General features: G+C 43.0%; 3 protein-coding genes across 5 annotated transcripts; 1 reads left to right on the plus strand and 2 right to left on the minus strand.

Annotated features, from left to right (window-relative positions):
• Positions 1-22,932: 22,932 nt before the first annotated feature.
• GARRE1 (granule associated Rac and RHOG effector 1) lies at positions 22,933-92,141 on the plus strand. The gene is made up of 14 exons (XM_075282027.1): positions 22,933-23,157; positions 56,793-58,068; positions 70,192-70,377; positions 78,278-78,418; positions 78,514-78,609; positions 79,649-79,810; positions 79,895-80,053; positions 81,748-81,845; positions 82,379-82,504; positions 83,530-84,587; positions 87,307-87,472; positions 88,628-88,765; positions 90,667-90,745; positions 91,789-92,141. The coding sequence occupies exons 2-14, from the start codon at positions 57,583-57,585 to the stop codon at positions 92,089-92,091; spliced, it is 3,198 nt and encodes a 1,065-aa protein (XP_075138128.1). The 5' UTR covers positions 22,933-23,157; positions 56,793-57,582; the 3' UTR covers positions 92,092-92,141.
• Positions 92,142-96,596: 4,455 nt separating this feature from the next.
• Positions 96,597-99,883, minus strand: SS18L2 (SS18 like 2). The gene is made up of 3 exons (XM_075280620.1): positions 99,773-99,883; positions 99,048-99,124; positions 96,597-98,322 (listed from the first exon to the last, which is right to left on the minus strand). Exons 1-3 carry the CDS (start codon positions 99,839-99,841, stop codon positions 98,238-98,240), a joined length of 231 nt encoding a protein of 76 aa, XP_075136721.1. The 5' UTR covers positions 99,842-99,883; the 3' UTR covers positions 96,597-98,237.
• A 2,147-nt stretch (positions 99,884-102,030) lies between these two features.
• LSM14A (LSM14A mRNA processing body assembly factor) lies at positions 102,031-120,128 on the minus strand. Of its 3 annotated transcripts, none has more exons than XM_075282042.1 (10): positions 119,884-120,128; positions 113,169-113,332; positions 112,761-112,893; positions 111,990-112,109; positions 110,392-110,559; positions 110,227-110,304; positions 109,924-110,106; positions 109,588-109,747; positions 108,600-108,855; positions 102,031-107,119 (listed from the first exon to the last, which is right to left on the minus strand). In XM_075282042.1, exons 1-10 carry the CDS (start codon positions 120,002-120,004, stop codon positions 107,096-107,098), a joined length of 1,407 nt encoding a protein of 468 aa, XP_075138143.1. In that variant the 5' UTR covers positions 120,005-120,128; the 3' UTR covers positions 102,031-107,095. The 3 variants fall into 3 exon arrangements, with proteins under 3 accessions (XP_075138143.1, XP_075138144.1, XP_075138142.1); XM_075282043.1 differs by having other exon boundaries at positions 110,227-110,301; positions 111,990-112,112; XM_075282041.1 differs by having other exon boundaries at positions 111,990-112,112.
• Between the last annotated feature and the right edge of the window lie 24,051 nt (positions 120,129-144,179).

The raw sequence follows: 144,179 nt of genomic DNA on the forward strand, positions 1-144,179 counted from the left end.
CAGACGTCTGATTGAGACCTTGCCATGCACTAACATCAAGGGGGAGTGCGCCTAGTGTGTGTTGCTGTGACAACGTGTGATGAAGTTATCGATGCTGGTTGCTATGTGCTGACATGATACACTGCTCTCATTTCCTACTATGTGTATTTTTTCCTTTTAATTTTGTAGGTTATATATGCATTTGCATTGTACAATGCATTGTTTTACATTCAAATGCATTAAGATCTAATTGTGGTTTATAATATATTAGTGTATTAGAGAAAGTACCTGGAATTGCCTCGGTATAAACCGCAAGTGTAAAGGATTCCATCGAATTGAGGAAGGCTGATTTTTTCCACTGGTGTAATACAGGACTTGCTTGTTGTTATCCTATGATAATGGCGTATATCAGCAAAGATAAGAATATACAATTCTCTGATAATGTCAGTGAACGCTATACTTCATGAAGACTTCTTCTTGGTTCCACCCATTTCATGTGGACTTCATGCACTGCCTCAGCTTCACCCACCAGCCCATCGCAGCTAACACACCCTACACTTCAGCATCTGTTGGCACATGATTCGAGTGAGAAGAACTAACTATGCCACTAATAAATGAAGCCCTAACCCACCGGGTTGAACATGGACAATGAGGCCAACTAGTGACAGTCACAGCAGGGGTGTGAACACAGAGGTTGGTGCGCAATTATTTAGCCACATCCGTGCTGCAATCCTCTGACAATAGTGTATGTCATTAAGGCTATGATGAATCAAGGACTTGCAAACTTCAATTGGCTAATACAGGTCATATCATATCCTTGCTGTGGAAGCCAGTGGTGATATATTTGCTTTTGTGAATATGTGGAGAATGGTAGGTCATAGAAAGCTGAAAAGAAGTATACAATCTTCTGAAGTAGCTGATTTATCTAGGTGCCAAACTTGGTGCAAATTGGACTAGGCATTTGGCCATGCATAAAGAACAGACGGCAGAAATTCATTTTTATGTATATGTTACCAGCAATGTATGAAAAGCAGACATTGTATACAACACCTAAGCATTGTATAGAATGCCCGGCGTTTTTAGGCAATGTATGAAATGTGAGAATAGTTACATACTTTCCCTAGACATTCTATAGAATAGACTTCAAGGTCAAGCAAGATGCTGTATTGGAGGACATAAGACATGCTGAGAAATGTGCTCTGTCCAATCTAAATTAGTAAATTCTAATTTGGACACTAGGTGGCAGCCAATTATTCTTTTCAATAATGTTGCCAAAATTCACTTGCTGCAGTCATTCTAAAAATTCCTAAATAATCTCCTATCCAAACTGTTCTCATCCCTTGTGTGTTTACAATGAAAACAAAAAGTATAGAAATGGTCTTATTATACAGTCCCTGTAGCCTCCATAGAGGTAAGCACATCATGGAACGCACTTGGATAACACTCAGCCACACTTGTTCATGTACAAGGGGCCTTAATGCTCCTGATCACAGTACTGCACCTGTATCTGCACAGCTCTCTCCCTCCTTGCCCTACACTGATCTGTCAGATTGGTGCAGAACAGGTGGAGAGGATAGTTCAGTTGGTACACTACAGCCCAAACAGGGGATGCTCAGTCCCCTGGCTCCACAATCACAGTGGCTGGGGGAAACTACTCATCTCCAAGCACTGCCCTCTCTTATTAATATATTACTGCAGCAGCAGGAATCGGTAATCCTCCCTGCTGCCTGTACATTTTGTGCGCAGGAAGCAGGGATGATCATCGATCTCTGCTGCCTCTTTAGACATTTATTAATACTGAAGAACAGCGGTAAGTGTGTGTGTGTTGTAAAATAATCGTTGATTATGTAGATAATCAGTTTTCCCTTAGTCCAAACAGAAACACCACGCATGGGGTATTCCTGCCCCTGTGTGCTGTTTTAGGACAGGTGGAACTTTTAATAAAATTGAATCATGCATTAACCCTACCGTAAGTGTCCCCTGTACAGTATAATGCTTCTTAATGCCCTCCACACAGTATAAAGATTCTTAGTGCCCCCTACAGAGTATAATGCCCCATTAGTGACCTTCACACAGTATAATGCCCTGTTACTTCGCGTGGAAACACCAATAGAACATTATACCATGTGATTTCACCCTTATCTTCCCTAGCATACAAGTTAGTAACATTGATCCCTCTACTACATTTAACCACCAGAGAAGTGTAAACTAATATGAAAGAAGAGATTCTCTTTTTTCATATGACACTAAGGTTATAGTTCTACTATTTCCAGAGATATCACTGGTTGAAAATATAGTCATGATCAGGGTATGTAAATAATAATAATAATAAATAATAATAATAGCTGCAGATACATAGAAATATTCTGACTGTGTTTTCAAACAGTGATATCTTTGGAAATATTATAGATAGCAATGCAACCGTCATATAAGAAAAAAAATCTCTTTCGCATGACACCAAAAGCAAGTTTATATGTGTATAACGCCTGAGATATAACTTTTTGAAGTGACCCCTCACCACCCTCATTTTCTTTTCATTTTACACAAGCCGCTACTCAATGAGAAACAGGAACAGCAAGGAAAAAAAATTAAGAGATGCAGGATTTAACACAAAAGAGCCAAAATTTGTTAATAAAGAGTATTATAAAATGTATTCATGACACAAATACTACACAAAAGAAAATCAAAAGTTGTTTGAAAGTTTAGTTATGTTTTAACAAAAGACTCTTAAGTTCCACAAGGGGGCAGCATATTACTACAAGATGTTATGTCTTGGCATGTGTATATAACATTACTGATGGAAGTAGAGAACCTACATGAACCGGCGTCAAAAAATGCATAAAAAACTATCACAGGCAGTTTACCTGAGCACACATTGCTTCAAGCAAAGTCTGTGATTGGACCCTTCCTTCCATGTCCAATTTGTAACACTAGTATCTTCCTATGTGCAGGGGGCCCTTTCAGTCTGCTAACATATCAGAACCCAAGTATGAATGCTACATCAGCTGTCCATATTGCTACATCATCGGCTGGTGGCTTTACTGAAGATTTCTTACTGCTTGGGTTATCATTTTAAGGGGTATACCCATCTCTTAGATCCTATCTATTCTGCTGGTTTATGTAAATTCAAGAGTTGCTGCTGGAGCTGACTTCTTAAGCCTCCTTGACGAGGAGACTCTCTGCAGCTGAGTCGCTGCCGGAACATCCTCAAAGTATGGACTGGAGGGGGGTAGAATGACAGGTCCCACTGCCAATCCTACCTGTCATTCCTAAAAATCCAGCCCAGTACTGAGCATTTACCAAAATGCTCAGCAGACGAAAGTTGTCTGCTGACAACAAACATTTCTGGAGTTTTCTCATCTCACCCACCTTAGTAGTCTGGGTGAGATGTACACCCCCTCCATTACCTGACCAGCCATCAGCTTACTATATATATATATATATATATATATATATATATATATATATATATATATATATATATATAATTTAATAATTTAAAAAAATGCTTAAGTCTTATTTCAATATTTTTTCCATTAGGTATGCTTTTCTCTGCATCTGCTTAAAATATGTTTTTAAGTATACAATGTATTGGCATATAATAACATCTCTATATACCAATGCATTATATAGGCACAGTATAATACTATTGCAGCTTGGTATAAGATAAAAACCTCTATTGAAACTGCGGCTCAGTCAGGGTAACAGCCTTGCATACTCTGCTTTGTGAGTTCAAATCCTGGCTCATGGGGCAACATGGTGGCTCAGTAGTTAGCTCTGCAGCGCTGGAGTCCTGGGTTCAAATCCCGCCAGGAACAACATCTGTAAGGAGTTTGTATGTTCTCACTGTGTTTGTGTGGACTTCCTCCCACTCTACAAAAACATTCTGATAGGAAAAAAAAAAAGTACATTGTGATCCCAATATGGGGCTCACAATCTACAAAAAAAAAAAAAAAAAAAATCCTGGTTTATAACTAATGAAAAACTTTAAATTCAAACTTTAAATTGACAGAGGACCTTCTAGCAATCTCCTTATTAATATTCACTGCACTGAAGTCAGCCCAGTGAAAGTTACTATTCATTAGGTTACAGGGTGAGAGGACCTGAAAACAGGAAAATCCTGGGAATCCCAGTTGCATTAACAAGGATTCATGTAAAATTACTGTTTATCATCTGCAGCCAGAGCAGAACACTGAACCCTAGTATTCATATAAGGAAGGCTCCTACCCCCTCCCACTGCTGACTGACAGCTTTCTCCCTGTACAGGCGGATGAGCTCTCCAGTGTTGTACTTGGCTGCACCTACTAATTATATTTTATGGAGTCTAATACAAACAAACTCATAAGCCACACTACACTGGAGTAGTAGTTTTTACACTAAGTACATATAGTGGCTAACACAGCAGAGCCATGCTGCCCATACAAACACATGGGGGGTGCATTTTACGGAAAGATGATTCTGTGCGGCATAACTTGTCCTGTATCGCTCTAATAACATTGAGAAGCAAAATTAGATTTCTAGATAATGATCTGTATATAAACTTTACTGATTCAGAACCTCTGTAAAGTATCCTCTAATAAAATAATTACATAAAGCTCTAATGATTTGCCTCAATGCAAAATAAATGTACACCTACAGGGGATAACATACTCAATGTGCAATCTACGCAGCTGCACAGGGGTTGCCCCTCGCAGTTGTTGTTCCTACTGCTATGATATTATCCATCCTACCTAAGCAGCAAGAGCAGTGCTCCTAAAGTTATAGAGCTGCCCCCAATGCACCAACTGCCTCATTTGCATAAGACTTAAAGTTGTTCTTCTCCAGATCTACAAAGTGACATATATGACAAAGGTATGTTGTTTATCAGTGTAATGTGCTATGTAATGCAGTGGTGGCAGTAGAATATGCTTGGGGTTAGTTATAGACTCCCTATAAAACCACAGACAAACCCACAGCAATATTTGATATGCTGCAAGTTCAAAACACTTTGTGCTGTTTTTAGGCAACATTATTGTATATTGCAGCCCTTAGCTGCCAGCAATTCTGACTCGGCTAACCCACTTCGACTTACCCTTTGCGTCCCTGGCCTTAATGTTACTTTGAAGATCATTGTTTTAGTCAAATTTATGAATAATTTGGATGGTCTTCTGGAAAATGACAAAGTCCTACAATTTAAGTTCCTTGGTAGTCTCGGCCATTTTTGCACCACAACATTAGCTGATCATATGATTTTTCTCTTTTAGTTTGACTTCTAGTTTCAAGAGAAGTGACTGTGATGCTTCACCAATAAAAATGCCATTGTTTATACAGGCAAAACCACCTTCATTTTTTGCCTTTGCGAGTATGGTCACAAACTGCATTTTTGTGGTTTTGCTCTCTGATTCCTGGGGAATTGTTCACTGCAGAGAAAACACAGAAAAGGCTTTCAAAAATGTGAGTCACATGAGATCAAATAAATAGCAAGACTTGTGCTCAGAAGAGGAGGAAATAAGAAAAGAGAACAGGCCACCATTCACACCATGGAGGGCAGGCTCATCAGTTCCATTGCTGGAGTGCTTAGGATGTTGGGGTAGTTTGAGTTATGTGTGGTTCAGTTTCTAAGACATGATCTTCAGGTACCCAAGGTGGGGTTGTTATACACTATTAACTCTCATACTCACAACAGCATGGTCCATCATATATCAGCCATGAAACATACTTCCGTTTTCCTACAGATGCTGTATTATGGAAGTGTTCAACCCCAAAAGAACTTGTTACAAAGGTGAATACATGCTATGGCAGACATTGCACCTTTTGCTCTGTAAGTCCCAAGACCCCACGTTGTGAAAACAGTGTATGGAAACACTGCAGCAAAAGCCGTAGTGTTTTATATTATCTGCAACGTGGATGAGTTTCTGACTAATCCCATCCACACATTGCAGAAAAGTTGCAGTTTCAAAAATGCTTTTGTCTTTTAAAATTGCAGCATGTCAATTATACCTATGGAAACGCTGACATTTTCTCTATAGGTGTAATAGAGGCAGAAAGTCCACAGAAGAAAACTCTGCCAACTTTCTGAGAAAAATAGAATGCTTTTCTCTAATACAGACCCAGGCCCTTGGCTTGGATTGATAATGTAAGTAATTTTAAGAGTGTCTTCACCCTGGAGATTTTGTTGCAGAAATTTCACTTAAACAGAGCTTGCAGAAATCTACATACATCAAAACTCCATTTTGATGAATGGAAATGATTTTCAATCACATACACAAATATCTGCAAAAAAATCAGCTACTTGGTCTCCATGTGCGTTGACAGTGTGCTAGTGCACCAATCCATTATGTTCTTATGGCCCCATACACACGACCATGTATTTGCACAGGTTCGTATACGAAGCCATGAGGGACAAAACTCAGGACAGGTCCTATTTCTGTCCGTTTTGCAGCCTGGATTCATTTTCCTACTAATATTATAAATAAGTTTGTATGTTTGTTACTCAATCACGCAAGAACTGCTGAATGGATTTGGATGAAATTTGGCACATAGATAATTTGTAGCCTGGATTAACACATAACACATCCTGGTAAATGACATGGCTTCACTACTGTTATGAATTTATGTTAATATATTATGTTAAACTGCAGGACAATTCAGCTAATTGCACTTTGCTGGTAAAGCCTGGTCTGTTATCTCTCTATGTAAACACACAGATAACACTAAGTCCATTCTGTACAGACATTTACATATTATCTGATCTGCATAAGTGTTCTGTGTCCTGGTCAGCCAGAGGGAGGAGAGGGGAAAGAAATACAGGAAATGAGAAGCAGACACTCTAGGCAGCATGCGGAGACACTGAGATGGGAAATCCTCTTGAATCCAAATTGGCAGTTTCCCAATTTTAAACATGGCGGGAAAAAGAAAATCTAATTTGTCACAAAAAAAACCCCCAAAAAAACGAGAGCTATGAAGGTAGCCAGAAGTCAACAGAGTTCTCAAGCGGAGCTGAGAAGGATTGAGCAAGCTATGCAACAAGCGGCTCTTAGAGCAGCCATAACGCTGTTACAATTATACCTATGGGGAAACCGCCGGCGTTTCCATAGGTATGATTGACATGCTGCGATTTCCAAAACCCCTCACCGCAGTTTTTACTGCAAAGTGGGCATGGGATTCGCTAGAATCCCAACCACTTTGCCCTTACAGTAAAACACCACGATTTTTCCCGGCCTAAATGTGTTGGGCCTTCAAGACTCCTCCCTTCACCAGCCATCCCTACCCACCAGTTTAGAAAGTGACATGGCTGGTGGAAAGAAAAGGAAAAGGCAAAATTATGGTACAAAACTGCCAGGTACCAAAATGTGCACCTTTTCCCTTGTTGATTTAGCTGACTTACACCAAAGTGTATTAATAAGTTCCAATAAGGTTTATTATATACTGTACTGATTTAGTATTATTTTTTATAAGCCTAGAAAAACCAATGCGCACTTTAAGCTGCAGTGAGCTGTTCTATATTCTTCCCACAATGTTTAGACCTCAGTGGGTTAATTCAGATTAAAGTATCATAGTCCAGAGTCTGAGCTGTTATATGAGTCATTGTGGCAGTGTGAGTCTACTTGGCTTCAAGAAAGTGGACTCAATAAACTCTGATACCAAAATGATTTAAAGACACAGAACATTTCAGGCCAGATGTCTTCTCCGGGGTGGTATTCAGTAAACAGTTTATCTCTGGAGTCCATGATGAGAAGTGCAAGAAACAAAGGCAAGCAGTATAAACTGACAGAACGATGCTTCCCATGCAGCCATCTTGGATGTTTTTGGCTGACCTAAGTAATGTGTTTCTTATTAACGTGTTCAACTTAAATAGACAGTACAGACAAGGGGAAAAAAGGGGGGAAGGGAAGAATGTCTTAACATAAGGGTAGTGCACCCTTGAGTGGGATAGTGTGAGAAGGTGTCAGATACTGGACAAAGACTTGTTGAGAATCATCTTGCAGGAAAGGTATCCCATCTTATCAGACAGCATCATCTGAAAGAATTGAACACATTTCATATACAAGGAAGTGACAAGGGATTCCCAATACACTCAGACTACCAGTCTAGACTCTCCCAAGAGATGTTGGCGGTTAATTTTAAAGGAGTTCCTATAACTGAAATAAATTTAGATTAAAAAGGGTCTTTCACATTTTTCTATAGGCCATCGTTATTGGTAAGGACCAACATTCAGTCAACACACAGATCAAGATTTCAAGGGGAGCTGAGCTGCAGTAATGTCTCGTGGCTCCACTGTCACACAGTATGTGGAGCACCCCTGCTTCTGCCTCCATACACTGCAAAGGCTGTCTGGCAGTAGTCCCAAATAGCAGGTCTGAACCCCCTCAATGTGATATTAATGTGTTTTTTTATTTTGAGCCAACGCCAGAAGTGGATTGAGTAAAAGGTAGAAGTATAAGAGCTTCATACATACAGTATCTCCCATTCCTTGTAGCCATTCTTGGCTTTGATTCAAAAAAGGCAGCAAAATCTACAGCAAAAAAAGCTGCATCTCCGCAGTGTTGGGGCCTGCAGTCCAGGTTTCTCTTTGATAGCAAAGGCAACAATGACCTGGGTATAAAACAGCGGTGTGTAATGAAGGTGCCCCCTGAGTCTGGATGGTGGACAGGTATATTACAGGGGCTGCTTGCTCTTATCGACTGGTCAGATGATGTTCTTAACTGCTTCTCTAAGTCTATAGAAACAGCCCCTGTTTCTTGGGGCTTTGAATACGTTATAACATATAAATTATAGGGAAAAGATGCCAAGAGGATGTTGTTTGACCACCTGTCTGTCATGGCAACCCCTTGAACCCTGCAATCTCATCACACGCTCAACCCGTGCACGCTCATAGATGGTGAGATCAGTCTAGCCTTCACAATGCAAATACAGACCCGGCATCCGCTGCAATAGAGAGGCGGATGCCGGGGAGGGATAGACGCTGGCAAAGCGATGTTGCAGGCACCTGTGCCGGCGTCTAACCCTCCCCAGCATCCGCCTCTCTATTACAGCGGATGCCGGGTCTGTATTGGCAGCCCCTTCCCCCCAAAGGGTAAACTACACCCCCCCTCCTCCAGGCGCGCTCCCGTGCACTTAGCCCCTCCCCCCTCAGAGCAGCAGATACATCACTTGCCTTATGACCAGATAAGTCAAGGGATGTGTAAAAAAAAAAAAATGAATAAAGTGATATAGTGGACAAACAAAGCAGTTTTATTGAAGCAATGTATTTAGGAAAAGTCTTACATTCACATTATCAAGCAGTATAGATAGGATCCTTGTGATGGAACAACCGCTTTAAGTCAGTTCTCAGCCGAGAAGGTGTTTGTTTTTTGTTATTTGTGCCTTTGCAAAGGCAATGTATGCACTACAAGTGAATAAAGCCTGAACTTGTGTGCAACCCAGTGTCTGTGTCCCTGTTTCCTGCACTGCTACAAGCATCTACCTGAGCAAATCCCCACACCCCCTAATCACCCAGATGCCATGATTGCTACTGATAACGGCATCTGGGGGGTTAAGCCGCTGGAGTCTGAGTATTTTCTAGGTCTGCCAGCTAGTTCCAAGTCCTGATTTGGAAACGACAACCCTCAAGGAATTTATCAAGAGGTTGTATAAGCATTGGGATGTGTAAATGAAAAATTACTAAAATGTCACTTTATCCCAAAAGTTTTCATTTTTCACAAGGGGTTACAGGAGAAAAAGCACCCTCAGTTTGTTACACAATTATATTGCTGAATGGGTACATGGTGGGGCTCAGAATGGAAAGAGTGCTATTTGGCTTTTGGAGGGCAGATTTTTGCTGGAAACATTTTTGGGTGACATGTCACATTTGCAGAGCTCCTAGAGTACCAATGCAATGGAAACCCCCCAAAAGTCACCCCATTTTGGAAAATACACCTCATATAGAAGTTATCAAGGGTTATAATGAGCATTGGGACGTGAAAGTTAAAAATAGCTTTTTTTCCCCCAAGAAAACTGCCCATTTAGCCCCAACTTTTTCATATATACAACGGGTTAACAGAGAAAAAATGTCACCGTTCATTACACAATTTCTCCTGAACACGGCAATACCCCATATGTGATCATAAAATGTTGCATGGGTATATGGCGTAACTCAAAATAAAAAAGTACACTATTTGGATTTTGGAGATTTTGCTGGAATAGTGTTTGGGTGACATGTCACTTTTGCAGAGGCCCTAAAGTATCAGTACAATAGAAACCCCCCAAAAATGACATTGATTTCTGAACGTCATGTTCTTTTTGCAGAGCATCAGAGATGCCAGTATTACCCAAGAAATTATCCCATTTTGTAGTGGCAATTTTAGGGTCTCTGCAAACACGATATAGCGTTTAAAAAGCAACAATCTAAATTTGCACTCCAAAAGCCACCTAGCACTTCTTCACATCTGAGCCCTACTGTGTGCCCAAACTGCAGTTTATGGCACATGTATGATACTGTTGTAAATGTTTGCAGAGCCCATAAAATGCCAGTAAGTGGAATCCCTTAGGGAGAGACCCCATTATGAAAACCGCACCCCTCAAAGAATGTATCAAGGGGTGTAGTGGGCATTAATTTTCCCCAAAATACGTGAATCCAAAGCGAATGGTGAAAAGTCAATATGTAAGTTGTGCATAGTATATTTGGCACACCAAATTATTTTCCCAGTAACTTCTGTGGGGTCACTGATGCCTTTTGCCTTGTCTCTCTATATTATAAAAATGAATTCTTGTCTGTCTGTCTGTTCTTTATGCCTGACCAAACGACTGGACCGATCTTCACCAAATTTGGCACACAGATACTTCAGGTGTCCGGGAAGGTTTAAGATGAAAACCCAACTCACTCAGACGTACCGTTACGGAGATACAGCTTTCCCTAGACCCAGACCCCCCCCCCCCACTTGCCAAAACAAACCTGCAAGTCTTTCACTCACATTCCAACTGCAATACACACAGTCACTGCACAAGTATAATCCAACACTGATATCCAAGCTGAGATACACGCATCAGAGGATTAGATACACAGGTCAGCACACAGTATCACATGTCAGAGGATTAGATACACGCGTCTGCACAGTTTCACAAGCCGAAAGATTATATACGCACGTCTGCACAAATTACCACACCCTGGAGAATTAGATACACAGGTCAGCACATAGTATCACATGGAAGAGGATCAGATATGCGCGTCTGCACAAAGTACCACACGCTGAAAGATTAGATATGAGCGTCTGCACACAGTTCCACATGCCAGAGGATTAGATACATGCGTCTGCACAAAGTACCACACACTGGAGGATTAAATACACAGGTCAGCACACAGTATCACACGTCAGAGGACAAAATACACAGATCAGCATACAGTATCACACACCAGAGGATTAGATACGCGCGTCTGCACACAGTTCCACAAGCCAAAAGATTAGATTACGTGCATCTGCACACAGTTCCACAAGCCGAAGGATTAGATACGCGCGTCTGCACACAGTTTCACACGCCAGAGGATTAGATACACGTGTCTGCACAAAGTACCATACACTAAAAGATTAGATACGCATGTCTGCACACAGTTCCACATGCCAGAGTATTAGATACATGCGTCTACACAAAATACCACATGCTGGAGGATTAGATATACAGGTCAGCACACAGTATCACACACCAGAGGATTAGATATGCGCATCTGCACACAGTTCCACAAGCCAAAAGATTAGATTACGCGCATCTGCACACAGTTCCACAAGCCGAAGGATTAGATACGCACGTCTGCACACAGTTCCACACACCAAAAGATTAGATAGGCACATATGCACACAGTTCCACATGCCAGAGGATTAGATACATGCATCTACACAAAATACCACACGCTGGAGGATTAGATATACAGGTCAGCACACAGTATCACATGCCAGAGGATTAGATACACACGTCTGCCCACAGTTCCACATGCCAAAGGATTAGATACACAAGTCAGCAAATAGTATCACACACCAGAGGATTAGATACGCACATCTTCACACAGTACCACACGATGGCCGGAGGATTAGATATGCGCATCTGCACACAATACCACACGCCAGAGGATTAGATACACGCCACTGCACACAATACCACATGCCAGAGGATTGGATACGCACCACTGCACACAATACCACATGCTGGAGAATTAGATACGCACCTCTGCACGCAGTTCCACACACCGCAGGATTAGATACGTGCCACTGCACACAATGCCACACGCCGGAGGATTGGATATGCACCAACGCACATAGTTAAAAAACGCCGCGGGATTAGATACAGTCCTATGAAAAAGTTTGGGCACCCCTATTAATCTTAATCATTTTTAGTTCTAAATATTTTGGTGTTTGCAACAGCCATTTCAGTTTGATATATCTAATAACTGATGGACACAGTAATATTTCAGGATTGAAATGAGGTTTATTGTACTAACAGAAAATGCGCAATATGCATTAAACCAAAATTTGACCGGTGCAAAAATATGGGCACCTCAACAGAAAAGTGACATTAATATTTAGTACATCCTCCTTTTGCAAAGATAACAGCCTCTAGTCGTTTCCTGTAGCTTTTAATCAGTTCCTGGATCCTGGATGAAGGTATTTTGGACCATTTCTTTCTACAAAACAATTCAAGTTCAGTTAAGTTTGATGGTCGCCGAACATGGACAGCCCGCTCTCAAATGATCTGAAAACAAAGATTGTTCAACATAGTTGTTCAGGGGAAGGATACAAAACGTTGTCTCAGAGATTTAACCTGTCAGTTTCCACTGTGAGGAACATAGTAAGGAAATGGAAGACCACAGGGACAGTTCTTGTTAAGCCCAGAAGTGGCAGGCCAAGAAAAATATCAGAAAGGCAGAGAAGAAGAATGGTGAGAACAGTCAAGGACAATCCACAGACCACCTCCAAAGAGCTGCAGCATCATCTTGCTGCAGATGGTGTCACTGTGCATCAGTCAACTATACAGCGCACTTTGCACAAATAGAAGCTGTATGGGAGAGTGATGAGAAAGAATCCGTTTCTGCACGTACGCCACAAATAGAGTTGCCTGAGGTATGAAAAAGCACATTTGGACAAGGCAGCTTCATTTTGGAAACAAAAATTGAGTTGTTTGGTTATAAAAAAAGGCGTTATGCATGGCGTCCAAAAAGAAACAGCATTCCAAGAAAAACACATGCTACCCACTGTAAAATTTGGTGGAGGTTCCATCATGCTTTGGGGCTGTGTGGCCAATGCCGGCATCGGGAATCTTGTTAAAGTTGAGAGTCGCATGGATTCCACTCAGTATCAGCAGATTCTTGAGAATAATGTTCAAGAATCAGTGACGAAGTTGAAGTTATGCCGGGGATGGATATTTCAGCAAGACAATGATCCAAAACACCGCTCCAGATCCTCAGGCATTCATGCAGAGGAACAATTACAATGTTCTGGAATGGCCATCCCAGTCCCCAGACCTGAATATCATTGAACATCTGTGGGATGATTTGAAGCGGGCTGTCCATGCTCGGCGACCATCTAACTTAACTGAACTTGAATTGTTTGTCCAAAATACCTTTATCCAGGATCCAGGAACTGATTAAAAGCTACAGGAAGCGACTAGAGGCTGTTATCTTTGCAAAAGGAGGATCTACTAAATATTAATGTCACTTTTCTGTTGAGGTGCCCATACTTTTGCACCGGTCAAATTTTGGTTTAATGCATATTGCACATTTTCGGTTAGTACAATAAACCTCATTTCAATCCTGAAATATTACTGTGTCCATCAGTTATTAGATATATCAAACTGAAATGGCTGTTGCAAATACCAAAATATTTAGAACTAAAAATGATTAAGATTAATAGGGGTGCCCAAACTTTTTCATAGGACTGTACATGCATCTACACACAATTACACAAGCCGGATGATTAGATACGTGCATCTGCACACAGTTCCACATGCCAGAGGATTAGATACGTGTGTCTATACACAGTTACACACGCCGTAGGATTAGATATGCACATCTGCACACAGTTCCACATGCTGCAAGATTAGATACTCCCGTCTGCACACATTAGAGGATTAGATATGTGCCACTGCACACAATACCACACGGCGGAGGATTAGATATGCGCATCTGCACACAATACCACTCGTGGGGGGATTAGATAAGTGAGTCTGTACACAGTTCCACATGCCAGAGAATTAGATACACGCATCTACACACAGTACCACATGCTGGAGGATTAGATAAACAAGTCAGCACACAATACCACATGCCAGAGGATTAGATACACGCGTCTACACAGTTCCACATGCTGGAGGATTAAATACACACGTCTGCACACAGTACCACATGCCGACATGAGGATTAGATATCGATTACAATCAATGGGAAAAGAAAAGGGGGGAATACTCAGCCACCAGTAGCAGTGTTAGATGTTCAATGATATCCTTTCACCACCTTCACTTTCCTTCATAAACAGCTGTCGCACAGAACTGTCTCCCTCGGCCCGGAGCTGTGTAACATGCAAATCATTCGAAATAGTACCAGCGCAGCCTCATGGAAAGTTAAAACTCCTCTTTATTGTATCCACAACTGTAAATCTTCACACGCAGGTTACAAAGATGGAAACTGCGCCAGACTGACGCGTTTCGGATAAAATAGCTTCCTTTCTCAAAGTCTGGTTAGATGATTAGATATCTATGTCTGCATACAGTACCACACGCTGGAGGATTACTGTAAATGTAAAAGAAGAAGAAAAAAAAAGTTTTTTAAAATATAAAAAAAAAAAAATAAAAGTTCAAATCACCCCCCTTTCCCTAGATCAGATATAAAAGTAAATAAAGAACATTAAACATAAACATATTAGGTATCCCCGTGCTCCAAAATGCCCAAACATTTATCCCATACTATGAACGGCGTAGCGGCAAAACATAAAAATAGCCAAATAGTGTTTTTTTCAACACTTTGCCTCCTATGAAAAATTTAATAAAAAATGATCAAACCCCAGATGGTATCAATAAAAATGTCATCTTGTCCCGCATAAAAAGGGTGCATGCACACTGAGTAACGCCGGGCGTGTATCACAGCCGTACACGCCGGCATTACAGCAGACTGCCGAACACTTCCCATTCACTTCAATGGGAGCGCTCGTAACAGCGGCGTTTACGAGCGCTCCCATTGAAGTGAATGGGAAGTGTTCGGCAGCCCTGCTGTAACGCCGGCGTGTACGGCTCTCATACACGCCCGGCGTTACGTAGTGTGCATGCACCCAAAGACACCGCACCCAGCTCCATACATGTAAATATGAAAAAGTTACAGGTGTGACACTTTTACATGATGACACTTTTTTTTTCTATTTTGTAAAGTTTTTCATTTTTTAAAAAGTATCAAAACATTAAAAATCCTATTAATATTATAAATGTGAAAGTTTGTGGGTTTGTGAGTTTTGGATGTTCGGATGTTTGTTCCTCAATCACGCAAAACCCGCTCCACCGATTTGGCTGAAATTTTCCACAAACATAGCTAATACACCCGATTGCGCAATAGGCTACTTTTCGTCACAATAGCGCACATACGTTTGTGCCAGGACCCCCACAAAACCCAAACTCCCACCACCATCTCTGCAATCTCACACACTTTGGACCATAGCAAGCCACAAAATTCCTATTACCCTCTACAGCTTAGCCCCTAACCCCACACAATCACATATACATATACTTTACCACTTTGCCCCTCACCTTAACGATACTTCAGGAGGCTCTCTTTAACGCTCCGGAGCAGCCATGTTTGCCGACCCCCACCGCTCTGACAATCCGCGACACCGCCCACCCATGTCAATACCCCTAGGAGGTCTAATACATGCAAAAAAAAAAAGTTTAAAAAAAGTAAAAAAAATATAAAAAAAAATTAAAAAGGATTAAAAATTCAGATCACCCCCCTTTCCCTAGAACACATATAAAAGTAGTTAAAAACTGTGAAACACATACATGTTAGGTATCCCCACGTCCGGAATCGCCCGCTCTACAAAGCTATACAAATATTTTTCCTGTTCGGTAAACGCCGTAGCGGGAAAAATGGTCAAAAGTGCCAAACTGCCATTTTTTCACTGTTTTGATTCTGATAAAAATTTGAATAAAAAGTGATCAAAGCAATAACATTTCCCGAAAATGGTAGAACTACAAAGTACACCCAGTCCCGCAAAAAAAGACACCCTATACATCCCCATACACGCACATATAAAAAAGTTACGGCTGTCGGACTATGGCGACTTTTCAAAAAAAAAAATTTTTTAACACAGTTTTGGATTTTTTTTAAGGGGTCAAAATGTAAATGAAACCATATAAATTTGGTATCCCTGGAATCGTAACGAAACACAGAATACAGGGGACATGTTATTTTGGTTGCACAGTGAACGCCGTAAAACCAAAGCCCGTAAGAAAATCGCTGAAATGCATTTTTTCTTCAAATCCACCCCATTCTGAATTTTTACCCTGCTTCCCAGTACATGATATAGAATAAATAATGGTGGCATCAGGAAGAAAAATTTGTCCCAGGAAAAATTAAGACCTCATATGGCTCTGGGAGCGGAGAAATAAAAAAGTTATGGGGTTTGGAAGGAGGGGAGTCAAATCAAAAAATGCCATCGGCGGGAAAGGGTTAACTTAAAATACTTCTGTCCCAAAGTCACTATGTAAAGTTTCTCACGACACCGTATATATAGCAGCTCTAATACAAAGTAACTTCAACACAAAAGTCTCACGTATTCTCTGAATTACAGCAAAAACAAGATACAAACTTACATTTCATATCCCATCCCTTATACACACTACGAAAACCTTACCCACTTATGTATATACCCACTGCTACAATCACCGCAGACGAAGTCGCGGGTACCAGCTAGTACTATATAAATTTGGTATCACCATGTTCGTACTGGCACGTAGAACACAGGTAACATGTCATTTGTACCAAACAGTAAACGCTGTAAAAAATTAAACCCATATGAAAATGGTGCAAATGCATTTTTTCTCCAATTGCAGCTCATTCTGAATTTTTTTCCAGCTTCCCAGTACATTGCACAGCATATTGAATGGTGCCATTACAAAGTACAATTTGTCCCGCAAACAATAAGCCATCATGTGACTCTGTGAACTGAAAAATGAAAAAGTTATGGCTCTTGAAATGTGAGGAGGGAAAAACAAAAATGCGAAACCAAAAAATGGCCTGGTGCTTAAGGGGTTAATACTATTTTTGGATATTGGGGACTTTTACGCATGTAGGGATACCTAACATGTTTATTTATTTTTGATTACATTATATATTTTTAAATGTTAAGGTGTTTGTTTTTTTTACTTTTTGTTTGTTTATTTATTATTGTGTATTTTAAATTGTTGTTTGTTTCCTTTTTACATGTACCACAAGGGAGACTGAAGCTGGGATCTCAGATTCCCTGTGAAATGTACTGCAATGCATAGTATTGCAGAACATTGCACAGTAGTTTTTATGGGAACTATGCATAGACAGTCAGGGTGGCCCGGCCTCCTTGCTGCCATGGCAACCCCTTGGAACCCGCAATCTTATTGCAGGGGATCTGAGGGGCAATCTTGCCCCAGGACCCCCTTGATGCTGTGATTTCTATTGCTCATGGCATCCAGGGGGTTAATCCGCTGGAGTCGGAATATCTTTCGACTCCAGCAGCTGGTCTTGGCCCTGTAACACAGCTGAGAACCGAAAGTAATGCTACAGGCACAGCTCCTGTGCCCATGGCATTACAGTGCTGTACTATTACGACACTGAGCGTTAACGATAAGCTCAGTGCAGCATGGTGCAGAGCATTACGAGGTGTGACAATTGGGGGTAATTTAGCATCAAAGGTAGCGGTTTTCCTGCATTTACAGAGGTGATGGTGGTGCTGGGTGCCAGATAAACAACAGATCAGGTAATGCAGTACAAAATAAGGGCTCGTTCACATCTGCGCCCGGTCTCCGTTCATACAGGTTTCCGTTTCCTGCACAAAACAGAGCAGGAGACGGAAAGCTGCAGGACTCTTTCAAAGCCATTAATTTAAATGGGTTTAAAAGATGTCCGGCCGTGAGCGCTGGTGAGCGTTTTATGCTCTCCGCCGCGAAACTGTTTTTTTTTTAAACCGGACACAGAGTTGGATATGCAGTACTCGGTATCCGATTTTAAAAAAACGGTTTCACGGCGGAGAGCATAAAACGCTCACCGGCGCTCACGGCCGGACCCGGTCTGACAGCTTTCTGTCTTCTGCAAGCTCAGAACAGAGTGCGGGCGCTAGTGTGAACCCACCGTAAGTGGCTTTATTCAGCTTATAACAGAAACAGAAAATAACAAACAGCCTAGCCCACACACAGGGCAATACCTCACTTCAGGAACCCTGACTAACCTACTGATAGCAAGATACTTTACTGAGATTTCTTCTCACCAGTCTGGCTCACACTGAGCTTACTCAAACCCCTTCTATATTCCAGTTCTCTTGGGACATACCTCCTGTCTGTCTCTAACAGGTCCACGATCCACATGCTTCTGCAGGTCACCAGCAGCACTCTCTCTCTGGAATTGGGCTCTTTCTGGAATCCAGCCTTCTTGGGAGAGACCTCCTGTCTGTCTCTAACTGATCCCCGATCCACCTGCTTCTGCAGGTCACAAGCAGCACTCCCCTGCTGTGTGCACTCCCTCTGGAGTTGAGCCCCTTTCTCAGGTATGGCTGTGGTCAGGGTCCTTTTCAACCCTGCTTTTGGTTGCTCTACAGCGCCCTCTAGGTTCACACTATCACAGTGGTAAAAATGGTTGTCCAGGGGGCAGGGCCGCCGATAGGCCAGTACTACTGGTACTGGCGTCAGGGGCCCGGCCAAATTGAAAAATGGGGGGGGCCCGGTTTTGGCCGGCCACCGTGTGCCGGCCCCCTGGCGCCCGTAGCAGTCATTGTGTATGTCCTATTTCAACTCAGATCTGCATCCAGAGGACGCAGATCTGAGTTGAAGACATACGCGGCTGAAGCAAGGAGCTGACACAGGTCAGCTTCTCGCTTCGCCGCTGCGCGCCTCTCTCCCTGACACATATGCAGCTGAAGCGAGGAGCTGACATGTGTCAGCTCCTCGCTTCGCCGCTGCTACTGGCTTGTAGACGCGATGTGATCACATCGCGTCTAAAAGCCAGTAGCCGGCGGCAGCGGCGAAGCAAGGAGCTGACACAGGTCAGCTCCTCGCTTCAGCCATCGAGTCTACAAGCCAGTAGCCGGCGGCGAAGCGAGGAGCTGACACAGGTCAGCTCCTTGCTTCGCCGCTGCGCGCCTCTCTCGCTGTCACATATGCGGCTGAAGCAAGTAGCTGACCTGTGTCAGCTCCTCGCTTCGCCGCCTCCGCTACTGGCTTGTAGACGCGATGTGATGACGTCACATCGCGTCTATAACTGTGCGCCAGTGAGAGAGAGGCGCGCAGAGAGCTGCGAGGAAACGAAGGAGAAGGTAAGTCAGTCAGTGTAATGTGGAACGTGAAACTGGGGCAGAGAGAGGACGGCATGACAATGGGGGCAGAGATGGAGAGGACGGCATGACAATGGGGGCAGAGATGGAGGGGACATGAATATGGGGCAGAGATGGAGAGGACGGCATGACAATGGGGGCAGAGATGGAGGGGACATGAATATGGGGGCAGAGATGGAGAGGACGGCATGACAATGGGGGCAGAGATGGAGGGACATGAATATGGGGGCAGACATGGAGGGGACATGAATCTGGGGGCAGAGATGGAGGGGACATGAATATGGGGGCAGAGATGGAGGGGACATGAATATGGGGGCAGAGATGGAGGGGACATGAATCTGGGGGCAGAGATGGAGGGGACATGAATATGGGGGCAGAGATGGAGGGGACATGAATATGGGGGCAGAGATGGAGGGGACATGAATCTGGGGGCAGAGAAATGGAGAGGGGAACATGAAACTGGGGGCAGAAATGGATGGGCGGACATGAATCTGGGGGCAGAGATTGGGTGGGAGACATGAAACTGGGTGCAGATGAAGGGTGTATATGAAGCTGGGGGAGAGATAGAGGGGGGACATATAATGTATGGGTGACTGTAGGAGGATTATACTGTGTGCGGGCACATGAAAAATTAATGAGAATGGGTGGAGTCAACATAACGGTGGGTGGGGCTAAATTGCGCGCCGCACATTTTGTCCCTCTTTTGGTTTTTCAAAAGTTGGGAGGTATGGGTACAGGGTGCAGTGGAAAGATGTTAGAAGGTGGACGGGGGGGGGGGATTGTTGGGGCATCGGGTGTGCGGCACTGTGGAGAGGGAACTGGGGCCTGATTAAGCCTTGTAAAGCTGCTAAATAAAGGTAAATGTAATACAGAGTTGGTATGTCGCAAAATAAAGTAGTTTTAAAATGGCGGCAGCGGGGGGGGGGGGGGGGCAGACACTTAGGCTGTATGGGGCCCCAAAATTCCTGATGGCGGCCCTGCCAGGGGGACAAAAAAAAAAAAATCATACTTAAGTTTCCCCAGTGCTGCTCTGTCTCAGTGCAGTCTGGTCCTCCCGATCCACTAATCAGCGGTCTCAGTGAGGGGCACTTGACGTCACTACCTGGGGTCTCTTCCTGAGGCCGCTGACTAGCCTCAGCAGTCACATGACCGGTGAAGCCAATCAGTGACTTCATTGGAAGGAATCCGGGACGTCACAGCCGTCGAGCAATTTCACTCTGAGAAAACATCACGGCAGCAGGACTGGACCACGATGGGATTTTTTCTATTTTAAATTTTTTTTTTGGCCTTTTTTTTGCTCTTTAAATGACAGATGCAGATGGAGGTCTCTCCATCTGATGTCTGTCTGTATTCACCCTAATGTAGAAAAAGAATGACGGAATCTTGTTTACTTAATCTTCATATATCCCACAGTAGAGCAGACTGAAAGGACAGAAAGGAATACATTTTTTAACACTGAAGTCGATGTAAATCAGCATTCATTAGCATTAGTTTTTTAATGCATCTGTTAAACATATTCACTATGTGGATGAGAAAAATGTCATGTGAACATACCCTTGCAAGAATGTTCTGTTTCACTGACTGAAATCAGATCCACAGAACGATGAAGAAACACAATGCTCAGAACTAAGCAATAAAAAAATAGCTAAGGCCCACTGTAGGCATCCATGAAAACCAGAATGGATGGCACAGTATTTGTAGAAGTTGCTGTTTTGATTAAAAGTAACTGTGCTGTGTCCAGCTATATATTTCTCAGAACCCCCCCCCCCCCCCCCTTTAAGCTCCACTCAATACATTTAGGGATAAGCCCAATAGTTCCAGCTTTGTCTGATCACTGTTCTTTGGTTTCACATTACACAGCTTGTGTCCAGGGTGGGAGTATTTCGGGAGAGATGGGGTTATGGTGAGGTTAGTCTGAGACCATGCTGTAATGTGTGTTTTTTGGATACGTTCCCTAGTTATACAGTTTCAGGGGCCCACAGAGGGGAATATATCAGGAGAAAAGTTGTTTCTCCCATTGTGTACACAGATGATTTGATTTACGTACCCTACTGAATGCTGTCTATATATATAAATGCAGAAATAGCTCCCTAAAGAGATGTCCTCCATAAAGATCTGCAAATAAAGCGGCTCACTGTGTAGACACATTACATTACTTGTCTTGTACTGATCCTGAGTTAAATCCAGTGTTATACTTCAAAGCTGCACTCACTACTCTACTGGTGGAGTAACTGTGCACTTACATTACTTATTCTGTACTGATCCTGAGTTACATCCTGTGTTATACTTCAGAGCTGCACTCACTATTCTGTTGGTACAGTCACTGTGTACATACATTACATTACTTATCAGGTACTGATCCTGAGTTACATCCTATGTTATACTTCAGAGCTGCACTCACTATTCTGCTGGTACAGTCACTGTGTACATACATTACATTACTTATTCTGTACTGATCCTGAGTTACATCCTGTGTTATACTTCAGAGCTGCACTCACTATTCTGCTGGTACAATCACTGTGTACATACATTACATTACTTATTCTGTACTGATCCTGAGTTACATCCTGTGTTATACTTCAGAGCTGCACTCACTATTCTGCTGGTACAGTCACTGTGTACATACATTACATTACTTATCAGGTACTGATCCTGAGTTACATCCTATGTTATACTTCAGAGCTGCACTCACTATTCTGCTGGTACAATCACTGTGTACATACATTACATTACTTATTCTGTACTGATCCTGAGTTACATCCTGTGTTATACTTCAGAGCTGCACTCACTATTCTGCTGGTACAGTCACTGTGTACATACATTACTTATCAGGTACTGATCCTGAGTTACATCCTGTATTATACTTCAGAGCTGCACTCTCTTTTCTTGGAACGGTCTATGAAAGCAGTCACTCAGTTCTGCTATATAGAAGTCAATACTTCTGATCATGTGGTTTTAAAAAGTTGTCCTGCAGAACTGCAGTATAAAGCATGAGGGACGGCTAGAAGCAGGTGGATTTCTAACTACCTTGTGTTCCCTGCAGTATGTCCTGCTGTACATGAGCTTGTGCTCAGCACAGGGCAGATCCACCACTTTTCCCTTCCCTAATAGATTACTATCAGATTAATCTGGACAAATGCAGGTATATAGTAGAAAGATGTATGAGATGTGATGCAAGAGAAAAGTCAAGTAGTTGCCCATAGCAACCAATGAGGTTGTCGCTTCCATTTTCCATGAGATCTCTAGAAAGGAACCTGACATGTCATTGCTTGGTATAGCAATCTGCTCCACTTCCCCTCGGATTCGTTCAGATAAATCTTCCAGGGTGTTCAGACGCCGATTTTTAGGAGACTCGCGTCCTGTAAGTTTAACCCGGTGCAGCGAGTGCATGGACGCGCATGCGCAGAACACTCTTATCGCGGCAGCGCGCACGTCTCCCTATCTATCGCTGTTTAGTAGCGGGGGCGTGCACGTCAGAGACCGAGCTTCATGTAACACCGGGACTGTCCCTGCAAATCAGGCTCCAAAGGAAACTATGAGATTTGCCCTGCTCTGTGGAGCGGACGGAGGGGCACATTCCGTGAGGGGAGACGCGAGTCGTGACGTCACTTCCGGCGGGCGGGGTGTCAGGGACTAGATGGTGAGAGCGGCCCCGGTGGACAGTGACTGGAGCACGGTGAGTTCGGGGCCGTGTTCTCCCCTCCTACCTCTCCCTCCCTTCTAAGCTGTCGGATTGATACGATCGTTCTGGGAAACCGGTGGGTGAGGCCCTAGCTGCGGGGAGATATGGGGGACACTGAGGGGATGTCGGGGTGCAGTGTGTACGATCTGTCATTACTGGAGGATGGAAGGCGGGGAGGGGGCAGAAAAACATGAGGGCACCGTGTCAGGAGAGAAGGGAGTGGAGGAATGTGGGGGCACCGAGTGAGGAGGGAAGGGGCTGAGGAATGTGGGGGGGCTCCGTGTAAGGAGGTGACATATAGTGAAGGGGGGGGGGGGGGGTATGATACTAGGAGAACTGCTGTCAGTGGGTAATAAAATGGGGGGTGTACGAGAATAAGATGGCAGGAGGGGGGCAACAGTATGACAGGATGGTGTGACAGCATGGGGAATATATCAGGGGACCTGTGATACTGTGATGGGTGCAACAATATTAGGGGGGGGGTCCCTTAGTATGAGAGGTGTATCAACATCAGGGCAATATGAGGGGTATATGAATATAATGTGTGCAACATTATTAGGGAAATCTATGTAAATGAGGGGTGTAACAGGGTGACCTGTCAGTAGGAGAGTCATAACAGAATTAGGGGATCCATCTGTATACTGTATCAGTAAGAAGCCACTGTCACACCATCAGTATTGGGGAGGCAAAACCACGACTTGTACTTCTACAGTGTTTTGGCTTACAAGTACTGGTGCAGATACCATGTGAAAGTAGCCTAAGAGATAATATTATTATTATTATTATTATTATTATTATTATTATTATTATTATTATGTTATCAGTGTTAGTATTAGCAGTGCATCAGTATGATGTGTATATTATTTATTTTTTATTAGGGGGTACATGTAAGTTATTAGGGCTGTGTGTTTGTATTTACAGTGTATCAGTATGAGGAGATTATTATTATTTACTTATAGTATTAGTGATGGTATGAGAAGGATATTACTATTTATAATATTATTAACCATAATCAGTGTTGTTAGAGGAGTTTATCGTATGAAGAGTATATTATTTTTAAGTAGTATATGTTACTAAGAGGAATATATAATAATGATAAATAATATATTATCAGTGATGGACTGATGAGGATTAGTATTATTTTTTTTTCCAATCTTAGTATAAGCAGTGTATCAATATTAATTATTATTATTATTATTATTATTATTATTATGTGGTATATGTTAGCATGAGCAGTATATCACTATAAGGGGGATGTCTCAGTAGTCGGTTACATGCACAGGACATACACATGTATATGTGTCCGGCCCATAGCAAAACATTATAGACAGCACATGAATGACATGTCTCCACAGACCCATTGACTTCATCTAATGTTCCCAGACCAGACCTCTCCTGGGTTTTTGTGAAAAACATGAGTAACACACTGATGAAGCTCATGGTCCGTTGGAGAGACTGTCATAGAAATCACTTAAAATCAGTATAAAAACGGCAGAAACCCGACCCTCATAATAGTGTATGGGGACTGCAGGTAGCCACTGTTGTAGCGGTCCAGAGCTGAAACTGAATAAGTAAAATAGGGGAAGGGGGCCTACCAGTAATGTAACTATTAGACACAAACTGTCCCTCCAGTGTCCCTGTCATCACAAAGTGACTTTTTATTTTCTACTGTATATGACCTCCAGATCAACCTATAGTCCTAAACTGCACATTCTAGCAAATGCTTATGGCCTGTCCATGTCAAGCCTGCTGAGTATTGAAGTTTTGCTAGAGGTTAGAGACTGCTCATCTCTCATTGCTACTTTTGGACCCTGAAAGTGTCATTCCTTCTGCTTTTGGTAGTTGAGCACAGTCTACATTATATAGTATATGTTCTCACGAGAGGGATTGGACTCTTCAATGCATCTTAACGCCTTCACTGTATATTATGTGGTATATAGGTGTTTACATCTGTCAGTGACTTGCATTGCAACACAATTTATATTGCAGTGTATGGAGGTAAATTGGCTTCCCATAAAACAATTAAAGGGATTTAATCATTAAAACTGTATTTCTTTTCTCCCTAACACTTAGGAATAGCCTTAAGAAAGGCTATTCTTCTCCTACCTTTAGTTGTCTTCTCCGCGCTGCCGTTCCATAGATATCCCGGTTTTCATTGATATGCAAATAAGTTGTCTTGCAGCACTGGGGGCGGTCCCCAGCACTCAAACAGCACTGGGCAGTCCCCAGTGCTGCAAAAAAAACCCCTCTCCAGAGACGGCCTCTTCTTCCTCTGGAACGCCCTCTCCACGACGTGTTCTTCCGTCTTTAAATGGGACGCATGCGCAGTCGGCTCTACCATCTTCTTGTGGCTGCTTACACAGTACGCTCGTGTAAGCAGCCATAAGAAAATGGCTGCAATCGTGCGCAGTCGCATGCGTCCCATTTAAAGCCAGTAGAACCCACCGGAAGAATACGTCATGGAGAGGGCGTTCCAGAGGAAGAAGAGGCCGTCTCTGGAGAGTTTTTCCACAGCACTGGGGACGCCCGCCAGTGCTGCTAGAAAACCAATTTGCATACTGATGAAAACGGGGATATCTACGAAACGGTGGCACGGAGAAGACTTCTAAAGGTAGTAGAATAGCCTTTCTTAAGTTTATTCCTACGTTTTGGGGAGAAAAATGCAATTTTAATGGATGAATCCCTTTAACCCTTGTGGGTGTTAGTTGAGCGCCTGTACAGCATCCACTAAATCCCCGACTCTACAACGCTGGTGACACTTTGAATTCTTAGTCTGAGAAAAGCGCATTACAAATGTTTATCATTTGTGTAGGTTTTTTTTCCTGTGGTAAGAACAATAGCAGACCCCATTTTGTATGGCAAGAAAAGAATCCAGGCATTTTAGGGTATGTTCACACAGTTTTTTTCACGAGGATTTAATCATCTCTTCACCAAAATTTACTTGGAATTCTCTTGTGAGAAATGTCCCATTCACTTTAGTCACAAACCATGCAGTCTGTTCAGTAATGGTGTTTTTGATCCTTATGAGGTTTTTCTAAGTCACAGCTTGGGGGGGGAGGGGAGTGACTTGTCAATTATTGGTGCGGGATTGGCCTGGAATCCACATTGCTGTAGGAATAAAATTGTGATATTAGTCTTATTTATTCTGCACCTTGTCCATGTCAGTCCCGGCTCTTCCATTTCACAAGAAGAGTTATGGGGTGTCTGTGTGACATCATATCACGTGATCACAGGTCCTAACCAACACAATGCAACATAATGTGAACGTGACCAAAATCTCAACAGCTCAGGTCCTAGGTGGTGGCAGTGATCACTGGTACTAACATGGAAGCAATTGGCATTAACATTCAGTTTGTAAACAAGTAGGCCAAAGGCCTTGTTCACATCTGCGTTCAGTAGTCCGCTTGGGGACCCCCCAAATGAAATACCGAACGCATTAAAAAGTGGTTAGCTAAGAAACCACACGGACCCCATAGATTATAATGGGGTCCATGTGTTTTCTGCGTGGTGTCTGCATGAATCTTGCAGAGAGAAAAGTGGTGCTTGCAGTACTTTTCTCTCCTCATGGTTCATGCAGAAAACACACGGACCCCATTATAGTCTATGGGTCTGTGTGGTTTTTTAGCAAATCACTTTTTAATGCAATCGGTAAACTATTTGGACTACCCAAACGCAGATTTGAACCAGGCCTAAGGCTGGCGGCACAGGGACAGGTGCAGAATGGGTAAGGTGTAGGTGTTGATGTGTTTTATAGCATATTTCAGAAAGTAAGACATATGTAACAAACCTTTACAAATACGGTTGCACACAAGGCACACGATGGATTCCCAACTGAAGTTGAGTGATGCAGCTGAATCCTGTCTGTAGCGTTCTGCCTTTATCATGGAGGCATTGTCTGTCTATTACTACTATTTAGTCTGTAAATGTTATGTCACCTATGTGCTATGTTTGATGCTATGTGAGGTTGATATGCTGTATCTTCATTACGGAGTGGGGACTGTACACATTTACAGGAAGGAGCTTGCTGGAGTTTATTTAGGTGATCTGCGCTGTGGCATTACTGAGGAAGAGGAGAGTGGGTGGGGGCTCTCATGCTTATGTAGGAAGACATGGGTTATTTAAGGAATGGGTGGTATTTAAGTATGACATCGTCTCTTGCATTTTTGAGGGGGAGGGGTAATTAAAGGGTCTCCATACACATTGGGAAGGGAGCCTTCAGTGATTTACATTTCACAGATCTCCAACTACTAGCATCATTTATTAAAATGATGCTAATCTACAGTTTTAGAAATAATAAAGTATATATTTAGTTTTTATACAAGTCACAAGTGGCTTTATAGTCACAAATCACCAGTTTGGAACTTTATTTTGCGCCATAAGCTAGTTTAAAAGATTAATGATTTTTTTTTAATTTATTTTTTCTTCTAAAAATGGAAACCAGACCAGGGTTACCTTTCATTTTTAACATTGAAGTGAATATGGATGGATAGAAATGGATTTCTTCCATTTGTATCAGTTAATAAAGAAGCCCTTTAATGTCCGTTCCGTTAGTAGTGTGAACTTAGTCTTAGGGTGCGGTGTGTTCCGGCAGGACTGAAATGCTGTGGAATCTCTACTTGGAATTTCTGTAAAGAAAATTGGCAGCATTTTCCAGTAGCAGCAAAGTGGAAACTGAGCTGTGGTGCTGGTGTCATATCTGCAGCATATCGATTGTGTGCAAAGGGTCACGTCCATGGCAAATCCTCGCTCATTTTGCAGCGAAATGCACAACATAGGATGCAGTATTTAGACCTGGTTTATTCTGCACATTTCCAGCAAAAAAATGAAAAATCTGCACCATATCGGTCCCATGGGAACGGACCATAGAGACATACCGACATTCCATAAAACTAGTGAAATTGATAGATCTTTTGCAGCCGTCACATGACAGTTGTGGCAGATTACAAGCTGCATTTACTTTGGTTAGGTGGGATGACGTAGTGGGGGAATTTATCAACCCAACTTCAGGTTTCGGGCTTAGATGGGTGTTAATGTGTAGCATCTTTGGCACATGACCCTGTCTTGCGCCAGTGACGTAGCACATCTAATGTTGGGGACTCCTCAGCATGACATGTTTTATTACTTTTGCCAGAAAATTGGCATGAGTTATGTAGGAAATCCACGCCAGTTCCTTAGATTTGTATCCGGGTACACAAGACTCCTATAAATTCCCCCAGTAATCTTTGTCTGAAGTTACCGTTCCATAGTAGCCTATAGCATCTGAACATGCTGGGGCTGCACTGTGGTTTGCTCGTAGTATGTAATAGCCACTATTTCTATAGTCTGAGTGCTGCCTTTAACATTTGGCTATATCTCTTCTATTGACTGACCATGTATGAGTGGACTTCATAGCATTAGGCATTACAGTGCTCTTTAAGATACATTCACAATGATATATTGCATCAGTTTATAAATTATATATATAATTATATCCCTATATTTGTTGCAGGGGGTTTGTGTGTATTTGGCGAATATGACGTCCTGCACTAGTGCATCTAGCAGCGAGAATCCTCACCCTGTAGGCAGTATTGGTGGTCTCTCATGGAAAAGCTAGATGGTGATCTATGCAAGTGGAAGTTTCAGTGAAACCTTTCCATCAGCTCCTGTTCGCTGCAGGCAGGCCTAGGACATGATATTTGCACAGTATGTCCCACTTGTTTGCACTATCAAACCAATCGTTCCCACAGGGTTTGTCACCCACCTTTCCCAGTCTCCTCTTGGTGCAGTTCATGTTTTAGTATAGCAGGGTCACAAAGGCAATCGTCCTTCCTTCCGCTGGGATCCATTTCTGTGTTTAGTAACAGAATACAGTTGGCAATACAACATTCAGGATAAACTAGTGCCGCAGTTATGCAATGATACATGCCCTACTAATCCCTACATTACCAGGCAGATTTGCCAGACAGGATAGGATAAAAGCTGTGTGCGTTTTAATGCTAGTTTTCTACCAAACTTTTCAAGTGAGAAATTTCTGTGCAGTTAAGACCACTCTGAGGCTATGACTTCCGCACACCCTGCGGTTCACATCACGTTCTGTGCAGTGAACAGGTATTGAACCATTTCATTATGTCTCCAGCTGCAGTTTTGTGACAGCCATTATAGTGTAGACAGGGAGAAAAAGACATATTACATTGGGTGATAAACTGTACTGTTGCTTTTCTGCACTGTTTTGCTGAGAGCCATGCGTCCATCACATGGTTTGTGCCATAGGGATTGCTGCTAATGTAGAATTACTGAAGTAGAGGCAGTATCCAGAGCTCTGCTTCCTGTCTGCCTCTCTGTAAGGAACACTGTAGTATTCATATAGCATGCCAAATTACAAGGAGTATAGACCTTATAGCCCGCAAGGTTACAAGAAATGGTTCATATAGCATACAGGATTATAAAGTATTGGCCATATAGCATATAAAGTTACAACATGTAGGATTTATAGCTCAATGGTTCCATGTGGCGTGCTGGAACGTCAGATTGCAAAGAATAGTACCATACAACATGCCGGATTACTTGGTGTAGTCCATAATACCATGTTGAATTCTAAAGAATACCACCGTATAGCTAAGGGCTCGTTCACATCTGCACCCGGGACTCCGTTCTGCAGGTTTCCGTTTCCTGCACAAAACAGGGGCAGGAGACGGAAACCTGCCGGCATATTTCAATCCCATTCATCTGAATGGGCTTGAAAAGTCTTCGGCCGTGAGCGCCGGTGAGAGTTTTATGCGCTTCACGGCAAAACCGTTTTTTTTTTTTTTGTTTTGTTTTTCTTTTAAACTGGACACAGTCGGACATGCAGTACTCTGGTTTTAAAAAAAAAAACAACAAAAAAAAACAAAAAAAAAAACGGTTTCACTGCGGAGCGCATAAAACGCTCACGGCCGAACTTGGCATGACAGGTTTATCCTGAAAACGGATTTCAGGCGCTGGTGTGAACCCAGCGATACTGGATTTTAAGAACAGTACCATATAATGTGTACAATCTATAGATCTCCACAGCGATGTGTAATGTCTTCTGAGGCTGGTGAGACAGATGTCTTGTAGTTCTAGTTTTATGATATTAATTTAGAGACCTAAAATACAGTAAGGGTGCGTTCACAAGGAGGAATTTGCCACGGATTTGGGGGAGGATTTCGCCCCCGAATCTGGAGCAGGTTCCTCCCGAAATCCACCTCTCATTGTTTTCAATGGGAGGCAGAGATCGCTTCAGGACATGGAAAAAAGAAGTGTCCTACTCAATTTTACCGTGGATTCTGTCCGGGTTGTTCGTGGCTCGAGACTCCCTCCTAGTTAGGCCCATTTATTCGGCATCCTTGTCGCGGCAGAAAATGAAGAGAATTCCTTTTCATGTTCCACTGTGTTAACACATATTTTTGGATTTTGGATAAAAATGTATAAATCGATAATCCACCTTTGTCCAGATGCAGACAGTTTTGGGATGACACTATGAAGTCTTTTGTAATTGGAATTTTTCTATAATATGACTGTCATACATGCAGAGGGTGCTGCCTCTACAGTTTGGTGTTCAGGTCACAAGTCTTCTAAGACCACAGATGAAACCAAATAGTCAGAACTCCCCATTGGGAACACCTTGTTACAAATGTATGTTTTGCTTGACTTCATTTGATTTTGGGTTACTGGATTATTTTTGTTCTATTTATAAGATTGGATGTAATAATCTCTGATGGGGGTGACATGCACACAGGTGATATGTTTCCTTAGCTTCTATCAACAGGATGGATATGGTGTATGATTGCTGAGATCTCCCACCGAGCACTAGAAAGGGGGTCCTGAGTCTTGTCTTTCTCATCCATGCACCCCATTCTAGTCATTGCTAGAGTTACTATCATTGGTACACCAAGCAATTATATATGGAAAGATGATAAACATACTTCATAGTCTTTAGTTATATAAAAGCACAGTAAAAAGGTTCCAGATCTTAAAAAGACATTAAGAGAGTTTACTAATGATATCATAGGATGTTTCTTATGTAGAAGCAGCTATGGGGATGCACAAGCCCCCAGTAAAATTGTTGCATATTCCCCTTATTTGTGCACCAGTACATCAGAGCTGTAAGATAATGTACATTTTTTTTCTAATAAGTTATAGTAAACTTATAGGGATGTGTGAGACCCTGCCCTCTCCTTCTTTATTCCACTGTTCATCAAGGGTAGTAAATTTTGGGGCAAATGATGCTTGCACCAATATTTGTGACCTTTATATGCCAGAAAAGTGGTGAACAGGCCTTGATCAATTTGCGCCATTGTAATATCTTTTTGTATAAATCAGCCCAACGTTTTGTACCTAGCAGAGTATTTTCCTATATACAGTGGTTATTCCCATCTTGTGTATTTATGGCAGGATATGCTATGAATATCTGATAGAGGTAACTATGAATCCCAAGTTACAGAAACCGCATACTTTTCTGTTGTACACGCCAAACCATTTGATGATTTAAAAAAAAAAAAAAGTTTGGTACAAATACTTTTTTTTTTTTCTTTCCCCCCCTTCTTCATTCTGGGCATGTGCAGAGGGGAAAAACGGATTGCAAAAAGAATACAATCTGGTTACTATCTGTCTGTAGTCAGTTTCTAATCTGCTTTCCATGTTTTAAAAAAAAAAAAAAAAAAAAAAAAAAAAAAAAAAAAGCGTCTCAGCATTAGCTGCTCTCGATTTGTGTGACTAGGACAAGCATCCTGCTGTCCAATTCATATGCACTTGAAAAAGGAAGAGTATTCCTGTGTGCGCAGGCTACCCTCCTCTTCCTGGGTCTCCACCCTGATTTTCTCCATTTCCTATTAACAGATTTTGTCTCCTTTCTGTGAAATCCTGCATCTCTTATCTTTCCCTTACTTCTATATTGAGAGCTGTCACTGTGTATGGAGTATGGGGCTGTGTAACATGTAAGGGAGGGTCAGTTATATCTCAGGTCTTGGAGATTTGTTTTCTTTCATATGGCACTAAGGTTGCAGTGTTATCTAAATTATTTCTAGAGATATCACTGATTGAATACTCAGTCTGCATTGGATTTCACAGAAAGGAGCCAGAATCTGTTAAAGTATTTATTACAACATTTATTAATGACACAAATATTGGCAGGAACTCAAAAGTTGTCCAAAAATGTAGTTGCGCTTTAAAACTAGAGACACTCAGACAGTACTTGCAGTGAGTTAGCTGCCATGAACTCCCCACTGGCTAACCTGCTGCATTGTACAGTAACAGCACAGGGAATACAATGGCTATAACTCTCATCTTGCTGAAACCTGCACATGGCAGTTATTGCTGAAATAGATCTGCAGCAAACAAACTCTGCATGTTCGGTGATTTTTGCCTCAAGAGCTTTCAGGGAAATATTTTACTAAATTTCTTTGGTGGAACCTGAGCAGCATTTCCTCCCTGTGTGGCTCATTGAAGACCTCCCTCCTTTTTACAGTACAATGAAGGAGTGATTCCTTATCGCCCAGCCCCTTTGACAGTGCAGTGATGTGACTGTCATATTGTAGAGGACATGAAACGTCCTTTTTTAAAGGATTGTGATGCTGTCTTGCGTGTGAGCTGATACTCCATGTTTACTAACTAGAGTTTCTTGGAGCCAGGCAGCAGAAGCAAAAGCTGTCACTTGTTTGCCTTGTCAGTATGCTAGCTATGATTTAATGGCTAGCACACTGATTCATTATATTCTTTATGGCCCCATACACTAGTCCGTGTAGGGGACTGGAGCAAAACAGAGGACAGGTCATATTGCAGTCTGTTTTGTGGCCCATGATCACTGCAAGAAACGAATGGATTAGTGGAGGCCTGGGAGGCATACTGATATCATCCATATGCTGTCCATATTTGTGTGCATTTAGCCTTCCATAGACTCTAACATACTGGCCACCGGGACAGTCAGGGCAACAAGCTGTGCATAGCGCTGACTAAAGTATAAAATGGTGTTTTCTACCTACAAAATCGTCTCTTGGTTAAGACATTGGGGTCCCCCATTAGCAAATTCAACTTAAAATAGAAGCAGCATTGGTCTTAAGGTGAGAAATGCAGATGGCCACCGTTTGGAGGATTTTGTGAGCAGAGGTGCGTGCTGTCTGCTCCATACTGACCTATAGGGTAAGGGATACTGCAGTGTATCCACACATTACAGCTCTATGCTGGGTGTTTGGTGGTCAGTCACATCTATAATCCACATGTTTTCTGGGTGGTTGACTTGCTTAAGAATATGCAGAAAGAGCCTCAATTTCCTTTGCTATCTGCACTTTCAGTAAATTTTACTGGTTCTTTCTCCATGTGTGAACATGTCAGATTTTTTTTTTTTTTTCTCTGCTGCTCCATTTAGGAACCACATATAGTAGTTGGAGAGAAGCTGTACATTGATATAAAGGTTTCAGAATTCACTCAGCTTTTTACTCAGAAATCCTGTTCCAATGCATACTTGCTCTCCTGTTCTTGGAACTCCCATGGAAGTGAGTGGAGCATGTTGGGAGTTGTAGTTTCACAGCAGCTGGAGGGCCGAAGGTTGCTGCCCCCTGTCCTATACCATGGTGGTATCGCAGGCTATATAATGGTTCTCTACAGGAGAGAGGTGGCTATATATCCATGTCATGTGCTTAATGCATAGTTTTTCCAGGATAGATCAATATTTTGTCATTTCTTTATTTTTTTTAGTCTAAGCTCTGGCAAGTTTTTGTGTCTTTTCAGTAAGTCTAATAGGAGTACTTCTCTAAATAATCCACAGATCACCAGATACAAGCACTTCTTGCTTTCTTAGCAGGCTTTCTGTCATGATGTTTTCTCAGGGAGACAGATTTTATCTATATTGTTACTTTGTATTTGTTTGTCAATCCTGCGCGGTGATACGGTATTCCTAATGACTGCGACTTTTCCAATCTGCATTTCTGTTTCAGGATTTTGAATGATGGCAGAAAATTTCAACAGGGGTTGTTATTGAAAACCCAAATCTTATCATAACTACCAAGAAAATGGTGGGCACTGATGTAGTATATAGGGGTGCGACTTTGGGTCAGTCAAGAGTAAATAGCGCCAATTGACTATGGCACTAAGCACACTGCGTGCTTTGTCAGTGTGCCAACCGCGTTTTTCACAGCTAGCACACTGAGCCACTCCTCTCTATAGCCCCATACACACACCCGTGTATTACCCGAGGCTTGTCTATGCAGTAATGAGCTCAGGGATAAATTCTATACCTCTCCATTTTACGGTCAGAGCTCACTAGATGAAATAAATGGGTCCACGGAGGCACGGACAGCACACGGATGTCACTCGTGTGCTGTTCTGCTGTGTGCATGTAGTTCAAGTAGACACAAAGAATTGCACACCCAAATATTACAAAAACTTTTTTTTTTTTTTTTTCATTGTACACACTTAAAAAAACGGGCAAAAGTTTTGAAAAAGAACAAAAAAAAAACAAAACCCTAAATTTGAACCAATAAGGTCCAACCTATAGAATGGGTATTTAGTGCACCATCTGTTGAGACTAGGGACGGGTAATAATGATCTAAATCAAAATCACGACTGTTTTACCTCAACTATGATTAATGAACAATTTTAGGACACTCCTCTTTTTACAAGCCACGACCCCTATTTATACGTCACGCCGTGCCAATGAATTCTGATGTTAACTATTCACGTATCAGCAATTCCTGGTGGATGGAGTATGGTTAGTGACATGTACTTTAGCCAATGACCCTGTGAGACAAGATGGCATGGATGGGAAATAAATGAAATGATCCATGTGAGCAGGTTTATGTTGCTAGAGCTGACTTTTTGGTTCCTATAGATATAGTATTTTTTGTGTGGGTAAAAGGAATGAGGACTAGATTTGGACGCAAAATCACTACCTTGTCTTTTATGCTGCTGGGGTTTAGGGACCCAATACTGGCAATCTCATTCCGTTCCATCATTGTTTTTTTTGTTTTTTTTACGTTAATAGCTTTTAATTTGCTGGAATTGAGTTCTGAACTTGCGGACATCCTGTATCCCCCACTTCTTAGCTCTGCATGGGGTGAATATGATCATAGTTATGGCATCTAATCTAGCTTTTTACTTTGAAGTTTATTTTTCTTTTTAAGAAAAATCCTCAAGCTTCATGCACATGATGGAGTACAGCCATGGGCTCTTTGAAGATTAGGGGGAGAGGTGGTGGTTTCAAACAGAATGGAACCTACCATGGAAATCAATGGAGGATGCAAGGCACTCAGATGACCCCTGTCCCCTACCCACCATTCCCCACCCAGACTGCACACCCTGTCATTTGCTTGAGTTATATTCACAGCCTGTACTCTAAAGACTGCACCTCTGGTGGGCATCTCTCCTGGTGGGGGCATGGTTCACCTGGCCTTAAATTGTATCATTTATGTGATAAATTGATGAGTCTAGTCCGCCAGAGCAGGATCTCTGTCCACATCACGTTTATGACCTACATTAAGTGTGTATTCTGGGATTCAAATCTTAAATAGTGTTAATTTTTTTTTTTTTTTTTAACTGCTTACTATTGTGTGTGGTAGGGTCACATTTATGTATACAGGGCAAAATGAGTCCAGCAGATGTTTTTAGAGACCAGTATTTTGGCCTACTTGAGATTAATAGACATGTTTCACGCGTACATTGGTTGCCTTCCCAGACTTCAAACTAAATGTATGAAGACACCAGTAAAGCTAAAGTTTTCGAGACCCCTGAATAAATGTTAGTTGGGAACATCATCGTGCGTGTGGCATGTATCTAGGGTTATGTGTGTGTGTGTGCATATATCACGTGCACCCCTTTCCATTCCGTTTATTCAGGTATCTTTACCTTCGAACCAAAAGCTAATATAGCAACTCTTCACTTCATCTGTGATGTCCTTGTGCTTGGTAAGGTTTCTTATCTTAGACAAGCCCATAAAGTTCATCATGCAAATACAGTTGACACAGACATTAACATTTCCTCCAAATCTCTATCAGGAAGATAAACGACAGACTTATTCCTTTAGTCCTTTCCACTTACAAGCCCCCATATATGCATGAAGGAATGCAGACAACTACTACCCAGACCATAGAGAAAAACTCTCGGTCAAACCTGTTGTTCCTTTACAATGACTGTTGTCAGGTGACAGGTTTCACTCAGATCATAAGGAATGCGAATGGTATGTGGTGACCTCACAATGTAGAATTTCCCATGTTAAACAGTAGTGGCATGTAGCATCCTGACACAGGCCTGAGTGGGCATCACATAATTCAATGGTGTTCAGATCTGCCCTGCAAACAAAGCCACAGAATATCAGATCATGTTCTAATGCTTACATACCAGTGTAATGATAGAGGGAAATACTCAGTGATTGTCTGCGACCAGCTGGCTTACTCCAGAAATGAAAGGGTTACTCAGGGCATCTTGTATACTGGTCCTGTAAAGAATTGCAGAGCTGGGTTAGAAATATCTGCTACCTTGGGCAGATTTTTATTTTTTTTTAAATTGGTGAACAACCTGTTTTTTGTCTTCGTTGGATAAGAGACCTTGGACAATCTGAACCAGAGCTTAGGATCCTGTGCTATGTAAAGGATGAAGTTTGTAGGAATACCTGCAGAACATTTTGCCACAGATGTCAGACTATTTCTGCTTTGGAGAATATGCACAACCTTAGAATAAAAATGTCACTTTTGCCTCCAAAGGTAACAATAATGTGCAGGTAGATCAATAATGTGCATCAAAGATACCTGTAAAAGCAATTTTACACATTGAAAATAAGTTTCATGCGTATTATGTGAGACTTTTCTCTGAATTTCAACACCGAAGCTCTGGTGTCTTTGCTTGCAGGCAATTAGTACATCTGAGGCCCTTATACCCCTCTAGATTGAGCCCTTGTTTCCATCTTGCCTGTACAGATCATACGTAACCAGATTGCAGGAGACATTCAGTATCTATGACAAGCAGAGTCCTTCTGAACTGCTTGACTGTAGTAACCTAGGTTAAGGGGATATTGTCACTCCTTAGGGAGAGACCACCATGTAGGTGTGTGGAGTCTTAAGCCATTTACACTTCACTGTGAGGAATCATGGGAAGAATATGCAAATCTGTCTTCAGGGATGTAAATAGGGGAGACAGTGCCTCAGTCATGCTGCCCACTAGGTGGTGCTCCCTTTAACATCATGCCCGACCTTCCCAGAGGCCTTTGCTGCAATGATGTGGGATTTTACCAAGTTAATCTCTCAGCCGAGGACAGCTGTTTCGATCTGATTGGATCTCTTCAGCCTGGCGCAGAGAAGACTGACTTGGCAGAGGTGAGAGGCTTCTAGACCAGGTTAAGGGGATATTGTGACTCCTTAGGGAGAGACCACCATGTAGGGGTGTGGAGTCTTATTAAGCCTGTGAGGGATCATGGGAGGAATATGCAAATCTGTCTCCCGAGATGTAAATAGGGGAGACAGTGCCTCAGTCATGCTGCCCACTAGGCGGAGCTCCCTTTAACATCATGCCTTGCCTCTGGGAAGGTTTTCTAGACCACAAATCAAGACCAACAATTTAGGCAACCCTGCATCCAGAAATACCCAAGCTATAAAAGTATCCCATGTGGCGGAAAAAAAAAGAGTCGAATCGCTGTTTGCAACCCCCCGAAAAAGTGTTACCACTGAAGATTACAGCTCTTCCTGCAGAAACGAACAGATTGTTAGAAAGGGAAAAAATAATGCTGTCATGTACCCCCAAAATGGTGCAATTAAAAATACACCTTGTCCGTCCACATTGAAATATGTTTTAGTTTTTCTACTTAGTTTTTCTTTTTGTCAGGGCTTTTTTCTGCATGTTGTCTTGATGCGGGTCCTGAATAGCTGCGAGTAATAATGGCAGAGTAGCCGCGACTTGTGAGTGACTGGTTGGTTGCTGATTTCCGCCCTGCCCATCAGTACAAGCCACTAATGAGGATTGTGTCTTGTTTCTTCACTTATTGTACATTCTTGTGGGAACCAGTTTGGATGGAGGAATGGTAAACATCTGCGGGGGCTTTTGGGTAATCCTCTGACTGTTTGCAGGAAATATGCGGTAATTTGTTCATTCTGTGGTTGGTGCATGTCAGGTTTACCAGCACACACAGATCTGACCCCAACCACTAAATGAAAAAGCTCAATGAGATATAGGAAAATCCTCTCTTTTAGTTTATCGCTCAGAGTACGTGTCTCGATCAGGTGGTTTCAAAAATTGATGGATTGCTTTTTTAAAAAAATCTATGGACAATAGTATTTTTTCCACCCACTATATCTATTCAGTACAGAAGGGAATGTTTTTTTTATTTTATTGCTACACTCTATAGGTGAATATTTTTACACTATTATGATTATATATATATATATAGATAGATATTTTTTTTTTTTTTTTTTTTTTGCAGGATATATGTACAGATGTATTAGAGTTGTCCTGAAATTCTACAATTGGATAAATTGCTGCGGTGCCTTGTATCACAGAAGAGCGCAAAAATCAATGGAAAGTCATTGAAAAATATTATTCCAGTAACTTTTCATTGGTTTTTGCTCTCTTCTGCGATATGGTTTCACACTGCAGCAGTTTAACCAATTGCAGAGGTTTGAGTCAACTTTGCTATATCTGTGTATACTCATGGGAATGTACTTAGATAAACTAGTAAGGTTGACAATCTAAATAATCCCTCAAATATAGTGACTGTGTTAGCAAATATATGTGCGATATCCCCTTAGTCATATAGTGGTAAGGTCTAAGAACAAATGTCACCGTGTTACTTGAAAACTTGTATTTGGCACCTGCTTATGGGTGAAAATTGTGGTTATAGAATAATCTTTGTGGATTGAGGTAACTTTCTGTGTTGTGCAGGTGGATTATGGTACCCAGAAGACAATGAGTAGTATAGTCTACTAGAATTTAGATATTATTATTATTATTATTATTATTATTATTATTATTATTTATTTATATAGCACCATTAATTCCATGGTGCTTTACATTTGGGGGTTACATACAATATATAGATAATATATCTTTATGCTTTTTATACACACAACATGTGAACAGTGCCCAAGAATATTAACATTACAAACAGTCAAATGTATGTATAAAATGTATACCAAATGTAAATGCATGTATCTAACATGCATCTGATGCAGAAGCACCTCTCCTATAACCCATTCATATTTGGTATTTTCAATAGACAGGGCTTGTGGCTGAATACTTGACTAGTGGTGTATATCAGTGACTGCTGCTACTATAGACCCATCCAGCTGCATCTGACTTCCATTATATAAAACATATATGTTAACACGCCATTTGTTATAGAAAATGTTCATCTGCACATCTACCATATTGCGATATGAACTTAGCACTACTTTGTCTTATACAGAATATATGTGTTCTCCAAGTACTGCATACACGTGTATCAAGAGGGAAGTAATAGACACGCGGCCTTGACTGCTAAACATAGGAATGTATGCATCTCAGGCTTATCTGTACATGCCATGATTTAGGTATGTGTCCTATATAGGAGGCTACAGACGTGTCACTTTCTGTTAGCAAGAACAGTGGAAGACATTAGATTATAGGTTAAAGGAACTTTTCTGCATAATCTTCATTTTGTTAATATGTATGCCATATTAACAAGGAGAACTGCATAAATGTACTGATAAATCCATTTGTTACTATTGTGAAGGCATTTATAATACCAGTGTATAGTTCTAGAAGAGGGGTCAGCAATCTTCCACACTCCAGCTGCTGTGTAACTACAACTCCCATCATGCTCCATTGAATTCCTTGGGAGTTCCAAGAACAGCAGAGCAATTATGCATGCTGGGAGTTGTAGTCTTACAACAGCTGGAGTGCCGAAGGTTGTATATCCCTGCTGTAGAAAGTCAATTTACTTGTGTATAGAGCACCAGCTTATTGTGTAGTGATGTACAAGGATTGTCTTTACTGACACTGGTCCATCCCCATTAGTAGGGGGTGGGAATCACACTCTGAATTCCAGTTTAAAGGGCATGCTCTGTAATTAGGCATAGATACTTATAGCTGTGTGACTGTGTTGCTAAGTTATTCATTTCTATCTGAAAATTCAGGGTCACCTTCTCCTAATTTGGGTCATGTGATGTTAGGGTGACCCCCCAAGACCACAGACCTTTCTGTAAGATTCAAACCGCATGGATTGTAACAGAGAGGCTGGCCATGGGAAAGGGTCCGAAATCTGCTCATGCCACACACCTATAATGGGGAAGACCACCGTGAAGCCTCCCCGGCTGTATGTTTTTGGTCTCTTCGATTATTTGGGAGAATATGTAAACATAAGTATAATTTCACTATTCCCAGATAGGATGGGATTTAGCTGCCCATGTGATGGGGGAAGGGGGGGTATACCTACAGTACTTCTTTAAAGGGGTTGTCCAGGATATAAAGAAATATTTACCCTAAACTAACCCCCCCCCTACTTTGTAATTCACTTTTATTAACAAAAGGGAATATTTACTCTGATCGCTGGGACAGGCAGATCTTTATAGTGACCTGTGACTCTCTATGTGGGTTTTGAGGCGATTATGGCCTGAAAACCCTGATCAAAAAACTCTGTGTGACCTTACCCTTTCTGTCCCCTCACTACACTACACCTGGCGCACTTACCATTCCCTCCTGCCACCCGCTGAATGTGGCAGTACCGGTATATCCTACATGAGTTGAGAAGTCATTGGGCTAAAAGTCCATTGCCACTGGCTACCAATCTAGTCTCCACTTTCCTTTAAAGTGAGTTGAATGCGGTTGCTATGAGCAGCTTCTCCGCTTTACCTTCTCACCAGTTTTGATAAATCTCCCCGAATGTGAATCCTCAGCTGGAGATGTCTATGATGATGGCGCAGGGCGACCTGATGGCTCTGGCATTTCCCGCACCCTGCAGGATTCTACAAGATGTTTTGCTCATTGTTTCTTGGACTGGCAGAGGCTCAGGTTTGTGAAGTATGCAGACATTTCCTGTTGGCTTTTAATATGTCAGAAAGCAATGAAACTTATCTGATGGAAGCCAAACAGACTTGTTCTCAAACTTTTCACCAACTTTTTTGCTGCTAAATTCCAAGTCACAGAAAGGGGAAAATAAAACTCTCTTGTCCATCCAGTTATTTTTGTAGTCTGAATGCATTTGCTTGTTAACAGATGTCACGATATCTGACCACTGCTGGGCTGCTAAAAATATTATAAGCCCTGATGGTGGAAATATGTGACCCCCGACATACTACCTTCACAGGCCTTGGGACAGTTGTGAAATGTAGTTTCCTGCACAAAGACTTGTCTCTACAGTACAGCCCTTGTGTTTTCTTAGTAAGCTTTCTGATTACTTTCTGGAGAATCTGCGGCTTCGGCTTTTATACAACGATGGCGCTGAGCTTGCCACAGGCTGTGGATATGGAGCTGTATTTGTCTTTTATTACGCCGATGCAAGTAATTGTTTGTTGTGACTCTGTAGTCTGGGTGCAAAGATGTCTTTACAGATTAGGCTCTGTTCACTACTGCGCATGGGTTTCCGTTTGGGGAGTCCGCATGGTGACCAGACCTACTGGTTTCAGAGAAGCCGGTTGATCATATAATGTGTATTGGGGTGTCCTCAAATAGGTCAAGAATGTGTGACCGCCTGTGTAACCTGTAGTGCTTGTGATTGTGTTTGTATTGTTGTGTGTTCTAGCTTTTCAGTTAGATACAAGGTCTGGTTTCAGTCAGACGTGACACAGACTACAACAAGCAGTCTGATGGCATCTACATAGGCCTCCACAGATGGCACACTATCCAGGCCCAGTTGTTACCATGTTATCACCTGTTAAAAACAGCTGAGTCCTTCCTGTATATGTTTCTTCAATTGTGTCTACATAAATCTACATGTGACTGTAGTGAACAAGTGACATCCCTCACATGTGTGCATTTATGTCTGTGACCCTTGTTGGTGCTTGAGCAGCGTATGGAGGATTCTTTGGATGCTTTCATTCCTAAGGGTAGTTAAAGGGATTTTCCAGTCTTGTGTTATTAAAGTTTAAAGCGATTGTTGTGTTATAAAATATTGTTGCTAAAGGATTAAGAAGTGATACTCTCCTCCCTGATATCAACTGGTTTCTAGTTCCTTGTCCCATCTTGATACATAGGGAATGTCTTCTCACACAGTCCCTGGCTACAGAGATGATCTACCTCAGCCAATGTTTGGTTGAATGGAATAAAATAGTCTGGGTAGATCCATTACTACACTGCCTCCCCTTCCTCCCACCTTTACTGATGACACTAGGGATTTGACACCCTTATCTCAGGAAGTAAAAGGACTTGTTGGCTTCCAGCTTGTTGAATTAGTATCATAAAGGTGTCCATAGACATTAGATGAATTTCAACTGTAGCAATGGAGGGTATCCAGCACTCGGGGATAAAATCCAATAGCTTTATTTAGGACTCGTATAGAAGAGTTAAAATCCAAGTAGCTGAATATCCACACGAATGGCTGACCCTCTAGTGTGTGCTGGGGTGCCCCAACTTTCACCCAACAGCAGATGTTCATGTGGTAGGAGGGAAATGAATGTCAATATGCCAGATCCTTTTGTTTTCAAAGGTGATAAGGCCTTGCCCCACTACTTATTGAAAACTCTTCCAGGGCTGAACCAAGTGTATATAGCGCCCCTCAGCACCTCTCGTCTCTAAACCTTTGGCTTTCGGGGCATGCTAGAAGTTATCACCTTTTTTTCTTTTTTTTTTTTTTTTCTTCTGCCGAGTCGTACAGGTGTTCTGATTCGGGAAAGGGGAGGAGGTCTTGTAATAGCGGTGCCTTACTGCTGCTTTCTTATCCTGGCTGACTGTTATTTATGAAGGAGCCTGAGTTGTTGCTTTGGCCTCCCAACTCCCCAGCCATGCTTATCCCCCCTGATGTATGCCATCAGTAGAGAGTCATTAGATGGTTGGCTGGAGTCATTGGTGGTTTGGCCGACATCTAATGTATATGTCCAGTTTGGTGGGAGCTATATTGTTGATGGATCCCATTGACCTCAGTCTATGGGGAATGTTCTTGTATTGCTCTGGTGTGGTGTTCTGCATTTGCTTGGTTTACTATGTTTTCTCCTCTTACCTGTACCTAATATTCTCTTGATAACTTTATTACATAAAGGTTGCCATAAGCAAAGGCTTCATGCAAGAAGGGATCTAATTTTAATTTTCAGGAGCTATATTTAACTGAGCTGGCTGTAACAAAGGAAATGCCAGCAAGATTGTGTGACTGCTGTTTATTCTGCGGGGTATAAATCTCGTTGGACTGTTACACAATGCTAAGTTTGGCTTCTGGTGTTTACAGAGAAACTAAACATGAGCAGGACCTGTCGGAGAGGAGGCGTCTGATCTTCCAGGAGTCTGTCCTCTGTTATATACATAAAGCTGCACTTGTGTAATCCTTAGAATGCGTATCAATCTTTCTATGTAGGGCAACACCCCAATAGTAGCATATTATTTGCTATTGGGAGGGGGTTGAATTATTTTTTGACCCCATGTCTATTTGTCTGTGGTGTAGGAATCAAAATTTTGCACTAATGGACCTCTGTGCAGATGTCCTAAACCTGTGTTTCTCAGTTCTGTATAGAAGGTTTATACCATTGCATGCATTGTTACTTTGCTGCTTTTCTGTAGTTTTTAGAAATCTGTTGCTGCACCTATACATTATCCCATGGCACATGGCGCGACCATCAGCTGGGTGCACTTTAGAGGGCTTTTCCTTTCACGCTAAGGCACCAAGTAGCAAGCCTCAGCAGAAAAGCGCTGTGGAAAAGATGTTTTTTTTGTTTTTGTTTTTTTTCTCCTAGTCTTGTCCCCCCCCCCCAACGGCGCTTTTCACAGAAAGTTTGCAGTTTTTTTTTTTTTTTTTCTCGGCAGACTTTTTGTCCCTCTTTATGTCTGTATGGAAAATGCCAGCGTTTCCTTATGTATAATGGACATGCTGTGCGACTTAGAAAAATGCAACGGCTTTTGGAATTGCAGCACTACTGCTGCGGATATTTTTCTGCCATGTGTGGAATGGGTCAGCCAGAATCCCAGTCACTTTGCAGGTACTGTAAAACACAGCGATTTTTGTTAAATTGTGGCGTCTATGCTATATGGGCCCCCAACCTAGTTCACACGGGGCACGGGATCGCGTATTTTGGTCCTGATTTTGATGCGGGAAGCCGTGTCAAAATAGGACCAAAATGCGCCTGCCGCAACTGTCACGGCCTCTGACAGTCACAGCTTCCCGTTCATTTAGGCCTACTCCGGAGGGTTCTGTTGCAAGGCGGACGCCGGGGCTGAATTGGCCATGGAATCCGCCTGAAGAAAGGACAGCTCGCTTCTTTTTTCCATGAGTGGGAACATACTGCTCACGGAAAAAAGGAAGCTAGTGGTCTACATAGACCTCTATTGTGAGGGGGTGGATTCGGCGTCAAAATTCACTCCCGCGTCAACGGGCCCTTACTCTTGGGTGGTGGTACTACATATTACAGAAATGCAGCTGGTGTCAGGAGTCTTGCCTGGGGAAAAAGGAATGAAAATCTCCAAAATGAAGGAAATAGTCTCTATAGTGCCACCTATAAGGTAACTGATTTGTAAGCCTGACCCATTAAAGAGCACATGACATTGACTTACAGGTTAGTTATTTGTATGTGGCACTAGAGAGACAGTTATTTATTATTGATGGCATACCACCGTGCTGGGACTCCTTTTTAGGTGTAGGTTTTGTTTTTGTTGTGGTTCCCCCCCCACACCACCCCCATAGATTAGCTCATCAGGCAGCCTAATTCCCCCCCCCCCCCTCCCAATAGTCTTGCTTTCTAGTATACCCAGCGGACAGCCCCATACGTTGTCTTACCACGTCTCCTTTTGACAACTTGTCTGAGTATAATCGCCCACACGGCCAATTGCATGAGTGGACCTGAAACTAATCCTTCGACATAAGCCATAATCTTAATCTTCTGACTAGCTTCATTTGTCCATGACAGTGTTAAAGGGACATTCTTCCTATAATATTGCAAGAGTTTTGACACTTTAAAAAAAAAACCAAAAAAACAAACAAACAACCCTCTCCTTCCCCCAGCCTTTACATCTCCTCTGAGTGTAGATTCTTGTATTCTGGACTCTTTGGATGGATCCACGTTCTGCTTTAGGGCAATTGCCTTTTAAAGGCAATTGTGTAAGAAAATGTGTTGTGAGGCAGCGCTGATACTGCCTCTTAATGTGACTACCTCAAATGTTTGTTCATGTTGTCATTCCCAAAATATGTCTATTCTGTGCCAGGAATCTCTTTAATACGATTAGCCTCAGTCCTTTTACATTGTTCCAGGCTTTAGTGCGCTCAGAAACAGAACCCATCATAATAATAGCGCCAATTGTGTCACTGCATGTCTCCGCATGGAAACCATATTGTTTTCTATTTTAAAGGTTTAAAGGGGCTCTGTCAGTAAAATTATGCTGATAGAGCTTCCACATATGCGTGAAGGCTATTCAGACACCAGTAAAGGTATATTAAACTACACCCCCCACCCCCGTTTTAAAATAAAACCCTAAAACAGACTATGTTCAACTTACCGAACGTGCACGGGGGACGGGCATTCAGGGTCCGACGTCCTTTTCAGCCGTCCTTTTTTAGCATGCTGCTTCTACTATGGATACTGCACATGCGCCCGCACCATTTTTTTTATCAATGTCAGATCACAAGTTAGACAGGACCCGAGGACATTGCTGGAAGAGGAGGCGTGGCTGAAGATGACATCGGACCCTGGATGCCCCCCCCCCCCATGCACGTTCGGTAAGTTGGACATGTTCTGATCTAGAGTTTTATTTTTAAAAAAAGGGGGGGGGGGGGTGTTTGTAGTTTAATATAACTTTAGCGGTGGGGCTCTATCGGCATGATTTTGCTGATAGAGCCCCTTTAAAGAGTCACAAAAGATAAAGGCACCATTTGTGTTTTACACATTACATGTGTGATGACTTCCAGAGCCACAGAGGTCGGCAGCAATTGGTAGGTGTTCATAAGAGAAGATGGCTGCAGTCTGGTTCATAGGTTGTGTCTGGTGAAATAGGCTGAGCTGCAATACCAAATATATCCTGTAGAGATGAGCGAGTAGTATTCGATCAAATACCATTATAGCCTATGGGAAAAAATGGGAATGTTGTTCCAGTTTCCATGGAAACCAAAGTTCAACACATTGGATCCTCCAAGTTCAGGAAGCAGCAGCACGAGGAGGTTTTTGAATTGAATTCAATGGAATTTTCCTGTGTGGTATTCGAGCGATAGAATAGAATAGTAGTATTTGATTGACTACTATTCGCTCATCTCTAATATCCTGTAAACGGGTATGGCACTATTGTAGGGAAAATTAGATCTGTTTTTCTAATACTAGATAGTATTAACCACTTCCGGATCGCCCATAGACTATAAACGTCCGGGAAGTGGTTGCCTAGTTCTGACAGGACATACCAGTAGGTCCAATCAGAACACGGCAGCTGCACAGAGATCGTACAGCTGCTGAAGCTGGGAGCCGGCTGTAACTTCAGCCGGAGCTCCCAGAGAGATGGCAGGGAAGGTTTATTCCCTTCCCTGCCTTCTCGATCGCTGTGTATACTGCGCTCAATGAGCACTGTATACACGGCTATGGGAGTCACCATGATGCGGCCACCCTCTGACCCGGCGGTCACGTGATCCGCCGGGCTCAGTGTCTTACAAGAGCTGCTGGGTCCTACAGGACCCTGATCAGCTCTGTAAGTGTAATGGACAGTGTGCAGGAGACTGGATTCCTCCCGCAACTGAGGCTAAATGTACCAGCCTCGGTTATAGGGGAAATTAGCCTCCCTAACAAAAAATAGTGATCAGATGTCCCCAAAGGTCTCTTATGACCTTATGAGGACACAATCTGAAAAAAAAAAAAAAAAAGTTAAAAAAAAGATGAAAATAAAATAATAAAAAAAAAAGTACACTAATAAAACGCTATTAAAGGTTATAGCCCCACCCCTGACAACACCATACAAAAGAAAAATTACCGTAACAAAGTTTATAAAGTTTTTCAGTAGCACTTTGTGTTATTAAATAAAAATAATAAAGTGAAAACCAGAAACAATTTCCCTCCTATTATGTTTATATTTTCCCGGATATAAATATTAAAAAGCATTTGAAAATAAAATCAACATAAAAATAAAGCCCTATGTGTCCCCGAAAAAAGACACAAAAATTAGTTGAATGAGACATACGAGAAAAATGTTACAGCCCTCAAAACCGCACATACAAAAAACCCCGAAAATGTGTCTGGTCCTGGACCTCAAACTGGCCCGGTACTGAAGTGTTTAACCATCTCCACGTGTGTGTGTATATAATATAATATATATATATATATATATATATATATATATATATATATATATATATATATAATTTTTTTTTCTCCATATCCTAATTGATTCTGCGCCGTGCAGCTAGAACATTCTCCCCTTCAATGGGAAATCTGACTTATATACTACTCTGCCATAACAGCTTTTGGGCTGTCACTTTATCAGCCCAATCCTGAAGTGAATATCTCTTGGCCATGAAAGCGAGGTCAAATATTAGAAGATGCACACATATAAAAGTGAAGACCTTTGTTCTCAGGTATTACAGTGATTATATAGGTTAAAGGAATTATATCTTTAGAATACCTTTTTTTTTCCGGTACTTCCTGTTGGAATAACCTTAAAAAAGGCTATTCTTCCCCCTGCCTTTTGAATTCTTCTTCGCATCTCCATTCCGGTGATATTCCTGGTTTTATCAGTTTGCAAATGACCTCCAGACAGAATAGTGGGTGTCCCCTGTGCTGCCTGAAGACTCTCCAGTGACGCCCTTCTTCTTCTACAGCCACATCCTCCTGTCGTCTTCTTCCGGTGAGACTGCATTCGCTCATGTAGCGGCCACAGAAAAATGGCCAACAAGGTATGCACAGAGCCGCATGTCTCATTTGCAGAAAAACGGGAATATCGCTGTAACCTCGACATGGAGAAGAATTATAAAGGTAGCGAAAGAATAATCTTTTTTTTAAGGCTATTCCGATGGGGTAATACTGAAAAAAGGGATGCTTACGATAGAATCCCTTTTAACCCCTTAGCGACCTTTGACGTACTATTACGTCATGGACGCGAGGTACTTCGCGCACCATGAAGTAATATTACGTCATGGTGATTCCGCCCGCTCACTAGCTGAGCGGGCGGAATCGGAACTGGGTGATGGCTGTTACTGACAGCTATCACCCTTTTCCATAACCTCCGGTCGGTACTTTTACCGATCGGAGGTTTTAACCCTTTGATTGCGATGGTCAAACATGACCACCGCAAACAAAGGGTGCCGCGATCTCTCCCCCCCCCCCGCCGGCACCCCCCGGACCGAGATCGGGGGGTGCCGGTATCTGTAATACGTAGTCTGGGGTCTGGTTAGTGACCCCAGACAGCCCTGAGCACTCACTTACCTGGTGATGCTCCCGGCGTCTTCTGGAAGTGAGCTGTCCCGTCCGCACAGCTCACTTCCTGTTTCTCGAGTGAGACACGTGCAGGCTGTCACTGCAGCCTGTGTCTCATTCTATAGTAGAGAATCAGTGATGCAATCTTCACTGATCCATGTGTCCCATAGGGACACAAGAACAAGTAAAAAAAAAAGTGTAAAAAAAAAAATAAAGTATTTGAAAACAATAAAGTTATAAAGTCCCAAAAATCCCTTTTTTCTATAAAAAATGAATTATGTAAAAAAAACACAAAAAATTAATAAAAACAATACATATTTGGTATTGTCGCGTCCGTAACAACCTGTACAACAAAACTGAAACAATATTTAATGTACACAGTGAACGGCGGTAAAAAATAACGGAAAAAACCCGCCGGAAGTAGTGATTTTTCGCCATCTCACCTTACAAAATGTGCTATAAAAAGTGATCAAAAAGTCATATGCACCCCAAAATAGTACCAATAAAATGCACAGGTTGTCCCGCAAAAAATAAGCCCTCAACCAACACTGTCAAGCGAAAAATAAAAATGTTACGCCTCTCAGAAGATGGCGATGCAAAAATCACTGATTTATGTCCCCAAATGTGTTTTTGTTCTGCAGACTTAGTATCGCATAAAAAAATAACATAAATGAGGTATCGCCGTAACCGTACCGACCCGCAGAATAAAGGTCACATGTTACTTATACTGTACGCTGCATGGCGAAAAATGTAAAAGGTAAAACTCAATACCAGAATTGATTTTTTTCTCTTTTAAATCCAGCAAAAAAAGAGTTAATAAAATGTAATCAGTAAGTTTTAGGCACCCCAAGATGGTGTCATTACAAAATACATCGCATCCCGCAAACAACAAGCCCTTATATGGCCACGTCAGCAGAAAAATAAAGAAAATATAGCCTCTACCAATGTGAAGACAAAATCACGCAAAATCGCCAAATCATTAGAACACAACTGGGTGCGGCAGGCAGGGAATGTATAAGCTGTGCAAGCGAATATCAGGGGACACCCTATATTTACAGCTTATGAGGGAAAATATACCAGAAGTGACCCCCAAAGTGACCCCAGTGTGACTCCCCCAATCATAGGAGCTACTGGGGGTACAGTAGGGAATTTAGTGTCTGCAATGTCCTCCGCACCGCTTATATATTCCCTCTTCGCCATCCGCTGTGCAGTCACGTCCGGGATACTAATACTCACTACACCCCCTGATAAATTCTTTTAGGGGTGCAGTTTTCAAACTGCGCTCACTCCTTTGGGGAATCCACTTTTCTGGTACCTTACAGGCTCTACAAACATGACATGGCGTCTAGATACCAAACATCTGAATCTGTACTCCAAAAGCCGCATCGCGCTCCTTCCCTTCTGCCCCCTGCTGTGTGCCCAAACTGCAGTTTATGCCACATGTATGACACTGGTGTAACCGGGGTAATGTCATATGTGAGTATAAACTGATATTAGGGCACATATATGACACTGGTGTACCCCGGATAACGTACGTAATGTCATATGTGGGTATAAACTGATATTAGGGCCCAGCCAGACACAGAAGGGAAGAAGGTTATTTGGTTTTTGGAGCACAGACTTAGACGGTTTGGTTTTTGGATGCCATGGCACTTTTGCAGAGACTCTAAAATTTCCCCTACAAAATGGGGTCACTTCTTGGGGAATTCCAGTTTACTGGCACCTCCAGGGCTCTGCAAAAACAACATGGCGCCCAGGAAGTCCCTCTAAATCTGTACCCCAAAAGCTAAAAAGCGCAGTGCTCCTTCGCTTCTGAGCCCTGCTGTGCGCCCAAGCAGCAGTTTATACCCACATATATAATTTTTTTGCCCCTCGGGATCGCCCACTTAATAGTTTTAGGAGTGCAGGTCTCTAACAACACAAAGTGGGTGCAATGCATTGGATACCAAAATGGCATATTTCTTTAAAAATTTCAATTTTTGGGAAGCATTTTTAGTCTCAAAATCATAATACCACTTGATACATTCCTTGACGGGTGTAGTTTCTAAAATGGGGTCACTTTTGAGGGGTTTCTATTGTATTGATACTTTAGGGGCTCAGCAAATGCGACATGGCACCTCAAAACTATTCCAGCAATATATGCCCTCCAAAATCCAAATAGCGCTCTTTCCATTCTGAGCCCCAACATGTACCCATACAGCAGATTATGATCCCATATGGGGTATTGCCGTGTTCAGGGGAAATTGTGTAACAAACTGTGGGGGGCTCTTAATTCTCTAACTACTTGCAAAAATTAAAAATATGGCGCTAAATGGACGATTTATTGGAAAAAAAGTAATTTTTCATTTTCACATCTCAATGGTAAAAAAAATCTGTGAAACACCTGTAGGGTCCAAGTGCTCACTAAACCCCTTGATAAATTCCTTGAGGGGTCTAGTTTTCAAAATGGGGTCGTTTTTTTTTTTTTTGGGGGGAGGGGGGGGGGGTTTTCCACTGTTCTAGCACTTCAGGGGCTCTCCAAATGCAACATGGTGCCTGAAACAGATTTCAGCTAAATTTGCCCTCCAAAATCCCAATAGCGATCCTTCAGCTCTGGACTTTACAGTGTGCCCATACATCACTTTACATCCACATGTGGGGCATTTCTGTAGTTGGGGCAAAGTGCTTGACAATTTGTGGGGTGCATTTTCTTTTTTAACCCCTTGTGGAAATGCATAATTTGGGGTTAAAGCTACATTTTATAGCAAAAAATGTCACTTTTCCTTTTGTTGGGCCAATTCTGTTACACTCCTGTAGGGTCAAAGGGCTCACTAAACCCCTTGGTAAATTCCTTGAGGGGTATAGTTTCCAAAATGGGGTGACATTTTGGGGGTTTCCAACTGTTTTGGCACATTGGGGGCTCTGCAAAAGGGACATGGTGCCTGAAAAGTATTCTAGTAAAATCTGGCCTACAAAATCCAATTAGCGCTCCATCCGTTCTGAGAGCGACCGTGTGCCCGTACATTAGGGTACCAGCACATACGGGGTATTGTTGTGTTCAGGAGAAATTGTGTAACAAAATGTGGGGTGCAGTTTCTCCTTTAACCCTTTGTGAAGATGAAAAATTTGGGGCTACAGTGACATTTTATTATAAAAAAAGTAATTTTTCATTTTCACATCTCAATGGTAAAAAATCTGTGAAACACCTGTAGGGTCCAAGTGCTCACTATACCCCTTGATAAATTCCTTGAGGGGTCTAGTTTCCAAAATGGGGTGACATTTTGGGGTTTTCCACTGTTTTGGCACCTTGGGGGCTTTGCAATTGGGGCATGGCGCCTGAAAAATATTCTAGCAAAATCTGGCCTACAAAATCCAATTAGTGCTCCATCCGCTCTGAGAGCGACCGTGTGCCCGTACATTAGGGTACCAGCACATATGGGGTATTGTCGTGTTCGGGAGAAATTGTGTAACAAAATGTGGGGTGCAGTTTCTCCTTTAAACCTTAGTAAATGTGTAAATTCTAGGGCTAAATGAATATATTAGTGACAGAAATTGAAAAATGTAAATTTGACCTCCATTTTGTTTTAATTGTTGTGAAATGCTGAAACGGTTAAGAAACTTTCTAACTGCTGTTTTAGATTCTTTCAGGAGTGCAGTTTTTAGAATGGGGTAACTTTTGGGGGGTTTTTTATTAGAGAGGCCTTTCAAGTTCCCTTCAGAACTGAACTGGTCCCTTGAAAAATGTGTTTTGGAAATTTTCTTGAAAATTTGGAAAATTACTGCTTGACTTGTAAGCCTTATAATATCTGAAAAAAATGAAAGGGTGCTTAAAATTTGATTGCTACATAAATCAGAGACATGGTTAATTATATTTATGAAAAAATTCGGGTAGTATGACTTTCTATTTGAAAGGCTTGCAATTTAAAAGTTTGAAAACTGCATTTTTTTTCAAAATTTTCACCAAATTTCCTATTTTTTCATAATTAAAGACAAAACATATCAACGAAAATTTACTACTGACATGAAGTACAATGTGTTACGAAAAAACAGTCTCAGAATCACTTGTGTAAGTTAAAGCGTCTCAAAGTTATCGCCATTTAAAGTGACACATGTCAGATTTGAAAAAAGAGGCCTGGTCCTTAAGTCACTTTTGGGCTGTGTCTCTAAGGGGTTAAAGTAAACCTATTTGGCACTGTTATGTACAGGACAGTAAGAGGGTTATGTTTGTGGAAATCATATATATATATATATATATATATATATATATATATATATATATATATATATATATATTTTTTTTTTTTTTTTTAATTTATTATTCTATTGTTTTATATAGTGTTCTCCCAAATAATTCAAGAGACCACAAATATACAATCAGGGAGTGTGCACCGTGATCTTTTCCATTATAGATGTCTTCTATCAGCAGGAGCTACCCTGTTTCTCCAAAAATAAGCCTTAGCTTGATTTTGCAGGGTTTTTGGAATAGGCTTGAAATATAAGCCCTACTCCAAAAATAAGCCCAAGTTACAGTCAGCACCTCCAACGCTGGTTACGTCATAGAGACTGAGAATAGGCATACCATAAAACTGTCCAGCACAAGTGCTATGCTACCTCCCTCTACGGCATGGCAGAATCCACTTGCCCGCTTCTGAGTCCAGCCTCCTACCTCCTGAGCCCGTGTCCTGGCCTCTACTATACTATTGGCTTTGCTACATACATGACCAGATGTCAGGTGCCACCCCTGCTTGCTCCCACAGATGGGTTACCCAACTTAACCATTTTACAAGAGTCGTCTGGAGCGAATCAGAAAAGTTTCTGATTTGCTCCAGTGCCTGAAAAATAAGACCTACCCTGAAAATAAGCCATAGCCCTTTTTCTCAGATTAAAAAAAAAAAAAAAAAAAAAGTCTCATTTTCAGAGAAACACAGAAGTGATAGCAGATTTTTGTCACCCTGTGGACAGTCTGTGTGGTACAATCCACGTGGTTTGAATTATGCAGAAGGGCTTAATTACATTGTATAGGGTGGGGGGGGGGGACATTACCTAAATGGAGAAAAGACCATTTATGTTACAATAGAAAGGAATAACTAAGGTAATACTAGATGCGTTACATATAATGGGGGAATAGGTACATAATGAATAAATTCCCGAGTCTTAAATGGAGTAGTTGTCAGGCTAGTGCAATTTTCGATTAATCTCAAAGGAAGTGACCGAGATGGCACAAGTACGGCACTCTCTCTCTGGCTCTCACATTAAAATGAATGTAGTGGTCCGTGCATTTCCACCAACTCTCCTTTCAGAACAGGGGACTAAGCGTCTCCTTTCTCATGACTGATGGGGTCTAAGCTGTCGGACTTCCACTGACCTATACATTATCCCCTTTCCTACAGATAGAGTAACTTGCTTAGATGGGAATAACCCTTTCAAATTTATGGTTTGAAAGTCTCAACTATTCTAAAAAATATTTCTTTAAATTTTTTTTCTAAACCATAAATTCTTTGTCATGGACATTTTGGTATGAAGGGGTTAATGTGGCTTTAAAGTGCCTCTAAACTTTCGGACAACTTTTGATTTCTGGCAGTATTTGTGTCATTAATACATTTTGTAATCTACTTCATTAACAATTTTTGGATCCTTAATGTGAAATCCTGCATTGTTTCACTCTTACACTGAATGTTACTGTGTATTGAGTACAGGCTTGGAGAATCTTCTCTGTCATGAGTCCTAAAGAAAGTTTATACGTTTTATAATGTCTGAGATATAATCCTCATTTTTCTGTACATGTTACACAGGCAGAAACCGCTCTCAATACAGAAACAAGGGAAATAAAGAAATGCAGGATTTCACACACAAAAAAGAGACAAATGTGTTAATAAAGTATATTACAAAATGTATTAATGACACAAATACTGCCAGAAAATCAAAAGTTGTTTGAAAGTTTAGTTACGCTTTAATACCACACTTCCACGTTCAAGTCAATGGGGGATGGGGTACTGACTGATTTGCAGCAAACCAATACAAATACGACATGGTAGTAGACATGGCACTAGAAGCTGTTGAGCATCATCAGAGGAGTTTGGTATTTCTCCAAATATTTGTCTCATTCGGATTGTGGCAGAGAACGGAAAGTCATATGTACATTTTTCCCATTATATAATGCTATACCCAAGTTTAGGCAATGTTCACACACTGAGGTTTAGGTCAGGATTTAGGTGGGATTTCTTGTGGAATTCCCAGATATTTTACCAGCAATGTGTATCAATAGGGTATTTAATTGTATTGCACATTAAAATCATTATTAGCTCCATTGACTTCCAATGTAGCAGATCCACTGGCCACTGTGGCAGGAACCCAAGTTTCGGCTATGAATTTGTGCAGCAAGTATTGCCAATACCTACTGTGTGAACATATACTGACAGCTGAATGTTCTCCCATACTTGGCTCTCACTGCGGTACTACTGTCTGCACGAGAATCCAACCTCTAGTGAAAGCTGCTGTAAACTTTTTATTTACATATATGTGGATACGTTATATCCTGTGCAAATATGACATTCTTAGTAAATGGTTGTGTTGTAATAGGTACTGTTTGTTTTTCTTCTACCTGACGGACTATATGGCTTCACGATAAGGAAGTGTTTCATTTATACGAATAACAAAAGGGGTTGTCCCACCAATAGATCTCCTACGGTATTCATTCTACATGTCAGAAAAGATGGACCATGTCTGCCCTTAGCATGCTGTTAGAAAAAAAAAAAAGGATCAAGTGAAGTGATGACATTTACCATTTGGTTCTATAGCAAAGTGCACGTCCTCCTACTAAGCTGAGTGGTGATGGACACACATGCTCAGTCACGCTCTCCCTGAAGTTGACTCTCTGCATAGTGATCCTCTTTACTGTAGAGTCCACAATAGAAATGGCTTCTTGGGCTACCTGTCAGGGAAGGAGCAAAACCTTTGCAGCAGCATAGTGGTGGTTAGAGATGAGCGAACGGCGTTCGATCGAATTGGTATTAATATCTATTGGGCTTCCCTGTGTCCCATCCATATTGTCTTGAAGCAGCAGAATTTATCCTGCCCAATCCTTTGATCCCCTATTAATAATTGTGCCACTGCCCCTGGTCTTCCCAATTTTCCCGTGGCAATAATCTTACACGCTAGACAGATCCTAACATCCCTGTTTATTTGGTGGTCAGGGAAGATATATATCTGATATGTTGTGTGTGATAAAGGAAGTGTTGTCACCTACTACAGTCTTTGGCTGAGCCTGTATATGGGCTGGGAACATATCATGGTCCCTGACAGGCTCCGTAGTAGAAGGATCTTTAAGGAGTAAGTAAACCTCTCCTAATCTTTCAGGTTAGATTGGATTAGCTGCAAAGTTTGCCGGTAATACCTGTGTAATACACTCTTCACTTCAGTACACTAGTGTGGCACACTGTGACATTGGCGAAGGTGCAGACTTCATTGTAAATTACCGCTGCAAGATGGTTCAGTGAATTCTTATCACTGTTATTTACAGTTAGTGAGTCTGCGGACAAACTACATTTTCCATGATTCTCCTGCCTGCTCTCATTCCTTGTATACTCCTCTCTTCTCTGCTGAGATCACAGGTAATAAATCACTCCCACATCTGAGGTCACAAGATGCTGTCACATTTCCTAGTGTCTCAACTAAACAGGACAGCAGCACGTGACCTCAGATGTGAGTGTGGTTTATTAAGTTCTAAAGCTTTCTAGATTAGTGTGCGCTCCAATTTCTCAGGTTTAGTGTCTCTGGAGTCGGACAACATTCATATGGTAAAATATATATATATATATATATATATATATAAATATTTTTATTTATTGCATGTTATACATGTTAGTTTTGCGTTTTATATATGTAGTGCCTTCCATTAGAGTACATGTTAGGAATCCCCCAGGCACAAGCCTCTGAAGGATATTACAAGATGTCTGAATGAATCTTTAAGTAACAAAATAGTCCGTCAGTGTCTTCTTTCTGCATGTGATATGTTGGGAGGTATGGTGAAAGTGAAAATAACCTGACCCCTGGTAGACTACGGGACAATGTCCACTTTCACTTTGCTCCGTGCTCTTCCTAGTGAGACTGCAGCATTCTTGAAATAAAAACTAAAACCCTTTCTCCCTTTTTTTTTTTCTCTTCTTTTTCCTTTCCCAGGAAATGACCTAGAGGCCTTACAAATACATTGTGTGCATTCTTTCTCCAGAGCGAACTCAATCTGGGAGCTGCACTTGTTTCCGCTGTAACTAAACTACCTCAACAAACCCAGAGAGGAAGACGAGGGGAGGGGAACTTCCAGCAGCAAATCTGTCAAGAATACAGTGTTAGAGGCACTTCAGTGCAGACTGGATCTGCCGGACTGTAGCATCTACACCAAGCCCACCTGTTGTGCCCCCTTCATGTACCAGAGCCTGCATCGCTTCATACCTACCAGCTGTTGATCAGTGTTTTCGTTATTTTTTTTTTTTTTTTTGCTTTGTCTTTGTGGGGAGGGGTGGACGTTGGAATTTCGTGTTTAAATTTTGCATTCTTTTCCTGTTACACTCCTGGTTGGGATAAGAGTTTTTTCGGGTTTTTTTTGTGTGTTCGTTTTTTTTGTTTGTCTGCAGTGAAAACAATTACTTGGTGACGAGAAGGGTTAACAGGAGCAGAGCCCTTGATGAGAGAGGCGAAGACCTCTCATTGTGGAATCCTTCAGCTGGCTTCCAAGCTACAAGTTGTGAACTGCAGCTGGGCTGCACTGAATACTAAAAATCCCTAAGTCAGCGGATCTGCTGCCTTTCTGTCTCTGCTCAAACACATTACACAGCTTGCCTTTTGGAAATGCCTTGTACAAAACCTATGTTTGCCACCCTGCTGTACTATTTGACATAGCCAACCAACTGGAGGTGGACTTTGTATGCACGGCTGATTTAGGTTAGAGGCACCTGTGGCTCATAGATCCCCTATGTATTGCTGTAGTGCACAGGAAAGTAAAATGGACTACAAGAGGCGGTTTTTGCTTGGCGGGTCCAAGCAGAAGGTGCAGCAACACCAGCAGTACCAGATGCCTGAGCTCAGCCGGACTCTGAGCGCACCCTTGGCCTCAACTACCCCTTTAGTATCCACGGCTAACACAGGCAGCTGCCCTCACTCTGCTGTCCACACTACACCCATAGCGGATATCCAGCAGGGTATCTCCAAGTATTTGGATGCGCTCAATGTGTTCTGCCGCGCCAGCACTTTCCTCACTGACCTTTTCAGCAGCGTTTTCCGTAACTCGCACTACTCAAAGGCAGCTATGCAACTCAAAGACGTGCAGGAACATGTCATGGAGGCTGCCAGTCGTCTCACTGCAGCAATAAAACCAGAGATAGCAAAAATGCTGATGGAGCTGAGTGCAGGGGCTGCCAACTTTAAAGACCAGAATGAGTTCAGCCTGCAGGATATAGAGGTCAGTTGCTTTTATTATGATTGTAATACAGCTGTGTAGAGTATTGTGTTGGGAATCTGTACATCTGTTTTATGTTATATCCTTTTTACCTGTAAATCAACAGTTCAGGAAATACTATAGTCTTAGAGGTGGGACCAGTCTCAAAGCAGAGACCGGTCCCACTGTTTGTATTTTGTATACGTTTATCCACTGTTTGCCGGTTTCTAGTCACTGCTGATAGTGCCATACAGTGTCGACCCACTCTAGTAATGGCATGGTAAAACCCAGTTACGTTCCCAAGAACAATAGTGGAGGAACACGCAATGCAAAGTTCAGGACACGATGCTTCAGAATTATTTCATGGGGAACAAAAGATATTTACTAAAACAGACATTTCAGGAGAGCTGACAGGTCCTCTTTAAAGGCATCCTATCATTAAAACACAATTTTTTTTTTTTCTGGTTGACACGTAGGAATAGCCTTAAGAAAGGCTATTCTTCTACCTTTAGAGGTCTCCACGCCGCCATTCCGTAGAAATCCTGGTTTTCATTGGTATGCAAATGAGTTCTCTCGCAACACTGGGGGTGGGCCCCAGCGTTCAAACAGTAAGTAAGTGGCCATTCTCTTGTGGCCCTTGGGCATGCGTAGTTGGCTCTGCCCGAGACCTAGCAGTTTGAAGCCTGTGCTGGAAGAAGACGCACGAAGAGGATGTTCCAGACAAAGATGGAGAGCTGCTGCGAGAGAACTCATTTGCATACCGATGAAAAACAGGATTTCTATGGAGCGGTGGCGCGGAGAAGACCTCTAAAGGCTATTTCTACGTGTCAACCAGAAAAAATTGTGTTTTAATGATGGGATCCCTTTAAGGGGTTGACTCAAAACTAACCCTTATGACGTGCCAGTCAAACTTCTTAAAGAGAGTCTATCTTTGGTATTTTACATGTGTAAATAAGCCCATCATTATATAGCCTTTAGAAAGCCTATTCTAGGCATTCCTGTGCTCAAGAGATCCACTCATCCGTTTTCTCCCAAAATGATTCTCCTATGCAAATTAATCTTCGAGCACAGGGGTCGTTATTCCTGTGCTCCGAGCACCCCCGCATTATCATCCAGCAATGTAGTTCACCGCCCCTTCTTAAAATTTGGGCATCTCCTTCTCCTACTCTTCACTGTTTTCATCAGCAGCCTTTCTTGTTGGTGTGAATTATATCTCACGCATGCGTACTGTTCGTTTGTGTAAGAATAAATCAACGATGGTCCACAGAGTGTGCGCTCTACACTGAGCCTGAAGCCAAAGTGGCTCAATGTACAGCCCGTGCGCAAGATTTCACTTGCGCTGACGAGAGAGGCTGCTGAGCAGTGAAAAAGAGGAGAAGGAGGTGTCCTGATTGAACAATGCTCCTGGATGATGACGCAGGGGTGCTCGGAGCACAGAGATAAAACCCCCGGTGCTCCAAGAAGATTCATTTGCATATCAGAAAAATTGTTTTTGAGTGAAAACAGATAAATGGATCTCTTCAGGACAGCTATGCCTAGAATAGCTGTTCTAAAGGCTACTGTATATAATGATGGGCTTATTTACAAATGTAAAATGCCAATGATAGTCTCCCGTTAACGACAGCTCTTCACTGTCAGAAGGGTGTTGCTGACAGTTATCGCTGGGTGGTAAGGAAGCCCCCTGACAATATAGAGCTACACACAGTACTGTCAGGAGGGTTATTCCCACTTAGACTGTCAGGAACGCCCTTCTGACATTTGAAGAGCTATCGTTAACAGCACTGATAGCTCTTCACCCCGGGCACGTAATGGGTAAGCCAACACTGCACTGAATTTGGCTTTCTAGAGGTATATAAAACTGCATGTGCCCGTGGACATGAAAAGTCCTCTTTAAGTCCTAATATCACTCTGTAAACAGTAATATTAAAAAGTTATGGGGTTTGGAAGGTGGAGAGTCAAAAAGGAAAATTGAAAAATACATGCGAATGCAGGGGGTTTAATGAAGTACATTACATTTTGGATCATAATTACATGCTCTTAAATTGTCTGAAAAATGAGTGACCATTTAATAATAATAATAATACATTTTAAGGCTATATTCATGTTATTGTATGGCTGAAACCTAGAAAAGCAGAGTATTTCAATTGGTTTAATTTACTAAAATGTTCTTTGTTACAGGAATGTTCCCATCTTCTAAAGTAGTTTCATATCAATAGTATATACCTTCATTTTATGTGCAGAGAGGGTACATCCTTAGGGACCGCCACAGTGTTTAGACTAAAGAGGCCAGTGGTTTAGCACTGCATTTCCTGTACAGCAAATACCAAAACAATATTTAGAAACTTTATTTGGGCCATGCTGCCGTTGTCTGGTTACTGTTCAGCAGAAAAATGGGCCACGTTCTCAAGATTGACAGTAGTCGTCACATAGTCTAGTGAACTGCTATCCCATTATATGTTGGGAGTAGAGTTTTAAAATGTCATCGTTTAAAGGAATGTATCACCAGAATATTTTTTTAGACTATCGTTTTATGTTAAGCATATTTGTAGACTTTATGCTAAAAATTTTCCCTGCCACGATCTTTTTTTCATGTACATAGAGAGTACTTCATTCTGTTATAAAGTAGATAGTGTGCTGAATATAGTGCACTGCCGGCTTTCCTGGTATGTGCCCCCGGTGCTGGAGATATCAGTGCTGTTACTTTCAGCACCTATATCTTTCCACTGTCTGAAAGGTGGGCCTTACCTAGTATCATTGCTGGGCTGTGAGGAACACTCCCCAACAATAAACAGGTATGGAAGAATACTCTCGAAGGATATCCCTCACAGCCCTGCGATGACGCTGACCTGTAAGCCTTCTGATAGTGGAAGGGTATTGGTGCCGAAACTAACAACTCCAATATCACCAGCACCCGGGCGAATAACTGGAAACTGCTATGTAATACCGCACATCTCTGAGGACATGAAAGGTTCACTTTAACTGATTAACTGCCATGATCCCCAATTGGGGATCGGGTCCTTTTAACCCGCCTACAAATACCATCTGTCATTGGGGAATAGAAACAGGACATTCATGTGCTCCAGCAGGATGTCACCCGTGATAGGAAACCTAAGCTGATCATGTGCATGCATTGCATTGCGCACACGAGGTCATTTGGTGCAGTTGCGGTAAACGGTGCAGTTCTCAGTTAATGGGTTAAAATAAAAATATTACATTCTGCTAGTCCAACTACTAAGCATAATGATAAACTTATCAATTTTGTAGAGATTTGGAGTAGCCACTTAATTTACATGACAGACAAGACTGTTCTTTCTTTATTGCTATGCCATTACACCTCTATAGGCAACTGCATATAATAACCCTTCATTACAACTACAACAGAAAATAGATGGTCACTGCTTCCCTCCCTGCACAGCGCATCCCATAGACTGAATATGTCTGCTCCAGACTATGTGGGAAAAGCGCATTACTAGTGCGCAGGCAAGATGGCGGCCCCATTAATCATCAGGGCTGTGGAGTCCGTAGACCAAACCACTGATTTCAACTTCTCTATTTTTCCACATCCTGTCTCCTTAACTTTGACTCTGACTCCTTCATTCAACTTCGTTTTCCCCCCAAAAAGTGGCACTGTGTAATATGTAAAGAAAACTAGAAAACAATTAGTTGGAAATTTCATATAACTATTTTATTCACGATAGATCATAGAACACATATTAGAAGTAGAAAGGTGGTTTTTTTTGTTTTGTTTTTTTTTTGAAAAACCTAACTCTCTTACAAATTGATAGCACCAACACTTCTCAAAAAGTTGAGACGGTGCCTTGTCTACCATTATGTAGTACCCCCCTTCTTTGTTACAACAGTCTGTAAGTGCCTGGTATGTGAGAAGAGCAATTGCTGGAGTTTTGGGAGAGGAATGTTGTCCTATTCTCTAGCTGCTCAACTGTCCTAGGATGTCTTTGCCAATTTTTTTTTCTTCATTTCTTAATGTGCCATATGTTTTCTATTGAAATGTCTGGACTGCAAACAGGCCAGTTCAGCACCCAGACTCTGCTTCGGTGAAGCCATGCTGTTGTGATAGATGTTGTATGTTATGCATTGTCTTGCTGAAATATGCAAGGCCTTCACTAAAAGTGAGGTTGTCTGGATGGGAGTATATGTTTACTCTGTATACTGTTCATCATTGATAATGTCTTTCCAGATGTGTAGGCTGCCCCATAGGCACTAATACAGCCCCATACCATCACCTCTCCTCTTGCGTCTGCAGGACACTGTCCATGGTTTCTATAAAACATTTTACATTTTGATTCTTCTGACCACAGAACAGTTTTCCATTTTGCCTCTTGTAAATGAACTTCCCAGAAAAGACTATGTTTCTAACTAGGTTGATGTATGGCGTTTCGTCTTTGCATGATACAGCTTTAATTTTCATTTGTGGATTGCATGACTGACTGTTTAAAAAACCAAAAAAACAAACTTAATTTCTGGAAGTCTTCTCTGACCATGCAGTGATTTAAATTAGCGATTCATGCCTGTTTTTAATATGGTGTTATGAGCATCCAATATTGACTGTTGGCCTTGTCCCATGTGCAGATGGAGTTCTACCAGTTTTGATGATATTATGTGCTGTAGATTTTGTGGAATATTCAAGTCTTTGCAATTTTGCATCGAGGAATGTTTTTCTGAAACTGTTCCAAAATTTTTGATGCAGTTTTTCATAGATTGTTGAACCTCTGACCATCTTTGCCTCTGAGAGTCTCTGCTTCTCTAACATGCTGACCCTCCTCTAATTCATTAAAAATCTAGTGATTTAATTTGTATTAAAGTAAACGTGCAACAACTTGTGTATCTAATTAATTTTACAATACCAATAATTGTATGATAACTTAAAAAATAATCATCAGTCTTCATCAAATTTTTTTTCCCCAACACCACAACATCCCTGGTGTGTTAAAAATAGAATGAAAAAAAAAAATCTACAATCAGAAAATAGAAACTTATTAGAAAAAGTAATAGTTTTTGCTCTCTGCTTTAAAGGGAGTCTTCCATCTTCCTTAACTCCTTCCACCATAGCGCTATGATCTGTTTGCACATCATACTTTCATTATGTGTCACAGTCCAGTGGATGCCATCAAAGAGATGTTTTATTATGCAAATTAGGTGCTCAGAGCACAGTGGGTGATCAGAGATCTCTGAGCACAGCTCTCTCTGTGAAACACTCCCCTATATGCTTTGTTCCACCTCCTGGTCAGTGGGAATAATAGTCTTGTGTGATGTCATCACCTGCTCGGTTCCCAGTGGCCAGGAACTTGAACAAAGCATACAGGGGAGGGAACTGTACTTGGAGATCTCAGGGAACACCCACTGTGCTCAGAGTACCTAATTTGCATAATAAAGAAGACTTTATTTTTGTCGTTGGATTCCATTTAAAAAAGATCTTTTATCACCTCCACATATTTAAGGTCTTTGCATCTGTTAATAGTCTCCGCGCCACTGATTCAAGCACAGTTGGAATTTACTCTCTAGCCTTCGCCGTTCCCAAACAAGTGCAGTTAGTTCTGATGCCTGATATACTATTTAAAGGGATCCTACCATTCAAACTCATTTCTTTTCTCCCTAACATGTTGGAATAGCCTTAAGAAAGGCTATACTTCTCCTACCTTTCGATGTCTTCTCCATGCCGCCGTTCGCTTGAAATCCCTTTTTTTTTTGTCAGTATGCAAATGAGTTCTCTCGCAGCACTGGGGGCGTCCCCAATGCTGCGAGAGAACTCTCTAGTGCCGCCTCTATCTTCTTCAGCAACGACTTCTTCACGCATCTTCTTCTGGCGCGGGGGGTCAAAATTCAATGCATGCGGACGGCCATTTTTTAGTGGCTACTTATGCGAGCATGCACAGTACGCTCCTGTAGTTCTATGGAGTACAGAGCGTACTGTGCCCACTTGCGTAAGAGGCCACAAAAAAAATGGCTGCCCGCATTTGAAGTCTGATCTGCCCGCTGGCAGAGCCGACTTGTGCATGCGTTGAATTTTGACCCCCCTGCGCGCCGGAAGGAGACGTGTGAAGAGGCTGTTGCTGAAGAAGATGGAGGCAGCGCTGGAGAGTTCTGGTCCAGCATGGAGGCTTGTACATCAGCCTGTTGTAGTATTTGTAACATAGCCGTGTCTTTTTCCATTGTTATTTGTTGAGTTTGCCCAGCAATATGGCGCACATCTCCTCTTCAGATACAGTCGTGTTACCATAGCTGTACTGTTAGTGGTATCCCAGGAGGATAAAATGCTTTACTGAATAATATGAGGATTCAAACTACAAAGTAAAAGTTGCAGGAGGGTATTTTTATGCGACTACATATTGGCATTTCTTTATATGGCTCCTGGAGCATGTCTTTGAAACGTATGTTATTCAGGTTATTTTTACTTCTGTGGCTATTGGTTTAGTGTGTGGGTAAAAATAAAGCCTATTTTTACTGGAGATTATTTCCATTTTCTTTTAAATGCGCTTGGGTGATGGGCATAAAATTAGAGTTGGCGTCAACAGAATTCCTAGCCCAAGCCATGTTTGGCATCCACATACCTGCTTCTGTTTTTACAGTAGAGTGAACAGTACTTGGTTACCTCTATAGTCTCTTAGAAGTGTTTGGAGCAGAGAGCACAGGTCACCTTGCTCTAGTTACCCAGGGATCTTGGGGGTCTTTTGTTCTCATGATCCCCAGAGATCAGACACTTATCCCTTATCCAGTGATAGGCTAGAAATGTCTTAGTGGGAAAACCCCTCTTAAAGATAATACAAGTTAAGATCCTTGAGTTGCCGGAAAACATCACTTCCTATATCCAGCAGTTTCTATGGAAGAGCGTGAGTGCAGATCAGATCTCTTCCTGCCAACAAACGCCCCGAGATCAGCTTTGTTTATTTAGGTAATGAATTTGTAAGAATCGCCATGATTCCTGTCGGAATAGTGCCCTTGTTGCCAGTAAGTGTCCTGATTCATTATTTCCTGTAGAATCTCACAAACAGACTGGTTGCCCTGGGTAATATGGACACTGTACATACCCTATGCTGGCCACGCATACAGAATTATTTGACCACAGGGTCCTGTAAATAAGTAAACTTTGTTTCCGTTACTCTCCAGTTGCTGGCACTGAATTGACACACAATGAAACCTATACTGAAAATGCCAAGTTCATCGCAGTAGTTTCCTAGGTTGGAGATTATCTGGGTGTTGCGACTTTACCTGTCACCAGGCCTGGGATCCCTAAATTACAAACATGTCCTGTTATTGCTGGGCTTTGGAACCCTAAAACCTGCCTATTCCAGTTGTTGCTCCATTCAGGTGTTTCAGAGGTGTTGAGTCCTGGACTTGTCTCCCGCAGCTCCTGGTGCATCTGTATTGTGCAGCCAATGCTTGTACACTTCCCGTCATTGTGTGTGTGCAGTGAGGTGTACTGTCCTCGGCTTCACACGTGCAATTCATGTGCATCAGGAATGAAGAAGATGAGTAATGGCTGATACGGCCAGGTTTGGGGGTCCTGCACCCCAGCAACATTTGGGTGTTACTGCAACATGATGGTTTACATTCAGCAGCCTATCAATGCAGAGATTGGGAAAAGGAGGAACTTTTCATTATAAAATAAACTTTACTATCTAAAAACCCATTGAAAGAGGTTGAGTAGAATGAGTGGCATATGGTACTGCAGCTCAACTCCATAAAATTCAGTGCGTCCCATACGAAGATTTGACACGGTTTCTGGATGAATATTGGACAACTCTTTTAAGAACTTGTTTCTCACTGTCCCTGCTCATCATGTGATATAGGGGACTTGACCACAGAACTGAGCAGACATTAGAAGAATTCCCCCGACCATCTCTATACCTCTAGTGATTCCTGCTCAGTTCCTGCCACTTCACCTTTACCTGTCCTGGGGTGAATGGTACTTGGCAGCTCTTTGTACGTTGTATGTTTTATTAGTGAAGACGCTGTGTGTATTTAGCAGTAGTGATGATTTCCAGGTCTGTACATGTGTCCTTCTGTTCCCTATATAGTACTGTGGAATAAAGGCATGTCCCAGGATTTCCTTGTAACTCCCTCACCTTCCCAGCACAACAAACACTCCCATGCTCCTCTCCGTCTGCCCCATTTCCTCTCTGCTTTATCTTGACTAATCCAGACATGCATTGTTCCTTCCCTATGGATACACATACAAACCCAAACTTTCCAAAAAGACGGAAAAATAAACCCTATCCACTGCCATGCGGACATTCCTGTTAAAGGGACACTTGCCCAAACAAATCCTCATTGTATGCAACAGGCATAAATATTGGACATTGTAGTTTTAGACGCATCACCTGGCTTCACACATACAGTTTTAGGTGCAGGACTAGATATAAAAGAAATGGGAACTATAAAGGAAGGACTTCTCCTTCACCTTCTAGCTGGGTTGTCTCCTGACTGCTCCATGTGTCTCCAGCGTTACACCAGGGCCACAATCTGCAGTGAGTAGCGGCTTGTTTGCTGTGCAGCCATTGAAAACAACAGGGGGAGGGCTGTGCGCATGTGCGGGTTTGGGGGGATAGGGGATAGTCATACTCATGGGGTCATAAGAAAAGAATGGCTTGGTATGCTACCTGTGAAAAACACTGTTGTGTGCATGGGGGCTAGCCTGTAAGTGAGGCGCAGCGAAAAGCACCCATGATCTTTGCCACAGCAGTAGATCTTTTGTTGAAATTTAGTATAATGTTCTGTGTGGCCTTGGACTAAATAGCAATTTTTTTTGTGCCAACCATACAAGTGCAGAATTTGTCATCCTACTACTTTGTAAAGACTGATTCCCCCCCCCCCCTTTTTTTTTTTTTCTTTTTTTTTTTTTTTTTTTGGGGGGGGGGGAGATTTGAGGAGGTCCATAAGTCGAGAGAAGACCAGAATTCTTAGATTTTAATGCTGAAATGTTAATCCCTTTTTATTGTTGTATACGTGTCAGTTATATTGGGATTTGGGAGTGACCACTGATGGCTCACTGTCATGTCTGCCTTAGTTATGCTTAGTATTCCTCATGAGATAATTGTGGAGCAACTATAACTGCATAGTTCCATTCTTCTGCTATTTCTACAAGACATTTCTGAAAACATTGACATCTGGGTGTTATCCCTTTGACGGTGTGTCCTATACATCGTGACACTGGCTGTGCTGATCGGACAGATCTTCAGATTCCACTTGGCTTCTTCCACAGCTCTGTTTCAGTGCCCACCCCATTTAGAAGTCAGACAGTCTGCAAATATGTGGTGGGTACAGGAGCAGCACAGTGTGGAGCGCTCCTCTAGGGACGCAGCTATGGTCGGGTGACCTGGCTGGCATCTTTCCAGTATTTGATACCATTCTTCACACCTCCACTGCTCATCTCATTGTCTGCTGCTTGTATAGTAAAGCTGTACACTTCCTCATAGTCTGTATCACTGGAGATTTTTGTGGCACCTCCTGGGGCATGCTCCTTTATGCCATTACTAACCACATTACTAGGCATCCTGGTCCATGCCCCGTAGTGTCTTACACTCTGTTCTGTCCTGGAGCAGTTCTCAATGGTAAATGCCACTCGTGGGCAGATTCTGCTTGACTCCAAAATTAAGGCCCAGTCAGATTAGTGAAATGGGGGCAATGAAAAGACCAGACATTTTATATTGCACCAGATTTTCTAAAACGCCTAATGCTAGCTGAATATCTGGTGCACTTTAATAAATTTTCTAATCTAATTTAACACCACTTATTAATTGGCCCAGGGACAAAACTGTGGGGCAATGATGTAGTGTGGTGGCTGATATTGTGGCACAATGATTGTCTCACAGTTTAGCATATTAAACCGCATTTTTTTTTTTTTTTTTTTTTTTTTTTACAACAACCCCCCCCCCCCCAAAAAAAAAAGTAGCGTATGAGACGCACACTGTAAGAGTAGAAAATGAGTTGTACAGAGTATATACCAGTTTCTTGGCACAAATTACGCCAGATTCTGGTGCGTATTAGTCCATCTGTCTTGCAGTGTTCAGAGGCACAACTGCAATTGGTAACACCCAGTTGTCAATTTATCCATACAAGAATGCTACAGCACAGAGTTTTAATCTAAGATGCTCTAGAATGGTTGTATTACAAAGAATACCGGTATGTCTGGGTAGGTGACCTATTCCTTGTTTAAAGGAGTTGTCCAAGCAAAAATGGACAACCCTTTTAACTTTTAAAACAGCCGAGGGCATTGGAAAATAAATAAATAAATAAATAAAAAATTGCATAGTCTCCCATCCCCAATGCTCCAGTACCCTCCCACCCATCCCAGTTCTTCTGCTCCGGCCGCTTCTCCGGAGTCTCCTTCAGAATTTCTCTGGAGCCGCTGATTGTGGTCAGGTGACCACTGAGGCTAATCAGCGAAGGGTCTGCAATGTCACTAACTGTGACATCACGGGTCCTCTTCCTGAAGCCACTGGAGCAGAAGAACCAGGACACGTGAGAGGACAGGGGAGTATGTTTTTATTTAAAAAAAATTTTCACTGCTCGCAGCTGATTTAAAAGTTAAGAGGGTTGTCCATTTTTGCCTGGACAACCCCTTTAAGGCTGTGTGAATGGTAGACAATTTGCCATGTGACTATAAGGAATGATTTGATAGGTCTAATGAGTTCCTAGTCAAGGTCACCACCCTATTGCACTACGGCCATATGGTCTATTGCTTTCCAGTAAAACACACACACACCTTACTCATTTTAGTGCAGTAACTATATGAGACAGAGGTGGATTACAATATGGAAAACTCCCTCCTGCTAAAGTTTTTGGAACTTTTGTGACTTTTTATTGTTACGCCTGTGGCCATGCTTACTGTCCTTGATGCATCCGGATGGTATCTGTCACAGTAGCTGTGTGTTTTCCTTGTGATCACGCGGACCCTTCATTCATGTGTTTTTTATGCTGCTTGCACAAGACATGACGTTGTGTTGTTTGACAAGCTGTGCATTGCCAGCGCTAAAGCAGACGTCAGGGACAAAAATAGAATTTTTATTTCCTCCCCTTGTGAAGCCAGCTGTGTTGTAAGGGACGCTGGTGCTCTGAAGTGTCTTTGTCTGCACATGTCAAATGGGAGAATAGACTCTTTGCCAGTCACGGATCTCAGTACTTTCCTGTTTTCGGCTTTTATTTCTCCTAAATCTTCTCATGAGACTTCTGCGAGCAAAGTAGAAAGTGCAACGCATGTTTTCCTCTTCAGTTTCCGGGAAAGCTGGGTGACAACCAGTGCGGTTAGCGGTTCACCCCGTGTTCTGAATAGAACATTTGCTTTGTTCTTAAACTCATTCTCCCAGTTTTCCTACTGTTACCAGACAGGTTTACCATTTAGGGTTCTTGGAAATCTGGGTGCCTTCAAGAGCCCAGCTTTTCCAGACTCTTTAAAAGCTGTGACAAATAATAAGTGCACAAGCTGAGATTTATGTCTTGGAAAATATTACAAGAATCCCTCCAGGGTCATAGTTACAATTTGATATTTTTCCTATAGCAGATTCCAGAGCATTCAGGAATTCCCCTGCTGGCGTGAAAGGTTCATTGTTTCATCTAGAAATGATCTTCTGGATTCTAGGCAGTTTTGTGAAGGCCTGGAGAGGTTTCCAGAATGTCTGGGTGACAACCAATATGGCTTCCACGGCTGCTCCTATACTGGTTGTCCCCTCCGTTCAGCTGCAGTGGTACAGGAGAGTTGTTCACATACTGCAGATTCGTAGTGTGGATTCTTCATTGAAAATGACTCTGCATGGACATGATTGTTTCATTGCAGATTGATTGGAAAAGCTGCATAGTGTGCACTCAGTCTATATGGCTGCATTACTAGTCAGAGAAGGTCATTTAGGAAGCAGAGAAAGCTGGGTGGCTATCCAGATGTTACGGTAGCCTTGTAGGTTGCCTCCCAGAACAAGGCAGTCAATAAAGGACCATGGAATTAATGGTGCTATATAAATAAACAATAATAATAATAATAAAGGAGGCTGTTAATGTGGTCATTAGCTCTATTAGTGCATAGCAGAGCCAATCCAGTAACTGCGTAGCAATAGGTCTGTTATACTTGAATGATGGCTGCTCAGAGAATACGTGTCATCTCCTACATTAAGATGTATTTTCTCTTTGTCTCCACAGGTGCTTGGTCGCTGTTTCTTGACTGTGATGCAGGTTCATTTTCAGTTCTTGTCCCAGGCGTTACAGAAAGTGCAGCCCTTTGCTGAAGCGATAGCACAAGAGCGCAAGAACGCTCCTGGATCCGGTGACCTGAGCCCCACAAGAGAGCTGGATGATGCTGTGAGGACATGGCGAGGAGCTACTGAGGTGAGGAACCAGTAACATTCCTTTCAGCCATTGCCAGCAGTCCCTGAGCTGGATTTTTTTAGGAGGATGGAGGACATTGTACTGTCTGACTCTCAGACTTGAGTCATTTATATCATGAGAATAAACTAGGCTGTATAATGAAGTCTGAGGATGTGTGGTTTAGGAATCTTACTCATCAGCCCACGTAGGCTAGACTGTCACCAAATGATTCAAAGGGCAAGATCTGAACATAGGAGATCTGGCGCTACAACATGGAAAATATGTGACAGGCTGAGTACGGCTGATTATAATACAGGACATAGGAAGCTCCCATTTCATTTTGTCTGCAGATCTTTTGTTATGTGTCTTCAGTCCTTTGAAGATAAATGAAACAAATACAGTCTTTGGTTAGGGTTTGCCTCTATCTGCCTGTCATCGCTGGTTAGTACCAGTCACTGGTAGCTGCATCATTTCATGATGGACATCCTCCCATGAAGGAAGCCATAGTTAGGTGACCATTGTCAAACCTGTAGTTTCCTTCCTAAGCCCTTTTCACAAACTCATAAGGGCACATTTACTAAGCTGAGAGCTCCAGAATTGTGGCTTTGTTTGCTTAGACTGCGGCCCACATGCTGTGTCCCAGACTTGTTTTAGGGCATATCTTAAATGGGTATTCCAGTAACAGAAAGTTACCCCTTTCCCTAAGAGTTTAAATGGAGTAGCAGCTCGTGCACCACTCTCTTCATTTCAATGGGAGCCACCGGAGATATTAATATCTCCAATTGAAATTAATAGAGCGGCATGTGCTATCCAGCTGTCCGCTCCAATGAAACATGCTGAACACTCCATTTTGTGATAGGTGGGGGGTCAAATTGTTTGTACTCCCACTAATAAGTACCCCCGAGTTGATCTAGGTCTTTCTTACTGCTGGTGCAGGGAGTAGGAGGTGGAGAGAACTGTATTTTAAAGGAGCCAAGTTGTTTTTGTGTAATGCACAGGGGACTGACACTTCTCCACCTCTGCTGCGGGTTTCTGACTCTTACTGTATCTATTTGAAGAGCGTATGGGGGTCTGACTGCACAGATGAGGCACTACATGTCATGATCGCATATCCTACTGGTCACCAGCTCAAGTGTTTTCAGACCACCCCTTTAAGCCTTGCCCTATTACTGACAGCTCTACATAGAGCTTGGGCTGAGCAATACAAGACTACTTGGCAGTCTAGTGCTTTCCTGTCACATAAGAGTGAGTTGTGCAGCTTGGTTGTGTTGGTGCCGTCAGTCATATCTGGTTAGTCCTTAGGAAAGGTGCTGTCGGTCATACCGCGTTAGCCCTTAGGAACGGTGCTGTCAATCATACCGGGATAGTCCTTAGGAATGGTGCTGTCGGTCATACCTGGTTAGTCCTTAGGAATGGAGCCGTCGGTCAGACCGGGTTAGTTCTTAGGAATGGTGCCGTCGGTCATACCGGGTTAGTCCTTAGGAATGGTGCTGTCGGTCATACCGGGCTAGTCCTTAGGAAAGGTGCTGTCAGTCATACCGGGTTAGTCTTTAGGAATGGTGCTGTTGGTCATACTGGGTTAGTCCTTAGGAATGGTGCCGTCGGTCATACCGGGTTAGTCCTTAGGAATGGTGCTGTCGGTTGTACCGGGCTAGTCCTTAGGAAAGGTGCTGTCAGTCATACCAGGTTAGTCCTTAGGAATGGTGCTGTTGGTCATACTGGGTTAGTCCTTAGGAATGGTGCCGTTGGTCATACCAGGTTAGTCCTTAGGAATGGTGCTGTCGGTCATACCAGGTTAGTCCTTAGGAATGGTGCTGTCGGTCATACCGGGTTAGTCTTTAGGAATGGTGCTGTTGGTCATACCGGGTTAGTCCTTAGGAATGGTGCTGTCGGTCATACCGGGTTAGTCCTTAGGAATGGTGCCGTTGGTCATACCAGGTTAGTCCTTAGGAATGGTGCTGTCGGTCATACCGGGTTAGTCCTTAGGAATGGTGCTGTCGGTCATACCGGGTTAGTCCTTAGGAATGGTGCTGTCAGTAATACCGGGCCAGTCTTCAGCTCTGTTGCTGTATTAATCAGATTTTTCTAAATGTAAGTTGGTCGAGAACCATCAAGATCGCTTTTTAACCCGTTACGTGCAGCTATCAAGTCATCTGCTTGATAGTTGAATACTTAAGATTACTAATCCATTTTTAACCCATCAAGGGTATTGAAGATAATCCCCAGTCCTATTATAATGACATTTCTGCCTTCAGCCGTGCAGCGGCTCAGCTCCGTTCTTCAGTCATGTTTATATTGTACGGTTTGTGACTCAGGCCTGCTATTATATCATTATGTTAAGTGTATCATTAAGTGCATTATGCCTGTTCCATGCTGTAAAAATAACACGGGGACATTAGTGTCACTGAGGCCGAGTGTTTAGTGTCTCCTTAGGGAAATGCTGAGACTTGGGCTGATATGATGCTTCTATCTCCACTAGCGGGCAGATGAGCCGTCTCTGTCTACAGTGACCTGTGACTGTGTCAGGAGGCGGCTCGTTCCATTTGTTTCTGGTCTGTGTGGACCTTTGTCTATTGTTTGGTGGGGGACATATCCGTCCACGTCCTGACCTTTTTCTTAATTGGTACATTTGTGTTGTGTGGGAGAGCGTGGCAGTGCCAGCGCGGGCGATGCGGGCTACTCACAATAATACGTCTCTTGTCTTCACACACTGCTTTATTTTTAGAATACGTATGTAGAGGGAACTCCAATTCATGTAGAAGACGGAGGAATGTGAAGTTGGAAGTGTTGAAATGTTTCCTTTCTTTTTATTGAAAGCTGCTTTTTATGCCCCAGTTCCCGTAATATCTACTTTGGATATAGTGTTTCTGTGCTCGGGGTAGCTGACGCCGAATATAAACATTTACTTAACTGAAAATAAGAGTCTTGTATCCTCCCTGCCGTCCATTTAGCAGCCCCTTCTAGCACTTGTAAAGATTTTCCTGAATATTAAAGTAAATTCTAGAACTAGCTCTAGACGTGTAATATGCAACTGCGTAGTTTCTCTAGCTCCTGTCAGACTAGAACTCCCAGCAGAATCTGATGCACTGGATTTGGCATTCTGGGGCTTGTGCAAAGAAAAACAAACGTTTGTTTCTATTATGATTTAGTCCCATTTGTTGCATTTAGTGTGGTTTTTTTTGCTCTGGTAATGGAGTATAGGTGAAAGGTAATATAATATAGGTGATTGAATTACAAAAAAAAAAAAATCAAGGTTTTATTGGTTTTCCAAAAGAAACGACGAGGAAAAACAGTAGTAATAACCTACCTGTGCCAAAGTAATGATGACAAAATACAATGGGAAAGAGACATTATCTACTATCCACGCACTGCAGATAATCCTCAGCTTTCTTATGCTATACATGTGCACCAAAGCTTAGCCTGACACGTAATACGCTAACACCATGACACAGAGGTTGAACTCAACTCTCTCAATGGCCCTTAATGGCTTTTGTTGCGTTCTGTGATAAGCTAGCAGGTGATGGTGTTTGGTGGATTCAGTACTAGCACCTTTAGTATCGCCAGGCATTGTTGTGTTTTGTATCATTTTCTGGGCAGATTGAATGCAATTTATTGTGAAGACACTTATTATTGTGGTAATCTATAGAATGACTAACATTATCCAGACTCCCCATCACTACTACCACTTACATATAGTACTAAACCATCAAGTCAGTCAAAGTAGGAACCACAGACTGATCAACTTGTGAGACACAGTGTGGTTACAGCCATAACCACTGATAAACCAGAGAAGGAAGGCTGCGGATTGACAGGGAGAATATTCACACCATTGCCCCCCTCCTATAGAGACGTCATTTGTTTACTTCTTGGAGATGTGAATGGGCTGAAAGTTTCAGGGCTGTCTTGCTAGACTCCTTTCTCATGCCCAGGGCTGCCTTACTCCTACTCCTCCGCTCTGTAAACCGCACCTGATCCATGTGATCCTTTCTCCCACATCCACAGCTATTAACCTATAATAACACTTGTCAGTACAGCTATGTGTAAAATCTCTTAACCTGGAATACACAGATTCCTAGTCTGTGAAACTAGGTCACATCAAGGCAGTGTAGAGCCGTGTGTCTAGGGCAGCTGTGAGGCTACTACAAGTGCCAGCAGATCTCCAGTTCTCAGAGCATGTGGGAAATAGTTTCCTAGCCACTGCAGATCCGTAGTTTGCAGACCTTACCATATATCATCAGGTGACCTATGCTGCTGGCCTGACATTAGTCTTTGTAGCTTCACGTATTATACTTGTAAATGATCTGACGAGAAACATTTCTCCATGTCCGTGTCACTTAAATATTTACTGTGGCGCCAAATAAATATAGAATATGCTAATCGCAGTTTTACATAGTATATGCATTTATAAAGCAAAGATCCCTGTTTAGTCAGTGGTTCATCGGGACTCCATGGAAGTAGTTACATCCTGGAAAAAGGGCAGAAGGAAATGACATCTCACAATTTATTCTTTCCGCATTTAGCTGAAGACATTGCATGTTTTCAACACCTTGGCCCACATTGTCTGACAGCATGAAAGGACTAGTCACAGGATGCACCAGATTTATCACAGTGCCGCTGTGTCGGTGCATAAAGTTAGATACCTTTATGCAAATTGTTTTATGCATTATGCATTGGGGGCATGCCTTGGCTTATCTGAGCTTGGATCTCTGCTCTAGATCCCCGGCAAAGCAATTTGCCTTTTCTTTGCACATAAATAAACCAGCATTTTGCATGAAAATGGGGTTGCAAAGCTGAATAGCAGAGGCATATTTGGAAACTGTAGAATTACCCCAACATGGTGCTGGGATTGATTATAAACTTAATCTACACCTGACAGACTCCCTTTTAATCCATCTTCTAGTTGCCTTTCTTAAAGGGATTGTCCCATCTCAAGGATCCTATCTATACTGGTTGTTTATGCAAATTGGAGCCTTTTCCTAAATATATTGCTTTAGAAATTCTGCTTTGTTTGCCTGATATGTGAATTTATTGCCCCATTGTTTACACTGCGTTGCTATAACCACGGACCTATAGGACAAGGGACGTCACTCACTCACCGCTTTTTCCAGCAGGATAATCCTTTCAGATAATTGCAGTTGTCTGATAAATCCAAGTCTGTTGTCTCTCTATGTAAACACACAGATAACACTTTGTTCTGTACAAGAATCTACAGATTATCTGACCCGCAGAAGTGTTCTGTGTCCTGTTCAGCAGGAGGGAGAGAAATACAGGAAGTGAGAGGCAGACACTGTACGCAGCCCGGCTGAAAGGCTGACATGGGAAAACCCCTTTAAGACCATTACGTTGAGACTCCTCCTTGCTCCTCTGATGTACACACAGTGTTTCACAGTGTATATAACCTGCAGACCATACTCACAATTCTGGTCTGTGGGAGTCAGAGTGAAGCTGTAATACACCTGTGGTTATAAGTGTTCATACAAGAAACCTTGTGTGTCAGAGGAGAAGAGAGGTCTATGCTCCAGATGGGGAGCACGTAACTTCACAATAAGGATAACTTTTTGTTTTGTTTACTGGGATAGAAGTACATAGGTTATTTAAATTTTTTCCTCCAGTATATTTGTTTAGCACACTACTCTGGTTATTGGCATGTGACTCTGGATATGACAACCATAACAGATTATAGATTATGACTGCTTCTTTATGGGTTCTGTGCAGCTGGACTCAGTACAATGCCTGAAGGTGCAGTGCTTGACTATGACCCTCTCTTATTTGTCTCTCCACTCCGCATGCACTGGGCATATCGCAGTGTACAAGTTTATCATGGAGTGTTCCTTCAAGCAAAAAATAGTTATCTATGGCTGGGTACATTGGGACCGTATCTTTATGTTTATAGCTCGGCAGCTGCATGCAGTGTATACAGAGATAAGCTGAAGATTAGAGGCAGCTGATATAGGCATTTCATTTGTAAGCCAGGCCATGTATAACTGCGCTGACTCTTGCTTTGGACAAAGAGCCTTATTGTAGCGCAGCTAATTTGCCCAGTGACATGACCCCTCTATGTGTACTGTATATACAGTAGTGCTGGAAAGTTTATGAACCCTTCAGAATTTTCTAGATTTCTGCTTAAATTTAACCTAAAACTGCATCATATTTTCATTCAATTCTTAATATTAGATAAAGAGAACCAAATAAAACAAATCAGTCAAAAATATTACACTTGGGCATGTATTTTATTTATAGAATATATTCTAATATCACATATCTGAGTGGCAAAGGTATGTGACCCTTAGATTTGGCAGATGAATTCAAGGTAAAATTAGTTAGTTTGCAGTCAGTGGGTTGACAGTCAGTTGTGAGTGGGTGTCCTGATTGTCAACTCATAGTATGAACAAAGGAGATTTCTGAGGACCTCAGAAGAAGAGTTGTTGATGTTCATCAGGCTGAAAAAAGGTCTCAAAACAGTCCCTAGAGTTTGGAATTCAACAATCCATAGTCCGACAGCTTGTGTATAAATGGAGGAAATTCAACACCATTATTACCATCCCTTGGTGTGGTCGACAATCAAAGAGCAAGGCATATAAGGCTAAGTGCACACAGAGTTTTTTGGATCGGAACTTGAGGCGGAGGCTGCCTCAGGTTCCGATCCATAAAACGTGTTGTGGAACTGAAAGCCGGTGCACGGCTCCAGTATCCAGCCGCGCACCCTCCTCCAGACCAGGCTCAATGAATCGGCCTAATCCGGAGGAGGGATTTCTTCAGAAGAATGGACACGTCCGTTCTTTTTTCCGGGAGCTGGCAAAACCGGCTCCCGGGAAAGCCTCCTGAGCGGCTCCCATTGATTTTAAGGAGAGACGTCTTTTTGGTCCGGGTTTTGAGGCGTTTATGTGTATGCGTTTTAGTGTATGTATGTGGTGTGTGCTGGGAACATAGATTCCTGAAAAAAAACAAGCTTCCTGTCTGATCGTGGCTTGGACTTCATCACAGATTTTTGGCTACAGAGTCCATGGCACGATACTCCATGCTTATTAGGGATTTTATTAGGCCTATTTAATGAATTGGAGGAGCTTTTTGCTTCTGACTGATCATGGCTGTTAGGCACAGCCCTGTATTTACTCCTGACTTACACTGCGTATGCATCTTGAATGCTCCCTTATTTCATCTTTGCTCCATGGACATCTGATCTCATGCACTGGCATTCTGTTGAGCTTATACAGGGCTTGGACTTCTACATTGTAGCCAGTCTGAATGAGAACAGATGTAGTATAAGGCATGAGAGATTCATGTAGCAAAATGAGAGGCAAATGTCAGAATTCCTAGGTTTAATGCTTAGTATTGCATGTTACTTTTTACAGGTAGGACAGATAATTATTAGTCAGAAAATGTTAGTTTCCAGGATGTGCTTGGCCAATATAGCGGGCAGATACCTGGCAGCAAAAGAAAGTAGGAACTACTCCTCTACTAAATGATCTGTTCTAGTACCAGCATAACAAAAGGTACCCATGGCATGTGCTATCCCTGAGTGGCACTCACTTAATACGATTAGTGGCTCTGCAAGGTTTGTTCATTACTGTCTTCGTTATAGAACTGAGCAAAAGTGACTACCTACCTGCACACTATAAAGATGGATTGTTGTCAATAGGACTTGGACTTTCAACCCATTTAATACTAAAGATGTTAACATCCCGTGTCACTCCTAGGGGAGCTTTCAGAAATGGCAGAGCTCCAGCACTATTGCTCATTACAGATAGTATGAACATCTATCATTGTATAAAGTGGGCACCTGCTGGGATGCTTGGCGAGATACCTAATGTATTCTGAATTTAGAATTTGCTGATCTATGCATAAGTTATTGACAAGCCATGAAATATGCATTACTGAGGTGCTGCATTATTATAACATGCTGCTTTTGCTGATGATACAGGCCACAAGCCGCTTACGAGAGAGAGGTTGTGATGGATCCTTGGCTGGGTTAGAAGTTCAGCAGCTTTTTTGCTCACAAAGCATGGCCATCCCAGAGCATCACCTCAAGGAGCTTAACCTGAAGATTGATAGTACTTTACAGGTAACGCCTTATTTCTGCTGTTCTGAGGACAGATATTTATATATAGTATATATTTTATATTTGATTTTTACACTTTCATTTTTTTTTTGTAACAGGCATATAGGATGGCTTTGGAAAGTTTAGGTCACTGTGAATATGCAATGAAGGCTGGCTTCCACCTCAATCCTAAGGCTATTGAAGAATGTTTGAAGGTAACTGCAATGTTCACTTAGGAATGAAAAGAGCTTCATTTAGTATGTTTAAAGGGCTTGTATTAAGGAAGAACTTTCTCCACCTCCACAAGCATTAACGCTTTGCATCCAACAATAAGCTCCACTCCATTGATTCCACTGCAGTTGGATTTTTTTTTTTTACTTGGCCCGGAATGTTCCTGAGCAATCGGTGCCCATAGTTTCAGCCCATGATATGATAATTTGGCTCTATAGTCATCTGTGAAGTACCTTGCTGTGTGCTCCACATCCTAGCACTGTCTACATGACAGTAGAGTTCTCACTAACTGCACTGATGGCTCAGGAACCACAAGGACTAAAGGAAAAAAAATTCCAACAGGGCCGGAATCAGTGGAATGGTGTCTGTTCAAGGATGCAAAGAGTTAATGTTGTTGGAAATGGTGAAAGGTCATCTTTAAACTGATTAAGATTTCAACAGCACTCCAGGACTGTCCACAAGAAAATCCATGTCCTACTAGGACATAGTCGGGTCTCCCACTTGTGACTCCTAGTGAGTGACTCCTATTGGCAGCATCCTTGCATCATATGAAATGCCATTCCTCTACATGGCTGCAATGCAATACTACATTTCAGAGCCACTGCAGGGGAAAATGTCTGGCTCGCCATGGCTTTCCCGACAAAATCAGTAGTTTTGTTGTAAATGGCTCATGCAGTGATTGTTGTGTATGTGCTGTGAAAATAAGCATGAGTACTTTCAACCAGGCATACGTAATACCCAAATAATAAGTTGATCACAGGATATACTGTAGCTGGACCACTCCGATCAGCAATGACAGCAAGTGTTTAGCATTACACAGTCATTAATGAAACCACTGGGCTCTCTATGTAACCTATTGGATACATTATGTTGTGGCGATCTGCTTGGGGTTATGGACAAGGGTCTGCACAAATTGCCAAATGGGATATTTGCAAATGGATTTCCCAAACCTGATTACTTCTTTTAGTCACCTTGTCTTGTTTCAGAAACTCAAATGCTAGAATTGTCTTTTTGTTCCATCAGGGCTGCTGTAGTGATGCAGAGGCACAACAGGCAGGAAGGAGACAGACGCCACCTCAGCCAATTCAGTGCGAGCTCCCAACTGTACCGGTGCAGATTGGCTCCCACTTTCTGAAAGGAACATCATTTAATGAGTCCTCAACTGATAACCTGAAGCTGAAAACGGTGACTTTCCATTCTTTGTAGCTATAGTTAATGGTTTGTACTCCTGAACTCACAAGTAATACTGAACCTCTGCTCTGTTCTTAGCATGCAATGCTGCAGCTGATCAAAGAAGCGGACGCACATAATGGCATGACTGACAGAGATGATACGGCAGTGACTGAAATTCTCAATCAAGTCTGTCCTTCCACATGGCGGGGGGCATGTAAAACTGCAGTGCAGTTGCTTTTTGGCCAGGCTGGTCTGGTAAGATTATGAATCCTAGCATTTACATATCACTATAAGCATTTACACATCACTATAATACATGTATCAAACAGTTGTTTTACTCCTTTCCATCTGCCCCCTCTCCTGCCATTGTCTGTAGGATAGTAAGAAGGTGGTAGAGGGATTGAATTGCACAATACTGTAAAATCGGGCGACATACATGGTCTGTCTACAGTTTTGGAGTCACATACTTGCATGGCAGCTGTATGCATAAATGTTAGACGTTTCTGGAGGTAAACACTAAAGGGGCAGTACTTTTCATGCAACATTTGATGATTTGTAGTTTCTAGAAGGAGTCTTATTAATCACACCTTGTATCATCTACCTGCTCCAAGAGTCTCAGGATCAGCCTCTGTCACTACTGTTTCCAGTCACACCCTGCACAACGAGTTGTCACTTGCTGACTTGATAATAGGAGAGATGTGTGCAGCCCACACCACTCCATTCAGTGCTGAATGTGTGGACCTTACTTGCCCCTGCACTCAGGATGAGACAGCAATGTTTTATTTACTCAAGGTATAAAGCAGCAGTGGTGGTAATTTGGCAGTGTCTGGGTTATGATCTCATAGGACTTTGTCTGCAAGTGACAAAGCCATCATTCTACTGCGATTAGAGCAGAGGAAGCACCTGTCACACAGTATTCCTCCACTCGCATGGGAAGGAAGCTTCAGGCTGGGTGTGAGAAACAAGCACTTGGCTGCGATCATGCAGTTGTCACGGAGTCCCAGAGCTTAGAGTAACTTTTAGGGCTCGTTCACACGGGGCAAGAGCGGGCGGATTTTGGCGTTGAATCCACGTCAGAATCCGCCCCCTCACAATAGAGGTCTATGTAGACTGCTAGCTTACTTTTTTCCATGCCGCTCATGGAAAAAAAGAAGTGAGTTGTCCTTTCTTCAGGCGGATTCCGCGGCTGATTCAGCCGTGGCGTCTGCCTCACTTCAGCAACCTCCGGACTAGGCCCATTCATTTGGGCCTACTCCGGAACGGGAAGCCGCGACAGTCGTGGTAGGCACATTTTGGCCCTATTCTGACGCTGCTTCCCGCGTCAAAATCAGGACCAAAATACGCCTAACTGTGCCCCGTGTGAACTAGCCCTTAACCTTCTAACCCAGATTCCCTGCACATACCCCTCCTAATTTTTGGTTTTCATGTTATTATTATTATTTTGCACAAGAGAAGTGCAAAGATTTGTAAACTCCATATTGATAGGTAAGCTAAAAAGACTAGTATGCTGCAGAGATGGCTAAACTAGAGTCAAAGGATATTCAACAAAGCCAATACTTCTCACCTGGAAGCGGTATGCCTTCATGCCCAGCCATATGTCATTACGTATCCAGACTATAGGTGGCCCAACAGGGTTCTAGAGCCTCCTTTCAATTGTACAGTTTTTCACAATAAACATATTGTTTCGTTCTAATATTGTAATCACTTACATATATTGTCATTACATTCACATGTATAAAGTTTCATTCCATTCCAACAACTTCTTGGTGCATTATTATTTTCCATTTTCTTTTGTTAATGAATGTAAATACTAAAGTAGAGTGCTATCCATCTATCCATCGCAATTACAACAATCCTAGTTCTTGCATGCATCTTCAGTAGCTTCTGGCAAATATTAATTTCTGAGATATGTAATTCGGATCCATTTGTTTTGTTTCAACCGCAACTAGGTGGTCGTTGATACAGCACAGATTGAGAATAAGGAAGCCTATGCACCACAGATCAGTCTGGAGGGCACAAGGGTTATCGTGCAAGTTCCATCGACTTGGTAATTGATCTCTTGCTTAAAGCTGGGGTTACGATGTCTCTATATTGTATGATCCCTTATCATAAGTTACATTTAAATTGAATGTGTTATCAGAAACAAAAGTTTTAACATAAAAACTTTATCTAGGCTTTTTTTTTTTAAATTTTCAGCTATATCAATACATAAGCTGAACATGCCTGTTACAGTATTAGGTTCCAAATATTTATAGATAATACAGGATTGCACTATTTGCAATAGGTGATTGTCACAATTCACTCATTACACCCCCCTCCCCCAGGCTTATACTCGAGTCAATACGTTTTCCCAGTTTTTTGTGGTAATGTTGCTTATGTTCGGGTCGTCTTATACTCGACTATATACGGTAGTTACATTCAGCCTGATCGGACAGTGTTGCTTGTTTAATATGCTTCATCCCAGTGACAGACTCCCTTTAACAACAGCTCAGGTGGGATAGGTGCCCCCATACTCATGTATAGAAAATAGAATGCCTTGTGTGAGGTGACAGGCTTTATGTCCTCTCTTGTAATCCTCAGGTGTTTGAAGGAAGACCCGGCTACTATGTCTCTGCTGCAGAGGAGTCTGGACCCAGAGAAGACCCTGGGGTTGGTGGATGTTCTGTACACTGCAGTGTTTGATGTTGCACGTTGGAAGGAGGGCAGGTACATGTCTATTACATCCCTGAAAAATAAAATAAGTTTATTGTGTATTGTTTTGAAAGTTTTCACAACAATCCATTGCTAGGCTCAAGGGTGCATTCACACGGAGTAAAATGGAGTGTAATTTGGAGTGTAATTTTTACACGTGTATTTTGGAGTGTTTTTTTTTTACATGTGGCGTTTACGGAACGTTTTTTGGAGCGTTTACACGTGTAGAAAAACACGCTCCGTAAACGCTCCAAAAAACGCTCCGTAAACGCCACGTGTAAAAAAAACGCTCCAAAATACGCGCGTTAATTTTTTACACGTGTAAAAATTACACTCCAAATTACACTCCATTTTACTCCGTGTGAATGCACCCTAAGACTGCTTGCTGTGCTTAGAATGAATTGCATTGCTGTGGACCATTCCTTGTTAGAATTGTTTTAAGACCCTCTTCGATCATAATCATGGCATATTCTAGCAACATCCCTACACTTTATTACATTGGAATACCCCTTTAACAAACCATTCTTGCAGGTGATGTGTGTGCTAGGTGACATGTCTTATTATATTTTTGCTGCATTCAGCAGTAACCTAATGATAGCTCTTAGAGTCCATGAGCTTTACTTTGTGTGACTGTGTACTGTGTGGGTTGGATAGTCCAAAGGTAGGGAAGTTTGAACCATCACTGTGCCAGCTTGGTAGGATACCAGACTATATTACAGTAGATATCCCTAGAAACATGATTCACCCAATGTGTTGCTTAAATGGATGGTTCTTTCAACATAGCCCAGTAAGCTGATTGTGGGCGAGTTCAGCTGCCATTGCCAGCAAACCCTCTTATCCCCTGCAGGAAGCATGAAGCATCACACAGTCATCATATAATTCCCATACATGCTTCAGAGAGAGAAGAGGCCTTTGAAGACCCTCGTTGGTTGTTTAAACCATTGGTTTTAAATAAAGCTTGATATTATATTTGTTGGTATTTAGTGCAGACTACATAGGTTATATCTGCCATTCTATTTACATCTTCCATTGGTTTTCAGGGAACAAGCACTGCCAATCATCCAAATTCAGCTACAGAGAGAAACCTCAGAGTTTGGAAACCAGATCGATCTTCCGCATGGGAACGGCAGCAAGTCAGCCGGTGGACTGCAAAAGACTTTCTCAAAACTAACTTCACGGTTCACCAAGAAAGTGTCTTGTAGTGGCTCTGGTCACAGTGGAAGTTACTCTGTCCCTCAGACCCCATCTAAACATGTCTTAACCACTAACAACTCAGAAGATAAGGGGAAACTCCCCAACCACACAGACTCCAAGCTACAGAGCATGCTGACCTTAGGAAGCTTCTCCAGGTCCGTGGACCACTCCAGCCACAGCACAAACAGCCAGTTAGTAAATGGTTTTTTTGTCGATCGCAGAGAGGATTTGTTTAAAGGAGATGATCCAAAGGATGAGAAAGGAATGAACTTACCTTCTGATCAGGAAATGCAGGATGTCATAGATTTTCTGTCTGGCTTTAACATGGGCAAATCCCAGCAGACATCCCCGGTGGTAAAGAGGAGAAATTCCACTACGTCCTCTGTAGTGCCAGAGCAGAAACAAGGGACTGTTAAGCCACCATCACAGCCAGTGATGCATCCTCCTGCTCCAATGCATCCTTCAACTACGCCACAACAACAACCGCAGCAGCAACAACAGGGACTGTTACAGCAACCTCCCCAGCTGCCTATATCACAGAAACAACAGCTGCAGTATTATCAACACTTGTTTCAGCCAATTGGTCCACAGCAGCAACAACCGCAACAACAATCACAGCACCCATCAGGAAAATGGTTAAACAGTTCCTCTTCGCAGTCGTCGCAAGCTGTCGGCAGTGGTTTATCTCCCCTTGGTCAGCTTAACCAATGGAGCAGTCAGGGGGTCTCTGATCTGAGCTCAGACTTGTATAGTATGGGGTTAGTCAGCAGTTTTATGGATAACATGATGTCCGAGATGCTAGGGCAGAAATCGCAAGGACCCCGAAATAACACTTGGCCGAACCGTGACCAAAGTGAAGGAGTGTTTGGGATGCTTGGAGATATTCTGCCTTTTGATCCTGCAGGTGACTACTTTTGATTTAAAATTTGTATTAGATTCTGTTTATATGATTCCCTTTCCTCTAGTTTAAAGATGTCCTAGATATAACCTCTATTTGACATATGTTTGGAGCTGGGGGGAAGTGGGGTGGACTCATCTGTTTTAGTATATAATACGGGGACTGGGTATTACAAGCTTGGGTGTGTGTCCCTATTCATTCTGACACTGTCCAGTCAGGGCTGACCATATCAGACTGTGTAGGGACATATCCATTTTGGCCATGGTGGAAATACTGTGGCAAAAAAGTTGCGTTTTACATTACCTGAAAAATGGATGGGATTCTGGCTAATCCCAGCCACACATTGTAGAAAAAAAATCTGCAGCACAAATGCCAGTTATACCTACGGAACAGCTGGTATTTTCTGTATAATAGAGGCCTTAATCAAAAACGTTTTTGCAGCAATTTGCTGCATGGGAGCCTTAGCCTTAACAATAATTTTAAAAATATTAACCTTAAATAAAAACCCTTTCCCATTCCTTAATAAGATAAACAAGAAAAAGAAATCATTGCCCTGTCCGTATAAAATTGAACTATTAAAACCGAATATAAAATATAATATATCTCGTAGAAAGACATACAATACTATAATAGTTGTTTTTCAGTCGCCCTAAACCCCCCGCTCCAAAAAGAGAATATATATATTCAGAAAACTATGCCTTAAGTAAGGTGTTGTTTTGTTTTTCTTTTTGTGAAATGAGGTAAACGTAGCAAAGTTTATCCAAATCTAGAATCGCCATAATCATGATGAATGTTTTTTTTTTTTTTTTTTTTTTTTTTTTTTTAAAGGGTTGTCAAGGATTTAGGTTTTGGCCTAGCCTTAGAATAGGCTATAAATATTTGATCAGTGAAGATCTGAGGTACAGGGGCCGGATATATCAGCTGTACAGGGCCTCTTCTGATGTCCATATAGATGAGTTTGGTCCCTGTATAGTGGCTAGGTGGAAGTACTGCAGCTCGGCTCGCATGGATGTCATTGGACGCAGTCTAATGCTTTCAGCCCCATGTTGTGCCTATCCTAAGGCTTGTAAAATGAAACCCTAAAATGAATTACAGTATTGCAGGACTTTTGATACAGCGCCCCCCCCCCCCAAAAAAAAAAAAAAAACAACCAAAAAACAAACAACTCATTAATCTTAAGATGGACAAAACATTATATATATATATATATATATATATATATATATATATATATATATATATATAGATATATAGATATAGATAATATTCTAATTGTTATGCAAAAGCAAGCCCTTGCGTGATTGTGCAGAAAAATAAACTTTTTCTAGTTTTATTAGGTCTCTTCCACTGATTCTGGTGACGTCAGGTTTTTTTTTTCTCTAGCCCCCACCATTCCTGAACTATCAGTACTATTAGTTTCAGCACCCAGTATGATAATTCAGTTCTCTGTCAGGTAGGCAGTCCTAGGTTATAACAGATAGGGACAGTCCACTTTACAGTAGAGCCGAGTAGCATATTGTGTGCTGAACCTATTTCTCATGAGCATTGCAGGCTGCTAAAATAGGACCCTGGTGAAGAATGCAAAGAGAGTTGGAAGTAGTGAAAGGTCCGCTTTCATGGGTTAAAAGATTGTATAAGGATGGGCATTGGTGGCGTATTGCCAGTATATGCCACCAGTGTCTGGGAGGTCCTCTGCTGATCACTAGAATGAAGTGGCTCTTGCTCTAGTAAAGCATGGTGTCACTTTGATGCTTGTAGCCATGTGCTTGCATGAATGGCAATCCATTTACTTCTGTGGGGCTGCTGTAGATTGTAGTTCCAGAAGCCCCATAGGAGTGAGTGGAGTGCCCATATTGGTACACCGGTGCTTCATTTACAGTAAGGTCACAGGGAAGTTTCTGTTCCCATTCTCCCAATGGTCAGACCTCCAGAAATCTGGTTTTTATCCCCTACCCTGTTAACCATTTATGTTACCAAAACACCTTTAAACTGTTGCCAATTTATCCTGTGTATCTGCAGGAGCGACGACGCTGAAGTCTCCCTACAGGTCACACATCCTGGGGACACATCAGGGTCTATACTTATACAATTCATGAATACCCATAGAACAAGTATCTGACTAATCTCTCTTCCCCCTGACAGCACGGTGGGGATAATAAGACTTACTGGGTCATGTTTGAGCTGAGTTGTAGGAAAGCAGTAGGGTTCATGTATTCCTTGCCTTCTGGAGTCCGTTAGGTTTGTTTTGGCGTTGACCGCCCTTGCACGCTGACACTAGCATGTATACACATCATCTGTGGTGCACGGTTTATCCTCCAGGAGTTCAGTGCTGACATTTTTTAGTGATAAGTTTATATATAGGAGACGGTGTCCAGAATGTCATACATCCACAGTCATAGGTCTATAGCGATAAGACTTAGAGTATGTCCCCACTGAGATAGTAATAGGGTGTTGGTAGATGGTATCATGCTGCTGGTGTATTGGCTACATGACCAGTTGTGGCCTAGTCTGCCAGCCTGATATTATTTTCAGTTAATGGGTAGGATTTTATCCCAGTAAACAGAAGTATTAGGAGCTGCTGACTGGCATCAACTAGTTCATTGTGTTGTATTCAGAAGTGGAAGACAGTGAGGCTTAAAAGATTAGTCCTAGGGGATGACCCAGAACAAACAGCTGAGCCTGGTAACTACTGACTGTTGTGTGTGCTTTTCTCATCTCTCCACAGTTGGCTCAGACCCAGAGTTTGCCCGGTATGTGGCCGGGGTCAACCAAGCTATGCAACAAAAACGGCAAGCACAGCATGTCCGCCGCCCGAGCACTACACGTAGCAACTGGCCCCATCCTGACGAGTCTCACAGAACCTGGCCATTCCCAGAATACTTCTCAGAAGGGTAAGCAGTGAATTACATCAGATTTACTTTCTATTATCCCATATCTTATAATGGGAATACTATCTGTGTGTCACATAAGACTTGTTCAGATAGTACAGTGTGGGAAATCGGTCACTTCATATAAATGCTCCATGGCCTGGCTGCAGAGCCTTAGGCTTTAGTTACATGGCATCCCATAGCAGCAGCCCTCTGCTTTGGCTTGAAGAAGGTAGAGCCCAAAATGCAGTAATGAGTGTCTTTAGATAGACATGACTCCTTCTGTAGGCCTAGTCCACCCAAACCTACCTAGAACTATAAAGTATGTACATAGTCATTGTGTAGTTACTGATGGGCCCATCTGTCGGTAATACCTGACGAAAATATCATCACTGCATGGATAGAAAAGAACGAACAATGTCTGCCTTTTACAGGCTGTTCAAAAATAATCCATTGCAAATAAATGTGAACTTTAAAGTGTAGTGCCACCTGGTGTCCAAAGTGTAAAGCAATGTGTAGGCCCAAAACACACCTGAATATTGTGGTGGACAGGCTCAGTCACTGTTCATTGCAAACCAGACAGTAGATATAGCTTACTAATGCATAGAAATGATTCATAAGATAGTCATGTATGGCGTATAGCTTTATCTGTACCCGTTTTCAGAGCATGGGTGCCCCAAGCACATGTCCTTTTAGGTGCCATGTCCACATATTAATGTTTCCCTCCATTCACTTTCATGGGATTTCCAAAGTGTGAATAACTGTATTCAAACTCTATGAAGTGAATTCAGAGAGCCATACGTACATCATGGACACCTCTCCATTCACAACTGCTGCAGCAGGTAGGATGTGGGGTAGGGGACCCCCATTCTTAACAGATATCTGTGGTATATTCATTTGATCTATTAAGGCAGGAATGCATTGTGGCATTGTGGTTCTTGTAGTGCACATCATTAGTGCTTTGGGATTATAGTATACCAAAATGAATAAGGTTGGCAGACTGGTAGCAGAGGAAACGTGTGTACGAGGCAAAAACATGGGTGCATACATGATGATGGCAGCTGCAGCGTCTGCCTTTCCTCTGCATCACATTGGTGTAATGTTGAGAATTTCAAGGTGCTACGGCCTAGTCTCTTTGTGTAGGCAGATTAAGACATTAATATTTTTTGTGTCTTTCAGAGATGTGATAAACAGCAGCTGGACAGGTGCTCAGGGAGACTCCGCCAGCTCAAGTGACGAGACCTCATCTGCAAACGGAGACAGTCTATTCTCTATGTTCTCAGGTCCAGACCTTGTTGCTGCAGTCAAGCAGAGAAGGTAGATGAAATCTAAGAGCTATTAATACTGTATGTCTTTTATTAGTTTTTGGTACCTTGAGACACTGCAACAAGCGGCATATGCCAGTCTAATAGCAGAAAACACACCGTCTGTGGGGGAAGGGGGCTGTGCTACCAAATGTATAACAAATGCATTAAAAGGGGCTGTTCAGGAGGTGTACTTGCATGCAGCAGCGTTTTCTTCTTGTTGGTTCCGACACCCGGTCACTCCACTTCCTCCCTCTCTTCCTATATTCACAGGTATGTAGTTATACTGGGGGGCTGGCTGATTATTATAAGCCATCCCCCATCATAGCACAGGTAACTAGGAATGAAAACAGGAGGGTAAGGGTGGAATGCAGGAGACTAGTGCTGGTTCTGAGCCACGTGACTTGTAATGACAGCCCACCCCCACTCTCATATATAACCTGACAACCATGGCTTGCAACTTGGGCACTGTCGTTTTAGCAAACTTGCCAAAAATAAACAGTATAGGTCAGTGATAGTGAACCTTTTAGAGCCTGAGTGCCCAAACTGCAACCCAAGACCCATTAATTTATCACAAAGTGCCGACACAGCAATTTAACCTTAATTCTGTGCGGATCCACAATTGCGGACCTGCAAAATAGTCGTGTGAATGGGGCTTTACAGAGCTTTCAATAATACAAACAACTTTATACTGAAAGGTAGAAGTTTGCATTCGGCATAATTTTGAACAATTAATGTTCACTATTTACATCACACAGGATCTGTTGTATAGTGACCGAGCAATGTTATTACAGCCTGTACTAATATCACATGTCTGCTATAAAACAGATGCTGTGCAATATAAATAATGAGGGGCCACACTGTCCAATGCACAGTGGCTCCCACACAGTACACTTTGCTCCACAGTCATCCCCACACAGTATAATCTGCTCCACAGATGGGTGCCCAAAGAAAGAGCTCTGAGTGCCACCTCTGGCATGTGTGCCATAGTTTTGCCAACACTGGAATAGGTGATTATAAGAAGAGTACTATGCCCTTTTAGCAGGAAATATATTTGTTCTGTTCTCTTTGTTGGAAATTCACGGCTCTGTCCATCTCCAGATGGGCTGTAGACTCATGTCTGTAGGAATCTATGTAGAGGGGAGGGGGAGTGAGCAGGAATTGCAGAAGATAAGAGAAGACTGACAGACTTACAGCCTGTTCAGATCAGGCTTTGATCATCAGTTTAATTGATTAGTTTTGTGGATACAAAAAAATGAGGCGAAAAATGGATGAAAGTGGATGGAAAATACTGACCATCCGTTTATATAGTCAGTATTACATAAAAACAGATCACTTTCTGTCCGTTCTTTTGTGGGACACACAAGTCTGGTTTGTCCTACTTTTCTGTCTGAAATAACTGATCAGTTTTTATTCAAATTTGACGCTGTCCGTTTTTGGGGGGGTTTTTTTGGATCAGTTTTTTGGCTCCGTCAAACTCCTCCGTAATAGTATAGAAGTTTTATATCACAACCAAAGCACTTTACTGTGAGTTCCCACAGAGTTTTCTGCAGGATTGATTTCAAAATCTGCCTCTAAAAACGCCTCCCATTTATTTTAGTGGTAGTCAATAGGTCATGTTGCTAGAGGAAAAATTGTGCTATCTTCAGGCAAAGTGTGTAAAAAACAAACAAACCCCCTAGCGTAGTGAAGTTTCCAGATCCATATAGATGCTAGGAGTCCCCGCTTCCCAGCGACATACTGTTCCGTATCAAGTGAATGGTAAATCTGGCTAACACACGGACCGTCGTGTGCTGCTACCCTGAATTTATACATTGGAGGTGCACACAGAGGTTTCCTATGGCAGAAACTATAATTAAGTAATATATGTGTGTATATTTAGTTATTAACTGCTGCTACTCTCTCTCTGGCCAGGAAACACAGCAGTGGTGAACAAGAGGCAAACACGCTCCCATCACCACCTCTCCTCTCCACGGTGGATGATCTCAACCAGGTGAGACCCCTTCAGGAAATTGCTGCTTATTGTATTAGTTACACCAGTGCTACACAGGACAAGTTTTGTTGGCCTATTTTCAAACCATATGACCAAATATAATGTGTGTAGGTCGTCTGTAGCTGTTACAAGTGGGTCACCATCAGCTTACACAGAACTTTGTGCTGGAAAAGTCACAAGAAAAAAAAATCCAGCAGGTTTGGTTTTTCGCTATTTGTGATGTTGCCTTGTCACATTGATGTCATGGGACCAAAGTGTCCACATAGCCCCAGCCGAATGTGATATTACAGGTCATGTGACCGCAACATGTCAGTCACTAAAAACAGAAACCTGCTAGATTTTTGGCTGTAGACTTTTCAAGGAGAGTTTAAGGAGCTGCCCTCATTAACCACAGAAGTAGTTTTCAGTCATTGGTTTAGATATTGTCAGCCATTGCCGTACTGTGCCCATCATTGGTGATGATGTGCTGGACAGAGCACTATATGCAAGCGGAAAGGAAGATACCTGATGGAAGCAGAAGTTAGGCATTGGTTGACCAGTTGCTGAAATGTTACATTTTTGTTAGTATAATTGTAAAGCGAAGTTGTATGATTCGACAAGGGGCTAAAAATTTGTTATTTTAGGTCCTGCAATATCCTTTCAACTTAAGTTGTGTGAGACTATGCAACATCTCTTGTAGTGGGTGTTGTATGTCGTAAATTTCACAGAACTTTCAGCCAAATGACGCACACTATTGTCATACAGACAACTTGTGCACGTTTTGTGGTCACATGACCGTCAGTCACACTGTTCTGACCAATATTAAAGTTTAGCTTATTCAGATATTGTAAGAAATACAACCCAGTACATAGAAAGCATCAAAACAGTGGAATGGTTTCCAGTCCACAACCCAAAGAAATGTGCAACGTATCACCCAATAACCCAGCACATGTCATATTATATATAAAGGAATCCTATTGTAGTTTCCTCCAGCACTGTCTGCAGAGCGTCTGGGAAAACTGATATTGTAAATTTTGTTTTTTTTTCTTGTGTGTGTTTTTTAGGAGAACAAAACCAAAACTTGGCCTCCCAAAGCCCCCTGGCAGCATTCTTCCCCCCTTACCAATACACTGCCCAATCAGAGTTCTTCTTTATACCACATGACAAATCCGGTGAGCCAGTGGAACGATACAATGCAAATGCTGCAGTCACCAGTCTGGTCCACAGCCAATGACTGCGCTCCGCCGACGGGGATCTCCTCAACATTTGCTTATGCACAGCAGCAGCAATCTCAACAGGCAAACAAGGGCTTTAAATCTTTCCAGATGAAGCACGAGCGCAGGCCTTCTTACCTGCACCAGTTCTGACCAAGCTGCTAGACCTCCATTTTGGCTGCTTTCCTGTGTTAGGGGTGTGGGTGGGAGGGGATTGCAGTCTCGTACCTGTTGTGGCAAATTTTGGGGTACAAGCAGTATAGGTTGTTTGGTTCTGAACCTGTGTTGTGATTTCCATTTACCTTAAGTTAAGCAGTGTGAATTTAGAGGAGTTCCCCTTTTAAGTTTTCTGATAACATTGAGTTTTCACACATTTCACCAGGGGTATGTTTACATGTGGCAACAAAAAAACCTCACTTAGGCTGGGGCCCCATGTGGCGTAAACGCTGCGGTTAGGCCATGGCAAAAACCGCAGTGTTTTACAATCCTTGCAAAGTGGATGGGATTCTATGGAATCTCATGGATACATTGCTACAAAGTACACACAACAGGCACGCCAAGATTTCCAAAACTGTTGTGGTTTTGGAAATTGCAGCATGTCAGTTATACCTACGGAAATGCCAGTGTTTCCCTATAGGTATAATGGAAGCAGAGAGGAAATCCCTGCGGACTTTGTGAAAAGCACTGCAGGAAAAACTGCGATGTGTTGATGTTGTAGTTTTTCCCCGCAGTGCTTTTTTTGCTGTCAGTCGCTACGTGGGCCCTTAGCCTTAAAGCGCATAGTGAAACACATCTAGAAACTGTGCGTGTTTCATTCTGCAGCTTTTATGTGGTTTTACTTCCTATTCATCTCTGACATGTCACTGCATTTACCAAACATGGCGCAAACACTGCTAAATAGCCACAGGGACATTCAGCAGAAATGTTCAGTGCAAAAACCACCCACAATACCAAGATTTGGCTGAAAAGTAGAATTTCTCTGCATTTATTCCCAGCTTTAACCTTTTACATCAGAGGTTGAGGTCCATAGGCAAAATCTGCAGCAATAATTGGCAAGTCAGTTTGCGCTGTGGGTTTTCTGCATGGCATGTGGGGGGATTTATTTAACCCCAACAATAATGCTGCAAATGTCAATCACTGTGTGTTAGCGGTCAGTGAATTTGCAGTGGCTAACAGATGATGGTTTTGCTTGGCATGTTCCTGGCCAAAAACCACACAGCGCATTCATCTAACATTGACAACTTTTCTACAATCCGTATAATTAAATCCAAATAATAAAACCACAATGGAATAAATGCATTGATACCGCCACATGTGAACATGTCCTACAGGTATGGATCCTACCTAGGTAGACCACACACATGCACACACCCCTTGTGATCTTGGGTGGCACTGCTTATTAAAGGGAACCTGGCAGATTTTTATTCCACCATAATCTGGCTCCATTATGTGTAGAATGAAGTTTTCTTTCCCATAAAACATAAAAAGTCACAGTGGGTGGGAGCAACTTCAGCCTAGCCATACTGTCTGCTTACATGACGGACACCTCCCTTACAGTCCCCTCACTCCCTGATATCACAAGGGAGATGTCAGTCATGACCAGGAGCTGTGACTAGGCTGAGTCTGCTCCTGCCCACAGGGTAACTTACATAAGACTTTTTATACTTTCAGACATGTATAGCTTTACTTTGCTGTAACAGGGAGATACAGAAAACTTCAATGGAAAGGGTATTACTTCATTCTGCACATGATGCGGCCAATATATGGTGGGAAAAACCAGCTGACAGGTCCTCTCTAATACTGTAGGGTACCGATTGTGTAATGTGCTGGTAGCTCATCCCCCGTTGTCATGTAAGAGTTATTTTCCCAACCTCCCACCAAGTGAGACTCTGAACCTTGGGGCCTCTAACCTGCCATAGAGATTGCCCAGGCTCAACCTAACATTTAAAATTGCACTATTTATATGGAGAAGCCGATTGTGTTCCCATATAAATACATCAAATTTTGGGACAAGGGTCAGTTCAGCCACTGTTTTCACACAGTTGAGTCCTACCCAGGCCGGAGGATGTGGCTGTCCCCTTCCTGCTAATCCACAATGCCCAGGGCGGAGGGGCACTACCTTACAAAACAAGTCCTAATATTACAAAGAAGAAGTTGCCGTTCTTTGACAACTTCCCAGTGCTCCTATGACTGCCCTGGCAGAAATGGTTCTGCTTTTTTTTTTTTTACAGACAATGGAAGGATATAAAGGGGAATATTGTACTTGTCGTTATATATTTTATACCCCCCTACCCCTTTTCCTGGGGTGGTTAGAGACAGAGATGGAGAGCAACCCCCTCCATCTCGAATTGCTACAGGCAGTGAAGGCCTGAACTTCAGGTGGCTACAGGTCTTGTCATAGAACAACCATACTTTATGGTAATTATTGTAATTTTTTTTTATTTTTTTTCATATGGCCAAAGGCATTATGCACATAACACTCCGGACGAGACAAAGCGATTCTGGGATAGTAAAGACTTTCAATATTCTTTAAAAATAATATAAAAAATAGAATAAAAATAATATCAAATATCTATGTGAGCTGGCTCAGATATCTAAATTAAATAGCAAGTAGATGACAAAGTCTATTTTTTAACGTGAAGCATAATGTCACTTAGCAGTGCCATGACACCGAGCAGAAACCTACGGGAGCGGAGATTCTTCCAACCAAAGTGGCTGCAGAGACGCTTATCAATGGTGCTTACCACAAAACCGAACCCTTTCTGTACAGATTCTCCCACCTTCTCCCGATTGATGTTACAAAAAATATTCTTTATATATAAATATTATTATATATAGTTTATATGTATTTAAATCGTCATTTCATCTTTTGCAGAGGCCCGTACCTAAATTCCCGTATTTTATAGTATGGAAAGCATATAAAAAAAAAAATGTAAAGAAAAAAAAATCTTTAAGTTACTGACAGTATTAATCTTATTTTTGTATTTTCTTAAATTGTTATATCACTAATCTGCATTAACTTGTTACTGTGAGGGAGAGCTTGCTGATAGATAGAGGCGGCAGTGTGTTCCTCGAAGCACATTCTCAGCTTTTTTTTTTTTTAAAATTTTTACAAAGTTTATCTATACCAAAAATATGTATAAAACACTAAACTATATATACACAGATATAAACTGGGGTGATGAACCCCTCAACTCTCCCCTCCTCTGCCCCGTGTACAGCAATGTGTTCCATAGCAGGTCCTGAATGTTACTTTTTGTGTTGAGTGGAATCGCCCTGATGTCGCCTGTATTTATAGTTTTTTTTTTTTTTTTTGGGGGGGGGGTGTCTTTTTGCCTCTTTCCAATCAAGTCTTCATCCTGTCTATGTTTACAGAGACTTGTGTGCTGTATATAAACCCTTCTATAGTGATGTGCTTGGCACCGTCCGTGTGTTTCTTTTTCGTCTGTTTCTAAAGATATTTTGTACCACTTGTTTTGAAGACTGGCTCTAAACATTGAGTTGTATGTAATGGTTCACTTTATCAGTCCCCCTGAAGAGAGTGCCCCCCTCCCCCAATATATTCTCAGTCCTTTGCACTTAATCTTTCCCATATTTTATCAGAATAATTATGGTCTTATTAATGGATAGACGTATATATTTGTACTAAACAGACGTCTCAAAGTGCCAACAACGTTCCACAGGCTACATATATATATTTTTTTTACTTGTATTTTGAAGTCTTCGAAATTAAATGTGGTGATCCACCGAAAAAACTGAAATCTGAGACCATTTTTCTATATGTTAAAGCTTTGACCATGTAGGTGCTATGTTTTTTGGCTTCCAAATTTTTTCTGGTCACCGAACCCTCTAGCAAAAAAAAAGAAAAAGAAAAAAATAACAAAAACATAACTTTATGGGGTGAATCCATTCCCTCTATGAGCAAGATGAGTCTTAGCTGAGGTTGAGAGGGTTTGGCGCTGTGCGAGTGTGACCGCCCCCTACTGTTTCCTCTCCCCCTTCCAGCAAACACTTCTGAACTGGAACTGTACAGTTTGTATTTTACTTCTGAAGCTTCTGTAAGTAAAATGACTTTGCTTTATTAAAGATACATTTAATAGTGTGACCTTATTTCATGTCTTATTATTGGGGGTGATACGTTTTTTTTGCTGGTTTCTTGAACATTTGCTACTCATTACTGCAATTGAAAACCATGTCCAGTTCTTCAGCAAAAAAAAGTGCAGTATGAACCCAATCCTAAAATTGAAATGCGACCCAGAAGTGATGAAATGTATACCTGCTGTATCCATTACTGAACAGACTAGATGGCAGCCTTTCTTTTCTGAAGCTGGGTTTATATAGCGCTTTGTTTGCTGAAGTACTGGATGCAGTTTATTTTTGCACCTAGGTTTGGGGTCAATAAGGTTGTCCTCATACAAAATCCATGAATGGTGAGTTTCATTGGTCTTTATGTAATGCAGCAATGTGGTTTGAGTTCACAGCCCGCCTTTACTATAAGAAAATCTTTGAATGAAACGTGCACGGACTAGTCCCCCAGATCGGGATAATATGTACAAGCAACACACAGAGAATTGTAGTCCAGCACCATGCAGTGAAATTTGCTAAATCATAGCTTTTAATTGAATGAAAAAATTAAAAACATTCAGAAGGACACACGGTACAGAAAGATATGTATATCCATTGGCATAAAAAACAAATGAACAAACCGGACATAAATGTGAAACAAAAAAACGAACCAAGTCCGCGTTCACATGGTGAGAAATAGCGGACTTGTTTCGAGACTCCTGTCTCTTAGTCATAGGCTTTATGTAATGCAGCAGTCTGTGGTTCTGAGAGTTGTAACTTCACAATTTACAACCAATGACACAACATAAAATGGGAAGGGAGGGTGGAGAGACTTTATTATTCCCTCTATGCCAGTTTTCTCATATTGAGGTGCATGTTTGGCACAAGGCCCTTTCTAGTGCTTCAAGCTGGGGCTGACTAAAACCAGAATGGAAATCTTCACCAGGTCTGACCTAGTGTAGACTTCCATTCTGGTGCAGGAACTTGGCTGCAGCGTCTTCATAAAGCTCCTGGTCGCTGTGCTGGTCAGGCTGTTTATTAAGACTGGAGTACAATAAACCAGTCTTGCACTGGGTTCACACTAGCTGTCTCCTATTCTGCTTACAATCGGTGGAGAGAGAACTCCTGCAAGCAAAACGGATAGACCCCATTATAGCCTATGGGGAACAGTTTTTTGGGTCCCCAGGTGACATCAAAGAATGGAAACACAAACACTAGTGGATTAAGGCAAATATATTAACGTTAGGTTCACACTAGAGAAATATCTTCTTTATTCCAGGTTAGACATTTCCATGGCAGTACAGGGGGAAGGGGAGAGGAGGATTCCTAGGACAGGCCGGTATTCCCTGGCGATTATAGGGTAATCCTTTAACTGTAGCCTTGTAGATGGTTCAGAAATGTGAATTGCCATGTTACAGTAGTGGGGAGCCGCATGTACTATAGCCAAACTAGCAGTTCTCCATTTAAGAGCTCTGTTAATATTTTGGGAAGCAGGGGCAAGAGTAGCGCACCTTCTTTTGACAGCCTTTCATAAAAATCACACTATTAATGCGCCACAAAGTGAGCTACTGACTGACCGCTTTCTTCCTATATGGAGCTCTAGTTCAAAGCCATTAATTGTCCAAAAAGAAAGCTTGCTGCTTCTGAATATCAAGACTTTAGCTGTGCACAAAAACCTACATTCAATGTGACACCACATTCTATTAGAAGAGGCTGAAACAAATGGTAAGGTGACATGTATTCTGCCAACCTGTGGATAGATTAGTGTTAATCAGAAAAATGTTTCTGTACATTTCAAAGGGTGAAATTCAGTAGGCTATTCCTATTAAATAATAATAAATAAGTTAGCATGTAGCATCCCCCCCACACACACACGCTACATGTGCATTGTTGAATCTGGACAAAGCCTTAGAGAAATCGCTAACTGAACAAATGTGATAAAAGGTCCTTTAAAAAACAAGGTTTAAAATTAATTAAAAAAATAAACATTTAGAATGGAGTCTGTAATAGTTAGAGAATCCAGTAGTGATGGCGTTTCCATGTGTTGTTGTTGGACGTTATAAAGGCTCAGATTTCTGAGGTCCAGGTCTTATCAATTCTAACACTTCCGTAGTGGTATTTAGCACCACCTGGTGGTAAAAGCTAGAACTACCACAATATTTGCAAATATAATGGAAGTAATAAAGGTGTGTGGCATCAGGATGTGGATGATCTGAAATGGCTGTATGTAGGACTCATGTCGGTTTTTCAGGTTGCAGGGGAGTGGAATCTGCTATTGTTGCCAAATAGATCAGATTTCTGTGTAGAACCTGCTGGTACCTGGTAACAAAAGGAAACCAAATATGATCAGTAATGGGCAAATGTTTTAATGTCTGCAGGAGATATATATATATGAAAGACTTTTCGGAAAACTTAGTTTATATACAGTTGAAGAATATAAAAATGCTTCCATCCCTAATTTACAAAAACGCATGCACTTCAAGCAACTTTTCCTCTTGTAGAGTTCCCTGCCACATAGCTGCAGTGTCACTTAGGGTAGTCGATAGAGATGAGCGAGTAGTATTCGATTGAATACGACTGTTCGATCGAATACTCGTATCAGTCGAATACCACGCGGGAAAATTCCATTGAATTCAATGCAAAAACCTCTTCGTGCTCCTCGTCCTGCTACTTCCAGAACTTGGAGGATCCAATGTGCCCCCCCCCCCCCATAGACTATAATGTTATTCGATCGAATACTCGCTCATCTCTAGTAGTTGACACTAAATGCTGCTTTTCCATAATTGCATCCTGCTCCTTGGGGCCTGACAGCAGTTTACTGTACTCCTGCCAATAAAAATCACACACAAGGCACCAAGTCCTGTATGTGTGGGAAAGTCGCTAACACCTGCTCTACCTACAGTCTATGAATATCTTATGAATATTCTTGACCTTTCTGGATAACCAGAGCTTGTAATACAGAGACGGGGCATTGTATGACTGCAGCCTGTAAAATGTACTTCCCCAGGTCACCTGCATGCGGCAGAGATGAATGTGGCACTTACAATAAACAATCTACTGCTCTTCCCTTGTTCTGATATTCCACAATGCAGCGAATGAGTTGATCATTTTCTTCCAGCAGCTGAAGAGAGTAAGGACAAGACATGGCCAAATGAAAGATATGACATAGATCATTAGATATTTTAACATGGTTTTTACCTACATGAATACACTATAGCAAACCATCAGCCTCAGACTATTTCTGGGACTATCCTTATGGTACGTCAACAATATGTAATACTGGGGATCCAGTTTGTGACAACACTGGTAGGTTTTATTCATTGTCATCAGGATCCAAAATAGTAATTAATTATGTAATACAAAAGCTACTGTGCACAACGATGCAGAACAACCAAACAGGAGTCTAGAAAAAATATGAATGGCAACCCCTGCAGGAGCTCTGCCCATAGCTATGGTAGTTTAAGGGGTTTCTGGCATCAGATTGGTGGAAGGGGCTTCTCAGGCGCCACCACTGCCAGTTAGAAGGGCCCCAGTGTTTGTGCAGCAACTACTGGGGACTACAGCGCCATACTCCTCACTGGAAGCAGCTGCTGCCACTAAACATATAGGGCACATGTACAAAGACTGACAGCTATACGGGGACGAGGAGAGCTGGACAGAGCAGGCGCCTCCCAATAAGTGGGCCCGCATTCGGTAAACCAGTGAGTTTTTGCAGGAAGGATTTAGAAGAAGTATCTGCAAATCTCTATCCGACCAATGTGTCACTCACCCGCTGCACGTTATCCTCGGGGATCGGTACTCGGCCCCGGAGACGATCTGGCACAAACACCAAAGACATCTTTCCGGAGTTCTCTTCACTTCCGGCGCACGCAAGCAACGTCATATCCCCGCCCCTCAGTGGCGTCATCACTTAGGGCTTTGGTCACATGACGTTACGTAGTCAGTACGGCCTCCTCTCCTAGCTGTGGTCAGGGAGAGGTTACTGACACTATGTAACCCGCATTAGATGACTCCTACACCGACCATGCTGGAAGCTGATGGGGCGAAGGCCGGCTGAGCCTGACTAATCCTAGGAAAGGCAGCTTGTGGTGGAATAGTATGAGGTTTGGCCTGGCGGTTACGTCCCAAGGTCTCTATTTGCTTTAAAAGGGTTGTCCAGACATTAGAGAAGCGAGAGGAGAAGCTGATGGGTTGTGTAACTCAATAAACTCTGCTGTCCCTTCTGTCCAATGGCGGTCAGTGGCTAGATACTGGCAGTAGATGTGTGTAAATAGACTTAGCTAGCTATAGATTAGGCCAACACTATAATTCACCATCATTTGGAACAATTTAGACCATAAAACTGTAAGGGCTAGTTCACACGGGGGCAAAGAGGCGAAATCCGCTGTCAAAATCTGCCTCAATACAATGGTGGTACATGGAGACCGCTAGCGGCATGTCGCCTAGCAGCAGCAACCGCCGGAGTCGGCCCATTCATTTGAGCCGACTCCGTAGGGGGAAGCCGCGTCACTCTCAGTGCCAAAATTCACGCCGCCGACCCATACACATCCGTGATTTTCACTGTCACGTGTGCAGGCTGAATCCAATAAGACAAGTCCTATTCCTGTGCTGTTTGGAGGCCCATGCGTCTATGACTCAAGCACAAGTGGCACACAGGAGACATCCCCAGGTGCAGCCCGTGCTTGTAATTCATGGCAGCACAGTCATCCACAACCAGTCTGTTTTTTAAAAGAAACCTGGGAATAGCAGCCAAGGCAGTATAAGTCCTCCAGAAGAAAGAGGTCCTTATCCTTATTCATCTCCATAAGCCCACACATATGGCTGGGAATTACACGGTCCAGTGTGCAGGCCAACAAATCTGAGCGACTGACCTCAGAAAAGGTCCAATTCCTGTCTGATTTTGTGGCTCATATTCATTATTGAGCGAATGGGGCCATGGAAGCATGGGCAGCACCCAGTTGACATCCGCGTGCCACCAGTACGCCAACCATGGCACTATCAAATTCTTCTTTATTACATATACATATTCCTTACCTAGAATTCATAGCAGGGTATACACGGTATAACAAGTATCTGTACTAGAGATGAGGGAGTATATTCGATCGAATACCTGCCGCATAGCTCCTGGCACCAGGGAAGGTGGGAGGGGCAGTAAAAATTTGATGCCCTGGAAGTGTTTTTGCAGCAGGAGCTATGCGGCAGAGGTATTCAATTGCTCATTTCTAATCTGTAACAGTCTCTTCCTAATGAGACACGTTACCGCCTTCTGACCATAGAAACATTTAAATTTTTTCTTCAATGTACTAAAGACTGAGTTTACACAGCACTTTTTTGCTTAAGTACTACATGTGGTTAAAAAAAAAAAAAAAAAGTTACTGGTTTAAGGCTAAAATGTTAGATCACTAAAGTGTTAAAATACACACAAGGCTTCAGGGGCCACACGGTGGCTCAGTGGTTAGCACTGTAGCCTTGCAGCGCTGGAGTCCTGGTGTTCAAATCCTGCCAAGTGCATAAAACCATCTGCAAGGCGTTTGTATGTTCTCCCCGTGTTTGCAAGGATTTCCATCCCATATTCAAAAAAAATAAAAATACAGATAGGGAAAAAATGTACATTGTGAGCTCTATGTGGGACTCACAATCTACATATAAAAAAAAAAAAAAAAATACACAAGGCTAGGTTCACACTAGTGTTGGGCTCTCAGTAATTCCCGCTAAAACAGACATACACTATAATGGGGTCCGCCAATTGTCTGCCAGTTCCCGTACAATACCATCACAAGCCCAAACAGAGAGAAGTCCTCCGTGTAGAACTTTTGCCACTGCTGATTTCCGGCATAATCTTTGACATACCTGCGAGTCTAGCCTTAGGCACCGGACTTGTGTGAGAAAGTTATTTCAGCCATAAATTGAAAATTTGCAACAACAAAAATAAAAAAAGTTAATGTAGCACATTACTATGTATGTCACCTGTATGCTAACAGCTAGAACACCAGAGGTATTCACACACAGACTCACCACACACAAACCTGAGATTTTTGTTTCATTGAACTTTTATTCTGCCTTAGAATAAAAACATTTGAGTTTGCAGGGTACTCCAAAAGAATTACAATGTTGTTCTTTGTACAAGTACAAAAAAAGAAAAAAAAATATAACCCTGATCCTTTGTCCACACTTCAGTAATACACAATGAAAAGCATCACAGCATCATGACCCACAATACAGTTTATGCATTACATCAGGCCGCAGACATGTTAGATTCCACACGCTGTCCAGTCACTGGGTCAGGATCATCCCATTACAATAAGATTTGCAGCCAGTCATATACTTCAATAAGAGTAACAGATACAGTAGTGAAACAATATAGCACCACACAAGGATATGCGCAATCTGGTCCTCTATTCACAACCTGCCTCGCGCTGATCGAGCAATGTCAAGATGTTCTGTATTATTAGCAAATACCAAATTTAGAGCTTGATTTCCAGTGAGCAGGGACTTCTCACTGCGCCCCCTGCTGGCTCACTGTCTTTACTGATGTCATGTAACAGTTGCTACAGAACATCAGGTCAAATACAAGGCTTGGTGTTAACTTGACATTGCCCACAATGCACTGTGGATGCAGAGCTGTTTGTGCAGAACTCTGAAGGCTGCTCTGGATGTGACTGAAGATGATATTACAGTAACTCATGACCATAAGTAAAGTTACTCAGAATTTGATGTATATGCTGGTTTACAGGTGCTGCACTTTAGAGCCTCTGATGTCTCAGCCTTAGGCACAGACGTTAGATTTTTATTCTGTATACATTTTCATGACAAAATTCAGGTTTTCCTGCTTAACTGTGATGGTAAGTTTTTACATCTTTGAGAAATGACGTACCCTGCAATACCAGGCTCAAGCATTGAGGAGACGGCTTTACCCAGGATGTGTAGGCAGCTATATTCAGCCACTATTTATTAGATGCACACAGGTAATACATATTGCAGAGATAACAGAACATATACCTGTAACCTAGGCACAAATGCTAGGTCCTTCAACAAACCATAGCAAAGTTCAGCTGAGAGTCATTGTCCACATGTATTACCAGCTTACAACAATAAACAGTGATCCTGTGGCTAAATATAGCTGTCTACACATATAGCAAAGGGGTCCCTCCTAGCAAGTGCCATATAAACAAAGTGTTTGCCTTCAATCATTTTAAAGTGCCATATCTAATCCACACATGCCCACGCTGTTAGCCAGTGCCCTTCGGCAGAACCTTTGTAGGTTGCTGGACATTTATTGCCAACGCCATTTTAACGGAATGTACACTTTGCTGTATGTGGGGTTGCACAGATACAAAACTACTGAGGGTATCCAGACTTTACACTAATAATGTAAGGTGTAAGAAGGAAATCCTGCACATAGTATATCATTGTCTGAGGGTGGGAGGCACAACTGAACAGACATGGCTGGTGATGTTCAGCAACAGCTACAAGCTCCTGGAAGAGTGCTAGGCTAAATGGAGTTATGAAGAAAAAATATATATCATTCTGAACAAGTTGTATAGTGAATTCATACTCTACTCACATCCAGAGCTGCAGAATCTCACTGCTGCCACCTGCTGATCTAGTGTCAGCATAGATTGTGATATGTATAACTGCTCACTAGTCTGGGAAGTGTTAAACCTTAAAGTGGACCTTTCACCACCTCCAAGTAGTCTAGCTCTATGAAACAGTCAATAGCTGCTGCTCCACTGATTCTGGCACAGTCGGAATTTTTTCTCTAGCCCCCACCACCGATCCCAAGCAACCAATGCTGTTAGTTTTGGTGCCCATATACTATTTAAACTCTGTACTGTCAGGAGTAGACAAGGTGTGCGATTCTGAGCTCTGACACTGGCTGCCTCTGAATGGAGCTCTGAATCACATCCCTCTGCCTGACACTGCCCTTCTGACAGTAAAGAGTCTAAACAGCACATCCGGCAATAAAACAACTGTGGTTGTTGCTCAGGAATGGTGTGGACTAGAGAGCAAATTCTTACTGCGCTGGAATTCGTGGAGCAATGCACTGGAGCTGGTGATTCATAATAAGATCTCAACAAAGCTGGTAAAAGCATCACCTCCCTGGGTATGAGGTCAAAAACAACATCCAATTGCATTTTTTTATGCATCTCTTGATGTGACTAGAGTATAGGACAAAGTAGCAACTATCGCCAAGATGCTCTGCATTTTACTTGTAAAATGGTGCAAAAAGCAATGCATTAGGTGTGTATGCCCATCCATATAGCAATATGCCACTGCTTTATGATCAGTCCGGATCCAATCACTGGGACCCCCACTAACCATGAGAATGATTTAGTGCTGTGGGCCCTTCACTGTTTTGTAACTACATGCAAGCACATGAGGGCGACTGCACTTCCCTACACAGCTGGGTGGCCATGACCACCACCAGGCAGGGCAAGTCAGTGAAGGGGATACAACAATGAGCCAGCATTGCAGCCTCGGCATTTCCAGAGATCGGATCCTCATTGATGATGAAGTGATAGCATATCCTAGTTACACGCCATCAATTTTAAAGATGGGAACACATCTATGCCTTAGCCGAGAAGAATGCATTGCAGACAGTGATATACGCCTTGGCAATAGGAGGCAACAAATAACTTACAAACAGTGGACAATGCTACTTTAAAAATACTTCAGTATTTCCTTAAGTTTTATTTTAACATTTTGTCACAATTTAAACACAAAAACCCGGCAAAGCACGTTTGTCTTCTTACAAAACCCTATGACATCTTTGGATCCCTTTTTTATTTTTTTTTGCAGTATTCTCAGACAACACATGTCCATTTATAACTTAACCCATAATACAAAGGACTCAAACCCAATGATGGCCGGTACAGGGGCGAGAGCACCATATGATGACAGGGTGACATTATCTCCTTCAGGTTTAGTCATCACAACTTAGGCCAAGTGACTCTCTATGCAGCTTTCTAATGGAAATGCTAGTCTACTAGAGTGCAAAACATTTCACTCAAGTCTAGGACAGAGGATTCGACACGGGGAAATTCAGCCTGAGGATAGGTTCACATCTTCATTTGGGGATTCTATCCCCCATTGGACTTAAACACAGAGAGAGAAAAGTCCTGCAAGCAGAGACCTGGCAGACGCAGGGAACCGCTTTTTAATCGGACTGGGTTTCCGTCTTTGGGTCCCCATGCAGACCTGAATAATGGAAATCTCAACGCAGATGTGAACCTAGCGTCAGGCTACACTTTTACAAAAATGCTAACTTTTCCCTAAGCATTTTCTATAATTAAAGTGAACTTTTTGCCCAGGCAGAAGAGGGAGCCATGTTGCCTACGTGACCGTCAAATTTACCAGCTGACAAAGGGTTTGCTAAGAAAGCCAGGCTGATCTAACCTTTTGCCTAATACTACCTCATGTCACACATTTGGTTAGGGAAGGTGTGCAAGGTAATGCTATGGAAGCAGATCCCTATATTCTTATAGGGATTGCCTCTGATTATTATGTCCATGATACATATCAATGACGTGCATCACTGGATCACAGATAAAGCCTCACACACACTGCAAGTGTTTCTGTGCTGTGTATCATTTGTCGTATCTATTCATCTTCGTAAGAACAAATCACTGTATGTGTCTACACAATGTCAGGCAACACAAAGATTATTTCTCCTCAGACAGCAGGTGTTGGGTCACAGGAGACAACAGGTTGCAGCTACTCTACTGTCTACGTCTAAGGACAGTCGGAAGAAGTTTGAAAGCAGCTCTGGATGTGAATGGAGAAGAAATAAAACTAAAAATAAATAAATGCACAGTGAAAATTTGTTAGAGGTGCAGATTCACATTAACAGATGCCGTATTAAAGGGAGCCTCACAGATAAGTTTTCCTCCTGTGAATCGGTATCTCCAATGCAGAGATATCGCTTTTCTTTTGTCAATATGCAAATGAGAGCTCTAGAGCAATGAGGGCACGGTCATTGCTCCAAGAGGTAAGCAGCAAGGCCCTCATTGCTCCAAAGATCCCATTCGCATATTTGCAAAACTGTGTGATCTCAGTAACAGAGGGACAGATCCATAAGGGGAATGCAGTTAGATAATGATCGCCTGGATCAAGCTGCAGGGATAGGTTCTGCTGACAGACTCTCTTTAATGGTCAAAAAGGACATGACTCTGGCTGCTGCACATAGGTGAACGTTACAGCCAACATTTAGCTACTTCTATGCACAATGTATTAAGGTTCAGAGGCTGGTAAAGTTTAATGTTGCGACACTTCAAAATATGTATTTCATTTCTGCCTATAGAAAAACACTTTACATCTAATGGAAGCATCTCATAAGGAAAGAAAAAGGACATTGGCCCATAATGAGATCATTGTGTACAAAACATTAGATGTGCTGGGTACAAAGGTATTTCTTTTTACAGCTATACAAAGCTCGGGGTTTCTTTGGCAGTGGGATAAACTCATTCTCACAACTATATAAAAAAGGTGTCCTTTGCCTAAGAAACTGTATTAAGAATTGTATCCATTTCCAACTAAATGTGCTACCTTCAAGAGTCGGAGACTTTGTCAGGTATGGAGAATGGGTGGCAAGTGAAGAGGTTGGGGTTACCCTTTTATACAATATAAAAAAACCCAACCCTTGTGGGGGGAGGGGGGATACCACACCTCAGAATGAACGGCAATGCAAATTTTGCTTGCAGCGAGAAGAAAAAAAAAAAAAAAAAAACAAAAACAGCCCTCACTTTCTGCATCATGTCAGACTATCCATAGCAAAATGACTTCAGTCTTCTGTTTCAAATACATTTAATGCTGAACAAAATGTAAAGACGTTTTTTCTGCCACCCATTCCAAGTCCTTTAGTGTTGCTGGACTGCTAAATGAAGGGTGTGGGGGAGGGGAGAAAAAAAAAAAAAGTTTCCAGCGAGACCCCACTGCACTGAAGAAGCTTCTTTAAGCAGTCGACCCCCCCTCCCCAGTGCTGGTGACAAAATATACAGCAAGATAAACGTCGTTCTTCACAAAAGACTGAAAACAAGTTCTCCAGACTGCCCCCCCCAAAAAAAAATATATATATAACACCCTCCATCCTTGACTAGGCAGCCACCTTGTTGTCTTTCTGCAAGAGACAATAGAAACAAAAAAAATAAATTAGATTTTGGAATCTGGATTTAAAAGAGTAAAAATGAATTCAATTCATAGTCCATGTCCATTACCCAAAAGGGGTTTTATAGTTTTAAAAGGGTTATGTCCTTTCCATATAAGTTAATACAGAGAAAGAAACCATCTAAACAATCCAAATCCATCTCAAACAGCGTTTCCCAACACAGAAGGTTCTCCGTTCAAACTATCATGAGGGACTGTGAAGAGTCACAAGGCATTGATAGATGAGACTCATTTGGCAAATCTCTGAACTGCTGCCATGTAATACAGCATCCGAAATGTATAGCTGGCCGATGTACAAGCAGCTGTCATTTCTGGGGAAATTGAGAGAAAGTACACAAGTTTAAAAAGGGCTTGTCCAGGATAGGCTGCTTTTTTAATATGTGGCTGGGGAAAGGAAAGGAGAGGAGAGTTTGTTCTCACCTTCCCCCAGTCTCATATTAAAAAAAAACAGGTGACCCTGGACAACCCCTTTAATCTTAAAATCAGGTATGAAGATTGACCAGGACTTTCAAGCTGAAAGTTGGCTGGGACTTCATGTAAGAGAGAGATGGGCTGCAATTACTGATCTCCAGTTTTAGTAGAAAGAGGGCTTCAATTAGATTAGGGGAAATTTAGTATAAAATGGTGGCCAAATCAGATGAGAGGTCGCCCATGTCATGCAAAGATGGCTTGAAGCTGCTGGTTTGATTTCTTCAGCTTGTAAAGAACCCCTTTAAGGCTAAGGCCCCACGCTGCAGAAACGCAGCTTCTTTTGTTGCAGATTTTGTTGCGGTTTATTGAGGCAAAGCCAAGAATGTCTACAAGGGGAATGGGAAATATATATAAAGTTCTCATACTTCTACCTTCTGCTCAATCCACTTCTGGCTTTGGCTCAAAAAACAGCAACAAAAAAAAAAAAAAGTCTGCATTTCCACAATGTGGGGCCTCAGCCTAAAGGGGTTTTCTCACTGCGTACAGTTCTCCCATAATCACACAATAAAAGGCAAGTTTGTGATGATCTTATTTCCAGTGATCAAGAGAATGGGGACAGGCAATTTCCCTTAACTGTGTCACCACTGCTCCATTCACTATTACAGGGCTACCAGAAATAGACTTCATGGCAGTACCATAGACACGAAAGAAGAAGTGGCCACAAAAACCACATGAAGCCCTCTGGGAACTTGTGTGCCCCTTTTCTTGTGATAGCTGGGGATCCCGTCAGTTGGTGCATCAGAAACCTGTTCATTATCCTATATATAGGGATAAGCATCACTAGTTTGACATACCCTTTAAGAAATGTCGTACTTTTTAGAAACCCAGCTTTTAGGTTAAGCAGCCATTATCCGGTTTTCTCATTGACTCTCAGGGAAACTTCTACAAGCAGTCAAAATCTTCACACAGCTATATTCTTGTACTGATGTGTTATAGATGTATGAATTACGCCGTGCTCTTACCCTGTATTCATAGTCTGAAAACTCTCTTCCGCCACGTCCTCCTCTGAATCCACCACGGAAACCTCTGGGAGCCCCAAAGTTGGCTCCTGTAGGAGCACCTCTTCTTTCACCTCCGCGGCCTCTGCCTCCACGGAAACCCATACCCCCTCCACCACCTCTACCTCGGAAGCCCCCGCGGCCTCTGTTTGAACGCAGAGGAAGTCCAAATGTCTCTGCATTAAGCCTCCTTTCCTCTGCCCATGTGGGTCTTCGGTCTCTAAAGAAGTACAAAAAATTATTTTAAAAAACATGTCAGATTTACATCTGAACTTGACAGGCAAAATACTCAATTGTTTCTTACTGCATGTGGAGCTTCATGCATAGTAATATATGTCAGTGTTGGAGTGAATGAGCACGGCACTCAACTAACTACTGGCCTGGAAGATCATCAGCACCTTGCAAACAGCCATTTACCACAGTTTGTATCGTGCTTAGGGAGCAGCCAACATAGAATGGTGCCATCTTAGTACAAGTGAACCCATACAAACTCTGCTGTAAATGAGCACTGACTAAAAACATACATTGGCATTAAGTGTATGTTCACACAGTTTTTTCGCCAGCGGATTTTGGCGCAGAATCCGCCTCAAAATCCGCCAGCTGAAATGGCTCCCATTGACTTCAATGGGAGCTGCTCGCTTTTTTTCCCCCCTCTAGCTAGTAGTGGAAAAAAGCAAGATGTCCCACCTTGCCGCGGATTCCACGGCTCGAAACACGCTCCTGTTTAGGCCCATTCATTCGGGCCTAAAAAGGAGAGCGATGCCTCGACGGAATCCTGATGCACTGCATCGGCATCCCGTCATGGCTAGCTGCGCGGAAGTTTGCACAGCGGAAACCATTTTCCGCCGTGTGAACATGCCCTTATAGTTCCATTCATATGCATCCACATCAGTGCAGCCAGACACGTGAAACATTTAATGCCAGGCTACTAAAGTCACAGCATACTGCATACCTATTATCATCACAGGAGATGTTGTCAAAGAAAGATTTGGTTTTGTCATAGTAACAGCTTGCGGTCGCTTCCTCCTCCTCTGCATTTCCTTCACTGTTCTGAGTGTCCACTCCAGAGTCTGCTTTATCTTCTCCATTTACTGGCTTCTCTGGTTTGTCATCTGGAACAACAGAACAAAATACTGAACAGATAGACACACCAATGACAGGTAAACCTGGCCATAATTGTAACTACACAGGCAGAAAAAGGAACATAAAAGATTGTGACTACCACCATACAAAAGCTGCAGGTCGCCCAATTTAAAGCGTCTGTTCCCAGAAGGATGGACAATCTCACCTTTTATTTTTAACTTATTGTGAAACTCCCTGTCGATTTCTTCTTTGTTAAATTGTGCATTAGCACTTTCAAAGTCAAAGTCTTTTTCAAACTTCATAGGGCCATCTCTTCTTACACTAAACCTTCCACGGCCCCCTCGGTGACCACCACGACCTCTCCTGGGCTGAGGTCCACCTATACCAGCTAGAAGAGTCAAAGGACAAACAACAATCACCACAGAAATACAAATAATATATATATGGCAGCTAATACTGTGTGCACTCAAAATGAAAACCATTACAACATTCTGACAGTGTTCCTCACCTGTTTGTCTCTTATTTGGGTCCTGTTTGTCGTTCCTGAGCAGGTCTATATCAGGCCTTGATGATTTGTGTGCATCTGCTGTAAAATAATGAGCGTGTCAAGTCTGTGCACAATAGTGTCAAGATTGTCTGTGCAATATTATATTTTTTTTTAATCTTTTTTCACCTTTTCTTTGTTCTGGACTGTCTGTCTTTTGGCTTGTGGATGGCAACGATCGAGAAGATACAGGACTTCTTCTCCCAACAGCCGATGCCTGGGATGCAGGGGCAGTCTGGACACCTTGTTCTAGTGTTGGGCTCTTCCGTAAGGGGTCTAGCAAGGGACTTGTTCTTCCTAAGAGAAGAATTAGCTGTTAAAACAATATGTTCCATCCTTGGGTGGAAGACTTATCTTAATAAAGGCCCCAACTCTTGGAACCGGTGCCTGAGTTATTAAAAGGCTCCAGCCTCTTCATAAACTAGGCGCAAGTCCATGTACCAGAATAGCACCCAGTATTAGTCAGTAATTGCCACAAATTTCCTCTATAAAACTTATGATCGTTTACTGGTGTGATTTATAATAGATATCTTGGATTGAGGCTTCCGCAACCCAGTATGAAGTTAATAGGGTCTGCTCCAAACCACTGTGTCTACGGCACATGGTTTAGTAAAGAAACTGACATTTTAGGCTTAGTAGGAAGAATTAAAATTGCAGGATATAATGTTATTTTAAAAATATAGATAATGTGGAAAATAAAATCACCTAAAATTCCATAAAAATATGTTTCACATAAAAACGTGATTTAAACAATATCAGTATAAGATCATTTTCTCAGGACACGTCAACTTTAAGGATCAAATACTTTTTTATTTTTGGTCTGGGCATTGCAAAGCATAAATTTTTTTTCATGGCTGTAAGCGAATGAGGCATTGTGCTCTGTGGGGCCTACTGTATATTCTGTATTTGCCTTTTTGGAGTATATAACATTAGTTTGTACCACTTTTTATTCATTTAAATTTAGGGTTACAAAAAAAAAAAAAAATCATCGCTGACCTAAATGAAAAGTTTTAGATATAAAGTATATAGTTTGTTATGCATATGGAGATGCCAGATGATTGCCAATGCCAGAAATTATGCAGTCTAAGCCAACAGTCGTGGCAAAAGAAGGCCTTTCTGACTTATTTCTGCATGTTCTAGTTTAGCATGTTCTCTGAACCTGGTAGCTGTGGTAGGAGCAGGGCTGTGTAAAATAGGGGTTAAACAGCGGATAGTAAAAGATGGCGCACTAATGTAAAAGTAAACAATGCACAGTTCACCATACACAACTATTAATATCCATCTTGCTGAAAAGAAATGCAACAGATCTCCTTTAAAGGAGCTCTATCATTGGGAAAAGTCATTTTTAGCTAAGCTAAGAGAGATGAATCATCATCAGCCTCTCTGCACTCACACACAGAGAATAGAGGGTGCACAGACACCAGCAGAGTGCACGGAGGAGGCTAATTAGCATATGCATAAAACGGACTTATTCAAAAACTACGTGTTTAGCTAAAAATGACTTCTCCCAATGATAGAGCCCCTTTAACAGAAAAAGCTGGTAGCAACTCCCCTTGGAGAACCTAGTGGCATGATACATGACCATCGGAAAGAAACTAAATGTTTTATATACTAAATATTGAAGATCTGGTGCAGTTTTAGACACATTTGTTGCTTTCAATAGATAACTACAGCCAATCACACGAGGATCCAGCAGAAAAGCCTAGAAGTGTAGGCCAAGCCATTACCTTGAGATAACTGCGTTTTCAGAGTCCTTGCGTCTTGATTAAATGAAGCGCCCACAGCGCTGGTTGGGGGTAGAGGAGCGCCTGATGTATTATCACCACCAAATGAGGTCAAAGAGTTTCCTGCTTTTAGAAAAGCCAAATATAAGAACGTTAATTAAAGGATTCTAAGAAAGACTACATTAATAAAATGAAGCAAATGTAATCATTTACACAAAAAAAATATCCAGATAGAAATGTCAGGTTGCTGCAAAACTTGCTGTGCAGTAAGATTTTCTTACCAATTTGAGGCCCAGTTAACATCTGCGTTCAGGGAGTCTGCTTGGGGACCCCCCCAAATGGAAACCTATACGCAGTTACTTGGAAAACCCACAGAGCCCATAGACGATGATGGGGTCGTTGTGGTTTCCGCACGAAACATTCGAAGAGAAAGATCCTGCAAGCAGCACTTTTCTCTCCACATGTTTCGTCTATGAAGTCCATGAGTTTCTTTAGGTAACTGCATTTTTTAGGCATATAGGTTTCCGTTGGGGGGATGACTCCCCAAACGGAAACCCAAACGCAGATGTGAACCAGGCCTTACAGATTCTGAAATTTGTTGCCAAAGGAGAGGTAAGCAAGGAATTAGAAGACAGGCAATGTAGTCTATTCACAAAGTAACTCAACTTTATATCGACTTCAAAACTGCGTTGAAAGACAAACATAGCTCAGAAATAGAATAAACAGCTGCTATCAAAGAAGGGGTAGAAGTTTTACTAGTTGTAAGAAGCTTACCGACTCCAACAGATCCAAACTGCTGAGGGACCAGAGGGCTAGAGCTAAACTGGCTATATGCTGGCATTCTGCTGAACGGAGCGTACGAGCTTACAGTCTGGAATGAAGATGCCGCAGTGGATCCCAAAGACGACTGAAGAGAAAAATATTTATCATTATGTTTGACAATAATTTAAACAGAAAAAAGCAGCAATAAAGTTTCTTGCACTGGAGGACAAGGCACGGCCCTCTATTATACACAGTACTTTGCTGGAGCTGGAAGAAACTGAACACTGGCTGTCAGGATCTCCTAAACATTACATCTATCTGCTACACAGAAGAAAAAGACTCTATAATAGATAACCCCTAATTTAAAATAAAATGACTAGAATCACAGAAAAACACATGACTGAGCAAGGCTGCACATACCTGGACTATTGCAGGGTCTTGAGGCAAGGAGCATTGAGGTTTTGGGGGTTCACACACAGTAAGGTCCTTAATGTCACTCCCCCTGAATATGATGTACTCAAACACCTCATCTCGGGGAGGAATAGGCCGGTCTGTAGGTCGATCCTCTGTTCCAAAGGAGCGAACTGCCGAGAAATAAAAGAAAATTCTCTTTAAACATACGAGACAAGTAATACCCAGGACTGACACTTTAGACAGGAAATAGCGATACTCTCTTCTTACATACTAGAACATTACAATCTAGTATTTAGTGTATTGTGTGTTTGGTAATATCACATTTGTGCATGAAGAAGTGTTAGAAGCGTGCTAACATATGCAGCGTATACTTGTTAATCCCCACCATCTCACTTGTAGAAGTTGCATAATCTTTTCTCACTGCAGTTTCTTTTACTGCTTGAAATTTGTAAATCATTCCATCGTTACAGTAATGGAAATCCACTTTACATAATCTCATTGAACTGCAGTGTAAAGTATGGGGGAAAGGAAATGGCAACCTAAACATTTGATAAAAAAAACTCAGCTAGACTCCTGGCTGTTCCCGAATAACGCAAGCACTGAAAATAGAGCGGGCAGGTAAGATCTTCTGTTTCCATGTTCCACAGTCGCTCCTTTATATGTGCCCTGGGCTACATATTACCACCACTTATAAGACCTAGACGGCTGCAAAATCATAGGGACCTGCTGACAAATCCATAGGGGAGCTTTGGGATAGCCTGTGGCAGCCCTTCAGCATTAGGGAATTGTTATTGAGCAATGCTCATATACAGTACAGTGTAGTACTGCAACATAGAAAGCAGACTTCGACTGTCAAGTGACTACCTATAGCCTGTTTCCATTCTGAGGAGGACGTGGAAGATGACAATATCCGGCATTCCAGCTCTGTTTGTTTTGCTATGTGAAAAAACATTTCATGTTCACAATAAGAGCCAGTTTCTTTTTTTCTGGGAGCCGTTTGTTCTGGCTCCCAGGAAAAAAGAATAGACATTCTCATTCTTCAGGCGGATTGCGCCTCACGAATCCGCCTGAAGACACTCCCGACTAGGCTCATTCAGATTCCGGTCCAAAATACTCTGTCTGAACTTAGCCTTAAAGTCACAGACACTTTTATTGTTTGTCGCTACCTAAATTCCTTAAATTTTCTGATGAGGTTCTTTAAAGAGGACCTTTCATGATTTGGGGCACAGGCAGTTCTATATACTGCTGGAAAGCGGACAGTGCGCTGAATTCAGTGCATTGTCGGCTTTCCCATTCTGTGCCCTGGGTAAAGCACTATTGGTCCCGGTACCGTAGCGCTTTACAGTCAAAAGGGCGTTTCTGACACTTAGCCAGGGACGCCCTTCTGCCCAGCAGCACCTATCACGCAGTACTGTGGAGCGGGAAGGAACGCCCCCTCCCCTCCTGATAATACTCGTCTATAGACGATTACTGTGAGCAGAGGAAGGGGGCGTTCCTCCCCACTCACACTGTACAGCGCGATAGGCGCTGCTGGGCAGAATGGCGTCCCTGGCTAACTGTCAGAAACGCCCTTCTGACTGTGAAGAGCTACGGTACCGGGTCTGATAGCGCTTTACCCGGGGCACAGATCAGGAAAGCCGACAGTGCACTGAATTCAGCGCACTGTCAGCTTTCCAGCAGTATATAGAACTGCCTGTGCCCAATCTGATGAAAGGTCCTCTTTAAGCAATTGAGTTTGCCATTTTTTTTTGTTTAAGCAGCATTATTTTTGGGTGACTATGCCATATTTATTACATTTTATCACCTCTTTCTGAAGTTGACACCAGTTTACTTTATGACATAAATCTGTTGTTCAGGACTATACGATTACGGCGACACCTAACTTATACAGTTTATGTTTTCATAAAAACTATTGTTTTTGTATCATCTTCTAAAAGCCATAACTTTTGCGTTTACTGTCTGAGCTAGCAAGATGAGCGGTGCTATTTATTGGTACTATTCTGCAGGAAAGTATGACTTTTGCACCACTTTTTTTTTTTTTTTTGCAGAGGTGACCAAAAAATATTACTTTTTTTTTTTTTTTTTAACTGGGTTCTGCCTGCAGTATAAATAATCCGTTTCACATTCAAGGGCCATTTCTCACATTCAAGTCCACTCGGCAGTCCGATATGGGATAGTATTAAATTCTCATTATTTAGCCTATGCAATGAACAACGTATAAATAAAAACAAAGCTATATTCACAATGCCATCGGGTATCGGTTGTGAGGGGGGGGTTAAAAGAAAGAATTTGATGCTGAATTTGTCAGGCAGAAAATTGAAAATTTGCTCAAAAAATGGTTTCAAAATCTGCCTCCACTCTTTCTAATGTCAGTTTCGGGCAGAACCCATATGAACAATAAGCATGACGCTTTTTCTGCTAGCTGGAAAAAAAAAAAAAAAATCAGCCCCAACTCACTTTGAAGTGCACAGGAGACAGATTTCAGTGAAAATATTGAGCCGATTTGAAGAAAACTCAAAATAAGCTCTAAATTCCACTTTGTGAACTACCCCTAAAGTTTCCCTAATGACAGACTTTCATTTGTACGCGTCCTCACTTGCGTCAATGCTAAAATAAAAATGGAAGTTCCCTTTCGAACTAACTTCAGGTTTGTTTGTTTTTTTTTATTTATTTTATGGAAAAAATAACGCGGTCCACTTGAGTTATTTTTCTCCATCTGCCAGATGTACTAACCGGGAAAAAAAAACCTGAATAAAATCACTCCAAAAGTTGTCTATACCACATAAAGGGACTCAATCGTTTTTGCAGGATGAGCTGATAAGCCCACAGACATATCCAGTCATAGAGAAATAAGTGATGGCTCAACACAAACTTATTTAAAGAGGACCTTTCACCATATCTGGGCACATGCAGTGTTATATACTGCCAGAAAGCTGACAGTGCGCTGAATTCAGCGCACTGTCGGCTTTCCCGATCTGTGCCCGGTGTGAAGAGCTTACGGTCCGGTACCATAGCTCTTCTATGGTCAGAAGGGCGTTTCTGACCATTAGCCAGAGACGTCCTTCTGCCTCGCGGCGCCAATTGCGCTGTACTGTGGAGCGGGGAGGAATGCCCCCTCCCTCCCTGATAATGCTCGTCTATGGACGAGTACTACGAGCAGAGGGAGGGGGAAGTTCCTCCCGGCTCTCACAGCACAGCGCGATTGGCGCCGCGAGGCAGAAGGACGTCTCTGGCTAATGGTCAGAAACGCCCTTCTGACCATAGAAGAGCTACGGTACCGGACCGTAAGCTCTTCACACTGGGCACAGATCAGGAAAGCCGACAGTGCGCTGAATTCAGCGCACTGTCAGCTTTCTGGCAGTATATAACACTGCATGTGCCCAGATATGGTGAAAGGTCCTCTTTAATGGACACGAAACTTAAAGTGCACCTAAACTTTCTGGCAATATTTGTGTCATAAATACATTTTGTAATTACTTTATTTAAAAAATTTGTCTCCTTTCTGTGAAATCCTGCATTGTTTCACCCTTTACCATGTTTCTGTATTGAGAGCTGTTTCTGCCTCTCACTGAATGTTACTGTGTATGTGAGTAGGGGGCCGTGTAACATGTACAGAAAATGAGGGTGGGGAGGGTCACTTCATACAGTTATATCATGGACATTATAAAACATACATACTTGCTAATGAAAGAGGAGATTCTATCTAAAAAAACTTTCAGATGTAACTCGTTGAAAACACAGTCGGGATATTATACAGCTGCTTATATATACTCCAATCCCAACTGTTTTCGACCAACAGTAAAGTGCATTTTTCAGACAGAAACCCGGAGGACCCCATTGTGGACACGAAGAACAAAAGCCCAAAAACAGATGTGAACCTACAGTTATGCTTTAAAACTAAACTTTCCTGCCATGGGTGACAGACAATTTGGTGGTGGCTGCAGACACGGACAGTGTTTCTTCCCTGGGAGGTCTTCAAAGTGGTTTTTATTGTGCAAAAGTAATAAGAAATCTTTTGTAATATAAATGCACTAACCTGCAGCAAAGTGAATAGCAAGAAATTTAGTACTCAAAACAATGGGAGGTTTTTTTTTTTTTTTCTATAGCCCCCAAACCCAAAAAGATGATAAAAGGTAGACTAAGGGGGCATTCACGCCTGTCCACATACAGTCAGTTTAAAACATTCATTTGAATAGGTTTTTAAAGAAATCCACAGGTGTCTGTATGCAGACACAAAGTCATGCATGTGCAACTTTGTGTCCGTGCAAAAAAAATAAAAAATAAAATAATGGTTTCACCGCGGAGAGGCTGCATACGGACAGCTGCGGATTGCTCTAAAAACCCATTCAAATGAATGCGTTTTTAAATGTACCCTATGCAAACCGTTCCCGAGCTGTTTTTCTGCAATTTCGGCGGATCCACCACGGGCAGACAGAAGGCGCAAGTGTGAACGCCCCCTAAGCTACATGTATTCCCTGCACCAGATAAAAAGACCATCAGAAAAATAAAGACATTAACTCTTGTGATGCGACAATGAAAAACAAACCGAAAGGCCTAACCAGGCCTGGACGTAAAGCGCAAATTACTTTTGAGCTTAGAGGTAGGAAAAAAAAAAGTCTTGAGACATGGCTTTCTACACAGGATACTGCATTATGGGATGAAATGTACACATCTTATACAGCCAAGGACTAAAGGTTAGTGTGCTCCAAGGAGAAATGTCCACACTCATCCGCCAGCTATTTCCAGTAATACGAATGCTTGCTGCCGCGCCATACTATCGCATACTATGGTCATGTGTGTGTGTGCCTCAGCAGATGAACCCCCACCAATGAAACATTTATCACCTATCCACAGTGCCCACATGCCATTAAAAGGGGTCCAACTAGCTAAGACCCCCAACCTAAAATAGGCTAAAGTAAAGGGGAGTGTGGTGCTGCTCCTGGTACCACCACTGAACCCCTTCACCAAAGGGATGCCACAAACAGTCCAGTATTTATAAGAAAAAAGCACACTAAGCGAGTATGGCCAGCATCGCCAACACTACAGCAAACAGCTACATGCAAGGGTAAGATGATGGTTGGCCCATCAGTCATAAGAAGAGTCACCAAAGACAAGGTACATAGTGTATACTAGTGGTGTGCACCCAGCCCACCCCCACATGCTGGGACTCAAACAATAGCTGGAGAACCACTGGAAGCATTGGCCAGATAAGTCACCCTGCTTGTTTACATACTGAGGAAAGTAAGTGACCCCCTCCCCCATACATGTGGTCAAACCACACAATATGGACACTACACTGCAGACACCAGTAGCCGCTTAATGTTCCAGTAATGAAAACAATTTCACTGCCAGTCCAAGTTTACTGCAAGATGGGCTATAAGAGTTCTCCCCAACTATATATACTCTCCTAGACACATATAACTTTATACACACTAGTATATACTTACTGCGGCTGAGGATTTTTATACATGTTATATCTACGTATACAAACCCTACCTCCATATCATGACATACAGAGTACGCAATCCTAAACATGTATAGTTTTATGTACACTAGTATATACTCAGTGTAACTGTATACTCCTATACATAGGGAGCCTAGAGTAACACTGGCACACTTGTATATACTCATTGTAGCTGTATACTCCTATACATAGGGGGCCTAGAGTTACACTGGGTATATACTAGTGTGCATAATGCTGTACATGTTTAGGAGAAAGTAGATATAAAGCTATGCGTATAGGAGAGTATACACTGTATAATATAGCTTTATGCACACTGGTATATACCCATTGTAGCTGTATACTCCTATACATAGGGGGCCTAGAGTTACACTGGGTACATACTAGTGTGCGTAATGCTGTACATGTTTAGGAGAAAGTACATATAAAGCGGTGCGTATAGGAGAGTATACACTGTATAATATAGCTTTATGCACACTAGTATATACCCATTGTAACTGTATACTCTTATACAAATGGGGCCTAGAGCTACATTGGGTATATACTAGTGCGCTAATGCTGTATATGTTTAGGAGAAAGTACATACACAGCTGTGCGTACAGGAGAGTATACACTGTATAATATAGCTTTATGCACACTAATATATACCCACTGTAGCTGTATACTCCTATACATAGGGGGCCTAGAGTTACACTGGGTATATACTAGTGTGTATAATGCTGTACATGTTTAGGAGAGTGTACATATACAGCTGTGCGTACAGGAGAGTATACACTGTATAATATAGCTTTATGCACACTAGTATATACCCTGTGTAGTTGTATCTACATTATATCTGTATACATAGCTTTAGAGGCAGGGTACAGGTTGTACATGAGATATATACACTGAGTATATACTAGTGTACATAAAGCTATAGACTTTTAGGAGAGTGCACACTATATAGATATGTACAGTAAATAGACTTGTATGTCTACAAGTTTACAAGAAAACACAGTGGAGGTATATAGATATACACAACAGACTACGAGCATATAACCGTGTATATACATCCTGATGCAGCTATATATAGTGATGTAGGCATAGACCATAGATAACTGCTGGCAGCCAATGTATAGGACTAGAATATGAGGCAGGATACTTGATAGGGGCAGCAGTCCGCACTATGAGGGTAGGGTACAGTGTAGAATGGCCTCCCGTGCCCAGGCTCCCGCCCTCCTCCCCATACACAGCGCAGGCCGCGGACCCCGCTGCCGGTACCTTTGGCCAGGGCCACAGTGGAGTTTTCCGTGTCGATGGTGTACAGGATGCCTTCATATCGGATCTCCGCCTTGGAGATAAGGCTGATCTTACTGCCGATGTACGGCGTCCCACCGCTCATGGTGACTCCCCAGCCGGATGGATACGGATTGCTGGCGCCCGGTGTACTAGCTTCTTCCGCTATTCCTTCCTGCGTTCACTGGACAAGGGCCTAAACTAACATGGCCGCCACTACCTTCATGATCCTGTGCAAGGAACGCTGGGAACTGCCGCGCTGACTTCTCGCGATACTAGGCTGGTTGGCAGACGTGAATCCCAGACCGCCAGCCAGCGCCTTAAAGTAACAGTGCACTGAAAGACTGACAACAAGAGAAAGGAAAAGTTCAGTACAAGGGCCTTGCGGTTTCTAAAGCTGTTTTTAACATTTCATAAGGCGAGGGCTATAAGGGGATCTTGGCTGCAACAACCAAGGATTGCAGGGTGACTCTGTTATTAAAGGGATTCTACCATTAAAAATCTTTTTTCTGTGGCTAACATGGCAGAATAGCCTTTAGAAAGGCTATTCATCTCTTACCTTTAGATGGGATTTCAGCTGTGCCGTTCCTTAGTAATACCGTTTTTTAACAGTATGTAAATTAGTTCTCTGGCAGCGATGAGGGCGTCCCCACCGCTGCCTGAGAACAGGATCCTGCGCCGCCTCTATCTTCTGCTGGATCCTCCCCTTCTTTCTTCAGCGGCTTCACCTCTGTCGGCTCTGACACTAGTAGAGCCGACTGCGCATGTGCGGCCATAGTTCCGAGGCCGCAATTGCGCGCATGCAATCGGCTCTAGTAGTGTCTCAGTGGCAGAGCCAACTACGCAGGTGTCAGAAGAAAGACGAAGAAAGAAGGGGAGGATCCAGCAGAAGACAGAGGCGGCGCAGGATCCTGTTCTTGGGCAGCGGTGGGGATGCCCTCATCGCATTTTCAGCACTAAGACCCGCCCCCATCGTTGCCAGAGAACTAATTTACATACCAACCAACCAACTCATCAGCCTTCTGGAGAGATACCTGGCGACTGAGGCTGAACTCAATGATGACCCTACAACGCGACCATCCCTCAGGAACACCCGGCGGAGTGCACCTCCCGGTAAGACTGTTCCGTTGTTTGAGAGCGGAGGAAAAAGAGCTGGAGATGTGTTTTCTAGGCAGTCCACCAGCCCAAGAAGGGACTCTCTGCTGGTGAAACCAGGGCTGGTACAGTGTTGGAGATGCCATGAGCAGGGACATATTTCTGCCCAGTGCCCATTCACCTCTGAGCCAATGGACTGTGATGCTGGTAGGCATCAGTCATTATTTGCCAGACCTGTCTGTGCTGCGGCACTGGGACTAGAGACTGTGCCTCAGGTCTGCCAAGTTGTAGTGAATGGCCATTCTGTCCAGGCGTTGTTGGACTCTGGTAGCCTGGTCACTCTGGTGCATGCCAGCTTGAAAGCTGGGGACTTTACCCTGGACAAACGTATGAATGTTTGTTGCATCCATGGGTATGTCAAGGACTACCCCATGTCCAAGGTCACAATAGAGACTATATTAGGATCGGTTTATTATGAAGTGGGTGTTTTAAAAACATCTTGCATGCTATTCCATCCGGTTTTTGTTTAGTTGGACCATCATTTATTTTTCAACAGGACAATGACCCCAAACACACCTCCAGACTGTGTAAGGGCTGTTTAACCAAGAAGGAGAGTGATGGGGTGCTACACCAGATGCCTCCATAGTCACCAGACCTGAACCCAATCAAGATGGTTTGGTGTGAGCTGGACCGTAGAGTGATGGCAAAAGGGTCAACAAGTGCTTAAGCATCTCTGGGAACTCCTTCAAGACTGTTGGAAGACCATTTCAGATGACTACCTCTTGAAGCTCATCAAGAGAATGCCAAGAGTGTGCAAAGCAGTAATCAAAGCAAAAGGTGGCTACTTTGAAGAACCTAGAATATAAGACATATTTTCAGTTGTTTCACACTATTTTGTTAAGTATATAATTGCACATGTGTTAATTCATAGTTTTGATGCCTTCAGTGTGAATCTATAATTTTCATAGTCATGGAAATACAGAAAACTTTTTGAATGAGAAGGTGTGTCCAAACTTTTGGTCTGTACTGTATATATAAATAGTCTGGTAATGGCACATTGTATGGGCACCAGGTGATGGTAGCCATGACTCCATTATAATGCCGCTATGTATGATGGACCTAGTGTTCCAGTTCTGTATTGGATGTCACTTGCCTAGGAGAAGCCTTATTGACAGTATCTCCCAAGTAGGATTGTACAAAACTTTGCTTTTTTGCGCTTGTTTTGGACTTATTTTATTGACACTTGATTAGTTAGTGTTCTTAGAGCCACACATATTTGTGGCCATTGGCCACAACATGCCAAGAAGGCATATATCTGGCCGAGCTGGCAGAAGTGTCCAGTGACATCTAACACCACGTGGCACGGAAACTGCTGAGCAGTCACAGAAACATTCGCCCATTGCACATCACACCAGGAGCAGATTAGCCCGCCATGAATAACAACAGGCACCACTACATCAGGGCATGGCTGAAAGATGCCATGAATATCGGAGCTTCTCCCCTATCACATCTAGGCAGAGGAACAATACACCCATAACTGGCACTCCTGAAGACGACCCTTCTTGCACTGGACACCCTACAAACTTGGCCTCTTCCATCACAGATCAGGACTCTGTGGAACCATCATTATGCCCAATTTGTTTGGAGGACTATGCAGAGGGTGAGCAGACAAGTCATCTACAGTGTTCCCATAAGTCACATACTCGCTGTATAAATACATGGGCCCAACAAAATAACACCCGTCCTCTCTGCAGAACAACAATTTATCACAAAATTAGAGCATAGCTAGATGGCTTTGGAACCGTTTATATTAGAACTGCGCTTAGGGTGAACCTTCAGGACCATTTCCAAGTGCGTACACATACTGGACCACGACAGATCATCATCCTTTAACCCCTTCCCGCCGATGGCATTTTTTGATTTTCGTTTTTCGTTTTTGACTCCCCTCCTTCTAAACCCCATAACTTTTTTATTTCTCCGCTCCCAGAGTCATATGAGGTCTTAATTTTTGCGGGACAATTTTTTCTTCATGATGCCACCATTAATTATTCTATATAATGTACTGGGAAGCAGGGAAAAAATTCAGAATGCGGTGGATTTGAAGAAAAAATGCATTTCTGCGACTTTCTTACGGGCTTTGGTTTTACGGCGTTCACTGTGCAGCCAAAATGACATGTCCCCTATATTCTGTGTTTTGGTACGGTTCCAGGGATACCAAACTTATATGGTTTTATTTACATTTTGACCCCTAAAAAAAATTCCAAAACGGTGTTAAAAAATTTTTTTTCTAAAAGTCGCCATATTCCGACGGCCGTAACTTTTTTATACGTGCGTGTACGGGGATGTATAGGGCGTATTTTTTTGCGGGGCCGGGTGTACTTTTTAGTTCTACCATTTTCGGGAAATGTTATTGCTTTGATCACTTTTTATTCAAATTTTTATCAGAATTAAAACAGTGAAAAAACGGCGGTTTGGCACTTTTGACTATTTTTCCTGCTACGGCGTTTACCCAACAGGAAAAATATTTGTATAGATTTGTAGAGCGGGCGATTTCGGACGTGGGGATACCTAACATGTATATGTTTCACAGTTTTTAACTACTTTTATATCTGTTCTAGGGAAAGGGGGGTGATTTGAACTTTTAATACTTTTTATATTTTTTTATATTTTTTTTTACTTTTTTTTTTATTTTTTTTTTGCATTTATTAGACCCCCTAGGGGTGTTGAACCCCAGGGGGTCTGATCACTAATGCAATGCATTACAATGCTAATGCATTGCAATGCATTGCAAAAAAGCATCATCTCTTTTGCAGGCTGTATACACCAGCCTGCAAAAGAGAGAATTTGCAGACCGGCTGGGAGCCTTTAACAAGGCTCCCGGCTGTCATGGCAACGGGGGTCGGCCCTGGAGCATGCTCCAGGAGCCGGCGATCCCTGCCAAAATGGCGGCGCCCATGCGCCGCCGGGAAAATGGCGCCTCCGGCGCCTTTGACATCAGCGCCGGAGGGGTTAATGCCTCCGATCGGTCCGGGGACCGATCGGAGGCATTAGAGCCGGTTGTCTACTGCTTAAAGCAGTAGACACCCGGCGGCTATGGCGGCCGCCCGGCTCCCGGGCGGTCGCCATAGTTACAGACCCGACACGCGCCGTACTATTACGGCGCATGTCGGGAAGGGGTTAAGACCTTGAGAGAATCTGCCATGGTGGCATATTACTCCATGCTGTACACATGTATCTATCCCCCTCTATCTATTTATACCTTTAAAAAAAAACTGACAAACTACCCCCTACTCTCCTTCTCTGTTTGTCTGCCTACCTATACACTCACCGGCCACTTTATTAGGTACACCATGCTGGTAACGGGTTGGACCCCCTTTTGCCTTCAGAACTGCCTCAATTCTTCGTGGCATAGATTCAACAAGGTGCTGGAAGCATTCCTCAGAGATTTTGGTCTATATTGACATGATGGCATCACACAGTTGCCGCAGATTTGTCGGCTGCACATCCATGATGCGAATCTCCCGTTCCACCACATCCCAAAGATGCTCTATTGGATTGAGATCTGGTGACTGTGGAGGCCATTGGAGTACAGTGAACTCATTGTCATGTTCAAGAAACCAGTCTGAGATGATTCCAGCTTTATGACATGGCGCTTTATCCTGCTGAAAGTAGCCATCAGATGTTGGGTACATTGTGGTCATAAAGGGATGGACATGGTCAGCAACAATACTCAGGTAGGCTTTGGCGTTGCAACGATGCTCAATTGGTACCAAGGGGCCCAAAGAGTGCCAAGAAAATATTCCCCACACCATGACACCACCACCACCAGCCTGAACCGTTGATACAAGGCAGGATGGATCCATGCTTTCATGTTGTTGACGCCAAATTCTGACCCTACCATCCGAATGTCGCAGCAGAAATCGAGACTCATCAGACCAGGCAACGTTTTTCCAATCTTCAATTGTCCAATTTCGATGAGCTTGTGCAAATTGTAGCCTCAGTTTCCTGTTCTTAGCTGAAAGGAGTGGCACCCGGTGTGGTCTTCTGCTGCTGTAGCCCATCTGCCTCAAAGTTCGACGTACTGTGCGTTCAGAGATGCTCTTCTGGCTACCTTGGTTGTAACGGGTGGCTATTTGAGGCACTGTTGCCTTTCTATCAGCTCGAACCAGTCTGGCCATTCTCCTCTGACCTCTGGCATCAACAACGCATTTCCGCCCACAGAACTGCCGCTCACTGTATGTTTTTTCTTTTTCGGACCATTCTCTGTAAACCCTAGAGATGGTTGTGCGTGAAAATCCCAGTAGATCAGCAGTTTCTGAAATACTCAGACCAGCCCTTCTGGCACCAACAACCATGCCACGTTCAAAGGCACTCAAATCACCTTTCTTCCCCATACTGATGCTCGGTTTGAACTGCAAGAGATTGTCTTGACCATGTCTACATGCCTAAATGCACTGAGTTGCCGCCATGTGATTGGCTGATTAGAAATTAAGTGTTAACGAGCAGTTGGACAGGTGTACCTAATAAAGTGGCTGGTGAGTGTATATCTCTTATCTCAAAAACCAAAACCCCTCTCTCTCTCTCTATCTCCTATCTATCATTACCCCACCTCAATCTATCTATCTATCTATCTATCTATCTATCTATCTATCTATCTATCTATCTATCTATCTATCTATCTATCTATCTAGACAAATGAATAGATAGATTGTTGTACAGTTTGGATCTTCTGGATGACACATGTAATAATCTGCTAAATGTCTGATAATTTAATATATTAACATTTTATTATCTGTCTATGAGTCTGTTCGGTTTTATTTTCTCTGCTCTCAAATTGTGTGAATATTTTCAAATCTTCTTAAAGACATAGTCCCTCTATAATTTTAACATGTATTAGATCCTAGACCAGGGGTAGGCAAACTTTGGCACTCCAGCTGTTGTGAAACTGCAACTCCCAGCATGCATACTTGCTCTGCTGTTTTTGGAACTCTCATGGAAGTGAATGGTGCATGTTGGGAGTTGTAGTTTCACAGCAGCTGGAGTGCCGAAGGTTGCTGACCCCTTTCCTAGACAATGCCTTTCACATTGGAGTCACCAAACTACTAATTTTACCATAGGAAAACAAAGTTTGTGGTTGCTGACTTAGCACCTGACTGCTAAGGGTGCATTTACACAGAGGAAAATGGCATTGAATTTGGTGTAGAATCTGCGTCAGATTCAGCGCTGAAAAAAAAGCCTCCCATTAACTTCAATGGATTCGTTTTTCTAGCAGAAAAAATTTTAAAAATACTGTGGGAAAGGTAGCTCGGTAGAGGCAGAGGTGCGGAACCAACCAGTCAGAGAAATGGATACAAATCTTGCAGCAAAGTGATTTATTTAAGAAAAACAGCAAAATTAATAAACCTTTACGCCAGGCACAAAAATTAGCAAAATAAAATACAGTCTTAACCAGGTAACATAACGTCAAACACAATCCTGCTCGTCTGAGTGCTAGCTGAACAGAAAATACTAACTGTACCGTGTCACAAGGCTCTCAGTGTCATGACAGACCCAGTCACTCTCTCTCCTCTCAGGATCTGCCTTGAAGTGCAGGCTCAGCAGGCTTTTATGGCCCAGTAACAAGCCTATAACCCACACCTGGGGCTGAGGCCTATTCCAGATCTGCACTGGATGAAAAGTATGTCAAAAACTTGGGGCTGTTATAGTGTAACTCCAGCACTCTGCCTGTCACCTTCTCACAATACATACTCACCTGTCCCAGTTGCTCCATTGTCATCTCGCACCTCGTTTGCTCTCCTGGGTCTCTTCTGGAGTTGTGCTGAAGCCGGTGATTGGCCTTAGAGGTCACGTGACCACTGTAGCCAATCAGATGCCTCAGCAGGCCTCAGGAAGAGGACCTGTGATGTCATAGGTAGTGACATTCAGGCCCTTCGCTGATTGGCCTCAGCGGTCACATGACCCTGCAACCTCTTTTATGCCCCACAATTGCCCACCCAACTATTATGCCTCACAGTTGACGACCCAACCTCTATTATGCCCCCATAGTAGCCCACCCATGAACTATATTTATACTCTGGGGTCTCTAATGGGGCCTCTAATCTAATGGGGTCTATACTCTGGGGTCTCTAATGTCTGGGACATTACCATAAAGACCCGAAGCCTATGCTAGGAATAACAGCAGATCCAGGAGAGGTGAGTTAGTAACAGTGTTATTATGTTTCTTCACCTCACCTGAGTCTCCGATTATTATACTCTGCGGTCTTAGAAGGGCCCTGGTGGCGCAGGAATAGTTCAGGAGGCAGTGATACAGTTGAACCAAGATGTAACTTTACTGTGGAAACTGGTAACACACAACTCATGCAGCTTCCCGATGGGAATTGTGGTTTACTGGCTACCCCTGGACTTGGGATGAGGGATGCCCACTATTAGGGTTGAGCGATCGGGATCGGAAAAGTTTGGATTCCGATCGGCGATCGAGTAAATTTCACAATCGCGATCGTAATTCCGATCCTGATCTTTTCTGGCGGGATCGAGGTCGGAGGTTATTTCCCACAATGCTTGTCTACTGGTCAAGCATTGTGGGAACAGCTAACAATGTAAGCTACTACTACTAGAATGTACAGTAATGTAGATGTAGCAGAATCCAGTATATGGCATAGCAGGGAGGAAAAAGAAGAGTAGATAATATCTACTCTTCTGTTTCCTCTCTGCTGTGCCATGTACTGGACTCTGCTACATCTACATTACTGTACAATGACTTGTCTATCTACTCTTCTGCTTCGTCCCTGCATTACCGTATACTCAGATGTAGCAGAGCTGAGTATACGGTAAAGCAGGGAGGAGGCAGAAGTGTGGCAGGCTGAGGTAAATCACTATAGCTGCCTTATCTGCAGTAACTGACACTCGCTGGCTGTGGCTATTTTAGGTGAGTGCCCTTTTCCCTGCACTGTACTACCAGCCGAAGCAGTGCCCTGTCTGCCCAGTACCTTTATATCTCTCCAGCACGTCCTCGTAGGCCTGCAGGTATTCCTGTTCTTCAGTGCACTGCTGTGAGGACGATGAGGCACTCGCCATATAATAAGCCATGGCTGAAGTTTGCGAGTAGATAGATACCACTGTACATTGACTTGTCTGTCTACTCTTCTGCTTCATCCCTGCTTTACCGTATACTCAGCTCTGCTATATCTGAGATGTAGCAGAGTATATGGTAAAGCAGGAACGAAGCAGAAGAGGAGATCAGCGCCGTACATCCCATGAGGCGACCTGAAGCGAGCGCTTCAGGCGGCGCTATGTCAGGACCCCAGGGAGGGCGGCATTTTTGATTACCTAAGCCAATCCAAGACAAGCTGTCCTGGACTGGCTTAGCACCGAGCGGTGGTTTGGGGAGGCCACTGGAGCAGCGCTGCTCCAGCAGCCTCCCCTCACACTCAGGCAGAGAGCAAGTCCTCTCAGTGCCTGCTCTCTGCCTGCGAATGGCACTAAGCCCCGCCCCCTTTTCTCCATCACGCCCCCTTTGCTCCGTCACGCCCCCTTTGCTCCGCCACGCCCCTTCGCTCCGCCCCCTCATCCGGGGGGGGGGGGCTTTCTGTATTTCGCCTCGGGCGGCGAAAGGGATAGGTTCACCCCTGGAGGAGATAGACAAGTCAATGTACTGTAATGCAAATGTAGCAGATATACGGCTGTATACGGCACAGGAGGGAGAAAATAGAAGAGTAGATAGTATCTATCTACTCGTGAACTTCAGTCATGGCTTGTTATACGACGAGTGCCTCGTTGTCCTCACAAAGTGATTAAAAAACAATGTTTCATGGCCATTTAAGAGTTCATTGCTCTTTCTATGCATTCTAAAAACTTGTATGTATTTTTTTGGTAACTTTTTATAGCTTTTGAAACCGATCTTAGAAAAAAAAATCCCATTGACTTGCATTAGGATCAGAATTGGGATCGAGATCGGGTTCGAATGGAAAATGATCAGAAATCGGATTTTAAATTCAATCCTGAAATCACAAGATCAGCTCAACCCTACACACTATAAGATGGTGCTATATAACGCCTTTCTACGCTGCATATAAACATAAGTTCTCTGCCTCTCCCTATATAGCTATGGGGACTGAGTTTTATGAAATCCCAGGGCCCAGAAAAATGGAGACACAATGGTCCTAAATGATAGGTTCTATGAACCATGACTTCATCCAAAAATAGACGCTTTCTTGACAGTGAAGCTAACAGCAGATTTCTCCCTGTCTCAGGGCTGTGTATGGCTGCTTCAGGGGTACAGATGACTTCTACTCCCTCAGAGGCTGCAGAGGACATGAAGTAGGAATCACTTGGCTGACGGCACATTATACACTGACTAATTGTCCCCTGAAGAATTACAATATCTACACCCAACCCAGTGGTCAGATTGGCCACGGCTGTTCCAAGTCCTCTAAATCAGAGGAGTTATCAAATACAGTGGAAGAAACCATTGGGGAAACATATAAAACATAGGAAAGCTGCAAACCAAACACAAAAAGGGGAAAATACATGTAAAATAACATATATACAGTCAGTTGCACAGAAACACAAGAAATGAAATAAAAACATACGAGCAGTGTCCACTGGGATTCAGGGGACGAAGGCTATAATGTAGCTAGTAAAATCTACAACAATAATTGACATGCTGTAGGATTTTGCCGCAGCATGTGGATTAGATTAGTGACATCTCATCCACTATGCTGCTACTATGCATCCGCTCCCAAGCATGGCCAATGTGACCCCAGTCTTATTCAGACTCAAATAAAATATTTCTGCAGTAGCGCGATCCTCCCACCCTTCCCTTCCTACCAACAGGATGGTATTGGAAAAGCAAAATAGCATTGACGGAAACCTTTTGTCCTGCAGCTGATAAAATCGTATCGTTTATAGAGCCGTTGTGTAATGACAAATATTGTGTTTTGCAGCTGCGAACAATTGTTTTTAGCAGCGTTTTCTATATATCTTAATATTCATCTTGATAACTGATCAAAGCAAAATGATGCTTTAAACTAAAACAAACGGCTGTTTAACATGCTGTGCATGGAACAGGCGGCAAGATGCGAATTGTCTGCAAGCAAGAGTATAATTGACAGAGGTTCTCGTTTTTCAGAACCACAATGTATCCGCATCCTGTCAGAAAGGGAGGGCTTGTCACTTAAACTGCCTCTTGTATCTTCTCCTCCGCCATGGGGCACACAATATATCCCTTTTAGGCATGATTAAGCCAGAAAAGCTACATCCTCAATAATTTAATTCATCCCAGTCATCTAGATTTAGACAAATTGATATTGGCCCAAGACCATAGCAATGTAAGTAAACTCTTCTTCCAGGGATGACAGGAGACGCAGGAACTCTTTCGCAGTTTATTAAGTTCCTTTCTTTGCAAGATGTTCATCTTCAGAGATTCATTGCAGAATGAATTGATATTTAATTATTTGGAGAGGTCGTATCTTTTGGAATTTGGCCGCCAGGCGATGGATAAAGTTGCAACAACAAAACACAAGGAATCTAATCTGAAGCTATTTCTATATTTTTACTGTTTTCTTTTCTGACAGACCCTGAATGGCAAATTTGCCTATTTATATGGTCTGGCTCTTGCTATATTATTGTGAAATAAAGGAGGATTAGGTGTATCTATTAGAGCTTTAAAAAAGCTGGGTGACAACCATTGTTGAAGCTGTAAGGTTAGTCATATTATTAGTTCCTATCCACCGACACCCCCACCATCATCATGGGTGATTTCAACATCCCCATTAACACAGACCACCCCCTGCTTCCAGCCTCCTGTCCCTCACCGCCTCCTTTGGTCTCTTCTAATGGTCCTCCAGGCCACCCACATAAAGGGGCACACGCTAGACCTCATATTCACCTGCCTCTGCTCCATATGCAGCCTCTCTAACTCTCCAACCACGCTCTCTGACCACAACCTGCTGACATTTGCCCTCTCCTCTCCTATAGACACCCCAACCTCTAAACCAACACGCTCCCGCAGGAACCTCAACCGCCTTGACACCTGCATGCCCTCAGGCTCTCTCCTACCACCCGCTGACATATCCTCACTCCAGGACACATATGCCGCTGCTGCCTTCTACAATACCACCATCACCTCAGCCCTTGATTCTGTGGCCCTCTACACAAACACCAGAGCCCGACCGATCAATAGACAACCCTGGCACACCGACCTGACTAAAAAACTGAGACATGGCTCGCGGTTTGCAGAACACCTCTGGAAGAAAAGCCACTCCAAGGAAGACTTCCTCAGTTACAAAGAGGCAGTTCTCACATTTAAGAACGTACTCACCTCCGCAAAGCAGGTCTACTTCACCACACTCATATCTGCACTCTCTCGCAACCCCAAGCAGCTATTCTCCACCTTCAACTCTCTCCTCCGTCCTCCTGCCCCCCCCCCTGACATCACTTATCTCAGCTGACGACTTTGCCTCTTGCTTCAAAACTAAAATTGACACCATCAGAGACAGTCTCACCCTACACCCCCGACAACCCCTCTACCCAAGTACTTGCTGCTCCTCATCCCTGACCTGTTTCCCCGCTATCACTGATGAAAAACTCTCCTTCCTAATCTCCAAATCCCACCTCACCTCCTGCGCGCTTGACCCAATCCAATCACATCTCATCCCCAAGCTCACTGAAGTCATTACTCCGGCCCTAACTCATCTCTTCAACCTATCCCTAGCCAATGAATCCTTCCCCTCAGCCTTCAAACATGCCTATGTCACTCCTATACTTAAGAAACTGTCCCTCAACCCATCCCTCAACCGGTCCTCTCCAGCCAACTATCGTCCCATCTCACTGCTCCCGTACGCCTCAAAACTGCTTGAGCAACACGTCCACTCTGAACTCTCCTCCTATCTCTCGTTCAACCTGCTCTTTGACAGACTACAGTCAGGCTTCAGACCCCGTCACTCCACTGAAACTGCCCTAACAAAAGTCACTAATGACCTTCTAACTGCCAAAGCCAAGCGCCATTACTCTGTCCTCCTCCTCCTCCTTGACCTCTCCTCTGCCTTTGACACAGTTGACCACTCCCTCCTGTTAGAAATTCTCTCATCCCTTGGCATCTCAGACCTGGCCTTTTCCTGGATCTCCTCATACCTTACCAAATGCACATTCAGCGTCTCCCACTCACACACCACCTCCTCACCACTCCCTCTCTCCGTAGGTTTCCCCCAAGGCTCCGTCCTAGGGACGGGACAGGGGGGCTCCTGTTCTCCATCTACACCCTTGGCCTGGGCCAACTCATAGAATCTCATGGTTTTCAATACCATTGCTATGCCGATGACACCCAAATATACATCTCTGGACCAGACATTACCTCCCTGCTGGCCAGAGTTCCAGATTGCTTAGCGGCCGTAGCCTCCTTCCTCTCCTCCCGATTTCTCAAACTGAACATGGAGAAAACGGAGTTCATCATTTTAACCCCACCCCATATGGCCCCTCCACCTGACCCATCTATCTAAGTTAACGGAACCCCACTTTCCTCAGTCCCACAGGCACGATGTCTTGGGGTTACCCTGGACTCTGACCTATCCTTCAAGTCACACGTTCAAACCCTCAACACCTCCTGCCGCCTCCAGCTCAAAAACATCCATCAAATCCGCTCCTTCATCACTCCTGAAACTACCAAGATGCTCGTCCAGGCCCTCATAATCTCCCGCTTAGACTACTACTCTACTGCTACACCCTTCTCCATGGACTCCCAGCAAACATCCTCGCCCCCCTCCAGTCCACCTTAAACTGTGCTGCCTGCTTAATTCACCTCAACCCCCTTTCTTCATCAGCTGCTCCCCTCTGCCAGTCCCTCCACTGGCTACCTATAGCCCAGCGAATTGAGTTCAAGCTATTAACGTTAACATTCAAAGCGAACCACAACCTGGCCCCTCCATATATCTCTGAACCTACCTGCCCACACGTAACCTCAGATCCTCCAACGACCTCCTACTCCGCTCTGCTCTCATCCGCTCCTCACACAGCCGCCTCCAAGATTTCTCCCGTGCATCCCCCATACTCTGGAACTCCCTACCAAGACACATAAGACTGATCCCCACAATCACAGGATTCAAGAAGGCCCTGAAGACTCACCTATTCAGGAAGGCCTACAACCTCCAATAACACTATCACCACACCACCATCTGAACAGTCTCCCCCTCTCCTTCTGTCTCTACCCCCTTCCCCCATAGATTGTAAGCCCTCACGGGCAGGGCCCTCTACCCCACTGTGCCAGTCGGTCACTGTTAGTATTATGTCTACCTGTATATTTTGTGTATTGTTTGTAAACTCCCAAATGTAAAGCACCATGGAATTAATGGTGATATATAAATAAATAATAATAATAATATTAGTTATTAAGATTTCCTACAGATAATTGTAAATAGGGAACACACAAAAGAAGGGGAAAATAATAAAATTACAGTTAGGGTTTGTTCACATAACAAAAATGGAAGAAGAATTTCGGCGTCATATTTCTCTCCGCTGTGCAGTCCTCCAGATTTTCACTTGCTCAGATGAATGGGCCTTATCGGTGGAGTGGCTCACACTGTGGGTACTGCAGCTGGATCAGGGTTCGGTAGACTTAAAGGGGTTGTCCCATAGCAGGGATCCTATCTATACCGCTAGTTTATGTGGATTTAAGACTTTTCCTAAATGCATTGCTTTATCAAAACTTCTTTGTTTGGCCGCTATCTTAAGTTATTCACTTCATTGTTTACACTGCGCTTCTATGACCACGGGCCCCGGACCATGGGCTTATCTGCTCAGTCCCTCAGTGATGTAGCTGCCTGCTCTAAGGGGTCCCCTAAGGGGGAGAAGGAGGCGCTGAGTGCTGGAAGCAGCTCTGAGCTGTGTATGTCTGACAAGTAGCGGAGCTCCTCAGATAGGGGAGGGGGGAGGTGAGAGCTCTGAAATTTTTGAACTCTTTATCTTCAGCTCTTCCACTTATCAGCTGGTTTAATTAAATTTGGCTGATAAGGGCTCAGATAAGAAGTCCGATACCTCTGTATGTAATGCAAGCTGACTCAAATCCACCTCTGCTACATCAGCTTCTACATCAGCTTCATACTGTGGTAATGCATTTACAACCAATTCCTCATTACTGACCGCAAACATAGAAGAGCAAGTGAAATCCCGTCCACCAATGTGCCGAGAAAACTAGGAAGTGAAGAGAGCACAGAGCCTGCAGGTTGGTGAACAAGAGTTATGGGAATATCCCTTTAATCTACATAAAAAAGCAGTTACCTAAGGAAAGCCGCAGACTCCATAGACTATAATGGGATCCACTTAATTTCCGCCTGGTTTTCACCCAAAAAGGGCGAAAAATGCAGAGAGAAAAGCACTGTTCCCTGTCGTACGTACCAGCGGCACAATGTGGGGTATTTCTGCCCCTGTGTGCTGGTAGGACAGGCGGATATTTAATTAGCCAATCAAATGCGTGGCAGGACCTATAAGAGGGCACAAGAACCTCCCCTCTGTGTGTTTTTTTCTGTCCTGTGTGGACAGAGGACAGGTGGGAGGACTTGTGTCCTCTTAGAGAAGCTCAGCAGGATTACTCACCTCCTGAGCGGTTGTTTTCTTCTTGTCATCTTCTGTGCCCTGCGGGGAGAAGGTGCTTGTTAGCCATGTTGCAAACTTTATTGGGATCAGTCACCTCGCTGTCCGGTCTACAGGACCTGGTAAGATCTACCCTTTTTTAAAGCTGGTATGATGTCATGGTGACAGTGTTGCATGGTCTATTATCTCTCTCTGTAGGATGTCATCCTCTACTACCCCTCCTGGGGATGGTAGGAGGAAAACCTCTTCCAAGAGGAAACATCTTTCCTGCTTCGATTGCGACACACCGCTCCCTGATGGTAGGTAGTGGCTTGAAAGGTTGTTCCCTGCGGGGTACTACTGGTCCTATAACTTGCCTATTATTTTCAGGCTACGAGTGGACCCGTTGTCGCGGGTGCAGAGGTCCTCCACCTGTGGAGCCCTCTCCCAGAGATATTATGGCCTGGGTCAAGGAGATGGTGAGTTTGGGCATCGCTTGGGTAAATAGGTTTTCCCTTGCTTGTACTCTCCTTTTTATTTTGCAGGATGATTCCCTCAAAGGGATCCATTCCACCTTGTCTCAGCTCACCAAGAGACCATGCTCTGAGCACCATTCCTCGTCTCTCCCCCCCTTGGAACACCTGCGGGTGGCAGAGGATGATTCCTCCGAGGACGACTCAGTCATTTCCAGCAGACCGGCGTTCCATTATGAACAAACGGCCAAGCTGCTGAAGTCCATCTGGTCTATAGTGGGCCAAGATGTTGACGGGGAAGCCTCCACGTCTGCCTCTGGGGGACATATTGCCTTCCATGCGGACGCCACGCTGACCGACCTTATGGCGCAGCAGTGGAAACAGCCAGAAAAAGGACATTCGCTTTCCAGGATTTTCAAGAGCTTATTTCCTGTTGACATGGCCCAGTGGGATTCCTGGGGGCCTCCCCCTAAGGTGAATATGGCCGTAGCAAAGCTGTCCCGCAGAACCCTGGTGCCCTTGGAAGATGGTTCAAATCTTCAGGACCCTCTGGATCGTAGGGGACTCCGTTTTGAAGAAGGTCTACTCAGCTTCCTCCGCGCAAGCCTCTGTGGCCATAGCCTCCTCTACGGTTGGTGACTTTTTGCGCAACCGCATAGCCGCCTTGGAGCGGGATATAGACTCGGGCGTAGACAGAGATGAGATTCTGGCCTCTATGAAAAGAGTTCATAGGGCTGCAGATTACTTGGCGGAATCCTCCCGCAATCAATTAAAAATCTTCGCCAAATCTATGGCGTTGTCTACTGCGGCCTGTAGACCCCTTTGGCTAAAGCCTTGGTGGGCAGATTTTGCGTCTAAAGCAGCTCTCTGTGCTCTCCCCTTTGAGCCGGGAAGGTGTTTGGCCAAAGGGTGTTTGGCCAAAGCTTAGACGCCATTATGGAGGGATTAGCTGAAGGTAGGGGAAGGTCCCTACCTCAAGCATCCAGGGGCAGACGTGCTCCCTCTAGAGGCAGAGGTTCTTCCTATAATTATAGACGCCCTTCCCAACAACGGTGTTCTAGATACCGCCCTAGGGGAGGCTGGTCGTGGCGCTTCCAAGGAGGACACCAAGAGGAAGCCTGAGTTTTGACGTGGGGCAGCTCCCTGTGGCCCCCCTTCCTGTGGGAGGATGTCTTTCCTCCTTTTCCAGAGCGTGGTTCACCCATATCCAAGACCCATGGGTGTTGAAGATTATACAGCAAGAGTATCACATCGACTTTCATCTTCTACCTCCAGATCGGTTCGTTTCCACCCGAACTCTTCCACCTTCTCAGCAGCCAGTCTAGAAGCCTCGGTCGCCAAATATGTTACCAAGAGCGCCCTGGAGAAGGTACCAGCCTGAGACCACGGCCTGGGAGTCTACTCCTCCGTCTTTCTGGTCCCCAAGGTCACCGGGGGCTGGAGGATGATAATAGATCTGAAGTACCTCAATCGGTTTATCAGGAAGAGGTCATTTCGAATGGAAACCGTGGATTCCGTGGCTGTGTTTCTTCAGCCAGGAGAGGTGATGGTTACCCTCGATTTGAAGGACGCCTATCTACATGTCCCCATTGCTCATTTCCACAGGAAGTTCCTCAGGATTGCCGTCTCTATGGCTGGCCACAGGGAGCACTATCAATTCACAGCTCTGCCGTTCGGCATCACATCTGCCCCACAGGTATTCACCAAGGTGATCGCTCTGGTCGCCGCGGCCCTCAGACTTCAGGGTCTTTTCATCGTTCCTTATCTAGACGACTGGCTACTGAAAGCTCAGTCTCCTGCTGCCCTCCTTCAGCAGCTCAACCTTGCCATCAACTTCCTACAGGAGTTAGGATGGATTATCAATTGGGAGAAGTCCGAAATCGTTCCATCCACCCGAAGAAAATTCCTTGGATTTACAGTGGATTCAAAAGCGATGCAGATCTTCCTCTCCAGTCCAAGGAAGGAAAGAATCCAAGCCAGTGCGCAATTCCTATTGCGCACTCGGCAGGTAACCATCCGGGTAACCATCCGGCAGGTAACCCTTGGGCTTTATGGCATTTGCGTCCCCTGCAGATGGAAGTGTTGAGAACCTGGAACAGGTCTCCACGGGGATTGCACAAGAAGATCTGCCTTTCTCCCGCTACCCGTCTTTCCCTCAGATGGTGGATACACCTGAAAGACGGAAAGTCCACGGTCCCGACAGTGTGGACCCTGTTGACAACAGATGCATCCCAGTGGGGATGGGGAGCCCATTGTCAAGACAAAACTGTACAAGGACGATGGAGATGTCCGGAGCTGGGGTCATCCAATCTCAAGGAACTCAGAACAGTGTACCTGGCCCTAGTACACTTTGCCCCAGAATTGAAAGGCAAGTCTGTCAAAATCCGGTCAGACAATACGACGGTGGTAGTCTATATAAACAAACAAGGGGGCACCAGGTCACCAACCTTGCTGAGAGAGACGAATCTCATATTTGCCTGGGCAGAGAAGAATCTGGTCCAGTTATCCGCTGTTCACATAAAGGGCTCCCTGAACATAGTAGCGGATCAGCAGAGTCGGGGTATTACCGTATCAGGAGAATGGTCTCTCAATCCAGACGTATTTCAACAGATCATCCAGAGATGGGGTCTCCCAGAGGTCGATCTTATGGCTACCTGACTCAACGCCAAGGTGGGGACCTTCTGCTCTCTGTACCAGGAGGACAATCCCTTGGCGGTGGATGCTCTGTCCATCCCATGGAGGTTCAGGCTGTTTTACATATTCCCTCCAATTCCAATCATACCGAAGGTATTGATAAAAATAAGACAGGACCAAGCCTCGGGAATAGCCATAATCCCGTTCTGGCCAAAAAGGGCTTGGTTTGCTCAGCTCATACTAATGAGTCAGGGCATATATTGGAGGCTTCCCCCTCTCCCAGACCTGGTAACCCAAGGAGAGCTGAGATGCCAGGATCTGAGGAGACTCAACCTGACAGCCTGGAGGTTGACCAGTCCCTATTGAGGAATAGAGGACTGGCACAAGCCGTCTTGAAGACCCTATCCAGCGCCAGAGCAAATTCGACTAACAGGAACTACCGTCGAATAGGTAACATCTTTAATGCCTGGTGTCTGCAGCATCAAGTGGACTCCACCGATCCCCCTATGGAGGCGATCCTGGACTTCCTTCAAGACGGACTATACAGAGGTCTTGCTGCGGCCACACTCAAGGTACACGTAGCGGCCTTGTCCGCCTATCTGGGGAGGCGTTTGTCTCAGGATTCCTTAGTGAGCACCTTTATTAAAGGGGCAACTAGGCTGAGACCGGTGGTAAACACCCCCGTCCACCAATGGGACCTTATTCCGGTCCTGAATGCCCTATGTGGCCAGCCATTTGAACCTCTGGAAGAAGTCTCCCTCAAGTCGCTAACCGGCAAAATGGCGCTGCTATTGGCAGTCACAACTGCCAAACGCGTTAGTGAACTACAAGCTTTGTCCGCTGAGGAGCCATATACCACCTTTTTCTCTGCCATGTACAGCTTAGGTTCCTCCCTGGGTTTCGTCCCAAGGTGCCATCGGCTGTAAACAGGAACCAACTGATTTCCCTTCCAGTATTTTTTCCTTTCCCTTCTGCTGAAGAAGAAAGTTGGCACAAGCTGGATGTGGTTAGATGCCTGCAGATCTACTTGCAGCGCACTCGCCCCTTTAGGCGGACTGAAAACCTGTTGGTCAGCTATACGGGGAAAAACAAGGGCGCCAAAGCCGCCAAAGCTACAATATTCCGGTGGGTTACCGAGACTATTAGAGTCGCCTATGCCGCCCAAGGGCTGTCGACTCCATCTTTCCTTCATGCCCATTCAACCAGGGCAGTGTCCACTTCACGGGCAGAAAGAAGTGCTTTGTCTGTGGACCAAATATGCGCAGCTGCCTCTTGGGCATCTGAATCCACCTTCATTCGGCATTACCGCCTGAAGGACCAAGTGGCAGATTCCATTGCCTTTGCCCAGACCGTTTTAAGTTCGGTCATGGGTTAGTCCCACCCATCTTGGGGACCTGCTTGCTATATCCCCACATTGTGCCGCTGGTACGGACGACAGGGAACAAGTGATTATGAAGATAATCTTGTTTCCCTTAGTCCTAACAGCGGCACAAGATTTCCCACCCTGGGAATCATATCTTATGTATAAAACTGTATGTAAATGTTATGGAGGTACTTTTGTATTTACACACAGAGGGGAGGTTCTTGTGCCCTCTTATAGGGCCTGCCACGCATTTGATTGGCTAATTAAATATCCGCCTGTCCTACCAGCACACAGGGGCAGAAATACCCCACATTGTGCCGCTGTTAGGACTAAGGGAAACAAGATTATCTTCATAATCACTTGTTTTTCTCTCCACATTTTTCAAGCGGAAAGGAGAATAGAATCCCTGAACGGAGAGCCACAGCTGGTGTGAACCCAGCCTAATCTATGGCAAGACTGAGCAGAGAGCTTTCTTTTTCAGCAAAAACAATTGAAGAATCAAGGTGGAAATAGACACTAAATATGAGGTGGAATCTGCCTCAAAATCAGCGGCACATAACACCGTGTGAACATACCCTTACTGCTTTATTTACAAATCTTTGAAAGCAAAGGTTTAAATTGAAGTTCTGGACCCCAATACAATATTTGTACCAAGCCCCTAATCTATCATGTAGACTTTTTAGTAATAGTGTCTTCTTATGTGAAGCGGGGCCTTTGGCTGCCCCCAGAAACAAAGTGTGACAACTACCTCTATGGAAACATTCAAAGACTTATTCAGTCACATTATATGGATTATGTTATGGCCACAGATCCCATTCCTACTGACCCAAATTTGCAACATCATAGGGATTTACTATTATAGATCATTTGATCATTTGTCAGGATAGGAATTGTGGTTGTAATATGGTCTGTATAAAATATATGCAATGTAACAAGTGAAAAAGGTTTGCAGACTTTCTAATGCCAATTTATTACATTCCCACACGGTACTGGAAATGTCATGTAGTCAACCACATAGTCTTCAATAACCAAAACTTTACATCTTTGATTGCGGATACAGAACAGCAATAGGAAAACACAGGATATGGAGCATGTAGTCAGTAATACAATTTCTCCAGAAGCATTCACAGGAGGCAGCAGGTATCATATCTGTTTGCATTACACAGATGACACTTCCAGCTGCACTCATAGGCTAGGCCTCTGACTCCTTGTGACACAGTAACTGCACCCCATTCAAACTAAACTGGCTCAGCGTAACTTCCCAAAAAGGCTCAAAGGACGCTCATTATACAGCATAACCCTACATTACGTCACAGCGAGTGCTGGGTTATACCACAAAGCATCTACAACAGCTCTATCAGTGGTACAACTCCTAGGCACAACCAGCATTCTGCCCTCGCACAGTGCACCTGCAAAGGAAACACAATTCACTTTCCCAACAGTTACACAGCATATCTGAAAAATGGTCACAATGAATGTAACATCAAATGAACCCTTATTCATAAAGGGATGCCATTGGGCTGGTACTCTATCAATGGCCATTTTGTGATTCCCACCTAGGGCTGCTTACTAAGGAGGTTAAGCCTTCACCTCCTTACAAGAACATAGCCTCACTATGTATTCTTCTGAATCAGTGACTAAAACCTGACAGACAATGGAGACTCCAGTGCAGATATTAACGTAGCCTATATCTTTGAGATGTGGGAGGAAATCAGAGGAAATCCACAAAAACATGGGGGAACATACAAACTCTAAGGATGGGTTTTGTCTGATGTTAGGCCAAAGCAATCCCCTTCTGGGATGTCACGTACCTGGGATACTACTGAGGCCTGTGATTGGGCCTCAGCCGTGATCTTGGTGGCCTACAATTCGCACACACCTCTAGGCCTGATAATAGGCAGGGTGGTGGGGTAGGATTACTGCTGTCACCGCAGTGCATTTTTCAGTCCATTCCCCCGGTCCCCTCACTCACATTCTCCTCATTTGAAGTCCATGCTATCAGACTTTTCCGGCCACTCTCCTTACATGTAGCTGTGATCTACCGCCCACCTGGCTCACCCTACCAATTTTTGGACCACTTTGCTTCTTGGCTTCCCCACTTTTTATCCAGTGACATTCCTACCCTCATCATGGGTGACTTTAACATCCCTATTGCCCCCCCTCACTCCCCGGCTGCCTCACAGTTTCTCTCATTAACCACTTCTCTTGGTCTCTCACAATGTTCTTCCTCCGCCACACATATAGACGGTAACACGATTGATCTAGTCTTCCATCGACTCCTCACAGTCTCTAAATTTTCTAACTCTTCTCTGCCGCTTTCTGACCACAATCTTCTATCTCTCACCATCAGTGCTCTCTCCCCTTCACAAGACGCCCCTACCCATCACACATATAGGAACTTGCGTGCTATTGACACCCAGCACCTCTCAGATACTCTACAGTCCTCCCTGTCCCCCATCTCTTCAATCTCCTGTCCCAATCTGGCCACCAGTCACTATAATGAAACCCTCAAAAATGCATTGGATGAGGTTGCTCCCCCCTCCACTCGTAAAGTCCCACATAGGAGGCAGCAGCCCTGGCACACGCCACAGACACGATTTCTTCAGCGCTGCTCTAGGTGTGCCGAACGTCTCTGGAGAAAATCACGCTCACCTGCAGATTTCCTCCACTTCAAGTTTATGCTTAAAACATATAGCTCTGCCCTTTACCTCGCCAAACAAGACTATTTCACCGCCCTCATCTCTTCTCTCTCCAGCAACCCTAAAAGGCTTTTTGAAACCTTTCACTCCTTACTCACACCCAAGGTGCAGACGCCATTCACAGACCTTAGTGCTGATGACCTGGCCATGTATTTCCATGATAAAATTGATAAGATCCATCAGGAAATTACTGCCCAAGCCCCAGGTGGCATTGACTCCCACACCTACGATAGTACTGATCCCCTCACCAGCCGCACTTTAGACTGTCCATTCTCATCTTTTGAACCTGTCACAGAAGAGGAAGTCTCCCAGCTACTTTCTTCATCTCGCCCCACAACCTGCAGTAGTGACCCCTTCCCCTCACACCTTCTCCAATCTCTGTCCCCTGCTGTCACTACTTACCTTACTAAAATATTTAACCTCTCTCTCTCTTCTGGAATCTTCCCATCCTCCTTCAAGCATGCTGTTATAATCCCGCTACTGAAAAAACCCTCCCTGGACCCATCCTGTGCTGCTAACTATCGACCCGTCTCTAACCTCCCCTTCATCTCTAAACTTTTGGAACGCCTGGTTTATTCTCGGTTAATCCGTTATCTCTCTGCTAACTCTCTGCTTGACCCCTTACAATCTGGTTTCCGCGCTCTGCACTCTACTGAAACAGCTCTCACAAAAGTCTCTAATGATCTACTAAAGGCTAAATCCAATGGTGACTTCTCTCTTCTTATTCTTCTGGACCTCTCTGCAGCTTTTGACACTGTTGACCATCAACTTCTCCTCACTATGCTCCGCTCAGTCGGCCTCAATGACACTGCGCTCTCCTGGTTCTCCTCTTATCTCTCAGACCGCACTTTCAGTGTATCATTCGCGGGCTCTGTTTCCTCCCCTCTTTCCCTTGCTGTTGGGGTTCCTCAGGGCTCGGTCCTCGGCCCCCTGCTCTTTTCTCTCTACACAGCCCCCATTGGACAAACCATCGCCAGATTTGGCTTCAGGTACCATCTTTATGCTGATGACACCCAATTATACACATCTTCCTGTGACATCACCCCTGCACTCATACAGAACACCAGTGACTGTCTCTCTGCTGTCTCTAATATCATGTCTTCGCTCTATCTGAAACTAAATCTCTCTAAGACTGAACTACTACTGTTTCCACCATCTAACAGATCTGTCCCTGATATATCCATTGCAGTCTCAGGCCTTACTATAACTCCTAGGCAGCATGCCCGCTGCCTTGGGGTCATATTTGACGCAGACCTTTCCTTCACCCCTCATATTGAATCACTCGCACGTTCATGTCACCTCCACCTCAAAAACATCTCCAGAATACGCCCTTTCCTTACCAGAGATACACTAAAGACACTTATTGTCTCTCTGATTCATTCTCACCTTGACTACTGTAATTCCTTACTAATCGGTCTTCCCCTCACTAAACTCTCTCCTCTACAATCTATTCTGAATGCAGCAGCCAGGCTCATCTATCAGGCTAGACGCTACAGCGATGCCTCTGGTCTGTGCCAGTCTCTACATTGGCTGCCTATTCATTATAGACTAAAATATAAAGTTATCACTCTCATCCACAAGGCTCTCCATAATGCCGCACCTCCCTACATTTCCTCCCTCATCTCTGTCTACCGCCCAACCCGTGTTCTCCGCTCACTCAATGACCTAACACTTACATCCTCTATTATCAGAACCTCCCACGCTCGTATACAAGACTTCTCCCGAGCTGCACCACTTCTCTGGAATGCTCTACCCCGGACAATAAGATTAACTCCCAACTTCTACAGTTTCAAACGCAAACTAAAGACGCATCTTTTCAGACAAGCCTATCACAATTCCTAATGCACAAAATTGTCTGAACACTGTATAAGCAATGCCGCCCCTGCTACCTCTTGTGTCACCCCCTCTACCTCATAGATTGTAAGCTCTTTTGAGCAGGGCCCTCAGTCCCATTGTGTGAAATGACGTTCTTTGTTATGTATGTCTGTATCTGAACCCTATAAATTGTACAGCGCTGCGGAATATGTTGGCGCTATATAAATAAAATGTATTATTATTATTATTATCTTGGCACTCCAAGTGTTATGATGTCAGGCCTTAGTGGTGCCTCTGCCCAACAGTAATAAACTCCATGCAGATATTGTCCTTGCTGGTTTTTGAAACCAGGATTCCAGCGCTGCAAGATAACCGCACTAACCACTGCCTATTTAACAACAAACTCCAATGCAGGCTTGTGAATGCATTGTAATGCATTTGTTTTGGTGTTTAGCAGGATAAATTATTTTAGGTGTAAAAAATCAATTAAGAAGTTGTACAAAGTGATTGACAAGGAAAAAATTATCAAATTATGCAAAAAGAATACCATGTGCCATGAATAAATTGTCTATTCTTGGAATTGGACACAGTACACATTGAATTTGAATATTTTTGACTCTAAAGCTGGTCATAGACATTTGA

Source organism: Leptodactylus fuscus, chromosome 7 (genome assembly GCF_031893055.1).
Source record: "Leptodactylus fuscus isolate aLepFus1 chromosome 7, aLepFus1.hap2, whole genome shotgun sequence".
Classification (NCBI taxonomy): domain Eukaryota; kingdom Metazoa; phylum Chordata; class Amphibia; order Anura; family Leptodactylidae; genus Leptodactylus; species Leptodactylus fuscus.

Coding starts and splice junctions, on each gene's coding strand:
- GARRE1 (XM_075282027.1), top strand. CDS start 57,583: ATGTATTGCTGTAGTGCACAGGAAAGTAAAATGGACTACAAGAGGCGG. Junction 78,610..79,648: donor CTATTGAAGAATGTTTGAAG/GTAACTGCAATG, acceptor TTGTTCCATCAG/GGCTGCTGTAGTGATGCAGA. Junction 87,473..88,627: donor CCAGAATACTTCTCAGAAGG/GTAAGCAGTGAA, acceptor TGTGTCTTTCAG/AGATGTGATAAACAGCAGCT.
- SS18L2 (XM_075280620.1), bottom strand. CDS start 99,841: ATGTCTTTGGTGTTTGTGCCAGATCGTCTCCGGGGCCGAGTACCGATC. Junction 99,125..99,772: donor CCGAGGATAACGTGCAGCGG/GTGAGTGACACA, acceptor TACTCTCTTCAG/CTGCTGGAAGAAAATGATCA. Junction 98,323..99,047: donor AGAGCAGTAGATTGTTTATT/GTAAGTGCCACA, acceptor TTTTGTTACCAG/GTACCAGCAGGTTCTACACA.
- LSM14A (XM_075282041.1), bottom strand. CDS start 120,004: ATGAGCGGTGGGACGCCGTACATCGGCAGTAAGATCAGCCTTATCTCC. Junction 112,894..113,168: donor AAGACCCTGCAATAGTCCAG/GTATGTGCAGCC, acceptor TTTTCTCTTCAG/TCGTCTTTGGGATCCACTGC. Junction 110,560..111,989: donor GAAAACGCAGTTATCTCAAG/GTAATGGCTTGG, acceptor TTCTTCTCTTAG/GAAGAACAAGTCCCTTGCTA.